Source organism: Telopea speciosissima, chromosome 11 (assembly GCF_018873765.1).
Source record: "Telopea speciosissima isolate NSW1024214 ecotype Mountain lineage chromosome 11, Tspe_v1, whole genome shotgun sequence".
Lineage (NCBI taxonomy): Eukaryota > Viridiplantae > Streptophyta > Magnoliopsida > Proteales > Proteaceae > Telopea > Telopea speciosissima.
The window spans coordinates 5,492,056-5,596,569 of record NC_057926.1 but is presented as its reverse complement, the minus strand read 5'-3'; the positions used below and the strand labels follow the sequence as shown (position 1 = coordinate 5,596,569).

Genomic DNA, 104,514 nt, shown 5'->3' with positions numbered 1-104,514 from the left:
AAAAAATAAATTTAATATTTATAGACCCATGTGACCTATATGCTCCACAAATACTTTGGGTGGAAGGCCTTTGGTGAACGGTCTGTAATCATCTCTTTTACCAATATGTTCTATCGTAACACAGTAATCCCTGACGTCCTCTTTTACAATAAAATACTTAATATCCATGTGTGTTAGAGAACCATATGATTGCAGTATTATCACAGAAGATCTGTATCAGCCTCTTGAAAGATGGACCCACCTTAGGATTTGTAATAAAATGTCATACCCATGAAGCTTGAGAGACAGCCTCATACCACGCTACCACCTCTCCTTCCACAATAGAGGAAGCAATTTTTAGTTGATTTACAATTTTCCAAGATACTGCTTTATCAACAGGCAAAAATGTCGACTTCCTTGTATCTCCACATCTAACAAGTCTGAATCTGAGTATCCTATCAACTCCAACCTATCAACGTGATTGTGGGTTAAAATGTAATCCTTGGTGACTTGAAGATATCTCAGCACTTTCTTTGTTGTTGTCTAATGTGCCATACCAGGGATCTTTTTGAACCTTCCTAGAACTCCCAATGCAAATGCGATGTCAAGTCTTGTACAGACCTATGGATGCATCAAACTTCCAACAACAGATTCATATGGGATGTTTTGCATCGTTTATTCTTCTAAGACATTTGTCGGACATTGTTCAAGACAAAGTCTGTCACCTTTTATTATTAGTTCTACATTTGACAAATAGTTCTTCATTCTAAAACATTCTAATATCTTTTTGATATATCCTCTTTAGGACAATTCTAAGCTCTTATTAGACCTATCTCAGTGAATCTTTTTGCCTAAAACATAGAAGGCTTTACCCAAGTCCTTCATATCGAAAATGACGAGTCAGACAATATTTTACCTCATGCAATAGCCCAAGATCATTGCTAGCTAAGAGTATGTCATCCACATATAGCACCAAATTGATGAAATGGTTTCTTTGGTCTTGAAATATATACATTGATCAGCACGACCCTCTACGAATCCAAATGCGGTGATCATGTGGTCAAATTTCAAGTACCACTATCGAAAAGCTTGTTTCAACACATATATGGACCTCTTGAGCTTATAGACCAAATGAACTCTATTGCCCAACGAAAAACCTTCTGGTTAATCCATGTAAACTTTTTCCAAAAAACTTCCATTTAAGAAAGCCATTTTGACATCTATATGATACAGCTCATGGTCAAAGTGAGCCATAAGTACCATAATAATTTGAAAAGAATCCTTTCTCAAAACTGGTGAAAAAGTTTCCCTGTAACTCTCAATGTTACCATTTGGATCCTCAATTATAACATTTTTCCACAAGTCGAGCCTTGTATCTTTCAATTTTACCATTTAGATTCTTTTTGGTTTTGAAAATCCATTTGCATCCAACTGTGGATGCACCCTTAAGCAACTCAACAAGTTTTCAAACTTGGTTTTTAGCCAATAGACTTCATTTCCTCCTTCGTGGCATCAAGCCATAAGTTGGAGTATTGGCTATTCATGGCTTGTGAGTATGATGTTGGATCTTCTTGAGTTCCAACTTCACCCTCACACTCTTGAGGTAGACAAGATAGTTCGAAGGTATTGCTGATTTCCATACCGTCAATGATCTTCTTATACTCAATTGTTCAACATCTGCATTTTCATGCTGAATAACAGGCTCATCAACAACTTCATTTTGATGAGGTACAGGTCCACTAGATGACCCATCATAAAAGGGAATAAAGGCTATATAACCTTCACTCTCAAATGTGGAAACAGTTGTTGGAATAATTAGTTCATTGAACTCCACATTCCTTGACGGTGTATTCCCACTGATGTTGTCATCCATTAGAAATTTAACATTCTTAGATTCTACAATGGTGAATTTATAACCCTTTGACCTTTCAGCGCAGCCAATGAAAAATCCACTAACTATTCTCATGTTTGAGTTTTCCTTCATGTGGGTTATTAACCCTTACTTTGGATGGACAATCCCCTACATGTGTGATGCAGGTGAGGCTTACATTATTTGGTATTAGAGCTAGGAGGAGAGGATGAAATATATTCCAGTCAATCGTTTTATCCCATTCATTGATTGGAGCAAGCTTCGGAGATTCGGCGAATATTTGGATGAAGATATTGATGAATATAACTTGTGTGAAGGCGTCGAATAAGATTCAATATCAAATTTGATACAAGTCTCATCACAAAGCATTTCCATTTTTTTATATTTCTCCGTGCAGAGTACGATGAACACGATACCATATCGAGATCCATATTTGGAGTTGTTGCATATGAGCAACTTTCTTTCCATATTTTCTAAGAGTGTAGCAGAAAAGATGGACGCACGCATCAACATCTTTAATGCATATGAAGATCTATTTATAGAAATTGCTACATTGCCATCTTGACTTCAGCTTCTTCAGGTCTAGTGTGTTGATCCGTTCTTTGAGATGTTTACACTTCAACATTTTGTTTGGTTTGTATTTGATCTCGGTGGCAAAAGAACACTTTTAGGGTAGGAGTAGAAGTCAAGGACGGATTCTTTTTCAACAAGGGGAGAATGATGCAGGCCACGCTCATACCTATGTGGCTGACTCTAACCATATCTCTACTCAAATGGATCATAGCCATGCTCTTAAATGATCAACCCGTATCCAAGCTCAAAAGACTCAAGCTCAGCTAAAGTCCAAACTAATTCATAATATAACCTAGAATCCTGGTTGTTCACATATATCAACTACATGTCCAGTTTTGGGTTACCTAAATTGTGATTTTGAGAAAACCCAAAATATAATAATCGTAATCCTTTGATTATTCTTTTTAGTGACTTTATAGTGAGATCCATATGATTTGTATCGAAGAAGTTATGAATTTCATATCAAGCATGCGCAATCCAGTCCACGTACCCAGGTTCTAGTCCACTTATTGGACTAAGTCTCACCTTGGAACTAGCCCAACCACATAGATGGCATCTCTTGGACCTGTACTAACCCCCATATAGAGCTTACATGTGACCATAATCCTTGACTAAGCATCCCCTCCTAATTGTCCTCTTTTGATTGGGTGATCGATTCTTCATCTCCTTAAAGTGGTTCTTTAATTTTTTAGTGCAAGACGATGTGGCAGCTCATCATTCAAAGATTCTCTTGGTCTACACAACTTCAACCACACTTCCAAGGTACTTCTTGAAGGTTACAAAGTATCTCCTGAATGAATACTACAAAATCTTTCTTGAAGACTACAAGGTCTCTCTTGAAACATGCTTTAAGGCAAGAAAAATCTTTGAATTGTTGACCAAGTTTTTTTTTCTGCTTGTAATCAATCTCAACCATAAAAATCAAGGGTTGAGATGCTGCAGTACATTTTAGGAAAAAAAAGTTTTCTGATTTTTCAAAAAATTCCAAACTTTTGGATCTTCCAAAGAGTACTCTCTCTCTCTCTCTCTCTCTCTCTCTCTCTCTCTATATATATATATATATATATATATATATATATATATATATATATATATATATATATATATATATGTTAGGGAAGTTAGAATCCCTTTAGTTTCTTCTTATCTTCTTGTTTCACAACTCTCTTTGATTTCATCGATGTCGGACAACCATAAATTTACAATCTTGGCCCTTTCATAGAGGAGAAGAGGCGATATGCGGGAGAGAATAGGCTGAAGGATCCTTTCTTTCGATCTTTTGAAGTTGGATTCATCAAAGGATCCTTTCTTACAGCTCTGTGCCCCCATTAAGGTAATCAACCAATTGAGTTATTTGGGTTCATCCTCCATTAGTTTCTTCTGTTTCTCTAGGATTTTGTTTAAATTTGATTTTTATATCTTTTTTCCTCTTTTTCTGGTTCCGTAGACATGACAAGTCTCTAATGCTCTACTATAGAAACTCTGATTTTAAGTAAGAAGAATTTGCCATTCTTAGCTTTGTGGATCCTTCATTCAAACTAATAGAGCGTCGAAATATGCAGAGTTTGGGGGTAGAGTAGATAGCGATTTGGCGGCTTAGGGTTTGAAGGGTTGAGAATGGATAGATAAAGTAGAAAACCCTATGTTATGGAGAAAAGCTATAGGAAGCTTATTTGATTCCAATCCAACAACAAATTAAGTGATTGATTAATTTTATTTCCTGTGGTTGAAAATCAGAATTTGTTTCCATTTTTAAGACTTCAGTTTGGGCTTTGCAACACTCTTGATCTGCTTAGAGGGAGATGAACGTTGCCCTAGAAACTTGAAAGGTCAATTACACTAGCCTTTCTACCTTCTTCTTGTTCTAAATATAGTCTCTAAGGGGTTTTTATTTATTTATGGTGTCTATATAGGAAGAACTAAAGCTGATTCAAACTGAAATTGGAGCTATATTGATTGGATACTTGCTAGACTTAGAGAATAATTGATACAATTGATATCTTGGGGGGATAAGATCTCAATTGAGATTTTTGAAGTGCATTCATAGACTCCTCCCCCCCCCCCCCCAGATCTCTCCAACTTGTTATTTGGTGTCACTTTTGGAATCCATACTATTATTCGATGTTCTAACTAAACTTGATATCTCTATGGGTTTTGCGTCGCATTTCCTTATGTTCATATCTATCTAAAGCTTCTTAAAATAGAAGTAGAAATATAAGACAGGAGGGGCTTCATCACAATCTTGAAGAGCATGTGAAGCATAATATATGACAAATAGGTCAAAACTTCTGTTTGCAAGAAATTGGTATACCTCAAGGGATCACTCTATCTTCTCTTCTTTGCTCCTATTATTATAGCCATTTAGAGAGAAATGTTCATTTAAATTTCTTGATAAAATTCATGATCTTTACATTTTTTTATGCCGATGGAAATCTTCTAGTAGAGTACAATGCTGAGAATGATAGCAATAGTGTTAAAGATGGTATCATCTCACAATCTTCAAGCATATTCTAATCAAGTTTACCGATGACTTTCTTTACAAATTAACCTCAGAGAACAAGGCAACCAATTCCTTTTCTAGGTTCTAACAAGAATTTTGTAAGTAGAATGCTCCATGAATGAAAGAAACTCTATAAGAATTTAGATATTGATCACATTTCAAGACATCCATAATAAACTGTTCCATTCCAGATCTATTTCTTTCATTCCTTCCATAACAAATTTAGATGTCAAAACTTTGATGATGAAATATCTTGAGCTTTTCACATATCCTTTTCCTCCAAGTGTGGAACCTAAAAGTAGATCTCATCTCACTAAGGACAAATATTCTTATCCGCTGATCTATTCAATGTTGGAATCTGACCTGCTATTAATGTGAGTATTTCCATCTCCAGAGTTGGATTTGTAGCTTCAATTAAAGAAATGAAATAGGTATCAAGATATTTAAAATTGGACCTTGCTCAATTTGTCCAATTAGAAGCGCCCATTAAGAGAGGCCGTCTTTGCCCACTAGTCCCAAATTATCTCAAGTCATTAAAATCTATTAGTCACCCTTTTGAGCCTTAGATTATTCTTTGTGAAACCTATTTTTCCCTAACCTATTATTTGTGAAGACCATTTTGGCCTCCCTTTAGCCCACCACCATGGTACTTTTTTTTACTATGCCATATTAGTTCTTATGCTATAGTTAAGGGGTCTTCTTAATTTGAGTCTATCTAATCTACCAGGCGATTCTAGTGTAGTGGTGGCTGCTATCCTCTCATTTTCTATTTCTTGGGAGTTCATGCAAAAATGGTGGTCTCTCAAGAACTTTTTAGATAGATCTAGCTGGAGAATTACACACTGCTATCGTGAAGTGAATATAGTGGCTGATTCCTTAGCTAAAAAATAGTCTTGGCTAAAGTTTCAGTAGCTTGGGTTACTCTCCCGTTTTTTGTTTCTAAGGATATTCGGTGGGACCCGCTGAGAAGACCTCATTATAGATTTTCCTAAATCAATAGGATCTCTTTCTTTTGTTAGTTTCTCTTTTGCTGATGGCAATGCTGAAGGTGGAAGAGTGGATTATTTTTGTTAGTGGTTCTATGTTTTTGTTTAGTCTAGGAATGTCTGGACGTTAATTGTGTATATTCTTCTTCTATTCTAATATATTGTTGCTGATCTTAAGCAAAAAAAAAAAGGGGGGGGGGGCACTTCAATACTTAAGCCTGATATCACAGTAAATCAAAAGGGAACTAAGGTAAGATGTAAAAATGAAAACAAAATAGAAAAGAGGGTGATTAATGGGAGAATGGTAAAAATGGAATTCTAGGTAAAAGGGAAACTAAATTGCCAAGAAAAATCAATGGAAGATAAAGATGGAGAGAATACAGATATTAGAGGGGGAGGGGGGGAAACTCATAAGATTAATGAAGTAAAGGGAACAAAACAACAAAATCAAGTATGAAGGAAATGAAGAAGAAAAGAAAAAAAAAAAATAGCTGGGACGCAAATTGCCAAACTTCCTATTAGATCCTAGGACATATTTGAGTCTTTTACCGTCCTTTGGAACCATGTCCTAACTCCTAATCTCACTATAGCCTTGTAAAATCCTCATGAGCTAAATGATATTGTTTGAGTCAATGTCATTTATTTAGAGCTAGATGGCCTTAGATATTGTTTGAATCAATTCATAACAAAAAAAAAAAAAAAAAAAAGGGATATTGAGAAAAACTCATACAACATATATGGTAGGTCATATGGTTCAAATAAAACAACAAATCTGACATGTTGCTTACATATGGAAGAGCAGTACTACGACTACTACTTTGCATTATCCCATGCATGGTCCATGGTTTTTCCCAAGAAATCTTGGGTTCCATTTTTCCTCATAATTTAGATCTATCTAATCTACCATGCACTTGTTTGAGCTTCAACTGGTGGTGAAAGAATCTACGTTTTTACTCTCTCTCTCTCTCTCTCACAGACCCCTTGGAGGGTTCAATTACAAGGAAAATTCTTTTGATTTATAGAACCCAAGTAGCTTCCTATTGTTCTACTTCAAAATTTAAAAGCTGAAGACCATTCTCTTTTTTTTGTGTCTTGTATCAGACGCGATGGCCGAGTCTGTGGTGCAATATGGGTCTGGTGAGGAGTATTCCTTGGTCGCTGAGGACAAGAAGGTGAGAGTAGATCTAAAAGATAAATCCAAAGAAAACCAGTATATGTATGTTTTGAAGTGTGACATATATAATGCAAAGATCTTCAGCACCACCACCACTAGTAGTTCCTCACATGCAAGTTGGTTGACGATACCTGCTAGGATTTACTATGTGGCTGCATGGATTACACCCGAAATTGGTGCAGTTACTCCTATGATATTTGGCATGTCAAACCCTACATGGAACTTGTGGCATGAGTTTCCAATTGTTGAACCACTGTGCACTACATCTTTGAAGTTGGAGCTCATTAGGGTTGGTCATTATATAGGTGAACCTGGAACTTCTAGTGGCCAGATTGTTGTGGGTACAGCTGAAATCCCCTTGTCATCAACTTACTTGACAAAAGAGTCTAAACAGATTGATCTCGTGAAGCTTGAAGGAACTGAGAATAACATAAAAGGATTGATTGAAGTCGGTCTGGAATTGGAACTGATAGATGTCACCTCCCATGTTTATTGAGGAGCCACCCGATGATGATGATTATATCCAAAACACCAATAACAGGAGGATGAGCAGGGGGGATCCAAGGAATTGAACCAGAGCAAGTTCATCGATTCTGTTTCTAATAAATTTAAGAGCATAGATGACTTAATGGATTCAGCTGAGTATTTAAGCAATTGCTGCAAGAGTTTGTTTAACTTCAATTTATGGTTTGTGTATACATGACTTATTGAGATTATTAGTAGGTATTTGATGGTAATTTGATAAGTAAGACCATATTATTCCTAAGAATTACCTCATGGTGAGTGATGATTTAAAAATCTAGTTCATTTGAGGGTTTTTAGTCCTCTCTATACATGTAGTTACCAAAATGGTATCCATTAATTTTGATGGTTGGGTAAATATATGCTAGATGTCTAATTTTATGGCTTATCCCTGTCATATGCCCTAAATATGTTGCAGGAATGTTCCTGCTACCTGGGCTCATAGCCAAAAAAATGGAATCTAGAAGGGTATTTTGGAAAATACAAAAACATAGAGGGTATTTGTGAACACAAAAGAGAAGTGAAATATTCCATTTCTTTTAGCTGCAAGCCCGAGTAGCAAGAACATCCTTGCAACCCGTGTGTACAACAACAAATTTTTTTCTATATTTCTATATCCCAAACAAAATTGAGTTTCTATAACAATTTTTAAAACATTATTTTAAGAAGATTACTCTTGAATATTCTTCTTAGCACTGATCTTTGCTTATGTAGGCAGTCATGGTTTGTTCTTATGGAATATCAAGTGTTGGTGTTTTAATTAAATTTACTTGACAGATGGTGACTAATTTGGCAGCTCAGAATGTAATTGTTTATGAGCCATCTATGTTATGAATAAGGAATCAAGAGATAGGATTAGATTAGTTGATTAGATTAATTAGATTGTTGGTTAATTAGTTAGGTTGTTTGTTACAAGGATTGGTTGTATTGCCCTATAAAAAGGGGGGGGGGAACAGAGAGGAGAGACTAAACTAGTTTCATTCTTCTTTCATATCCAATGAATACAGTGAAATCCCCTTTTATAAGGCAATACAACCAATCCTTGTAACAAACAACCTAACTAGTTAACCAACAATCTAACTAATCTAATCAACTAATCTAATCCTATCTCTTGATTCCATATTCATAACAATCTATGTTACAAGTTAAGACCAAATTATTCCTATAATTGCCTCATGGTGAGTGATGATTACAATCCAGTGCATTTGAGTGTTCTTTGTCCTCTCTATACATGTAGTTACCAAATTGACATTCATTAATTTTGATGGTTGGGTAGAAGGAGAAATCCCTAGATATATGTAGATGTCTAATTTTATAATGACTTATTATTACCATATGGCCCAATATTTCTAAGGCGAAAGTTTGTTGTTACTTGGTTTGCAAGAATAATCCTGCTACCTGGGCTCACAGCCAAAGAAATGGAATCTAGAAGGGTATTTTAGAAAATACTAAAATATAGGAAGATATTTCATAAACTCAAAAGGGAAGTGAAATATTCCATTTTTTTTACCGCAAGCCCGGGTAGTAGGAACATCCATGCAACTCATATATGGCAACAAAATTTTTTTCCATATTTCTATATCCCAAAACAAAATTGAATTTCTAAAACAATTTTCAAAACATTATTTTAAGAAGATTACTCTTGAATATTTTTCTTAGCATTGATCTTTGCTTATGTAGGCAGTCATGGTCTCTTTTGATGGAATATCAAGTGATGATCTTTTAATTAACTTACCTTATAAATAATTAAAATGTCCCTAGTAGGGTTTGATTAGTCAAACAAGGAATCAGACCAAACTTTATTTTATCTTTAAAAACCCCATTGCTTAAGGATGGGGCAAAAATGACAAAAAAAAAAAGGGGAAGGGGACAGCACACCCAATGCACAAGGCTCCTGCCACTGTGGGCCGGGTCTAGAAGAGTCATTTTATTAATTATTTTATGTGAATTACTTTACAGTTTGGGCCCACCATTTGAAGTATTTTTTTGAAAATGTTTTCAGCCAAACCATTGCTTCTTTCTTTTCTTTTCATATCATAGTATGGTACTCATAGAAACGTTTCCAATGACATCTAATTCATAATTTTTGATATGATATAAAGATGTTTTTTCAAAGATTTTAGGGTTTTACAACAATAAAAAACCATAGAACAAGTGAAGCTCAAACCAAATCTGACCAAGCTCAAGTTGAACCAACCCAAGGTCGGAGCAAAAATAGTGCCATCTATCAGATAAGAGATTAAGAGAACCACCTCAACCCTACGTCGAGGTCCTCTACTTCCGAGCTGCCCCTACTGTCGTGTGTGCCCCAAACACAGCAAGGCGGCGAAAAGATCGCCCTACCCCTGCCCGAGCACCTTGTCCAAGCGGAGGTAAGGCGGTCTTTACTGCTTTGCAGTGTCTGGGACGCACGACAATAGGGGCAGCTCGAAAGTAGAGGATCCGGATCCCCTTAACCCCAGGGTCTAAGGAAGAAAGGTAGGTGGCGGCTCCTAGAGCCACCCCCAGCTCCATTTAGGAACCGCCAAGGATGACTCCCATGCCCTTGCACGTGAAAATTATGTAAAATGTGGTAGGTGGCCTTCCAATTTGGGATCTTTCATACACGTTCAAGAGGGACGGGTCCCATGACTTGCATTAAAGGAGTTATCACCTAGCATGACATGTTCATTTATGTACTTTAATGGTCCTTGTTCTAAGATATATTGGGTAGAAAGAGATATTATTGAAGAAAAATACATGAGGAGCGCAAGGCTTCATGAGTACACAAATCACCAAGCCAAGGAGAGAAATGCGGCTAGATTGTCATACATGTCATTAACAAGGTCTTCCTAACTAGGGAATGAGCTATACCATTAGCATCCCTAGATACAAAGCTGAATAAACATTCAGTAAATGATGAAGAAAAGTGTAAGATATGTTGAATAATAGGTGAAAAAAAGTCTTAAAGGTAGTCTCTGAGGGGAATTGAGAAGGCTAATAATTTCAATTATCATATTCCAACTGAATATGGAAATAGCCACTCTCAAGAGCATGATAAATCCATGTGCGAGTACCAAGATCTTCACCCCTAAGGAGATATGAGAAGAGGATTGGTTTTGAAAATACAAGTAGTTGAACTCCGTGGTGGTTTCTTACAATAACTCCAAGGCCACCCGATGATGCATTTGTAGGAAGGGCGGCATCACAATTAATCTTAAAAATCCTAGATGGGTGAGGGTGTCATATTTAATGAACTCCAGAATTCACAATTGGAGAATTTGAGTGTTGAACATGAGTAACTGTTGCTGCTAATTATCATAAATCATCAATAGCCTTTGTGCCTTGCTAAAAATCTCTATTGAGGATCAATCTCTTCTGTTAAACAATAGATCATTTCGTGTAATCCTAAGATACCAATAAATAAATAAACAAAGCTTAGGGTTTTTGTAACCCCCTTTTTGTTTGGGAAGTTGATTTGGTCCCAATCCCACATCCACATGGACCACTTTGAAATTCCATTAGTGTGAACAAAGAATGATAAATTGGCGTCGAACCAAATAGTTCTAGCAAAAGGATAATCAAGATGGATATGATTATTTGTTTCCATCGCATGTCCACATCTCTTAATGAATACTGACTAGGGTCCTTCATCCAAGATATTTGTCATAGCCATCACATGATATAAGTGGAATAAATATTTCGATTTTTGAGGGGAGAGACGTCTACCTTAAATTGGGGGGTTCCAAATGCAGAGCAACACCTCGGTTACATCATTTTGTCAATAGGGTTTCTCTTTCAAAATATAATCTAACAGTGTCAGATGCAGGGTTTGATATTATAATTTTATAATTAAGGATATCAAAATTAAGGAAGTAAAACATCTAAAATGTTGGATGTTTACTCCGATGATTTATACATGAAAAAAATCAAACACGTGCAAATATATCATTTCATTAGTGTTTTTAAAAGTTTAAACTCTCTTATTTAGCGTACATACTTTCCGCTCTCAAAAGTCTCTCTCTCTCTCTCACTCTCAATGGATATGAAAGAACACCTCTTCGTCTAGGGCGCTCAATTGCTACCCAGATCTCGAACCTATGCCGATCTCCTTCCAAGGCAAGCTAGATCTCTCCTACTCAACAATGGAACTATGCAACTTACGATCAGCAACTACAACTTTCGCTTTTTTCTTTTGTATTGTTCTTTTTAGGAATCATTGATCGCGGGCGGATGAAACAGAATCAAGAAATCTCAACCAGTTATTTGATCTCTGCGTTCTTTTCTCCTCCCACCCCTCTTTTGTTTGTTTTTGTTTCTCTCTCCCTCCGTTCCTCCACACCCCCTAACATTGCTTTTTTCCTTTTGTATCGTGCTTCTCAGGGATCACTGATCACAGCTAGATAAACCACTATCAAGAAATCTCAACTGGTAATTTCAACTATGTGTTCTTTCTTCCCTCATCCCTCTTTTCTCTATTTTTTGTTTCTCTCTCTCCCTCCCTCCTCACCCTTTATTGGTTTAGGTTGAAAAAAACCTAATATTAAAGGGCAAATCGAATTCTTTAGAATTTATAACCTATGTTTGTGGGAATCACTTCTTTTTCTTCCTTGCTGGTCGGATTGTGGCTCTATTTTAAAGCTTCTGGACTTAGTTAACAGTTCCACAATGTGTCTGGATGGTGATTCTTTAGAATTTATAACCCATGTTTGTAGGAATCACTTCTTTTTCATCCTTCGTTGGTCAAAGTTTTTCTTAATCTTTCTTCCCCCCTCTACCCATAGAATGACATATTTACTAAAGGCAAAGAAGGAGGTGTGTACAATATGATGCTTCTGTATTAGATGTGCAGATTCTCTACAAGTCACTGTAGAGATTCTAAGAAAATGAACAAATATTCATGTTGGACACTTCATGAACTTTGAGATCATATTTAATATGATGTCAAACTTTTACCTCTTCTTTGTATATTTGATTAGTACTCTCTCATTACCTCTTCTTTGTATATTTTGGAAGGCTAGCTTTTCTCATTCTTTTAATTTATGTGCATCATAAAATGCTTTGACATATCAAGCATGCATTTTGCGATCTGGCTGGGAGAAGGCTCTTAATGATAATGCTTTATTATTTTCAAAAATAGGTACCTATACTCAACCCACAGCTTACAGGCTTGATACTTCACTGCCTCAAATTAATTTTTTACACTACAGCAGGAGAAGATAAAACTAAATGAGGAAAACAGGTTTGGTGAGTAATTTCCAGGTAGAGCTTGCTGAACAGATTGGGTACTTTGTAGCATGGTTGCAACATCAACGTCTGAACAAAACGAGTACCTTCAGTTTGTTGAGAAATTCTGCCATTCTTTTTTAGATTGCAGAAAAGAAATTTTGGTGATTCTTTAGAGGTATTTTCTTTTGTTTCTTTTGTGCGCTCTATTTTTTTTTTAATTACTCTATGAATTTTGCTTTTATTCTTCAAATAGTAATGCTAGGGTGTGGTTATGAATCCGAGTTTTAGGTCTGCATTGGTTTGGGTTTTCCTATTCAATTACACATAATGTGATGTTTTCCTTTTTATTTCCTTAAAACTCGACATTGACATATGTTTAAACTCCTCATTGATGATCTATGTATTAGTAAGGAATTGACTCCTCCCATGTTTATATAAAAAGAAGCTTCCAAAATCCAGAACAATTTCTCACTTCCTGTCTCTGTCTCCCCAATGTACCTCTCTTTCATACATTGTTACTGAGAGAAAAAGGAAGATAGTGTACCATTTCGATCTCCTCTCCACGATATCCCTTTCCCTGGCAGGTCTCTCTCCCCTTCGTGTATCGCTGATTAGCTGAATTTTTTTCCCTTGAAGGAAATGAGAAAACCGAAAAGTCCAAAATAGTTTTATTGCTCCGAAGTAGAACAACTGGAAGTGTATCTAGAAGCCACCTAATACTTTTTATAATCTTGTTTTATGTATGGTTGATTAGTTTCTTTTGTGATCGATGGATTTACTTCCTTATCCCCCCCTCTTGTTCTTTTACCATTTGTATTTATTTCTGTCGGGTATGGTTTCACTTATAAGTACTGTTTTGACATGGGAGAAATAAGCCAGTTTACTCAATGGTTGAATGACTGATCTGGTTTTCTTAACTATGAGAACCAAAATAACTTACATTAGATTATGTTAATTTATTCAACAATGTTGACAAGGGAAGTGGGGAAGCAACTCCAGTGACATCCATCGTAGAAAGCTATCACCACCACTTGGCTCCAATGCTCTCTTTGATCTCTGTAGTTGGTGTAATGGTGTATGTTAACCTTTAATTTCACGCTCTGCCCTTTCAGCACCATAGATTAGAATATTATCAGGTAAACAGAGAATGTTGAATTGAAATCTCTTAATTTTATTTTGTTTTTCCTGTCAATTCTGTTTTTTGACTCAAAAAGTTGGCATATTTTTATACAAAAAGGAGTTCAATAAAAAGACAAGGGAATGTCCTCATGATGAAAGGGTTTGGTTAGCCTTAGCAGAATTATCAGAGCAGAGATAGTACTGAAGTGGTCATTGAAAGATGGCAGCAGATACTAATGCAGCACGATGGGAGTTGGAAGATGTGGAAAGGGTTTCTGCATGTAATTGGAAGTGATTTCTCCAGATTTAAAGTTTCTAATATGAGAAAATTATATGCAAATGCATTCCAGGTTCTATCTACCAAATGTGCCAATCTGTGTAGGCAGGTTCTTTTCTTTGTATATTTAAGCATCTCTTCTCTGAAGTTTTTGTTAAAATAATCTTTGTTGATTTTGGTACAATTAAATTCCGAAGTGCCATTCAATCTTCTTCGACACAAATATTAATCTCTCTAGAGATTCTTGCACATAAATTCTTAGTAATTTACTCTCTGTCACCTAACAAAAGCCCTCTTATGGAATTGCATTCAAGTTCAGTTTAAGTATTTGAAATTTGATACATTATTTTCACGCTATACTAGGTTTCCTCGCATGATTACATTTTCTCTCCACCATCGAACAAAGTATACTAGTATATATATATATACTAGTAATTCAGAAACTCAATGGAGGAAAAGCCTTTCTTGATTCATAAATTCCTGAACTGAAAAGGAAACATGAACTGACTAGGAAGGGGAAATAATAAGGAAAACAGCTTGAAAACAGGACTGAAATTATTGTAACCTATTCCAGCCTGAGTACTAGCAACATTGTAATAATGAATTAAAGAAAATAGATTCGTAAATGGAGGCCACCAATTGCTGGTTCCTTGGGTGAAACAGAACCAAATCACATGGACTGGAAAGAATCAGAAAATTTGTTTAAAGTTGGACCAGACCAAACTGCAGGCCTTTTTGGCTTGTTTTTTCTTCTTTATTCTGCTGACATGGCTGGAATTCTGCATCATGAATGCTGGCAAGTCTTACTTTGAGTCCCTTCTGAATATTTCTACTGAGTCTTTTATTGATTCCTTTGGTTCCCCTACTATTGACAACTGACAAGATCATTTATTTCTTATCTAGAGCTGTGTCTTAAATGCTGCTCTTGATTGGGCTTTCAAATTGAATGTATGGTAAAGTGGAATCTCATTATCTAGATGAAAGGCTAATATGTTGACGAGCATATAAAAGATGGATGCCTCTTCCCCTCCCCCACTACCCCCCCCCCCCAAAAAAAAAATGGCGGGGGATCTTGGTTGAGGTCTTGTCATTGTAGTTCTATGATTTGGAAAATCATTGATTTTTTTTTTGGGTGCAGGTTGGTTTGATCAGTTTATTCTTGTAATCTTCATCAGCACATTTAAATTTTTAGGTATCTTTCCTTCATATTGGAGTTCAAAATCTGATATGTAATTCTTCTGGAATCTGAGTTGGTAGCAGGCTAGCAGCTTCAATTAAACCATGTTTCTGTGTGTTTCTTGGTTTCCGGTGATGAAGATAGAACGAAGATGTTGCCAATGGATCCCACAAAGAAGATTTCTTTTCAACGCTTGATAAGTGAAGGGGATCTGGTAATCGTGTACGAGAGGCACGACCACATGAAGGCCGTCAAGGTTTGCTGTGGCTCTGTGCTCCAGAACCGATTTGGTGTTTTTCAACACACAGACTGGATTGGAAAGCCATTTGGGTCCAAAGTGCTGAGCAATAAGGGTGGATTTGTTTACCTCCTTGCCCCAACCCCGGAGCTGTGGACTTTGGTTCTAAGCCACAGGACTCAGATTCTATACATTGTGGATATCAGCTTTGTTATCTCTTACTTGGAAATTGTTCCCGGCTGCTTGATTCTTGAGTCGGGCACAGGGAGTGGGTCTCTCACCACATCACTTGCCAGGGCTGTGGCTCCTTATGGTCACGTTTACACATTCGACTTCCATGAACAAAGGGCTGCCTTGGCTAGGTAACTGAGAGATTGAAATGTTGGTACTTGTTTACTACCCCCTTGAAGATATTTTTCATTGTGTAGTTTATTACATTCCGTTTTCTGAAATGAGTTTTTTTCTTCACTGTTCTAGTATGGTATTCTTTAAATCAGTAATTTGCATTTAGTAATTCTGTTAGGAACTTAAAGGTGTAATTGTGATTCAGTCTCTGAAGATCTTTGAAAATTAAGGTAAGTAATCATGAAAATCCCATTGGCTTGCTATATAAACTTGTCTGACACTCTAGCCTCTATGGGTGTCTTCGGTATCAATTCTCAGAATCTATTCTGGCCCTCTTGCACTGATACCATTCTGAGCCCAAAAAATGGCCATTTGGTATCATTTCTGGGACCCTATTTCTCTTCCTGAGAATGGGGTTCTCAGAATGGACTTTAATAGGCTGTGTTTGGTAACGTTCTGTGGAACGTGTTTCTCTGTCTTTTCGTTCTGCGAGAACGGAAAAACGGGTAAATGGCATTCGGCATTTTGGTTCTTTTTTTGTTTTAAAAAAAAAAAAAAAAACTGGGCAAAAAATTGGTCTGTGGAATGCCTTTGATGAAACACCTCAGAGGTGTTTTGTTGTTCCACGGAACAACTTAGACGGCTCATTATCGCGATTGAACTAAAGAATGAAAAGGGCACTCGATTTCGTTGAAGCCCTTTATCACGACAGACGGAGGAAGAGGCCGGCCATTGAAGAACGAACTGCAACTCCATCAAGGTAGCCACCTACAACCGCAGCCCTACTCTCTCTGCGCAAGCCGATTTCACAAAGAGAGGCCCTCCTCCCTCTCTAGACCCTAGCCTGTTCAAGTCCAACCCATTTTATGATGCTCCTTCCTCAAGGGTTGCTTCTTCCTTTCCATACCGATTTTGGCTCTGAAACCCTAGCTCAATTCATCTCTCTGTGGTATCCATTGGAGCCATAGAAGCTTCTTATTTCCATCTCCAATTGGTATATAGCTCGATTCATCTCTTCATTGTATCTTTTCCTTCATCATCACTAAATTTGGCTCTTTGGAAGGGGAAATCCCAGACCCTAAATCCCCAAATACTATCCATCGGATGCTCTTAAATGAGAATTCCTAAGTAAAATCTGCTTGATTATTCCTGCTACATCATCAGATGCACAGTCCGATGTGATTTTTTGGTTTCACGTTTTCTTTAGCTACCTACCTGGAGAATGGTACAAATTGAGTATATCCTACATCCAGTCTGTCTAAATTCTGTGAACTACAGATGATCTCATGGTAGAATATGGAATCCTTGGTCAAGTGTAAATAGCCCACCAAATAGAAACCTAACAGAACTATGTAAATTCTATATAATTTAGAGAAAAAAATTCTTCTTCCCTTTAAAATCGTTGTATTTGTATTGTACAAAGAACTCAAGATCTCTGCCACGAAGATACCAAGAGGGCACAATGGGTTTCTCGAGCCCATACTTTATTACAAACCAGCAAAGTTGACAGGTAGGAGAATATTGCTATATGCTAGTGACTAGGCAGAAAAGAGAAGTTATTTCCCAAATTTGGACCAGGATGGATGAACCACTTTGTAACCTTTGTGGGACAGTGTTGGCGGCTTGCAGTAATCTTAAACTTCCTCTGCATTGTAAATTGAACTACTTTGAACGAATTTTGAGAAAAAGACTCAAAATTTGGGAGGTATCATATTAGGAAATTTTGATATTTTCAGGTAATGCTAATCATGTTGAATTATTTATTCACCCGTGTCCCCCCCTTTGGATAGTCCGCCGTGTTAGAGCTTCTGTATGATATACATATTGTTTCCTCTCTTTCCTACAAGGTCGGCCTTTTAGAGGAAGCGGTTCCAACATGGTATCAGAGCAGGTAGGGGTCACGGTATCGAGTCTCCCTGGGAGCGGGCAAATGTTGAATTATTTATCCATCCGTGTCCCCCTTTGGATAGTCCGCCGTATTAGAGCTCCTGTATGATATACATATTATTTCTTCCCTTTCCTACAAGGTCAGCCTTTTGGAGGAAGCAGTTCCAACATTAATCAATAAGAATTGTCAAGAAAATACAGGTTCAGGAGAAGTCTTTTTTTCTCTTGGAAAGGTAAGTATAGTTTACAAGAAGTCCTTCAAAATTGACTTTTATACACTATGGCAGAACAATTGGTTGGGACTGACAGTATTGACCATATCTTTGTCACTAAACTACTATGGTGGTGTTCCCTCTGTTACTCTTTTACTCTGTTTCTTTTGTATACTATGTAATATGTTTGGAACCTCAGTGGGAAGTGGGAAGTGGAGAAGGTAATAGAAAACATGAATATCTTGACCATCCATTTTCCTCTCCCAAACCAGCACCATCACGGCATCACCTTAACCGCAACCACCTGTGGTGGTGGATGAGTTTAGAGCGGAGCGGAACCTGCTGCCATTGCAGCCATTTACATAACCTTGCATTCACTGAAAAATATTAAATTATGCATTGTAGTGAATATGTTTGTTCTAGTTAGTTCATTTTTGGAGAAGCAAATGATTTAGTAATTATTTTTGGACATTGGAATGTTAATGACATTTTTTTATTTATTTTCTATTGAGGTTGGTTAAGGGAGTAATGACTTTTACAAGTGTTATTTGGTATAGTAATGAAGGAAATGGCATTACTGTAATTACTGGCAAATTTATAAGAACAAGTTTTACCGGGCGCCATAGTTGTTCCAGAACAATTCTGGAACACATTTGCCAAATGGTCAATTACAGACATAGAACACTGTTCCAGACCAAGAACAGCAAAAAACACCTGTTCTTGACGAAGAACGATACCAAACGTAGCCAGTCATTTTTCTAATTTATGAGAAACACTTTCTAAGATGTTGCGGTCAAATCTTAAAAGGCACATGTACTAATGGTCCAGGGGTAAAAGGGTGAACCCATCTGTTATTTAGAACCAAAACTCACTCGTCTCTCTTCTAGCCACCGCAACAAAGGTACTAAAACACGGGTCTTGGTTCCAACTCAGCCCTTGGAAAAACCGAGTCGAGTCGGGATCTTGCCGAGTTGGTGCATTTTTTTTTCCGACTCGAAGCCTCAACTCGGTGGGTTTTAGACCTAGTTTGGGTCTGAAACTTGGTATTCAGCCTATTTTAGGTCATTTAAACACAATGGCACTATCAGATTTTGCAAAAACAAAGTCCAAATATGAGTTTCAATTCGGACCATAGGTTGGTAGACGATGATGTACTAAAATACCCTACTCTACATGATGTAGTAATAAAAAGCAAGCAAAACATTCAATTATTAGCTAAACAACTTAAATAAGAATTAGAAATGTTAAAGTGATACATCAAATTGTTTAACAGTGTTACAACTATCATCACATAAAATGACTTTGAATCAAGTATTCAGTCCCCGCTAGTGTCACATAGTCTTCCCATGACATAGTGTTGCTGTAATGTTGCATATAGTGCTCCACAGCAAGCATATAAGAGTTCTGTCGAGTTAGGTAAGTAAATACATAGTAGATGGGTCATTTCCATGGGTCAACCCGAGATTCGAGATCTCACCGAGATATGTCGAGTTCTGTCGAGTTAGGTAAGTATATACATAGTAGAAGGGTCATTTCCATGGGTCAACTTGAGATCTTGACTCAAGATTCGAGATCTCGGCGAGATATTGCACTTTTATGTACCGTATGCCATCTTGTCTCGGTTTCTCAGAAAACTGAGACGAGAGCCGAGATCTCGCCGAGTCGAGATGAGTTTTAGAACTATGACCGCAAGTTATCTTTCTTCACAACCGAAATGTAGCACATGAGTAACTTTCCTTCTCTGTTTGTCTCTGTTCACTCTGCTTCCCTTCCCCATGGACAGCCACAGCTGGCGATATCTACTGAGCCTCTCTCTCTCTCTTACACACACACACTCTTCTGCGAATCACTCTCCTTCCCATTCCTCTGTCTCTGCGACCAGCGGCCACCCCTTGCTCTATCTCTCTCCTTCCTGCCCCCTTTTTTGTCTGTTTCTTTCTCTCCCCTTGTCTGTGACTGGTTTCGAGTGCGAGGTTTTGAATAACAACTCCACCTCCTGTACCCCCCCCTCTCTCTCTCTGTGGCAGCAATGGCAGTTGCTGTCTTCACAAATCTCTCATTCCTTCCTCTCTAGCAGCGATGGCTGGTCATGGTATCTGCAAAATCTTTATGATCTTTCCCCTCTCTCTCTCCCTTTTTGTGTGCTTGTGCGTGTCGGCAACAGCCAGCAATAGCTTGCTAGGCTGCCACCTCTCCATGGCCTTTGCTCTTCTTTCATTCTCTCGATCTCACCCCCTCTCTCCCCTCCACCCTTGAGCACCATTGGATGCAAACTTTTTCAGGTAAATATAAGCCTTTGGATGGAAATCTATCAGTTATATATAGATTTTTTTTTTAATGTTAATTATCACGTCTCTTTCTAACTCCGAAATTGCAGCCTAACCTTTTCCATTTCTTGCTGAGAAATCATTCTAAGATTCCTTTCTGAGAAAGAGTAGAATAGGTTCTGAGAAATTACACCAAACAGACCAAAAGTTGAAAACTTGGCTCATTATCATGACTGGGTTTCTCTCTATTTCATTAGAGCATTGAAATGTTGGAAATCTTGTATAGGGGTTTGGAAATTGATAAGAGGAAGAACTCAGCTGATTTCAATAGTCAATACGATCTGGTTGGATGCAGATGTTTAGGTCAAGTTAAAGGGGTAGCTCAATTGATAGAGAACTGAAAGTCTGCTTGAATTTTCCGGGCACTTGAAATCTCAATAGTTAACAATGAGTGTGTCAGACTAAAAATTTTGGACCTCTATCCAAATATCAGAGTTTTTGTTTGTTTGTTTGTTTGTTTGTTTGTTTCTTAGGCTTAATTGAGTACCTTGTGAGATTCTACTTGTGTCCTCGTCATTTAATTCCTCCTTGGCAATTTTAAAGATATAGGACTTTGTTAACAGCAAGTTCTTGGTGTGAGAAACTCACAAAAGTTCATTTCTCATTGATGTGAAATTTCATGTGTTTAGTAAAGTAGTGTAACTTTGACCTAGATCAACCTTGTAAGAATGGAATAAACTGCAATATAACAGAATTTGCTGGTTCTATAAGTGGGTTTGAAGGCTGGAAAAGAACTTTATGGCTGTTGACACTCAAATTGTAGGTTGACATGCAAGGGTGTGAATCTTGCATTTTGATCTACGCTTTACTCAATCATGGAGCTCAATTTCATCTTATACTTCTTTCCAACCCCCCCCAGAAAAAAAAGTTTTGAAAGCGGTCTCCTTCTACTACAAAGGTATTCGGGATATAAGTTCTTGATTTCAATTTTGGATATAAATGATGAACTGACACATCCATGTTAACAACTGGATATAATTTGCTCTTTATGACGTGTCACCTGTACCTAGCTGGCAGTGCCATATTAGCTAAGCACCTGTATTCTAATATGTGAAAGTTAGATGGATCTGACTCATAGACACCTACCTTCTTGGAGAACCCTAGCCAACTCCATGTAACATGGGTTCCAAATTGTTTAATCTATATTGAATATATCCAATGATAGATCCATGCCAAATTGCTGTGTATATATCTGAAAGGATTACCTCCAGTTTATGAAACAAGTTGATTAGAATAAAGTTATTAAGGTCCTCAGGTTAGAAGTAGAAATAGGGCAGTTGGGTACCAACTCACCTCATGTAACTTTATGACATCTTAAAATATTTTGAATTGAGGTAGGTGGTTTTGCTGGAGACGAGTCTCTTAGGCATGCTATATGACTACACCATGATTTCATGTGCTCTCTGTTTTATTCAACAGGGAGGATTTTGAGAAGACTGGATTGAGCAGCTTAATTACAGTTGAAGTTAGAGATATTCAAGGCGGAGGGTTTCCTGAAAATTTTTGTGGACTGGCGGATTCTGTCTTCCTTGACCTCCCCCAACCTTGGCTGGCAATACCTTCTGCTGGCAAAATGTTGAAGCAAGATGGAGTTTTGTGTTCCTTTTCACCCTGCATTGAGCAAGTTCAGCGCTCATGTGAGAGTCTCAGAACAAACTTTACCGGTATGCATTACCTCAGCTCGTTTCCATAATTTGCATTTTTCATCCGGGAGTTACCCGGCTGGCTTTACTCATTCTCACCACATATATTTATGTAGTGGGTAAACTAATGTAGTTATATTGGCTGCATTAACGTTTGCAACTGTAATACTCATTGCAAGTGTCAAGCCATTTTTATAAATTATTCCACTCCCTCACCTTCCATTTTGGGATATTTATCCAGTAAGTAGATAATAGATTGCTTTAGCCAAAGGGGTTTGGAGAGGGAAAGAATATGATTGCAGTGAAATAAAATTATTTTCCTCGCCTTGTATTTATTTATTTATTCCTGTAATTGATTGATAAATTTTTCTAACATAACATTTATATCCAACAATCAAGCTTTCTCTTACGTTCACCTGGTTGTGTGTAGATATAAGGACATTTGAGGTCCTCCTCCGCTCGTATGAAGTCCAAGAAGGTAGGAGGGAGTGCACTGGAGATGATGAAGGTGATCCTTTGGGGTCTCTTCCTTGCAAGAGGAAACAGTGTTCAAGTGGAAGAAGCAATGGGAAGGAAAAATCTGATGTTCATACAGTCATGGTGAGGCCATGCAGTGAAGCAAGAGGTCACACTGGCTATTTGACATTTGCAAGACTCAAATGCCTGTAGTGGGAGGTGAGACTACCATCCCTTCTCAGCTAGGATTTCAATGATGTTGGCCTTATTGTAAAAGTTTGATCCAAGCCTCATGAAAGCCTGAATGAATGAAGAAATGGTCCATTAGATTATCAAAAGCATTGAAAGGGCTAGGTAGGAGTAAGTTTTGCTTAGTAGTGTCCTGGAATACTACTTACCTTTTTTTCCCCTTAATTACAAATGTTTTAGTTCTTTAACTAGTAACTACTTGGAAACTGTTAACCTGCATGACTAATAAAGTGTCTAGAAATAGGAGCCATTTTCCCCTTTATTATGTGCAAATTGTGTTATGCAAATGCCAGTCGAAATATTTATTTATTTTGGTAAGTGCCAGTCAAAATATGACCATACCAAATAGCCCTATCTTGTCTTTTTCAACTTAGTTACCCAAATTTATGAATCATTAACATATATTGGTAGGCCAAATATTTTCCCCTCAATTGAGAATCCTGAACAGAAAAAAGTGGGGTCAAAATATATATTTCTGTTCTTAGTTCAGGATCCCTATCTTGTCTTTTTCAACTTTCGCGTGCTCCTGTGTCTGGAGCTTCCAATTACGTGGTCTATTGTGTTGCTTCTCATGAAAACCCTTGAAGAGTTTGTGAGTGTAGTGCCCAAACACTGCATGGCACATTCTCTGTTTGTTGCTTATATCTCTTAATTCAATTTGATTAATGGTAAAGCTGACTGGTTCGATTGATTGTTTTGATTAGGTCTTCAAGTTCATATAGGCAATACAATATTTTTGGGTAGGGTTTTTAGGATATGGTTTGGTTTGATTTGTAATGAGGATAGGAGTTCATACTGAATAGTGTGATAAAAGAACTCGATTCGGTTGCAGCTGTGGTGGGTGATATGGTGGCCACAATAGATAATGAAGAAAAATGGTTTACGGCGACAAAGCTTGGACAGTCTGGTGAATGAGATCAAGAAGATCATGCTCCATTGCTCTTTTCGAAGAAGACTCTGGCTGGACAAAGATATCAATTCAAGGAGTTTGTTGTGTTGGGTGACACTGACAGCAATAGCCATGTTGGATTAGGGGGTCAAATGAAGCAAGGAAGTTGCTATTTGGATTCATGGAGCCAGGCTTTATGTGATTCCGGTGAGGCTTGATTACTAGGGAATAAGCCCGGGAATCAAATACCTTGCCTTGCAAGGGTTACAACAATTGCGGATCTATTAAGGTGCATAATTGGCAATTGCATATGGTGCCTGCTGCGATCAGTGCTATCAGAGTACCAAGAAGGTTCTCTCTGAGGATGTGGAGAATAAGTGAAGGGAAAGAGTTCTCAGCCTAAGGTGTTTCGTATACAATTTGGATCATCTAATGCCGAGCTCCCCGGCAGGATCCTACTGCCAAGACAAAGCAAGGCGGTAAATGACCGCCTTATCCCCACTTGGGCAAGATGCTTGGGCAGGGGTAAGGCGGCCATTCCCCCCGCCTTGTTGTGTCTTGGCAGTAGGGTCTTGCCGGGCAGCTCGGCATTAAAGGATGAGGGTCCTTTCCTATATGCCTACACAAATAAATATTTTTTATTCATTTTTTCAAGAAGATGAAAAATAATAAAAAAAAAATGAATGCGATAGACGTAGGATATGCCTTAGATTCAGAAACTTTTCTCGAAAGAAGTTAAATACAATTTTTCTATTTTTTGGTAACAAAGACAATTTTTTAGATGAATGGAACGAAGGTGAATAAGCAATTCAAATTTTATAGTTTTTGATGAGTAGGTTAAACAGTTTTAAGTATTAGTTTCTTCGTAGCGCGGTGAAGGTTCACCATCCTATCTTAGGTTTCACAAACCCCTATAGGTTTTAGTATAAAACCCAAAATGCCTTTGTGATGCTCTCTTGCTCCCATCCTTTTGTCCTATGACAAATGGATTCCCATTCATCGTGGTTGAAGGAAAACTTGGTCCTTGGTATAATGGAAAAAGTTTAAATTTACAAAAAAACTAAAAATTAGTGAATCTAAGGGCTGAGTGCCGTGTAGTTATCATAGGACATTAAAAATAATTTACTAAATACTAGGATGTTGACAAGTAATCGACATTTCAACCCCTATCCCCAAAAAACAACAATGTAATCGACATTTAGCTTAAAAGGGAGGGTAACAAGCCACTCGAATTTTTTATAGATTTAATCATTCGTAGGGGCATGTAGTTGCAAGCGCATCTAATAATAAATGCCCTACTTCTTGGATAATGTTGAATGTTTGATTTTATGTCAAATTTCAACATCAAATTTAATCATTTACCTTCCAATGTAATGGCATTATCCTCTACTCATGTATGAAACTTGATGTGGGTAGGGGCATGTAGTTGAAAGCACACCTAATAACAAATGCCCTACTTCTTGGATGATGTTGAATGTTTGACTTTGTGTCAAATTTCAACATCAAATTTAATCATTTACCTTCCAATGTAATGGCATTATTCTCTACTCATGTATGAAACTTGGTGTGGGTAACGAATCTTAAGGTCAACTTGTCCATAAAATTTGAGTCCCACCAAATCTTATCCATAATAGGATGTATTTGAGAGATAGACTTATCTTAATTGCTTAGTAATCGGATTGTAATATCACTCAAGTGTAGGAGAGCTTCGACAATGGTCACAAACTTGAAGACTTGCCTGCGGTACTTGAAACTTTGATATGTTAGGAAAGATAGTGGGAGCGTCGCGCTACTATTCATTCTTTTCAAGACTGTATATGTCCTCTATGGTGCAAACTTGGTTGATTAGAATCAACCCCAAGATAAAACAATCCCATTAGCCCCTCTAAGAATCATTGTACTCACTTACTAGGCCACTTCGGCACACTTCAGGGTTATGCTAGATTAAAGAAAATAGACTTTTAAAATTATTAAAATAGAATAATAGCATATACCAAAGAGAGAGAGAGAGAGAGAAGCCAGTAAAACTTGATACTAAGTGGCCTGGATGTCCCTCTATTTATAGAGAGATGGTGCCTCGTAGACATACCTATCCTAATGGGTACATCTGTCCGAAATGTCTAACAGGTGTCTCATTCGTAGAGGCATATCGAGAAAACTAGATGTTTTCAATCAACTGCTTGGCAAGCCGGTCGATTAGCCATTTTATAGTGTTCCCATGAAGCATCAGTTGGGCCTCAATTGGTCGTTCGAGCTAGTAGACCGCCTCGCCTATTGGACCAGTGACAATCCAAGAGGGGGAGGGGAGAATTGGATAGTGTAGGTTACAGAATAAAATGATAAATTAAAAACTTTAACCAACTAATTCAAGGTTGCAAAGGGAATATAGAAACTTAAACAATCACATAATGGGAAGACATGTAATATAGAAATTTTCATTCCTATTGAATTAGATCCAATCCTAGGAGCTTCAATCTTGGAATTCCATTAAGTGATTGGTTTTCTAAGGGTGCCAATCTAAACCTTACACATATCCACGGGATCACAACTAATCCAATAATTTTCCCGAACTCACTACTTACAACCCAATCTATCTCTTGATGGATCAAACCCTCAACAATCACCTAAGTGTAGGTGATTGATTACCTATTATGGAGATCACTATCTCACACAACCAACTCTCTTAGAGTCTTTAATTGTTTCCACTCAAGTGACAATTCCTTTAAAAGGCAGATTTACAAAGTAAAACACATAAACTTCTCTAAGGTAAAATATGTAAATGTAGTACACTATGAAATGATTCTCAAAGATACTTAATCCAAACTAAATGGTGTACCTCTAATGTGCAAAAGTCTTGTGGAGAGATGTCCAAGGCCCCATATATATAGCCATGCATAGTTGTTGAGACATGGGCAGTCGAGCTTGAAAATAGGCAGCCGCCCCAAATAATAGTCATCCCTATGGATAGCAAAATGGCCACAACTTTTTCTTCCAAACTTGAATTAAGCAGTTTCTTGAACCAAATGAAAGCTAACTGAGAGAGATTAAGTTTCCATGTAGCATTAGTCAAGGATGAGTTTAATGTTGGGTATGTTCTATAACCCTAATATATGTTCTAATATAAGTCTACTTGAATAAGGAATCAGGCTGTGGTGGGCCTCACTGGATAGAACTCATCTAACTTTAATACTAGCTGGAGGCGGCATCCTGTTTATTCCAAACTTGAAATGCAGGGTGTATTGCTTTAAGCAACCTTGTGCTTAAACTCTAAACCCTAACATTTAAGACGTCTTAAATTGCCAACTTTTAAGACTCATTATATTCCCGTTTGATTACCAATTAAGTTCCCAACCAAATATTAAACCATTTGGTCAATGAGGGAGACTTAAGTCTAACTCCTTAGGGTTCTTAGAGCAACTTGAGAAACAAATACAACTTAAGAAATTAAATGATTACAATATAGAAACTATTCCTAAATCTTCATACCAATGTATCACTCTTGATGATGTTCATTGCCAATTTTACTTTGAAGGCATTTCGGCTCTTGATGAGTTGCAATCCCTCATCAACTCCAATTGTATTGGGAAAGGCTTCGTCGAAGAATCAATGCCCTCAAGAATGATAGGAAAAGTTAAATGTACCTTATGCTCAGGCAATAGGTAGTTTAATGTACGCCATGTTGTGTACACGATCGGATTTGGCCTATCCAGTCGATTTGATAAGTAGATACCAAAGTAATCCTGGTTCTGCCCATTGAGAAGTAGTGAAAAGGATTATGAAGTACATCAAAGGAACTAAACACTTAAAATAATGTTTTCAAGCGAAAAAGGCTTGAGGTCATTGGATACTCCGATGCTGACTTCGGAGGTGATAGAGATGACTGTAAGTCCACCTCTAGTCATGTTCTTACATTTGGAGGTGCAGCTATTTCTTGGGGTAGCAAGAAACAAGGGTGTGTTGCAAGACATACATAGGAAGCTGAGTACATTGCTTGTAGTATGGCAACTAGGGGTGTCAATTCCAGGCCCGGCTGGACAAAACCGACTGAGCCCGCCCGACTAAAGCCCGGCCCGGCCCGGCCCATTTACTAAATGTGTCAGGCTTAATCCTAACACGTTTAGTAAGCAGGCGGTCCTAGTGTGGGGTTTTAGCCCGTCGGGCACTCTACCAGACCGATCGATTCCAGGCCCGACCTAGCCCGCCTGGTTGCGGCCCAACCTAGCCCGACCCTTTAACTTTAAAATTCTCCTCCCCTTCCCTCTCCCAGTTTCCCCTATGTGGTTGTGTCTGATTTTGTTATATGTTGTTTTCTTCTCATCATATTTTGTAAAATGAAAATTGCTTAAGTAATAAGCCCATAGTCCACAAATGAAAATTGTCTGAGTATAAAATGATCTTGTATATGCTGTTTTGTATATGTTGTTTTCTACTCCATAGTTCACACATTGTATCTTATTTCAATAAGCCCATTATATTCAAAATTGACTTGATCAAGATGAAATGGGTCAAAATGGACTGCTTGAATGGTATTTCTCATTTTTGGATTTTTTCTTCAGCCCTCTGTGGCTACACCGTTTAGAGCTCAATTATGGCCCATTTAGAGTTAAACATGCCTACAATCCGGTTATGACCCGATTATAGTAGCCCGTTTATAGCCCGAAGCCCAACCTAGCCTGACCGTCTACTAGGCCCGACCCAAAAACTTAAATGGGCGGTCATGGTGCAGGCTTTTAGCACCGTGAGGCCCGGCTAGGCCCGACCGAACCCGACCGAGCCCGATCAATTGACACCCCTAATGGCAACTACTCATGCAGTTTGGATAAGACATTTTTTAATGGAATTTGGGTTGAATCTTATAAATGGACCAGTGAAAATACTCTGTGATAATCAAGCGGCAATAAGTTTGATACACAGTGGCGCAAATAGCTCGAAGGGGAAACATATAGAAATACAATACCACTATATACGAGCTATAGTAGAAAAAGGTGAGATTAAAGTAGCCTATATACCTACTAGTGATATGGTAGTCGATCCCTTCACAAAGGGACTTCGTGTGGAAGCCTACATTAAAAATATAAATGTAATGGGACTTAGAACAATGTAAGTGTTATACCCGTACCCCGGATCATAATTAATTATTATTTCTCCCTCATGACGTGTAGTTACCGCTGTCATGTACGCTGGTGAGCTGTTCTCACTGGTGGTCAAACCTAGCTACAAAATTTTTAACCATAGTACGGGTTTGCCTGTGGAGGAACTATTCGGGGTCATGAGTGACAAACCATGATAAGGAAAAAGTAAGTTCTAGCCCTTAATTTTATTGTTTACCCTTTCCCTCAAGTCCTCGAAGTACGAGCCAAGGTTTGAACTGTCCGGGCTATTTTAATTGGGTAGAAAATATTTTATTGATGGGTCCCACTTACCTCGGGAAGCGTGTGAGGGACTCGTGCACCCATATCGTGTGAGCCCATCTTTTATTTTGGGCTATTTAGAACTAATGGGTCGACCCATTTAGCTCTCATAACCCATTTGGCTTAAATAACCCATTTGGCTTAAATGACCCATTTAACTTACAATGACCCATTTAACTCAATTGACTCAAAAATGGGTTTCAAGCTATTTACTAACCAACCAAACAGACCCTAGGAAGGGTTTAAGTTATAAGTAAGAGCTTGAATTTCCTTAGCCATTTTATTCTCTCCTCCCAACAAAAAACGTAGGAAGAGAAAGAAAGAAGAAAAGGAGAAGAAAAGAAGGAAAGAAGGAAAGAAGGAAAGAAGGAAGAAGAAGGAGAAGGAGGGAAGGAAGGGAGGCCTTTGTTGTTCTTCCCTTGAAGCTCATCTTATCCTCCATTCTTGAATGCCAAACCAAGAGAGGAAGCTGTGGAAAGGAAGAAGTGAAGGAAGGAGAAGGGAGAAGGGCTTGGCTGAAGCTTGAACCCACATCTCTTGGTGGCCAAATCGTGGAGCTCCTCTCATTGGTAAGGTAAGCCATTAGAATCTCCTCCCCCTCTTTGAACGATTTTGGGTTTTGGGGTTGGGAGATGGGAGAGAATCGGTCTAGGGTTTATTTTGAGACCCAAGGATCGATGTGAACTCATGGCTCCCAATCCCATCCCAATGGAAAGACCTAGGGTTTCTACCCTATTATGCCCTAAATGAAGTTCTCCTTACTTTCCTTTATTGAATCCTTGGGATACATAGGCCTAATGAGGTCTTAGGACCCTAAGGTGCCAGGGAGGAAGCTCTCTTGGTGTTTTCTTTTATCCAATCTACTTGGAAATAGAAGCCTTGGTGAAGAATCCTTTGATTTTGGGATTTGGAGACATGTGGTTTTACCTACGGTTTCAAGACCTACGAGAAACCGCCCCTGCAACCATCCTGAGACCATCCTCTTAAGAAGCCCTTGGTTAGAGAGGTTTTATGTGCGGTTTCATGCTCTGAGAAAAATCACACATAAAACTGCACCTTGCAGAGACTTCCCTAAGCCCTTGGTTAGTGAGGTTTTACATGCAGTTTCATGTTCTGAGAAAAACCACCCATAAAACCGTCCGTCCCCAGAACTACTGACATTTGACCTTGACCCGCAGTTTTGACCATAACTTGGTCTACGCATATTGTATTGATATGATTCAACTTGTGTTATAAACTAGACTCAAAGGGCTACAATTATTATGAAGAAACTTTGGATCTAATATGAGTGTGTGATCATCAAAGTGGATTCAAACCTAGCTGATGTGTTTAGACAGTAACTTTAGAATTTAAGTTTTATGTCGGTGACCTTGCCTACTTCGTGGCTATTGAAGTAGGACTTATTAGAATTTAATAGGGGGTTTAATTAAACCTAAGGTGCCCCTAATTATACTAATTAATTGATCTATTATGGTGCCAAGGCTTACCATTGATATCCTTAAAATCCCTTTCCCTCATTAGTTTTGGATTTGGAAACTTTGGAGTTTGAAGTTGGACCTTGAGGTTCCACTTGGAACCTAAGGGGTGACCTTGTTTCAATGTTGGACCTCATTAATGAGGCATTGCCTCTAAGTACAATCCTAGAACCCCTCCTTGCAACCTTGTTGCTGAGTTTGGATTTCATTACTCAAAGCCCTATAATGTGACCTTTGGGAGTTCAATCCCTTGAGTTCTCTAGACCCAATGAATTTAATGATATAACCAGGCCCTAGTGGACCCTAGGACACCCTTCCCTTGTCCTTGGGACTTAAAGATCCAAGTGGGACAAATTGGGTTAAAGAACACCTTCAAAACTGTATCATGCCTTGATCGAATGCAAGGGCGGATGCAAGGCTCTGCCTATAATCGTGCTTGTATCCGTGCTACCCTAAAGGCCTGCAGGCTATGTAATTTATGGGGTTTCCCCTAAGGGACTTTCCCCCATCCTTTCTAACACTCTTCTACACTATCCTAGGCTTTATTAATTGTGTGAGGAGACACACTTAGCGGACATCGAATGATAAATCAAATCAACGGAACATGAACTATATTGTGAGTGGGGATTGGATCTTGTTTTATTTTGAGTGTTTCTATGTTTAAATGTTGTGCTTGATGCATTTATGTTATGTGATGCACTTCATGCATAAATACATGTTTGCACTGTTTATCTATGAATGTGTTCATATGTGTGATAATTGATGACTATGTGTTACAAATGTGGTTGGAATTGTATGCAATGATATTGTGGTTTGTTTAATGTCTTTCTTCATATATTATATTTGACCTGTCATGTGTCGTGTCATGCTGGTACCTGGGTACTAGATGGTATGGGACGTCGATGCACCCGGAATACCTCTCGATACGATTGTTTTATATAGTATGTTGCATATTTGATTGATATTTGTGTTAAAGGGATACGGAAGGTAGATGTGTAAGTTCCTACGCCGTATCACCTTACTGATAATCCAGCCTGGGGATCAAGGGTAAGTTCTGGTACCGTGGTTAAGATTATCGGAGGCTTGTTGGGAGACCAATGGTGTGTTCTGGGACCGATAGGCTTCCATTGACGTAGTTAGGGGTATATCGTTGGGGATTGAGGGTGTGTTCCGGTACCAGGGATATGACCTTACTATGTCGTAGATTAATAGTGTTGTATCGTTGGGGATCGATAGTGTGTTCCGGTACCAGAGATACAATTCCATTACTCTACACAGTATAGCATTCATGCATACATTACATCTCATCATAATCATCATCATTATTCATATTACATATCATATTGTTGTGTTCGTTGCATGACTGTAAATCGGATCTGATGTGTAAATCATCATTGGTGGTATGAGACGTCAAGGATGTTTGCTCATCAGGTTCGGTTTGCAGTCCTATATTTGTTGTGTGTGTGTGGATTCAATTTTCTACTCATTGGGCTAGTGGAAGCTCACCCCTCGGGGAATCATTTTTTTTTAGATTGTGATGCAGGTTGTACGATACCGGTGGATGATGAAGGACTCGGTAAGAGATGTTGATGCGAAAGTTGGTCTATGACCATTGATGCTTATCTTTACTCCTTGTACTTTCGATATTATATTTTTGGATGTATGTTTCATTCCTTTCTCTGTATTTATCAAACAATTTCAATTGTATTAACTTTTAAATTCAAGGATAATCCACCTTATGTATTTATTATCATTGTAGTTATTCCCTAAATGAGGATCAACAATATTTATTATAAGTCTTCCGCTGTTCTAATAATTGATCTGATTCACATTCATATGACTGTGAGGTAAGCCACTGCGTCCATGATCCTGGAGGCGGTTTAGGATGTTGGTAAGCATCCTAGTCATACCCTTTTTATTATATTTTATCCCTTGTCGAGATGGGGGTGTGACAGTAAGTCTGGAATTGGAACTAAATGTTCGAAATTTGTTTTTAGGTTTAAAGTATACAAAGTCTGAATAGGAACTAAACGTTCCTCGTCATGACAATGAATTTTTTTTTTGGTTCCTAGAAATGGGAACGGAAATGAAAATGTTATGATGGAAGTTCTTGGAAACGAGAACAAAGAACGTGTACTCGGCCAACATGATCAAGTGGGAGATGTTGGTTATTTGGCCACGTTGGCCTCATCCAACAAAAACTAAAAGCTTATCCCATAATACAAGTGGTTAGGTAGAGATAGGGGATAGTTGGGGCGATTCCGCGTCATGGAAAGAGCCGTTGAACTCCCCACAACGACTCTAAAAAGACTCCTATAAAACATGGGTTTGGGAGTTAGAATTTGATTTAACAAAACAAAAGGCCATTGACGCATGTGGAGCCCTAAATCACTTGATTGGCACATCTTAGTTTGATCGCATACTCATTGCTGTATTCAAGGTAGTACGAGACACACGCTGTCATTGGTCCACCTACTGGTGCAATGGCCACACGACCAAGCAACATTTTTTCCCCCTATTATGAAATAAGTGAGAGGGTTCATTGAGCAAGTGGTATAGAGGAGCACACCAATGAAATGCATCAAAATGGTATCATCCATGGGAGGGCTGTGAGGTCATTTCATGTTTGGAAGTACCCTGTCCCAACAACTCAAAGAACCTTTTCCTATAAATAATAAATGACACATTAAACCATGTGTAAGCTTTTAGTATTTTATACATTTTAAGTCAACCAAAAAGGCCAAGGAGCCCAAGCCCAAGCCCGTTACACTGTAAATGTAGATAAATTTTCTATTTTATAAGGTGTTATTCTCATTCTCTTCCATTTACCAACTTTTGTGAGATTTAACTGCTTTAGTTTTGTATGCAATTGGCGCACCAGGGTCGAAGAGAAACCACCTCACCACTAACATTTTTGTTCTTTCCGACATTCCCGATTGCATTTAGACCAAATGTTTGACTTGAGTGGCCTTGGATTTAGAGCAAATCGCGTGGTTTGGCTTGGCAAAGGTTTTAATTTGGATCGAGATCGAACTAGATCGAGTACCATACCAAAATAAAAACCATCTAGACCAGCATGAGCCTACAAGCAGTTGGGGTTAAATAGAGACTCAAGACCAGCATAAGGGTTTTCATGCTTCATTGTTTGTAGAGGGTTCCTAATAAACAAATCAATTGAGGAAATTAGCCAGTTTACAATAAAAAAATTGCCTCCAAAAAGTTATTTTGAAGCAATCCCATATGTATAATTTTTTTTTTGGTTAAGACTCCATATGTATAAATTAGGTGTTACTGGAGAAGTAGTGTGGAGACCTGGTAGAATTAAGGGAAAATATACAATTAAAGACGAGTGTATTGTCTTTTATTTGGTTTCATATTGTTCAATTTTAAACGTTTAAAACTCGTATTTTTTGTTTTTCATTTTTTATCATTTTCAAAAAGATTGACCTGTTTTTTTTACCCTCTCGTTTGATTCTTAAATTATTTTAAATATATCATAGTAAATAAAATATTTTTTTATTTCTTGTTTTAAACTTTAAATTAACAATAGTCTACACCTCATTTTGTCACCCCGGAGGATGTTAATAGTGATGATAAACAATTATTCGTGGATTAAGAAAGAACTTTTTTTAAAGTTTGAGAAATTCCTCATACTCTTTCAGACATTAGAGATTGCCCACGTAAAATGATAAAAATGTCTCTGTAGGGTTAATAAAGTTAAAATGTGATTAATTGACCTAAAATTCTATCCAATTTCTAAATAAAATGAATTTATATTATACTTAAATTTAGTTTAAAAATAACATTTGAAAAAATTTCATTCCCAATCCCAGGCAGAAAACTATTTCCCTAATCATTTTAGACACGTGGCTGGCAGCCCGACGGCGTTCCCGGGGAAACATTCCATAGTCCGTTCATCTCCTTTGCATAGAAGGTCCACGCCACTGCAATAGAACGGAGAACGGTGAGTTTCCCACTCCGTGATCTCCCTTTCTCTCTCATATTGTCACCCTGCAAACAGTAAGCCCATGGAGATGCTATCCCCGTCGATGCTTCCGCTCGGAGCGGAGAGGCGGCTTCTCTACCTAACTCTGACTTCCCTTCTCTCTTAAATCTTTGATCCATCGATTTCCCTCTCAAACCCTAGAATCGAAAATCACGAAACCCTGTAAACACTCTGGTTTCTCCTTTGCCCTAATTGTCTTGGGAATTCATTTCCCTTCTTCTCTATCTAATTTTCAATTGACATAAACCGGTGTTGTTGTTGTTGTTGCAGGGGATAGAATCTGATTTCCCTAACTGGACAGGTCTATGCCGCTTTGTAACAGCTTTACTAGTCTGTATCACACGTACCATATCTTTTTTTTCATGTGGTAAGTTTAGCATAAATAGAGTTTTCCATGTTACTGAGGTTTGGAGGCTACTGAGACAGTTTCAGCACTTAAACTATAAGAAATAATTGAATAAAAGAGACTCAAAGGACACCACTTGGACCATGTTTGCCACACTGACATATTGGTGTCAAACCAGAAAATTATTCTTTGATTTTTTTCCTTTATTATTATTATTTTTTTGGTTTGATGAAGAATTGACCTTTGAATTAAAGTGCCAATTCTCTCTACCATAGTTCCATACACTTTAAAAGGTTGTCCATTATCCCCAGTCAACAAGTTTCAGAATTGTTTTTGGTACTACTCTGGTGTTGATATTCTCATGAAGTTATTCATCTATAACTTCCACATTATTCATCCTTGTTGAGAACTTTGTTCTGATTTATTACTGATCTGAGACATTATTGTGACTTGAAGTTGATATTTTTATTTCTGTTTGTAATCGTAGGTATTTTATGTGTGCCAAGGATTCAATTTAGGATTTGTTACTAAAGTCATGGTGAGTTCTCCTTAAGATTAGTAAAATCATCATAAAATCAATGGGAGGTGCTGGTCTGGTGGGATTGTGGCTCCATGCAGTACCAGTGGCATTATGTTCCATGTTGCGGGTCAGGTGGGGCAAAATGTTATTGATAGATGGGCCCCACCTTCCCCTAACATGCAAAGTTTGAGCCCAATCTGACTCTTTCATATGTTAAGAAAGAGTACAGAAATTGGTGGAGAAATAAAATATTTTTAGCAGTTCTTGTCCTTTGACAATACAATGGAAACTGTGCAATACAAAGTGGGCCGTATGATTGAATTAGGGCCCCAAATTTGACACATAATCAATACATGATGCCTCTTTAAATGCCACCTGGCCAAAATAGGGGTGCTTCACATCTGTACTGCCAGACTTGCATTATTTTGCCATCATAAAATTTCCTTTTTTGTATTCTGACCAGAATAGTGAAGATTTTCTTGGATGGGAAGTAATTTATAATGTTTTTATGATTTACTTCAGAATTTTCTTGTTGGAGCCTTCAAGCCACCATGTAACATTTCAGTCACATTTGCCGATGGAAGAACTCGCAAGCAGGTTCTGTTTAACATCATCTGAGCAGCATTTTCATATTTTGGTTTAAGGAAGCTTTTGTGTTCTTTTAAAGATAATAGAAGTGTATTCATGATTCCGTACAGGCCGAAAACATCACTCTGTTCATCATGTATTTGCAATTCTTTTCTTTGATTTAAATTTTTTTTAATATATTTATGACAAGTGGTTCATTAAACATTTTGAGTTGTAGAATAACATTTTAGAATTCTTGGCCTTTTTTCTGCTGATTATATGTGTGGATTGGAGAGAGTTTTTAACGAAAGGAAACTGGGAAAGTACTTAGTGACATTATGACCCTAGTTGTAAAACCTTGTGGAGCATGAATGGGACTTCATAGAGATTAAATTCTCTCTACCAATTTAGTTCTGTAGCTCTTTTTTTTTTTTAAAAAAAATTGCCGCAAATCCTGTAAAAACCCACATCACAAAATAATTCTCAAAATGTCAAAAGTACCATCACAACTGAATAAAACAGAAGTCTTACATACAGTAAAGAGTATAACCCTTTAGTCTATGGCAAATGACCTAGAAACCTGTTTTATATTTATAAATTACAAGATTTTATTGATAGAAAAGATCATAGAAGTAAATAGTGATACAAATACATAGAAGTAACAGCACAACCAGCCCTCTACAAGAGGACCAGCCCAATACACATGAAAGTAACCCTGATCAGAAAATTAGCCAAAGATCCCCCAACCAATCCAAAGGAGAACTCTCACAGACTAATCACGATGGAATAGAATTCCAAACAAATGCAAGGTCTAACAACCCCTTGTTTAACTAACTCATCTGCAACCTCATCAAACACTGATCCCACCAGCCTTGATCAAACACAAGACAAAAACCTTCAATGGAGAAGAAGAGCAGCAAAAGTTGTTCATTAATTTCAAAATTCGTGTTTAATCCTTGCCCCCCTTACAACCTTCTATAAAAGACTCAGAGATAGACTCCTACACTAAAAAGGAAAGGCCTAACCCAATCCTTAACCTATTACGTAACCTAAACTGACTAGGAAAGTGAATGACAAAGGAAATAGACTCAAAATGTGGCTGGAATTATAGAGTCCTAATCCAGCCCAACTTAAATAGTCACATGATCACTAAGTTGTCACATGATCACTTAAGTGATCACATGACTACTAATTACATAAAAATAAAACTAAGGAATCCCGTATGCAACCTAATTACCCATATTTTAAGCCTATAAAAGAGCATCTATAGAAAACAAGATTTCATTTCAAAAGACTTGCATTTGATTCAATACAATAGCAGGGGATTCAATAAGAGAAGATTCGTGCAAAAGAGCTAACATCCGATTTGTGAACAGACCGGCTTGGGACAGGCTTGCTTGAAAGAGTTTGACCGGTAAAGGTTTTTATTCCTACTTTATTGCCCGGAATGACTAACAGCAGGGCCTATTACATAGAAAACCCATGGGGATCAAAGGCCCAATGTGTATATAGCCCAACCATAGACTTATTCCTACTAAACTGGTTACTAGATGTAGATACACAACGAGCAGGGCTCCAAACATCAGAATGAATTAAACCAAAAGGAATTAAACTTCAATTATCTGAAACAGTGTAGACAGCTCTAATTTGCTTTGCAAAAGTGCAAGCATCACAAAAAAAGTTGTTGGGATTACAATTTTTCACTAAATTGGGAAGCAAAATAGATAAAAAGCCTAGAGGAGGGTGGCCCAAACGATGTTGCCACTTATGTAATTCGGCCAAAGCAGACGCAGACGAGTCAGAAATAGAAGCCTGAGAGACCAAAGCTGATGAAGAACTATCAAGCAAGTAGAGACCACCAACCACTTTACTATTGCCAATTGTACGACCTGTCTTCAAGTCCTGGAAAAGACGATGATTAGGAAAGAAAGTTACTTTGCAGTTTAAATCCTGTGTAAGACTACTAATAGAGAGCACATTAGCAGAAAATTTGGGAACATGCAAGACAAATTAAAGAGATAACGAAGGAGTGCACTTAATGGTGCCCTTCCCAGAAATAGTGGAAAGGGAACTATTAGCCACACGAACTTTACTGTTACCATAGTTATCAAGGCGGGAAAGCGAGCATGGCATTTTAGAGGGCCAAAATTCAAGGTGACACCGCCATGGCGCCCAAGGCGTCCAAGGCGACCAAGGAGCCTGGATGCCATGGCGACGCCTTGATAACAGTTTGACAAAGGAAAATATTGAAAGAATTGAGTGGGAGATCCTGTCATATGGTCAGTGGTACCTAAGTCAATTATCTAAGGAACAAATACGATTGAGGGACAATGGTCACCAAAAGAAATACCTGAATGGGAAGAGGAAGATGGAGCAGAGGTCCCTAGCAAGGATGTGGCAGAAGCTGCAGATGGAGCTAGTGAAAAAGATAGTCCAGTCTGGTCATCAGGCGACGTAGGGTCTGTAATTCCTCCTGAGAAAGAGATGGATCAGCAGCAGTATCCTCAAATGCAGTGTAATGAGCCCTGGCTGAAGAAGGACGACCGTGCCCACGACCTCGAGTATTAGTAGGACGCTCATGTAATTTCCAACATTTGTCTCCAGTGTCTTTCTTTTCCACAATAATCACACTTTACTGGAACTCTGTCAGATGTAGAATGATCACCAGTACCATGAGAAAGACCCTCCACTAGATGAAAATTTTGGACCAGAGTAAAAGGGTTGATCGCTCCTGTGTAACCGGATGAACCATGGCATTGTGACGACTGTCTTCTGACTGCACCATGGCATAAGCCTGCTCAAGCGATGGAAAGGGATCACGATTCAGGACATGAGCCCGAATCTGATCAAACTCCATGTTGAGACCAACAAGGAAATTGAAGACGCGAAGACTGTCTACCCATTTTTTAAATGCCGTTGCATTAGTATCACAGGTAGCTGTAAAAGACACATAAAAATCCAACTCTTGCCACATGCTACTTAGGGTTGAATAATACTTGGAAAGAGATAACTCTTGTTGTTTGGTCTTATGAATTTTCTTGTGGAGTTCATAACATTGGGCAGCATTACCTACATGAGAATATGTATCTCTGGTTGTCTTCCAGATCGTAGCAGCAGTGTCTAGAAGAAGATAGCCCCCGGCTATGATGGGATCCATGGAGTTGATGAGATGACATTACCAAATAATTAGAGGTGATCCATTTATCTTGAGCAGCCCAGCAGTACACAGCATAACAGAGTCCCTTGTGAGGTAGCCTGAATAGCCGCAGGAACTAATCGCTAGATAACAAGAACGCGACCACATCAAGTAATTGCTCCCATCAAGTTTAATGGAGCTAAGAGGGAATGACCGAACGAAGGAAAGTCACGCTGACTGACTCCTTCTTGTCCAGAAGATGCGGTGGTCAAATCAGAGTCCATGGTTGTTGGTAAGACAGTTTTTAACAAAGCATCAACACTTCTCAATAGATCCTAGGAAGAATCACCAACAAATCCCGATTGAAGAAGGGATTTAGATCATTGCAAGGGAAAAAGCCCTTGGTGGGAGATAGATAAGTCACAACCAAGGGTGAAGAGAAAAGGGCAACAAAGTATGGAGAAACCGCTAGAAGAGGGCGGTGCTAGTGGTGGTGATTGGCGGAGGTGACTAGCGGAGGCACTAGTGGTGGTGGCTGGCGGAAGTGACGATGTTGGTGTCTAGTGGAGGTGATGACGGTGATGGCTTGCAGTGTTGAAACCAAGAGGGGAGAGAGAGACGGTGGCGGGAGGTGGGAGGCGGTGATGTTGGTGCTTGCGGCGCAAAAAGCGAGAGAGAGAGGCCTAGGGTTTCGTGGTGGAAGCCATGAGGGTTAGGATCCTGATGTGGATCCCAGCTCTGATCCCATGTGGAAATTGTGAATAACGGCTTATGACTTTATATTCACAGCCCCACTTTATTTATAATAGTCTAGAGAACATTCTAGAATAGGTACAAGGACTGAAATACCCCTAGGGTCTAAAATTCCCTTGAACCCATATTACAACAATTTCTTGAGTGAAGTTCTGAAATTTATTGAAAAATGCTAATGGAGGGTGCACAAATTACTGAGGAGAGGAGGTAGAAGAAGGTATATACCTCAATTCTAAGTTCTTTTATCTGTTATTGAGCGAAAAATTAGAGGTGGAGAAAAAGAAATTAACACCTTCAGTGGTTGGCCCAAAGTGTGTCGCATGAGCATTCCACTAAATCAAAGTTTTAGTTTACCTTCAAGCACAGTGTGTCGACGAGATTTTCTTGTTGACACCCCTCAATGGGTGTCAAATAATTTGTAACCTTACTTTTTTGCTTGGTATGACACAATTTTTTCCAATGAGGGTGATAGTGTCATTTCATATGTGCACGTAAAAAATGTGCATGACAAAGACACCTTTTGATAATGATATAATGATATGTCACTTTCAATTTATTTTTAAAAACTCTTTTATACCTGTATCTTAAAAACCTTTTGAGAATAAGGGGCAATTAAAAGGTTTCAAATTTTAAATGCACCTATATAGGTGTCATTCAGAAACTTCTTATATATCACCCCCTGAGGTTTGTTGACCTATCATGTAGCCTCCAAGATTTTTAAAACCAACCTTACAGACCCATAAACCTCACGGTGTTAGTTAGGTGTCAGTGTAACAATGTAAAAGACCAAAATAACCTTTGTACATCTTTAATAAAATTGCCTAAATGAAAATTACATTTGTACCCTTATTGCATCTCCAACCTTGAAATAAGAGTTGGAATTGTAGGCGATGAAGCTCCAACACCGATTAAAACTCCAGCTCTTATTCTAAACCAGGTCCATATCTTCCTCCCCTTCTGATACTGAAGCTCGTGCACCTCTATGTTAGCCGATTGAAAACTCCAGCAACCCTTCTACTCTCCGGCCACTGAAATTCCGGAGACTGAAGCTCCTGCAACTCTAAGGTGAGTAAACTCCAGCAACCCCTCTCACTCTTTTCTTTTTTTTTTTTTTTTTTTTTTTTTTTTTTTTTTTTTTTTTTCTTTTCTGGTCATCAACCCTAAGGGAAGAGAAGGGAACTCTAGGTTAATCTTTCGAATTTTTTCCAACCGGGAAACAGTGACCAATATGATGGAAAATAAATCAGAATTTGTAGTGAAATATATAAGCATCAGAACCTGAGGTCAAAATAACTCCAAAGGTGAATCAAATGACCCTCACCAATAGGTGATCAATGCCCTAAAACAGTATCCTGATCTGTTGAAGCAGTAGGTCATATTAGCAGCAACAATATGATGGAAATTACCTCAAAAAAACGGAGTACCGCAGGATTAAAGGGAGAAAATTTGCGGCTTGCACTCTGGAGCTCTGATTGACTCCAAATTTATATCAAGTTGACTATATTTGATAGGGGCAATAATACCTCTGAATCTCAAGGCAATCTGGTGGACAGATTAGAAATAATTGCAATTTGAAGAAACCTGAAAACTACCGTAAACAGGGTATCGCATGGAGTGAAGAGCAATAATGATTGAGGAAGATCAACGAGGCCAATCAGCTTCAAACCAGTATCGAGTGACCTCCAAGTTGGTTCAACCTATCCACAAATTTTGAGAAGAGTCCACTGGCTGGATCAAATTTAATTTGAGATCAAAATATGAGGAAGAAAACAGGTGATTTAATTCTGATTTTTTCTGGTCATCAACCCTTCTCACTGAATTTAGGGCAAAATTAAGGAGTGATTTAGTTAGGGCGAAGGGTACCTTCGATTATCGAATGAGATTTTTTGGTGCTTCCTCACGACAATGGCGGCAATGGCTCCCTTCACGCGGCAATGGCTCCTTCACGGTGAGATGGCCACCCTAGCAGAGGATGAAGAAGGGAAAGAAGGAAATAAGAGGAAAGAAGAGGATCGATTTAGGAGGAGATAAGAGTATTTTGGCCATTTACATATTTATGGCCTGCTGGCATCATCACTTAACCTGTTCACTCTAACGGAAGGGGTATTCCGTCCGTCCCAGGGGTCTGTAAGTAAAGTTTTAAATCTTGGGGGCTATATTACAGGTCAACAAGATGTTTACTCTATTTTATGTGTGGGAGAGGACTGCCGATAGCTATGAACTACATTCTATCAGCTGTCTCTTCTCCTTATTTTCTCTCCTAATCTTGATCTTCTCTTGTATCTCACTCGGTAGTACACTACTGCTGGTTCTTTTATTCTTTTCTTTCAACCCTGTTAATTCTTCTTGTTGGTTGTTCTATATCTGAAAGACTAAAACTGCAACATGGTATCAGAGCAAGGTTACAAAAACAAGAAACCGAAAGAAGACTATCAAACCAGAATATGGATCAATCCTTATTGGTTGTTCTATATCTGAAGCTGCAACAATTTCATCTCTATTTCAACTGATTTTTATATAAAAAAAATCTTATTTTATTTAATGCTTCATTTTAGGCCAGATGCTCCTATCCTCTTTCTATTAGCTTTACTGTAAATAAGCTTGGTCAATAATGGGATTTGTATGTGTGTGCGCGCGTGTGTGTGCGCACTTGGTGTTTGCCTTGACATGTTTATAAATATCTGCCCTTGTCTATTATTTTTTAATTTTCACAGGTTCCATTAAAGAAGGAAAATGGTCAAACTGTAATGGTTCCCCTTTTCCAGAGCCAAGAGAACATTGTTGGGGAGGTATTATGACTTTTCATCAATGTTTCTTCTTTTTATGTTCATGCTGGTATTTTTCATTTTGATGTTCAGCTTGACAACTGTAACTCTGAGAGAAGATAATTGTTATGTGATACTATTTACAGGTTTCTCTAGAACCCATTCAAGGGAAGAAGGTTGAACACAATGGTGTGAAGATTGAGCTCGTTGGTCAGATAGGTGTGCTTTCTTTTCTTCAAGTTTTTCTTATTCTAGGTGTAGTTTGGTTCTTGAATCTGAAATTCAAAGGGTATTGAATACAGATTATTATTTTACTAAGCTGAGAACCTTTCCTAAATGACTAGAAGTTAGAATGTAAATCCAACAAAATGATATTTTAGCCCTAGGAGTGAAGACACAATGGTGTCTTTTTTTTTGGGGGGGGGGGGTGGGGGTGGGGAAGGGGGGCATGGTGGGTCAATAGTAATATTTATGAGCCCTACAAACTGTTAGAGTTGTTAGTATATCTTGTTCATATTATAAGACATGACCAAGTTGTATTTTTCTTGTTCTTATTTTATTTCCCTTTACCTCCCTAGGGAGGCCTGTGTAATTTAGAAGAGATTATTAATGAAGTAATATGTGTGTTGAGAATCACTCAACACACACAATCAATTCTCTCATTCCCTTCTCTTCTCTTCTATCCTTCTTCTTCTTTTTGCTATAAATCTCATCTCTCTTACTAGATTCGATCCATCTTTAAGTTCCAACTTGGTATCAGAGCTAAGCAATCTGGTTTGAGAGTCGACTAAGCTTTGCTGTCTTGCTCTTCACCTCTCTTTGGAACCCTAAGAGGACAAAGGGGTTCCATTAGAGGCTGTACTATGTGAAGTATACACATACTACACTATTTGGTGGTTCATTCTTCAAACCCACACACCATGGATGAAGTTTAGTGGCTGTTGTTGAAGATTGAAGCTCTTACAGCCACCCTGTTTTTCCACCAGCTGAAGGAGTGTTTCTCTCATTTCTCCCTCATCTTCTCATCTTTTGGGAAGAGGTTTGCTGCTTGTGGATCGCCTAGGGGTACCCTTTTGAACCCCCCACCACTCGGTTGAAGAAAGAGCCTGTTTGAGGAGCATAGCTCCAAACTGTGACACTTTCAAGGTACCGTCAGCTCTGTTTTTTTTTTTTGTCTTTGGCCTGTTTTTTTTTGAAGCTCAGTATCGTGGATGTGTTTTGGTGTATCCGAATGGAGTTGTTTGTTCTATTTACACCTGTTGTTGCTATGGACTGAAGGTTATTGGGTATTAGAGCAGTTTGATTGATGTTATACAGGCCTTTACTGTCTATACACTTGCTGTTTTTTGGTATTGGTTCTCTGTTTGGTTGCTTTGGCTGTTGGGGACTTGGTTGCTGGTCTGCCTACTTTGTTTGGGTTGAGGGTACTCCCCATTTGAGCAGCCCACTATTGTTTGTTGGAGTGTCTGCCCATGATGTCTACTGTGTCTGGACAAGATTCTGAGGTCAGTGGACCAACTACACCTGGCAGCCTAAGTAGTGGTTTTCCAACCATGGCTTCCTTTGATAACCCCAACACCCAAATCTCTATTGTGAAGTTGGACAATACCAACTACTTGGATTGGTCTCGGTCTGTGAAGTTGTCCCTACGCAGTAGGGGAAAGTTGGGTTACATTATTGGGTCTATCACAACTCTTACTACAACTGATCCAGGCTATCTCAAGTGGGAGACTGAGAACTCCACTGTTATGACTTGGCTTATATTCTCCATGAAACCTGAGATAGGTAGGAGGTTTATGAGCAAGGAGACTGCGAAAGATGTTTGGGATAGTGTCTCCAAAGTTTTTGATAGAGTTGGAGATGCAACAAAGGTGTATCAAATTCTCTAAAAAATCATCCATATGAAACATGGTGATAGGAGTATCTCTGAGTACTACAACTCTGTTATTAGCTTGTGGGAGGAATATGATCATTATAACAACCTCCAGTTGTCCAACTCTGATGATCAGGCAAAGGTCTACAGGAGTCAAGAAAAGGAAATGATCCTTATTTTGCTTGGAGGTCTTAACCCGAGTATGAGCCTCTTCGCCGCAAATCTTAGGAAGATATCCCTTTCCATCTCTGGATGAAGTGTCAGACTACTTGCAAAGTGAGGAAACCAGGAGAACCACTATGGATATTGCACCATCAACGAGAGAGATCTGCTCTTGTTTCCAGTTCCCACGACGGAAAAGTGGGGGAAAGGCCAGGGCTACCTCGTGGAGATCACCGTGAGAGATACAAGTGTGATCATTGTGGCAAGCTTGGACACACCAAGGACAGGTGTTGGGATCTTCATGGACAGCCCCCTGGTATGTGTGGTAATTCATTCAGTGCTCGGGGAGGAAAGCAAGGGGGAGCTATGGCTCACTCTGTGACATCTGAGTCTGAGTCACCTGGACCCCAGCCGGCCTCTGATTCCCTCTCACAGGATGATATTGCAGCCCTCTGTCGCCTGATGTCTCACCTTGGACCGTCTGCTACTGGTTCTCCCTCTAGAGGGTCTTCTACTTCTGCCTCAGCTCTGCAGGTCTCATCTGCCCCTCCTACTGCACCCACCTGGATTATTGACTCTGGAGCCTCTGATCACATGACTGGTATGTCACAGTACTATGATTCCTACTCCATTTGCTCTGGCCGGGACAAGGTAAGGGTTGCTGATGGTTCCCTTTCTTCTGTCTCTGGTAAGGGTAATGTGCGAGTCACTCCTTCTATTTCCCTTGAGTCTGTCCTTCATGTTCCTGATTTTGCTACTAACCTATTATCAGTGAGTCACCTAACCAAATCCTTACATTGTTGTGTCACTTTCTTTCCTTCCTATTGTGTCTTTCAGGATTTGGAGACAAAGAGGGTTATTGGCAGTGGGACTGAGAAAGGAGGGCTCTATCTTCTTGAACCACGGTTACCTGCCCAATCTACTGCTGCAGCTTATGTTTGTGGTCGGAGTGACCGTAGTACTTTGGAGTCTGTAATGCTTTGGCATCAGCGTTTGGGTCATCCCTCTTTTGTTGTTATGAGGAGACAGTTACCCCACTTGTTTACTTCTTTTCCTTCATCTTATGTTTTTCAGTGTGAATCTTGTCTTTTTGCTAAACATTGTCGCACATCTTATCCTTATCGTGGTAATAGATCTACTGGACCTTTTTCTCTTGTTCATACTGATGTTTGGGGACCTTCTCCCACTACTTCTTTATCAGGATTTCATTACTTTGTTTCATTTGTGGATGACTATTCTCGGTCTACTTGGACTGTTTTGTTGAAACAAAAGAGTGATGTTTGTGATGCTTTTAAGGATTTTTATCATCTTATTAGTACTCAGTTTGGTACCCACATTCAAATTGTTAGGTCTGATAAGGGGGGTGAGTACATATATGGGGGGCTCCAACAGTTCTTTACTGATAATGGCATCCTCTATCAACTGGCTTGTGTTGACACCCCACAACAAAATGGGGTGGCTGAGCGCAAAAATTGCCATTTGCTGGAAATCACCAGGGGTCTTCTCTTTGGTATGCATGTGCCTAAGACCTTTTGGTCTGATGCACTTCTTACCGCTGCATATCTTATTAACCGGATGCCAACTCCACTCCTTGGCTCCAAATCTCCCTTAGCTCTTCCTTCTCCTCAATCCTCAGCTTTCTCCTTGCCTCCAAGAGTCTTTGGTTGTGTTTGTTATGTTCATGTCAACAAATCAGCTCGTACCAAGCTTGATCCCAAAGCTCTCAAGTGCATCTTCTTGGGCTACTCTGATTCAACCAAAGGGTATAAGTGCTACCATCCTCCTTCCCGAAGGCGACTTCTCTCCAAAGATGTCACCTTCTTTGAGTCTATCCTTTACTTTTCTTCACCTCAACATTCTGGTCAGGGGGAGAGTACTAGCAGTGAACAGAATGCTGATGTCATTCCCATTCTATCTCCCTTGCCTACCTCCACTTCCCCATTCCTATTTGATATTGGAAAGTACAAAGAAGTGGATGTTGTTGATGATGCTGATGCTGATGGTGTTGTTGATATTGATGCTAGTAGTGGTGGTGATGCTAGCAGGAAAAAAAGAATACAAGGGAATAAGATTCAAAGAAGATGGTGTATTTACAAGAGGTGAATGCTTGTTGAAGGAAAAAGGGTAGCAACCATGGTATAAGCAACCCTGCCGAAACCCCTCTTTGGATCCACATCCTCGCTCATCCTCCTCGATCAGGTAATTCCTCTCCTTACGAATTAGACCTTCCCATTGCTATGAGAAAGGGGAAGAGAGCACACTAACCCCATAGCCTGATTTGTTTCCTATGACTCCATTTCTCCTACAGTATTGCTTTTTCTACTGCCCTTGAGTCTTTTTCTATTCCAAAAAATGTCACAAAGGCCTTATCTGATCCAAAATAGATGCAAGCAATGACTGAGGAAATGGTGGCTCTAGAGAAGAACAATACTTGGACACTAGTTGATCTTCCCAGGGGGAGAACTCCAGTGGGATGCAGATGGGTTTATACAGTCAAGTATAGATCCGATGGTACAGTGGAGAGGTACAAAGCTAGACTGGTTGCAAAAGGGTATAGTCAGGTGTATGGCATTGATTACCAGGAGACTTTTGCCCCCGTAGCCAAGTATAACTTAATCAGGGTTCTTCTTTCGGTGGCAGCCAATAAAGATTGGCCAATGTACTAATTAGATGTGAAGAATGCATTTCTTCATGGAGATTTAGCAGAGGAAGTGTACATGCAACCTCCACCTGGTTTTAAGTGTCCCTCAGCTGAAGAGAAAGTGTCTCTTGAAGAAGGCTCTCTATGGCCTCAAGCAGTCTCCTAAGGCCTGGTTTGAGTGATTTAGACAAAGCCCTCTTGAAGAATGGGTATTATCAGAGTCAAGCTGACCACACCTTGTTTATCAGGAGAGGTAATGGTAGAGTTACAGCCCTCATTGTCTATGTTGATGACATTGTGGTATGGGAATGATGTTCTTGAGATATGATTGAAGTCTTATCGCTACAGTTTGAGATCAAAGACCTTGGACTCTTGAAATACTTCTTGGGTATTGAAGTATCTAGATCAGGAAAGGAATCAACATTTGCCAAAGAAATTTGTCTTGGATCTTCGAAGGAGACAGGGATGATGGGGTGCAAACCAGCCACTTCCCCATTGATCCGAATCATAAACTTGGTGATGAATGTGGTTCTTCTCTTATAGATGCAAGCAAGTACCAAAGGTTAGTTGGGAAACTAATCTATCTCTCCTTGACTCGACCAGACATCTCCTATGCAGTTGGTGTGGTGAGTCAGTTCATGCATGCTCCCAGAAGTGGACATCTGGATGCCGTGTATCGCATCATTAGATACTTGAAATCTTGTCCAGCAAAAGGTCTTCTATTTTCCAGGCATGGCCATTTGCAGATTGAAGGCTACACAGATGTTGATTGGGCTGGTTCAGTCTCTGACAGGAGATCTACTTCTGGGTATTGTACCTTTGTGGGTGGTAATCTAGTTACCTGGAGGAGCAAGAAGCAACCAGTTGTAGCTAGATCCAGTGCAGAAGCCGAGTTTAGGGCCATGGCCCATGGAGTATGTGAGCTTATATGGTTGAAAAGGCTTCTTCAAGACTTGAGCTTTGAAACTGAAGGGCCAATGAGATTTTATTGTGACAACAAAGCTGCCAAAAGCATTGCCCATAATCTGGTTCAACATGATCGAACCAAGCATATTGAGGTTGATTGTCACTTCATCAAAGAGAAGCTGGATTCTGGGTGCATTTGTACTCCCTTTGTGAAGACAGGTGATCAAGTAGCAGATATCTTCACTAAGGGTCTCACTCCTAGTCTATTTAGTGCCCTATTGTGCAAGTTGGGAATGTATGACATTTATTCTCCAGCTTGAGGGGGAGTGTTAGAGTTGTTAGTATATCTTGTTCATATTATAAGACATGACCAAGTTGTATTTTTCTTGTTCTTATTTTATTTTCCTTTACCTCCCTAGGGAGGCCTGTGTAATTTAGAAGAGATTATTAATGAAGTAATATGTGTGTTGAGAATCACTCAACACACACAATCGTTTCTCTCATTCCCTTCTCTTCTCTTCTATCCTTCTTCTTCTTCTTGCTGTAAATCTCATCTCTCTTACTAGATTCGATCCATCTTTAAGTTCCAACTCAAACTTCATGAGTTCCATGTTGTAGGGAATGATTAGTGGGGGTGGTCAATGTTGTAGACGATATCCCACTTATTGGTCAAGTTCCTGCCAACAAGGAGTATGTGATAGGGGTCAGCAACTCAGCATTGTTTAAAGTTCTACATGATCATGAAAATGTCACTAACGTCATGGCGTTTTCATAGTTTTCATGACTTTGGAAATACTTTTAACCCATATAGTTGCTTATTTTAGGTTGAAATTTGACCGAGGAGATAGAGGTTCCTTTACAACATGGACCCACCTAATTTCTGACTTGAGATAGTTTGTGACTGTTGCGAAATTCACTACCCATTATGAATGGTATTAGGATTCTCCCTTTATGTATAATATATTGCCTTTTGTTCTTCCCTAACTTCAAAATGTTGGTCCTGGGCAAAATAATTTTTTCTGTAAGAAAAGGCAACATCTGTGGGAACCACTGGAACTGATAGAGAACTAGTGCTAAAAACAGAATGATCCCAAAATGGTCATGGCTGCTGTTTAACATCTCATTGTTCCAAATGGCATTCCAATCGTTTCAGGGCGGTATTTAATAAATAGATGTAAATGGTCACCATGCATATATCTGTGTCTCCATTTTCCATCCATCATGTCAGGGTGAAGATGAAAGGAAAATTTTATAGGACAGTCATACGACCAGTAATGATGTATGGAGCTGAATGTTGAGCAGTAAAGAAACATCATATAGATAAACTTGGTGTAGCTGAGATGAGGATGTTGAGATGGATGAGTGTGGGTATGATTTCAATTCTCTATAGCTTCCGCCTTTAATTTTCAGAAAAAGTTTTGAACTCTAGCTTCAAACTGCTTTGAATTTTTAGAAACCCAAATCACCCCCTTCTTGGGATACCCTCAGTCAAACAGTGAAATGGTGGCAGGAGGATCACCCGATTATTGAGTCGCCTGGAGATGGACATTAGGATTGGACAGTTTATTGAAAATTCTTCTTTTAAACAAAGGATGCACCAAATCCACCAATTTTGGGGGATGACCAGCCAGATTGCAGGGTGTTTAGGGCATCCCAGATGGTGTCTCTAACAGCTTTCTGCTGTTCTGTGGAACACTGGTGAGAACTCTAGAAAGTTTTGGAGAACTTGGATTTTTTGTTTGCAAACTCACATCAATATTATAGAGTATGCTAAGATTGTCAACTATATACACTTAAAAGTTATTGTGCAATCAGCAAGAACCATTTGAATTGTTGGAACAACTTTAATTGAACATATTTGTAATGTAAACAGATACATGACAGGATTCTAATGGAAGCGAAAACCCTAAGAGTGAAGTTCAGAAAGGAAAGGGGAGGCCCTTGCCTCAGATTGTGCCAAGACCTCTACAGTTGTGTTTGGAAATCAGAATAGTAGACAGTGTTGTAAAGGGGAGGATCCTTTTAAGGGATTTTATTTGTTTCTGGGTGTGCAGTTTTTATGTATACTTAATGGAAATAATCAAGGATAGGATCCAAGGAGGATGTAGGATGAAAAATGGAAAAAGAGTGCTGAACCAATAGTTGCGGAGAAGAGAGGATTGAATGGTCGATGTTCGTGTTGATATGGATCATGCTAATATGGATGTAGCCATGGAGAGTGGTAGTGGTGTGGTGAGAAGGGATAAGAGGATGGTGTTAGAAGAATTGCTTTCCTTGTGAGAGATTGGGGAGATGATTTATCCATTATCAGTGGTTCAATTGGAATGGAAGGGCTAGGAGGAGCAGTCCTGTGGAAATCTTCCTTAGCTGTCTGGGTGTTTGGGAAGCAGACAGTGGGAAGATTTTGTAGGTATCTTAATTGTTCATTTCATAATAGTTTTTGGGAATTTGAATATCAAAATTCTTTTGAGTGAACATAGGATGAGTTAGTGGACATGTTTGGTTATTGATTATAAGAAAAGGGAGAAATTTTATCAGCTTTTCTTGGATTTTGATTTATTTATTTATTTCATTATAGCTATGTTGTGAGATCTGAAATTTCTCTTCTTGCAGAGCTATATTTTGACAGAGGCAACTTTTATGACTTCACATCCCTCGGTGAGTGTCTTGACATAGATATCTTCATGTGCCTAAATGATATTGTTGAATTCCGTGAATACTGGCTTGAGTCAGAGTGACATCAACTATTCTTTATTTATAATAAGAGAATGAACATTCTAGAATAGGCACAAGGACAAAATTACCCTTATGACAATTTTACCCTTGAAACCCCATATTACAACACTCCCCCTCAAGTTGGTGCATACATGTCAAACATGCCCAACTTGCTAATTATAGGACAAAATAATTTACTACTAAGACCTTTGGTGAGAATATCAGCCAGCTGCTTGCAAGACTGAATGAATGGAATGCAAATTATTCCTTGCTCCAATTTCTCCTTGATAAAATGTCGGTCAATCTCAACATGTTTGGTACGCTCATGTTGGACTGGGTTGTGGGCAATACTGATTGCAGATTTGCTGTCACAGTAGAGTCGCATAGGAAGATCAACAACAACAACAACCATAACCTTATCCCAACTAAATGGGGTCGGCTACATGGATCCGAAAGGGCCAAAAAAAAAAGAAAAAAAAGAAAAAAAAAGTGGGGGGGTGGGGTTGGTTTAAGCATTAGTCAAAGCAGCATCCCATTACGCGGGATCGGCTACACGGGTCCTTGACCTCCCAACAACTTTATCCGCGGTCATACTAGGATCTAGCCCTACCATATGCATATCCTTTCTTACCACTTCTCCAATAGTCATTTTAGGTCTGCCCCTACCTCTTTTAGTTCCTTCCAATTGAATCTGGTCATTCTTTCTTATTGGTGCATCCGTGGGTCTCCTTTGTACATGACCAAACCATCTCAAGCGGCTCTCCCGAAGTTTGTCTTGGATTGGTGCAACTCCCAATTCGGTTCTAATACAAACATTCCTTACTCTATCTCTCCTGGTCTTGCCGCACATCCTCCTTAGCATCCTCATCTCCGCTACACTCATCTTATCTATATGACTCTTCTTAACTGCCCAACATTCCGCCCCATAAATCATCGCTGGTCTTATTACTGTCCTGTAGAATTTCCCCTTAAGCTTAATAGGCATACGTTTGTCACATAAAACTCTTGATGCTCCTCTCCATTTCAACTATCCTACTTTAATTCTATGGGAAACATCATCTTCTATATCACCTTCTTTGTTAAAGGTTGACCCTAGGTATTTAAAGCATTCACTTTGTGGTAGCTCTCTCTCCTCAAGTTTCACCACTTCATCATCTCTCCTGGTTTGCCTGAAGTTACACATCATATATTCTGTCTTTATTCTGCTTAACTTAAAACCTCTTGATTCCAAGTTTGATCTCCATAGTTCTAGCTTTGCATTAATCCCTTCCATTGTCTCATCTATCAAAACAATATCATGAGCGAATAACATACACCAAGGGACTTCATCTTGAAGATCAACACTCATACCCAAATGCCTCGTGCTATAGCTCTAAACTCAGCTTCAGCACTAGATCGAGCCACTACAACCTGTTTCTTGTTTCTCCACGTAGTTAAATTTCCTCCAACAAAGGTGCAATATCCAGATGTTGACTTTCTATCATCAGGACTGCCTGCTCAATCTGCCTCAGTGTAGGCCTCTATCTGGAGATGACTACGTCCAGGGGCTGACTTCAAGTACCCCAGTATTCTGTATGATGCCTCTAAGTGAGAGGACTGAGGATCATGTATAAATTGACTCACGACACTCACAACAAATGCGATGTCTGGTCGGGTATGTCAGAGATATATCAAATGGCCAACCAATCTCTGATAACTATCCTTGTCCACAGGGTCACCTTCCTTACTCTTCAAGTGTGTGTTGGGTTCAAGATGAGTATTTGCTGGTTTGCAACCAATCATTCCTGTCTCACTCAATAGGTCAAAGGTATATTTTCTCTGAGAAAGAGATATGCCTTTGGCTGAATAGGCCACCTCAATCCCCAAAAAATACCTTAGCCTTCCCAAATCGTTGTCTTCAAATTCGGTGCCTAGATAAGTCTTCAACTTTTGAATTTCTTGTGCATCGCTGCCCGTGATCACTATGTCTTCAACATACACTATCAAAATTGCCACATGCTGTCCCTACCTTTTAACAAACAGGGTGTGATCAACATTGCTTTGTTTATACCCGTACGCAACCATGGCTTTATGGAAGCGACCAAACCAAGCCCTTGGTGACTACTGTAGGCTGTACAAGGCTTTCTTCAACTTGCTACCTTGCCCTGAGCCTCTGGGGTAGCAAAACTAGGAGATATGTCCATGTAAACATCCTCTTCCAAGTCTCCATGCAAGAAGTCATTTTTCACATCAAGTTGTTGGAGATCCCAACCTTGATTCACAACACAAGAAATGATGACTCTCACCATATTCATCTTTGCCACAGGAGCAAAGGTCTCTTGGTAGTCGATTCCCTGGGTTTGGGTAAACCCTTTAGCAACTAATCTTGCTTTATATCTCTCTACCGAGCCGTCTGATTTGTACTTCACAACAAAGACCCACTTGCAGCCAACGGGTTTCTTTCTTGGTGGAGGAATCACCAAATCCCAGGTCTGATTTTTCTCAAGGGCATGCATCTCTTCTTTCATCGCATCTTTCCACTTCTGTTCAGCTATTGCTTCCTACCAATTGTTAGGGATAGGAACAGAGGATAATGATGACACAAAGGCATGGAATGAAGGAGTTAGAGGATTGTATGACACAAAATTGGAAATTGGGTGTTGTGTCCAACTCAGCTTTGGTGTCCGAACAACAATGGGTAAATCAATGCTAGGATCAGGTGGAAGCTTACCAGGAAGATGACTAGGAGTGGGACTTGGAGCAAGAACCGATTGTGTAGAATCAGTGGTGGTGGTGTCTTTGTGCCAAGTTCTACGAGGAGGGAAGTATGTTACATGAGAAAAGGTCTTTAATTCTTTTGATTCTCCAGACTCCCTCTTAATTATAGGCTGCCCATTCTGTCCTTGTTCTTGTTCTTGACTGGTGATCCCATCCTCCAATTCAACAAAAGTATCCTCTATAGTCGGTACATTAACATCCAGAGGGGTAATTAGCGAGACCTCTTCATCACTTAGAATCTCCTCCTGGAGAGGGACCGGCGGTGTAAAGTAAGCTTCAGATTCCCTAAACATCACATCCATAGTGACAAATAATTTTCTGGTTGGAGGATGATAGCATTTGTACCCCTTCTAGGTAGCCCGGTAGCCGAGAAAAACACACCGGAGCCCTTTTGGGTCAAACTCCCCGTGAACATGATGGTTTCGAGCAAACACCACACAACCAAAAACTTTGGGAGGCACAACAAATGTTGAGGATCCCAATAGAATATCCAATGGGCAACGACTACTTAAGACTCGGGAAGGAAGTTGATTAGTAAGATAAGTAGCTGTAAGTACCGCAATGCCCTAGAAACGAGGAGGAACAACCATAGCAAACATAAGGGATCGAGCCACCTCCAACAAATGCCGATTCTTGCGTTCAACAACTCCTTTTTGAGCAGGAGTATCCACACAAGAAGTTTGATGAATAATTCCATGGGAATCCAAATAGGAGCAAAAGGCACCATCCATATACTCTTTGCCGTTGTCTGACCGTAGAATCTTCACCATGGCATCGAATTGGGTCTGGACCATTTTATGAAACAAGGTGAAACAAGGGAAGACATCACTCTTACCATGCATCAGGTATTGTAACAGTCAATAAAGGTGATAAACCATCGAAACCCAGAAGTAGACATACATCGGGCAGGGGCCCACACATCAGAATGTATCAAACTAAATGGATTCATACTTCTATTATCAGAAATAGGATAAACACTTCTTGTTTGCTTTGCCAAAGTGCAAGCATCACAAGAAAAATTAGTCAGATTACAACGTTTCAATAAACTAAGAAATAGAACAGATAAAACACCAAATGGAGGATGGCGCAAACAACGATGCCAATTATTCAACTCAAACAATGCAGAATCAGAATCAGATGACGCAGGCTGGGATGTCAAAGCTGCCGGTGAACTATCAAGCACGTACAAACCACCAACCACCTTACCACATGCAATCGTACTGCCCGTTTCCAAGTCCTGGAACAAACAATGGTTCAGAAAAAATGTCACTTTACAGTTTAAATCCCTGGTTAAGCTACTAATGGAAAGCAAATTAGTAGAGAATTTAGGGACATGTAACACAGATGAAAGGCAAAGAGAGGAAGTGCACTACACGGATCCCTTTCCCGAGATTGGAGAAAGAGACTCATCAGCAACACAAACCTTATTATGACTAGATAAAGGGGAATATTTGAAAAAGAGAGAGGAAGAACCTGTCATATGGTCGGTTGCCCCTGAATCAATGACCCAAGAATCGGGTATGACTGAGGTGCAATTCCCACCAAATGGAAATACCTGTGGAAGAAGTGATAGTGTGATTGGAAGGCAGAAAAATAGCCGAAGCAGCCAATGAAGGAGACACAGATGCCGAAAAAGACGTGTCTAATCGAGTCATCATATCTCAGAGATTTTGTAGTTCAACTACAACTTGGGAAAGAGATTGTTCGGGCTGCTCTTCAATAGAGGCTTGATGGGCACGGGTATTGCTGGGCCGATTGGAACCACCCTTCCCACGCCCATGAGTATCCGCAGGATGACCATGAAGCTTCCAACATCGGTCCTTGGTGTGCCATTCCTTCCCACAGTGATCACATTTAATAGGGGGGATCACCTGATGTCCGATCACCAACAACAGTACGAGAAGAGTTCCCATAGGAAGAAGATTGAGAACCAAAAATAAGGGCCAATCATTCCTGAGTAACAGGAGTAACCATGGTTGTACGCCTACTGTCTTCAGCCGAAAGAATCGCATAGGCTTGCTCAAGAGTTGGTAGAGGATCACGATTCAGAATATTGACCGGATTTGATCAAACTCAATATTGAGGCCAGCCAAAAAATCAAAGGCACGCAAACGATCTTCCCACTTCCGAAAAGCTTTTGCATCAACATCACAGGTTGCAGTGAAGGTGCCCAAAAAATCCAACTGCTGCCACAATGCACATTTTATTATAATATTGAGAAAGGGACAACTCCAACTGCTTGGTAGAGTGGATCTTCTGACAGAGCTCATAGCACTGGTCAGCATTCCCGACCTGAGAATAGGTGTCCTAGGCTGCCTTCCATATCTTGGCAGCCGTATCAAGGAGAAGGTAACGCCCGCCAATTTCTTGGTCTATGGAATTAACCAGATAGGACATGGCCAAGAAATTAAAATTCATCCATCGATCCTGTGCAGGACCAGCCTCTGTAGGCCTGACAGTAGTGCCCATGATGTAGCCAGAGAGACCACGGGAACCAATTGCGAACAAGCAAGAACGAGACCACAAGAGATAGTTGCTGCCATTTAATTTGATAGGGTTCATCGGAAATGGAAGAAAGTCAAGTTCCGACGAACCATCAGGGCCAGAGGAAGTAGAAGTGATCTCCGAAACGTCAGGCATGCTGGCTGGTAAGAAAAAAAATTCACAGGAACATAAAATAAATCCTCCAAAAAAGGCCCTTGGTGGGAGTCAACTCACCACCAAGGGTGTGAAAGAGAAGGCTGTAAGGTTGGAGAGGGCTCCCGCGAGAAGGAAATAGAGGTCGAGAGGGGTCGCGGGAGGCTGGAAGGGGGCGGAAAGGCTAGCGGAAGACCTGGAGGAGCTGGCGGAGGTCAGCGGAAGGTTGGCGGAAGAGTGGTGGTGGTGGTGGAAGGCTGGCGGAAGTGAGTGGTGGTTGGCGGTGGTGAGAGAGAGAGAGAGAGAGAGAGAGAGAGAGAGAGGGAAAAATTCATTGCCCATTTTCCAGATATTTTTGGCTGTAATGCCATGTTGAATTCCGTGAATACTGGCTTGAGTCAGAGTGACTACGGCCATTCTTTATTTATAATAAGAGAAGGAACATTCTAGAATAGGTATAAGGACAAAATTACCCCTATGTCAAATTTTCCCTTGAAACCCCATATTACAACAGATATAAACTGTTGTTCCCCACTAGTGAAACAATAAATTCAATTTTCTTGTATTTATTTTCTGATGCAATTATGTCAAATAGGGGCAAATAGGATTTTTTTGAGGGGTGGGGGCACTAAATTATCCTAATGTTTGAAAAAGCTACGTTTGTGGTACCTCATTTTTGGAAAACTCTGTTTGGGTATTCTTTTCCAAGCTGAAAATATTTTCAATTTTACCCATGGCCAGTTATCTCACCCCCACTTCCATATTCTCATCTCCAATCCCTCCCCTCCCTACCAGCCGTCCCCACTGCCCTTTGCAACCCCCCCCGCCCCTCCAACCTCCAACTCCCGCCCCACACCACGTTTTATTTTTTTCTATTTTAATGTGTTAATAGATGTATCAGCATTTTATTTTTATTGTTTCTCAGTTTCAAAATCAAGAAGAAATCAAGAGGAAAGAAGAATCAAAATCAAGAGGAAAGAACGAAGAAGAAATCAAGAGGAAGAAGCGAAGAAGAAATCCCCCATCCCAACCCCGTCCATCTCTTGACCTGCAACTCCAACTCCCACTCCAAGTCTCCAACCCCCTTCTGCAAACCCCATCCCGACCCCTTGTCTGCAACTTCCTCCACCACCCGCTCCTCTTCCTCGCGCCCCCACCCCTGAGTCTCCCTCCCCCCTTCCTCCCTCTTTGTATCCCCACGCCCCCACCCCCTCCTCTAGCGTGAGTTCTTGTTATTGTAAAGCAATCTGGTAGCACTCTGATTGTGCCATATTTATTGTATCCTACCGCCGATATGGTTCTTCTCAAATGTCCCAGTTCGGACTTTTGTTCGCTTCAATTTCCAAAAGCCTTAAAATATCAGTAGAAATAAATTGATGAGGTAGGAACATTTAACATCCATGCTCCTTTGTATTTCCAGGTATACTGTACAGAAATATATTAAGTGGAAGATATCCAACAAAACATGAATCGGGACTCCAAGAAGTTATCAATCATGAACAGAGCTCAACCAGCCTTAATAACAGTTGGGTTGTGAATAATCTCATTGGTAACCCAGATCTTCTCCTCAGGGAACTGCTTCCTAGTTTCATTAGCAATCTGGACAGCCCTTTCGACACCCCAGCAAGATCCATATGCTTCAGCAAGTTTGACAATAACATTACCCCATATGTATCCATTGTCATTCTCCTTGGCTTCTTTACCACATCACCTGAAATTTTTAACAGGTATGGCAACTTAGAAGGAAGGGGAGGGAGATTCAGGGGAGGCGAGAGGGTGGGGGCGGGGGTGGGGTTTGCAGCAGGGGTTCTGGACTGGGAGTTGCAGGTCAAGGGGTGGACCAGGGGGTGGGGCAGGAAATGTGGATTGCATAGGGCAGTGGGGTCCGGGTGGTTGGAAGGGGAGGGGTTGGGGGGTGAGAGAGCCAGACATGGGTAAAATTGGAAATATTTCCAGCTTGGAAAAGAATTGGTTGATGAGGAACCACAAACATAGTTTTTCACAGGTACCACAAACTAGTTTTTTCAAACATTGGGTACCTCAGGTGTAACTTACCCATTTTTTTTATAAAGTTTGTTGGGCTATTTTTGTAAGTTGAAAATTAGTATTTCAATTCTGTTTAGCAATCATGGTGTTGAGTTTGTTTCAAACTCTTCTTCCTGTTTAGAGTATGAATAGGATGCTGTTTTCTTTCCCTAAAACATGTAAGCAATGATGGAGATAGGAGATTGGAATTGAAAGAATTTATTTGAGTTTACGGTAGCTGCTGTAAGAATCAGAGTTTGGTTCGACTGCTACTCTTCTTCTCTCTCACTCCCCCCTTTCGATCCAGATCTGGGTTCATCTCTTCCAAGTATGTTCTCTCCTTACTCCTCCCACTTTCTTCTTCCAGTACTTTCCCTCTTTTATTGTTGGTTTCCATACCCTGTTATACTGGTTTTTCCTGTTAGCTGTACTGCTGGTCTGAGAACAAGGTTCAAGAAGTCGGTTTTGACCCTGGTTGAAATCGAATTATTTCGGCACTCGACCAACTTTTAGTCAAAATTCTGCCGGGGTCGGTCGGTGGATTTGTATGACCATTTCAGCGTTCAAAAGCCATATTTTGAGCTCAAACTTGGCAGAGACCCTAATTAAACATCCCTAAATATAGTGGAACCTTTAGATTGTTGAAAAACACACTCAAGTTGTTACTTTGGTTTCGTACCCTAGGTTGGTAGTGTACATCATACCTTGCTTGTATATTTCTCAAAGATAGCCTATGTTACACATGATTTAGTAATATAACATGCCAAATATAAAGAAACCAATTAAACTATGCAATTGCAAGTGACAAATGGAGAAAATCATTTATTATAATTAAATGTCGGGTAATTTACACACCACCACCCCTGAGGTTTGACGAAAGGATGATTTTAACCCCCAGTTTTGGAAAATTCTGCATACCCCCCTGAGGTTTACAAATGGTAACAAATAAACCCATTCCGTCAGTTTATGACTCACACTGTTAAAATCGAAAGGTAAAGTGACAAAAATGCCCCTTCAAAAAAAAAACAAAAACCTGCAACTCATCTTCCCCAAATCGATTGGGAAAGATGAGTTGCAGGCTATAGATAGAAGGTCTGTCCATTAGAACAGCAAGCCCAGCTTTATCTCAACAAGGGAGCAACTTCAACCAGGGAGTTAGGTTCTTAGTAAAAACAACCTCCCGTGGCAGAGCACCATATCTAAGGGTACCCGAGAATGGTCGAAAGCTCCAATGTGGAGAAGCATAAGCAGTAGATGATTCCAAGCCCAAATGCAAATACATCTTCCATTTCCGAAACCCCATCACCGACCCTCTCTCAAAACCCATCTCTGCTAAAACCGCCATCATCTCCACTAACCCCTATTTCTCCTTTCATCCCTATTCTTTTCTCTTTATTTTTTTTATCATTTTCATTCTAAAAACCCTCATCCCACCATCACCGATTCTCCTCTCCATTTCTTTTCACTTCTAATCTAACCCACATCCTTGTCTAAACAAAACCCCAATCTGAATTCCAGCCATGACCACACCCATCCTCAACTAATTTATCATTTCTGATCCCATCATGTCTTTGATTTCCTTTTCCATTTTCCCTCCCAGTAACCATCGGATCCCTATTTCTTTTCTTTTATTCCCATTTTTCCAAACCCAACACAGAATCAGAATCCATTGGCTGCCATCATTTTTTTTCAAGCTCTTTGGAATCCATTGTCGGCTGTGGTGCAAAGAAATGTGGAGCAGAAAAAATAGAAGAAGAGGAAACCAGGGCGGAGAAGAAGGAGATGGGGAGGAAATTGTGCAGACATAGAAGTTAATCGAAGCACAGAAGAGACCCGAGAAGGTGTGGGTCAGATTTTTCCAGGTTGAATCGACCTGATCTTGGGGACATCGAAGACAGCCCACAACTCAACTCCGGGAGGTTTCGCATTTGCGCTCGATACAGGATCAAATCCACCCCATCGTTCGTAGTTCCAGCGCCTTGCGTGAATGACAACTCCATCTCACGAATCCGGAATTTTTAACCATATCAAAGCAGCATAAAATCCCATTAGTTATTACTCTCTGAACTTAAACTGCAGTTTTGAAGACGGTAACAATTAACAAACCCTAGATTCTGAACAGAAATAAAGCTGATCGTAGAGTTAAAAGCAAAAGCTAGAAACACAGATACAAATGGGTTAAAACCTAAAGCAAATGGAAGAGGGAAAGGAAGGAGAGTGAATCAGGATCGGTTCCATGGTGTTCCCTACAAGAATACCTGCAACTTATCTTCCCCAAATCGATTTGGGGAAGATGAGTTGCAGGTTTTTTTTTTTTTTTTTTTTCTTGAAGGGGCATTTTTGTCACTTTACCTTTTGGTTTTAACAGTGTTAGTCATAAACTGACGGAATGGGTTTATTTGTTACCATTTGTAAACCTCAGGGGGGTATGCAGAATTTTCCAAAACTGGGGGGTAAAATCATCCTTTCATCAAACCTCAGGGGTGGTATGTGTAAATTACCCTTAAATGTCAGACTATTACATTGGGGGTGAAGTGTGCAGTCACTGACATAGACTTCAAAAATCACAAGTTCACGTGAAAGTCCAAAGGTGCAAATGAGCAAAAGTTCCCTGCCCTTCCCCCTAGTCTCCTATTGTATGGCAATACCACATAGAGTTCCGGGCAGGCTCAAAAGATGAGGAAGATTGGTGCTGCCTACGAAACCATTCCTCCAACTCGATCACAAAAGATGGCCATGCTATGGTATGTTGGAAGAAATGGTCAAAGTCCATCACAACAACTTGATACGTTGCATCATCAACGTACTCTAGGTACCCCAACCTCAGATATAGATCACCGATTCGGGAAGATGATGCGAACGTGCCTCCACAGTAAACATTGATGTTTGTACCGGACTGATAGGGCTGTTGTTGAGGGCTTGGAAAGGAGAAGATGCTATTAACGAAAGATGCTATCAACAAAAGATGCCACACCCTGTGATTGATCATCATGGGTAGTGCAAAATGAAGACGATGATGAGCCATGTTGATCTAACCCACCATAAGCGACACTAGATGTGTCTGTGGGAAACGATGGTGCACACCATTTTCCCGGCTGCTTGAACCCAGTACTACCCTCCAAACTGAGGCCTCCAAGTTTGTCAGACATGGAAGAAACATCTATCTCCATGTCAAAGCTGTTATGTTCCTCATCTGGTCTGAACCTACGGCGCGGACCTCTGGTATAACTTGCACATGAGGGGGCATGTGCACCATGTCGGCATCCTGGGTAGCATGATCAAACTGAGTCCTTCCTGTGAATAGGCTTCAGCTCCGGCTCCTCTCGAAGGATCTCATATCTATCTTCATCGCCACCACCACCACCGGTCCATCACCATCATCATCACCACCTTCATCTCCACGGGCAAAGGGCAACGGTGTACACATGCGGCTATTGGATTGTGTCCAGTCAATATCCTCATCATCCTCATCAGGATGGGACTCAAAAGGTGGGGGGGGGGGGGGGGAGGTCTGTGAGTAGACTCAACCCTCTCTATAAGACATGAACTTGCTAACATCAGCCCCCCATCTTCCTGGAAATCTTAGGGTCGGGCCTACCGCCGGCTTGATCAATCATTGGCACACTGTTATCCCTCACCCACTCGTATAGAGGATCCTCCTCATCTGACTCCAGCTGGAAGATGTTGCTGAGTTCGATTGGGTCTTCGTCATTGTCCATCCCCAGCGTATGTGCTCCATCCTCAAGCTCATGTTGTAGTGCATATACACCAGCTACTCAAGATGTTTATGACCCAATCGGTTCCACCTCTTCGAGTGGATGATTGAAAACGTACTCCAGTTTTGCTCACAGCCAGAGGCGGAACATATCTGGGAGAGCATTTTAATTGCTATCTTCCTTAGGTTAGGTGCATCTCTTCCATATAGCTCCTACCATTCACCTGCATTAAAAAGTTCTTGGAAAGTGCTAAAACTTGGATACTTTATGAATTGTGAATTGAATAAAGAAACTAAGTTAATAGACCTACCAGGAGCAGTCTTTTCCCAACAGGCCTGTGCAGCAGCGCGACCGAAAGTCCCTATTGCATCTCTGAAGGTCTTCATCTACTTCCATTGCATACATTGATACGTCAACATCTATGTATTAATGGGACTAATTGCATTGATTGTAATAACTTAAGAAAGTACAAGTATACCTCACTAAGGCAGGCAGGCAGGCTAGATATCTGCGTTCAACTCCAACTTGGCCACCACCACTGCAGCTATCAACTCTTGATTCATCCCAAGTCTGTGCTTGTATTGGTACTTGAAAGTATGCTGAAAATAACATAATAGTGCTACAGGTCTTGAATGCCTAGTGAGTCGTGGTCTGTGTCATGCTCGTTCAGGTTGAAACTGAAATATTTCAATCGGTTTTGACCGAAACCGCCGACTTCTTGAACCATGCCCAAGAAGAAAGAGCTACAGGTCCTTCATCCCATTCCAGTTTGATCTGAAACTTGGTGTGCAAGTTTTCTAACCAGAGTCAGCTCTAGACATAGATTCTGGTGATGAAATATCAGCTTTGTGGTGGGTTCTTAAGAGGTCTGGGAGTAGGGAATCTTGTCCTGAAATTTCAGGTTGTTTGGGTATAATCTGAGGGAATTTGATTGCCTGAAACCAAGGTCGGTTACTGATGGTTATGTTGGAATCAAGAGGTAGAGGATGACCCACTCCCATAAATTGCAACTAAGGACTATGTCTTCATAAATACACATGAACCTCTCCTTTTCTGAATGGTGTTAATCCTATTCCCAGCTTCCTTTGAATCCTGTTTAACCCCATTCATTCCTGAAATTCAAATTTCGTCCATCTCTTTAATTTTAATTACTTTTACATCCCTGGTCATTTTTCCTTGCCCAGAGTGGTCCTAAACTGTCCGAAAATTTATAAAATTGCCACTCTTATGTGTTGAGTTTTCTATTATTTTAGTAAGCCATAGTGACCCAAAAGCAGAGTTTTGGAACCCCGCGGTTGGGTTATTTTCTTTTCATTCTATTTTTAATTCTTTGATGTTGTTATTAACTTATTATCATTTTTAATGTCTAGCTTTGGTTTGCATACATGGTTTAATGTGGTGTGTAGTTCATATGGCGGTTGTAATTATTTACCTGATGATGGTCCCCCTTTTTTAGCCATGTGGACACTTGTTTTTGGCCAACAGACATTGGATAAGTTTTACACCTTATGGATTAGCCATCTGTTATTAGGCAAAGGTGGTCTCAAGCTATAGTGTAAGGAGATTCTTCAAATGTTATGAAATGGATGACGGATGAGTGGAGTGAACCATGGCATTATGCCCACGTAGTAAAGCCTATTCATCAGCTAACTACTCAAATCACTGTACAATTCTCCTGGCAGCCTAGAAGTACTAATGAGGTTGTGGATGAGTTAGCCAATAAAGGGGTTGTTAGACCTCGGATTTGTTTTGGGAATTCTATTCTATTTTGATTGGTCTGTGAGAGTTCTCCTTTGGAACGGTTGGGGTTCTTTGGCTGATATTTTGATCAGGGTTACTTTCATGTGTATTGGGTTCGTCCTCTTGTAAAGGGCTGATTGTATTATGTTGTACTTCTATAAATTGTTTCACTATACTTCTACGATCTTTTCTATTTAGGCTCACAATTTGACTCCTAATCACTTTTAACACACTGAATGAAGTAAATAGACCCAGATCAGAACTCTAGCTGGCTAACAAGGTTTGAGGTTTTGGTTTTGACCCTGGTTGAAATTTGAAACAGAAATATTTCGGGTTTCGATCAAAACTCTGCATGTTTCGTCTGGCTGTTTCGGTGGTCAAATGGCCATTTTATGGCCTGAAATTTCAGGGAAACCCTAATTAAGCAGTTCTAAACATATATGACATTTTAGATTGTAAAAAAACACATCCAAAATGATAGTTTAGTTTTGTACATTAGGTTGGTATTGTACGCCTACCCTACTATATACTTTCTCAAATATAACCTATTCTACGCATAATTTAATATTAGAAGTTAGAACATACAAAATTTAATGAAACCAACTAAAATTTTCATTAGTAATGAAAAAAAAAAAAACCATTTAATATTTACATGATGCCTCCAAAGCCTTTCTGATTCGCCTCACTGGCTTCTCCATTGGTTCCTTCACGGTTAAATACCTTGGCCTCCCCTTATCTCCCGCCTTCCTCACTGCCCACCATTGCTCCCCAATTTTGGACCTCTTGCGCAGAAGGTTGCAGCTCTGGAAAGCTAAACTTCTCTCGTATGCTGGGCGCTTAGAGTTTATTAGATCTGTGCTCCAACCTTTTTATATATATTGGTGCGGAATTTTTGGGCTCCCCAAGGTCACCATCAAAGCAGCTGAATCCATTATGTGCTCCTTTCTTTGGAAAGGTGTTGACTCGGCCAGATTTCTCAACCCCTTAAGCTGGTCCTCTATTTGCCTCCCCAAATCCGAAGGGGTCCTTGGTCTGAGGCGGATCAATGATGTCACCATGCTGGTTCCCTCAAGCTAATCTGGAAACTTGTTACTAAGGACAGTATTTGGACTTCATGGCCTCATGGGTCTATATGGGCCTCCTGCGCAGAGATTCCATCTGGTCCGTTAGCTCCCTCACTGATGCTTCTTGGGTTTGGCGCAGTATTCTTCAGGTCAGACATCTTGCCATTGATGCTATCAGCATCAGGATCGTCTACTGCCTATCCGCCTCTCTTTGGCTTGACAAGTGGCACCCTTCCGGTCCTCTCTCTTGCGTTGAGGCCTAGAGACATTTACTCCTCCGGACTTGGCAGGGGAGCCTTGATTGCTTCCATCATCTCCAGGGGTACTTGGTCCTCTCTATCCCCCCCCTCTCTTGGACATTAGGAGATCCCTCCCCTCATCCCCCTTGGTCACCGTGGTAGAGGAGATATTGTTCTTTGGCTCCCCTCTGTAACAAGCACCTTCAGTTCTCATTCTGCTTGGGATCTTGTGAGGCACAAAGGCCTCCCACACTTTGGTTCAAGATTGTATGGTTCAAAGGCCACAGCCCTCGCCATAGTTTTAGCACTTGGAGAGCTCTCTCCAACTGCCTCCCTACTCAGGATTTTCTCATCTGCTGCCACATTCATGTCTTCCCATTGTGCTGCCTCTGTTGGAACGGTTAGGAGGCCACAGACCACCTCTTCTTTTCTTGCCCCTCTGCTGCCTCTATTTGGAAGAGTTCTTAGTCATTTCTGGCCTGGTAGAAGAAGTAATGGATCTGGATTGACATGACTTTTGGAGGAAAAACTATTTGTGACACCGTGGGCAAGCTTGCCTTCAGTGCTTCTATCTCCCACATTTGGATGGAGCAACCTTTGGAGATGGACCCCAAATTCCTGTTCTTTTGAGAAAATTTGGAACACCGTCTTCTTTGAGGTTTCTTTTAAGCTTGCTTTGATGTCCCCTAAACCTGTAAGGCACATCCCAAGGTACATGCTCATTGTTGTCTCCTGGGTCTTCCCATTTCCCTATTACAGCCGACTACTCCTTAGCCTAGGATAACACTTTGTCTTTTCTCTTTCTTTGTGTGCTTGCCCTCGGGCCCGTATATTCCTTCTTTTTTCTTCGTAATTTAAATTTTTATTCATCCAAAAAAAAAAAAAAAAAAAAAAACCCTCTATGTCAATACCACATAGAGTTCCGAGAAGGCTCGAAACCTTGGGAAATAGGGTATATACCTTTAAGTTTGTAATTGTAGTCCCCAACACTTTGTTCTAGCAAGAAATACAGTTGATTTGGCCAAAAAATATAAAATCTGGGTTTTTAGAGTTTTTCCTCTAGTAGGTGAAACCATAGTTCAATATCTCGCGATATATCAGTATCTCGGGCCTATCGAGATATCCGAAATATACCGAAATTTCGCCGAAATATGGTATTTTTTCTGCCATATTTCGGCACTCTATCTCGATGGGTTTTTGGCCATATTAAGGCCTGATACTTCATGTACATCCTTATTTAAGCTAGATAAACACATTTAAACCTTCATATTGCAAAAAAAATGAACTCAAAGTGGTGTTTTGGACTTTTGGGTTTGCACCCTTGATTGACTATATACGGTCGGACCCTGATGTATAAAATAGTTAAATACATATTGTTTAAGTACTAAAAGACATAATAAGAAATTTAAACAAAGTAATGAAACAAAAATAAAGTCAAATGTAGCCTTTAGTTTAAACTTTAAAGTTTAAACTCATAAAGTCATAAGTGCATAAGTCATAACTCATAAACTTCATAATAATCAATAGTTCAATACTCAATACACAAAGTATTTCTACGAAATTTACCAAAATATACCGAAATGTATCAAAATTTACTGAAATATACTGCTCAATACACAGTATTTCTACGAAATTTGAACTTTTGTCATTTCGGAAGCCCATCTCGTCTCGGTATTGTCGAAATTACCGAAATTTCGACGATATATCGCGAAATTTTGTACCATGGGTGAAACCACTCGAAATTCACGTAATGTGTCAACATTTCAATTAATTTTAATCCAAACAGTGCTTTTATATGTACTGTTTTTGTACTGAAACCAAGCTGAAAATGAGTCGAAACCAAATTTTTTGCCAAAATGCCAAAATTTCAGTCGCCACTCTGCATATCTATTGAGTTGCACCCAGTTCCGTTTCGGCCTTTATCGAAACTGAAATATTTTGCGAAATCTTGGTGGTTTCGACCGAGATTTCTAACTATGCTAGCTAATAAATACCTAATCTAACGCAAAGTAAGGCACATAAAGCAATCTTGGAGGATGATTGGTGGGGGGCAGGTAGGATGAAGCCTAGGTTCAGACTAAGCACCTCCTTACAAGATCCCAAGCAAACCCAAATCCAAAGGTCAACAAAAATTCAACATCTCAGATGAAGGTGAAATTTTAACAATGACTCACAGATAAATAGAGTAAGTAATCTTCAGAATACAGCAGCAATTCAATGATCGGATTAAGAGTAATTAGAAATTAAGCAAATCTGAAACAGAAATTCAGAGAATAGGAGATTTCTAATTAATCAAAATCAGAGTGTCAGATCACCCCAATTCTCAACTTGAATCTCACTCTAGGCTGATTAAAGGCATAGTTCTAAAACTCGTCTCGACTTGGCGAGATGTCGGCTCTCAGAAACCGAGACGAGATGGCATATGGTACATAAAAGTGCAATATCTCGGCGAGATCTCGGATCTTGAGTTGAGATCTCGGGTTGACCCATGGAAATGACCCTTCTACTATGTATTTACTTACCTAACTCGACAGAACTCGACATATCTTGGCGAGATCTCGGATCTCGGGTTGACCCATAGAAATGACCCATCTACTATGTATTTACTTACCTAACTCAACAGAACTCTTATATGCTTGCTGTGGAGCACTATATGCAACATTACAGCAACACTATGTCATGGGAAGACTATGTGACACTAGCGGGGACTGAATACTTGATTCAAAGTCATTTTATGTGATGATAGTTGTAACACTGTTAAACAGTTTGATGTAACATTTCTAATTCTTATTTAAGTTGTTTAGCTATTAATTGAATGTTTTGCTTGCTTTCTATTACTAAATTATGTGTAGAGTAGGGTATTTTAGTACGTTCATCGCCTACCAACCTATGGTCCGAATTGAAACTCATATTTGGACTTTGTGTTTGCAAAATCTGATAGTGCCATTGTGTTTAAATGGCCTAAAATAGGCTGAATACCAAGTTTCAGACCCAAACTAGGTCTAAAACCCACCAAGTTGAGGCTTCGAGTCGGGAAAAAACAATGCACCAACTCGGCGAGATATCGACTCGGCTCGGTTTTTCCAAGGGCCGAGTTGGTACCGAGACCCGAGTTTTAGTACCTTGATTAAAGGCTGATTAAGTCAAACTTCAAAAGATGGAATCAGATCTAAGGGCTAGATTAAAAGTAATTTGAAAACTTCAGGTCTGGGATATAAAACAGGACCGATTTGAAGAGGAAATCAATAACTACAAATCAGGGAGCCAAATCCTTCCCAAACCCTGGTCTAAGGTCTATCTTAGGTAGACCTTGAATCAAGGTACTAAAACTCGGGTCTCGGTGCCAACTCGACTCTTGGAAAACCGAGACGAGTCGAGATCTCGCCGGTTGGTGCATTTTTTTTTCAACTCAAGCCTCAACTTTGGGTCAACCCAAGATCGGACAGATCCGAGATCTCGCGAGATCTTACCGAGATCTCGCCGAGATCTCGCCGAGATATGTCGAGTTTTGTCCAATTAGGTAAGGTATTTAAGTGGTAGGTGGGTTAAAATAATGGGTTGAAACCGAGATCCAACTGAGATCCGAGATCTCGGCGAGATCTCGCCGAGATATTGCACTTTGAGACTGAAGCAATCTCGCTCGAGATTTCAAGAATGATGGGAGATCTCGCGAGATCTCGACAACCTTGCCTTGAATGACCCAAGAGATGGGAGTGATCTGATGGACAGATTCCCATTACATCCAATCTCGTTTCCAGCAAAAGAGGCTCAAAAACAGGGTAGCCGACAGCTCTGACTGAGATGGTTCTTGCTGTGATTTGATTGTCAGCATGAACAGTATGTAACCAGCAAATAGAACAGGTGATAATCCTACCCAAACTCAGATTAAATAGATAACATCAAAATCGATTAATAGATGATTCAAAACAGTACTTCAATTGCAGGAAAAAAAAAAAAAAACAGAATAAGAAAAAAAAATGATAACTCTGGCTTCCTACCAACAAGGAACAGAATCTTACTGCCCTCCAAGGATCTCACACCCTCTTACTGAATTACACAACACTCCGTTGCAGAGAATTAAACTTTTATTCATCAAATCGTCCCTGAGCCTTGGCTCTTACAATCTATTTAAAGAGAGAACTAAGAACAGTCCTAATTTGACTAGGAAAGCAAAATCTTGTTGCTAATACTAAACACAACTTAAAAGGAAAGATTCCACATGCATGTGAGAGTGTTCCAAGCTAACTAAATTACTTAAAATACAACTTAAATTAAAGGGAATTACGTCTACCACCTCTGGGGTTTCAAAAAATTACTTCCGTACCCCTGAGTGCTAAATCTGTTTGTTTTGGAAGTGTAAACAGCTTTGATATGACTGCTTGAGTGATTAGAATCGATCACCCAAGCCCCTTTATTTATAATAAATTGAAGTAAATCTGATCAAAGTACAAATAGGAATAATAACACCTCAGTCCTAGTCCTACTAGGAATTCCTAATACAACTAGGAATGCTAGAATAGGACTCGGCTGAGGGTAAAACAATAAAAATAAAATAAAAGAAAAGAATCTAATCTGACTAGTACTACTCCTAACATGACTAGGACTAATCCTAGTCAGCTAGGACTAGTAGGACTAATCCTAATCAAACTAGGACTGCTTATCCCAATCGTGTAAGCAGCCTATTTCAACAGGAAGAAAATGACAATTTTACCCTTTCTTATTTCTTATAAGAAATAAACCCACTCCATCCCACCCCTGTTACCGTTCATCTTCAAGGTCTTGAAGCAGGTTCACCCTTACATCGGTATCTCCAGCAAGGCCATGGGGATCATAAAACAGTTTCATTATCTTCGATAAGCTTGCATAGGAGGCTTCAAGGCTTGCCCGCTAAAACAATAAACCTACCATCACCTCTTGAGAGATCAGGATCGCTTTTTGACTTGTTCTTCCTGGTTAATTGGCAAACACGCTGTCCCAGAGGGAACCAAGGCCGTCACCAAATTCACTAGCTCTTAGAAATTGGGTTGTTTTTTCCCCTTTTGATATCTCCAGATTAGATACAATTTAATTACAGAAGACAGGTGTGATCACTTTAATTTTGGGAATGCCAATCTGATGTGTGATTAGGGTTTCTTTGAGGTGATGGTTCCCTCTCCTTGAGGATCGATCTCATGCTGTAAATCTCTCTTTCTTAAATTTCTAGAACATTTAATTCCTTTTGTAGATCCACTAGAATGCCTTGACTGGTTATTTGTAGATCCACTAGAATGCCGCTGCTTTCATTGACTTTGCCCAGAGATCCTTCAAGGTGTGGGGTGATCAGTGTGGTGAATAAGAATACCATTGGTGAGCATAATTTTTTAATAGGACCTTCAAGTTCGACTCAAACATAAAAAACAAAGCTCTGTGTTCTTTCCCTTTTGAGACGATGGTGTTTCAAACAAATGGGAGTAAAGATGTAAACACACCTTCATTAAGGGTATTATGGGCATTTAGTTAATATTTGGTCGATGACATCATCACTTAACTGTTCTCAGCTAACGGTAGGGGTACGTTTGTCCGAATCTTTCAAAATACAGGGGAGGTTTATGAAATAGATGAAACTCCAGGGGTGATAGTAGACGTAATTGTTTAAAACCTCAGGGGGTGGTAGATGTAATATTCCCTAATTTAAAAGACTAGCTAATCTAATGAAGCAAATCGTGTATGCCTACCTTCTACCCATGTTTTAGGCCCATTAAAGTGGCCCATTACAATGAAAACACATTGGATCAAAGGCCCAACACATACATAACTCAGCCGAAGGCTTATTTCTAATAAAATAAACTCATTTATATGAGTTATCTGCATCACCTAGCAAGACAAAAACACGGATAGGATTTAGTTAATAGATAAAAATTTGGTAGCAAAACAACTGAATGCATGCAGAAAATTTCTTCTGCTTCACCCCAGATAAGAATTGTGCTCCCTGCCTCCTTGGAATCAGGCTTTGATTGTAATCCGGTCTCCAGTAGGGGTGGGTTGACCCCTTAAACTGATTACTTCTCTTTTCTGAAAAATTCTATTGACCTGCTTGGAGTCTTGGAGAAGTTGAGCAATTTGCTGACGGTTTTAACCTGACCTGGTCATCGAGTTCTGCTATGCGTTGAAGACCGGACAGGTTCCAGAGCACTGTAGTGGGACAGTTTGTTCTGCTTGCATGCCTCCTAATTTGATCGTACAATATCAGTTAAATTTTTTTTTTGAAAGTATGCAAATTTGCATTCTTTTCAGAGGCTCCCTTTTTTTGTTGGGGTGGGGAGGAAGGGAGGGCTAGTAGAAGGCCATTGAATTGGGGAGAGATATGGTGGAGAGACATCCAGCTCTGTGAGTGATTTCTTCATTTATTCTTCTTAGATCAGGGTTGTATATTTGCTAAAAGCATTTTATAATCACTCAAGATTGAATGAATTTGATAATTCTTAAATTGACAATAGTTTGTTGCACCATTAAAATTGTACGAGTAGCCCTTACAGATAAAAATCTCTTAAGACTCGTATTCTTTTTTTTCTTTTTTGGAATAAGTTCAAAGTTGATTATGTCTACCCAAAATGAGATGCAGGAAAACAAGATCTATTGTTTCTTATACCGTTCAAATCAAATGAATGTATTAACCTTGCAAAACATTAAATTGCCTTTCATATATGGCTATATCAATACTCAATAGGCAGTTTTTGAGTTGAACGTGACATTTTACAGTGATAAATGTGCAAAAAGTTTGGATGACCAAGAAAATGTTTCTCATATTTTAGTTGTCTGGCCTATGTGTTGAACATCTTCTTTTGGGATTATAGTTTTCATTTGTCTATTTTACCAGTGCTTGAGTGGGCTATAAATTTGTCATGACTCCTTAATCTTGTTATTCTCTTGTGCAGTGCGTGAGCTTGATGTGCCTGGCGACATCTATGAAAAGAAAAGATATCCTTTTGAATTTTCTACTGTTGAGATGCCATACGAGTCATATAATGGGGTGAATGTGAGACTTAGGTAGGATATCCATCTGAATTATCTAACATTGGCTATTTCCTCAGAGCCATAGAGTATTCTTAGGAATTGCATAAGATTATATTTTTTTAGAGGGTTGATATTATTTAAGAAAATTCTTGAACGAATCCTTCTTTGCTTTCTTAATTTCTTTTTTGATAATCTAGAGTTGTCAATGCTGTTAACATATAACTCCTATAATGATGTCACTGTCAGCATGTTCTTATCAGGCGCCTCTAACTGGTCTGACATGCGGCTGGTGACTCTGGATTCTGTCTAGTTGCATTTCAAAATTACAAATAAAAATAATTTTAAGAAATAAATTGCAATTTTATTTTTTGTTGATGGAGGAACTTATCGAACTATAGTGCTACCTACGCTATTTCAATGGTAGCAGGCAAATATTGTTTCTGAGCAGGACTTTTGCATCTAAATGGATTTTATATGCTTAATTTAAAATTGAAAAGAATTGTACTTGAGGATATCTGTTCCCTCAAGTATTTGTTTTCCTTGCCACTTGCAGGTATATTCTGAAAGTCACAATCAGTCGGAACTATGTCAGCAATATAGTGGAATCCCAAGACTTTGTGGTAAGCCATGTTAACGTTATTGTTCTTATGGCTCTACAGAACTATTACGGTAGAAATTTGATTTCATTATAGTGGGATTAACTTAGTTGATTGGGGGAATGAGACTATGAGTAGGTTTTCTATTTTGATTTTTGATTTTTTTTCGGATGCATATTATTTTTGTTTATTAATTTTTTTGGCCACCTTTTTGGGTGTGCAGGTTTGTCGTCCCCTTATTTTAGTAGGTCCTTGTTTTTGAGTGTGATGTTGTGATGACTGATATCTCAAGTCATGTTAACATCCTTGGTAGTTTTTTTGTTGTTATGTCTTTTTGGCTCTTGTATAAATTCATATCTTCTTAGCAGTGAGGTGGCTTTTGGAATATAACTGAAATTGCTTCCAGAGCTGTTGCTCATGTGAAAACCTTAGTGGTCTCTGCCAAAGTACCTCCTCTTTATCTATTCTCTTCACTCTTAAGTATGTTTCTGCACTTAATATGTGTTCTGGTTTTATTTCTTCCTTCTCTTTAAATCCATGTTACCTGGACATGGAAAAGAAAAAAATGGGGTACAGATTTCTTGCATCCTCATTGGCTTACATGAAATGTTGGATGCAGGGGGTATGACACAGGTACAGCTTATAATTAAAATTGTTCATGTGACGGCTTTCAATTTTGCAATAAACCCATTGCCCGGCCCTAACTGATTCTCACTATCTAGCTTTCAATTGGGGTGTTGCAAAATATTTTCAATGATTTTCTGATTGTAGGTGGAATAAATTTTAGTCACCATTTTTAGTATATTCTGATAAGAAAAATTTCCATTTTATTATTGCTTTAATTTTGCTTAGCTTCTAACCAAATGAGCCTTTAAGGTGCACTTGCATAGTATTTTGAGGTTTCTGAACTGAGTTAAACTAGCTTCTAATATATTGGACTGTATCCTCATACGATATGAATTTGATGAATTAATGAATGGTTTACGGGATCAGGGAGAAGGAAATGGGTCTCTTATGTTATGGTTTAATGAGCAAACCTATTGTTTATGGTGAACAGATTTCCTCTATCTCACTATTTCCTGTGCTTTCTATTCTGTTTCTTGGTTTATTTCTTAGTTAAATCTGATTTTTTGCTATTTATATCTAGTTCTGCGAATTTATGATTAGTTGGATTCCGTTGGGTGTGTTGAACCCTAGAATTGGGTTCTTAATCCCAAATCCACCATCTTTTTGTCCAACCCAGTCACTCAATTCAACCTATATCTTTGCCAATCCCGATTAACAAGGATCATTCTGGGTTGTAATGAGAATGTTGGTGCCGACAGTGATGTTGGATTTGATATTTGGATATGAAGCAGGAACAAATTGGATAGGGAAGCTCTGACGTTGGGACTGAATCTAAGATGTGTTCCATAGTTCCCCCCCGCCCCCTTCTTTTGGGGGTGGGGGAGTGACCTTGGAATACTCCAGGAAAAAAAAATTATGTCCTTTTATTTTACTTTCTCATCTTACGTTGAAACAAATGTAGTCTGAAGAGTTATATATTGTTTTATTAATTTTTTCACCTAACTTTGATGGGCTCTATTCATATAAGTTCTCTGTTCAAGGGAGACTATGTTAACACACTTTGGTAGAAAGGGTTTGGAAGTCCAACATCAGTAGTTAGCCTTTCATTATTGTAGCTATTACTTATTTGAAGTGTTATTGTTAAACCCTAGTTTTCAGGAGCTAGTTTCTTACTAATCGGTTGTTGAAGTTATGTAAAACTGAAAATGTTGGAGCATTTGATGAAAGATGTAATGAATTTTAAAGTCAAACCAGAAAAATTCAGTTGGAAATTTGTTTGAACTGGATCACAGAATAGGTTACAACAGTCTAGCAAAAAGATAAATTTTATAACTCAGAATCAGAAACCTAGAATGGCTTAAAAAATGGGGTCAAATGGTCTGTTCTGGTAGTAGAACAGTCTTGCTGAATTTGAAGAAATTCTGATGACAGGATAGGGAGATCCAGTGTAGTCCTAGAGCTAATATGAATGTAAAATGAAAACAGAGGAGAAGAATCCTATGGGGTTCATGTAGTAAGCAGAATCCTGCTGGCTGAAACTTAAGGAGAAGATTCGAGACAGCATTGTATCTTCCACACAAATATGGCAAGTGAAGGCTAAGTTGGATTCCTTGGTGGAGGAGTGGATTCTCTTTACAGGTTTTGGTAAATTCCAAAATAACTGAAAGTGGATTCCTGCCCTATTGGCCCTTCTTTCTATCACTTTAATGCAGAATCACAGGTCAGATTCATCATCATCATCATACTCTCGTTCATTGTCTGGAAGGTAGCTATCAAACTCTTTAGCTGTTATGTTGTACTCCTTTACACTAGCAGCAGCTACATTAGTTTTCCTCTTCATGGGGCAAAATCTGACAGTGTGCCCTAATATAATGACAGTAATAGCATTCATCATCATCATCATACTCTCGTTCATTGTCTGGAGGGTGGCTATCAAACTCTTTAGCTGTAATGTTGTACTCCTTAGCAGAGCTACATTAGTTTTCCTCTTCATGGGGCAAAATCTGACAGTGGGCCCATAATAGCATTCAGTGTCGCTATTACAAGTCGTAAGCGCTTTACCCTTGTCTTTGAAGGTGCTAGAAGGTCTTTCAGCAGTGTCACCAGTCGTAGATTCTCTCTGGTACTCCCCCTGGTTTGAAATCCAAACCTCATAAAGTGGAGTTTTTTACGTTCTCTTCTTGTAATGCCTTCTGGAAGCAATCTTGAAGGTCATATAAATAGTGCAAATTGAGCTTCTTACTGATATTAGGATTCAAACCTGATTTGAAACATGAGATCAGCTTCAACTCATCTTCATTGAGTCCTGTACGAGAGCTGAGTCCATCAAACTGTTCCATGTAATCAGATACAGATAGATTGCCTTGACGCAGGGTGCTGAATTTGTCATACAATCTGCCTTGAAAGTATCCGGGAAACACTTGATCGTCAACTCTTCGTTCATCTCCTCCCAGGTTGTTGGATCAGTCTGATAAACTTGTAGACATTGCTCATGAATCCTCCGCTATTTCTTTAGCATGACTAGTAAGCTTGGCTTGAGCGAATTTCAGCTTCCTCTCCTTGGATAGATCATACCAGTTGAAGTAGTTGTCGAGAGAGACAAGCCAGTCGTAGCATACTTGTGGGTCTAACTTGACTATCTTTTAGTCATCTCCCCTTCTTTGGTAGTTTCTAGCCTCAATAAATGCCCGTATGACATCTTTCAAGGATACTTGCTGTGGAGGTGGTCTGTAGGCTGATTTCCCTTGTACTCTGGGGTTGTTGGCATTAGATTGTTGACCCTCTTCCTCCCTATGGACTTCAGAGGTCTTGTCCATAGGAGCAGTAGCAGTGGCTTGCTGGTGTTGCTTGATGATGTCAACCTTCTGAACTAGTTTCTGAACCATCTCACTGAGCTGGTTGAACTGACCGGTTCTCCAGTAGAATTCATAGTTATGATACCAAATACTGAAAATCTACAATCAAACCAGGAAATCCATTAGGAAATTAGCTCAACAGGATCACAAATAGGGTTCAACAGAACAGTCAAAAGGAGAAATATTAGATAACAAGCTAGATTTGTCAGGGCAGCACAGAATTCTGGTCGATTACTGATTAGAACCCGTGGAACATTTCTGCTGAGTATCATCGAGAATAGAGCAAAAATATGTCATGTGCAGGCTAGTATAGCATAATCACAGCCACAGGACAGGGAAATAAATCAAGACTAGGAGAAGCTTGGTAACTTAAGACAGAAAAGTTGGAACAGACTCAAACTCTAATTGATTGCTCTGTTCCAGTAACAGGTTCAGTCTGCTGATTGTAGATTAGGAAGCTCCAGGAGAGTTCTAGAGCCACTAGGAATGTCAGTAGCAGGTCCAGAACAACACCAATTGACCAACAGTATTCATGTCTGAGAACAGAATTTCAGAGAGCTATAAAATGGGCACTGATATACATAGTTGTCATGGCGTCTAGGCAACCCAAAGCGTTGGAGGTGGCCTGGATGGAAGGCAACCAAGGCATCCAAGGCACCTGGACGCCTCGGCAATACCTTGACAACTATGCTGATATATCTAATTGGAAGCAGAATAGATAGTAGTTAGAGAAGTATGTGATGTAGAACAGAAGTTAGTTACTAATTCTAGCTTGCTTCTGAGCAAATAACATAGGAAAGAAAAATAGAAGCAAATCAGTCTTCTAGAAGCTGTAGCCGATCTCCCCTCCTTGCTGCTGACTTGGTTTCTTAATAAGACAAAATAGAGACAGATCTGGACTTCAACTTGGGTATTCTAGAAGGACCGGACTGTACCAACCTAAACTAGGCTTGGTTGGACCAGCTGCTGGTCCTGGTGCTTCTTCCTCCTGCGGTATTGTAGCTCAGAGAAGGGATCTACATCAGTATGTGATTAAACAGAACAGAATTAGAATAGCAAAACAGAATTGCGTCGGCAACAGATAAGTGAATAGATCTGACCTCTTTTTTGGGAATGAGTAGAACATAATAAAGAAGATAACTGACCAGGAATCCACCTAGGTTCAGGATCTAGGATTCCACTAAAGCCTCTTTACATGGAATCTAGGAATCAACTATTGAGTCCACAGTTAAGTCAGAAAACAATAAACTGATGTATTGCTAAAATCAACGGGCAGGCCTATGGTCTTTACATATATTTATATGGCAGCTAGTCCAAGTAGGATAGTATCAGAATCAATTAACAGATAAGCTATTGGTTATCCCATTGACCAGCAATGGTAAGTGCAATCTACTAAAATACTGCGACTAGACATTGAGAGAAAGGTGGAAATCTAACAGCCACCTAATCCAGTTAGGATAGGATAAAAAAATTAATAACAAAGTGAAATAGAAAACAACTACTAAGTCTCCTACTTAATCCCATCGATTGGCCTAGCTTGGAGTGCCTCAACAGAATAGAACATTGACGTATCCCAAGTCCCAACAGATTAGATTACTGAAGTATTCCAACATATTAGAACACTAAAGTGGCACAGCTTCCTATCGATAGGAGGGTTGGAAGCTAATGCCTTCTCCTTCTCTGATCTGCATCAAGATGAGGTGGTCAAGTTTTGTCAATCGATTAGTTATTTGTAGATATCATTGCCAAATGAATAGATGTTTTTACATGGTGTAACAATTCTGTGAATGCCATTTCCTTGACTATCTATAAATATTGAATTTGTATACTTGAAGAATTCTCTGAAATATGTCCGTTACTTTTGCAACGTTTTTTGTCAGGTTCGCAACTACACACCACTTCCATCAATCAATAACAGCATTAAGGTCAGTACTATTCTTGATCAAATACTTTATAGACTGTAGCAGTTTTTTCTTTGGTTTCCTTTTGTTATCGTCAAAAGTTATACTAAAAGCAAATTATGAGGAGCAATTATGCCAAGTTGAAGTATCAGCCATCCAGGTACTAGGAGGGTGTTTGGAATGGAATCTGTGAATTGTTTCTGGTTTCTGGTGAGTGCTAGTCTCAGAATGATAGGCAGTCTTCTGAGACCAATCCATCCTCAGATTGTAAAACCAGTTGACCCATCACCCGACCCTTAATATGGCTGGATTAACAGTTGTACCCATCTTTATCATGTACCTGTTGATTTGTCAATGAGTTTTGAACCACTGATCTAGTACGGTTCATGCTGAATAGAGCTGATTGGAGAAAAGGGATCCATGCAGTCGACCCCATTTAGTTGTGATTAGGCTGAGTTGAGTTGACGCAATACAGTTCAACCGTTGTTGATCCATCAGTCATATGTTCTATTTGAATGCCAACTGTTTTATTCATATGCTTAAGGATTTGAATCCCACCCCATCCCCAACCCCAACCCCCCCCCCCCAAAAAAAAAAAAAAAAAAAAAAACCTCGTGCTATTGACTAACTTTATTATGTATTTAAGTACGCATGATTGTAATTGTAGGATTGAATGCAACCCAAGATGGGGGTTGAATTTGGTTGAAATAAATTTAAACAAAATATAACACAAACCTATAATCATACAATGGCAAACACAATTAAATAGATATGAAATAAACACGTTGAGTGCCATGATATTTCTTACCAGTGCTTGATGTGTAAAAAGTGCAAGAGAAGGGTAGAGAAAGACGACCGGCTAGGCTCTTCTCTTCTGTTTGAGAACTTTCATTGCCACCCGCTCGAATGGCTTGCTTGTCCTCCTTTACATACCGGCGAAGACAACCGGCTTGGATCAGCTCTTCAATTTCCTTCTTCAGCTGCCAGCAATCCTCAGTATCATGCCCGTTGTCTTTATGGAACCGGAAATATTTCTTCGAGTTTCTTTCCCTGGGCTTGGAATACATCGGCTTTGGCTAGTGAAAGATTCCCCGATCATGAATCTGCATGAGAATTTCCATTTGGGAGGCATTCAACGGTGTGTAATCAGGGCTGCGGGCCCTTCCTCTGTCCTTCTACCTGTCGGATCTCGGTCGCTTCTCTCCATTCTTCCGATCATCTTTGTCGTGTGATGGCCTCTTCTCTTGGATTTTGTAATTGACTATTTTTCGAGCTTTCAAAACATCCACCATGTTTGAATACTTGTAGCACCTCTCTAGCAGCTACGTCGTATCTTTGGGATGCTCCAAAGCTAAAGATTTGACAAGCTCTATGTTAGTAATGCTCGTATATAAGAAGTTGTATGCCATGGAATCATCCAAGTCCTTGATGTCCAGGGGATCTTGGGCAAGTCGGGTGACATAGTCACAGATCGGTTCATCGTCTCTCTGCCTTATTGCTAGAATGTTGGAAACAGTCTTCGTCTACTTTATGTTGCTCTGGAAACACACGACAAAGGTTTTTCTGAGCACCACGAAGCTCTTGATGAAGCCTGCTGTTAAGCGCGAAAATCAGGTGGTGATAGCTCCCTTCAATGAACTGGGGAAGGCACGGCAAGAAACGGCATTGCCTCTGCCATCAATCGTCATCATGGCGTTGAAGTAATTGATATGGTCATTCGGGTCCGTCTTGCTGGTATCATAGTTTGAGAACTCGCGAGATCTCGTCGAGTTTCTCGGTTTTTAGAAAAGCCGAGACGAGATTGCCTGCGAGTCTCAAAAGTGCAATATCTTGGCGAGATCTCGGATCTCGGTTTCTACCCATTTTTTTAACTCACCTACCACTTAAATACCTTACTTAACTCAACAAAACTCGACATATCTCGGCGAGATCTCGGATCTCGGGTTGACCCAAAGTTGAGGCTTCGAGTTGGAAAAAAAAATGCACCAACTCGGTGATCTCGACTCGTCTCGGTTTTTCCAAGAGCCGAGTTGGTACTGAGACCCAAGTTTTAGTACCTTGGCCGGTATACGGCACGAAGTTAGGTGGTTTGAACCCATGGGGTAGCGGAGCGCTCATGATTTCCATCGAGAACGAGTGCTCCCCAGGTAGGGAATGTCCCGGTAGCAATGCTGGCTTGTCGAGACTCTTGAGTTTGGTATCAAGATCTTGTATCTTCTGCTCGAGATCCAAGTTTGTTAGTCGGATGGATACTAACCATTGCTGGCTCGCCTTATGACTCCTATTTATCCTCCCATTGCCGTTCGGTGAGTCATACTGGGTATGATCTTTGCTATGCTCCTCTCACCGTGCGATTTCTGTCCGTCTGGGTAAACTCTCTCGGTGCTGTTCTAGGGATAGATTTTTCAGTCCTGGGTTGCGCCAAAGCCGACTCAGTACTCCCACGTGTTCTGTTCTGGACTCACGTGGTTAGGGAGCGGGTAGGCAAGGCACCCGTTCTAACAGCCAGAACTGCCTCTGTTCCGTGCCGGGATGGTTGGGATGATCCGCACGACTTTCAGATCTTCGGGCCAGGGACGTTGCCCATGGTAAAGGCACTTGCGGATTCTGAACTAGGGGTGGTATCTTCTATGGTAGGGCCACAGAGGGTGGTGTTGGAATTCTAGCAGGGTTAACATGCTTGATGAAATCTCTGAGAAACACGTTGGTCTACAAAACCTGGAGTTACAGAACTCGGACTTGCGCATTAGTTGCTGGTGCGTTGGGATCAAGAGTTTCTGGAATCACCACTGCAGGGACGGGTGGCGGTGGTGGAAGCTCTTTCTCTGCTAGCTCCATATGTCCATTGGCAAGGTCGACAGGGTTGGCACTATGGGTTCAGTGGCCTGATTCCCCTGGTTCGCTTGGTGTTCCACCCGTGAAGCTAACCTCTCGGAACGGTTAGGCCTGCCAACATTTCCTCGTGGTGGATGTTCATTGCCTCCACTATAAGAAGAACCAGGTTACAGGTTTAGAGGCGCTCTAGCCATTGGAACGGAATTTTCAAGTGGGTTAGATTGTAAGAATCGTTCCCACAGGTGGCGCCAATCTGTTGCGTCAAGAAACCTCCAGGTGGGTCCTCCAAGGGATGATCTTGCATAGAGGAACAAACAATCAAGGGAGATGAGTGCTGGTGGGTTCCGGCGGGGGACTCTCCGATGCCTAAGTTAGGTCTCTTTTGCAAACAGATGAAACAGTAAGAGTTTCAAAAGTATGATCCCTTTGCAAGGGATGTTACCTTCCTATTTATAGGATTGGTTTGGTGGAGTGATGTGGTAACAAGAAGATCCTGATTTGACAGGTGATGGAGCCCTCCTGGTTGTCAGGAGGTGGAGTGTTCCTGATTATCAAGTGATGGAGAGTCCCTATCTAATAAGATCTCCCACTTGTCAAGGAGACTTGTTTGGTGAACATTCATAAATGCTCATAAATGCCGTCGTGGCGTAGGGTATGGCTTCCTTGCTGAATAACCATACTAGTTGGTGGTGACATGCCAAGGCATGGGTATGCTTACTGACTTAGTCACAGTGGATTTCTTCATCTGTTTAGCTGGTCAGCTATATCCCGCTATATTGAGCGGGTCACGAGTGTCTGGGTTAGACGCCTGTGCGGGTATGACCCATCAGACTTAGCCGACGGGGTTTCTTCATGGATGCCGTGTGTCTTGTTATTATTGGGTGGCCATTTTATGGTATAACACATATATATAATCACTGCCCTAATCATTCTAAGTATGACAAGTAATATCACATGTGATATGGATAGATTATAAGAGAGATACATAGAAGAACTTGCATGAAATAGAAGATGTGCATGAAAGGAAAAGAATATTTGCTGAGTGGACCGAATATTGAGTTTCCAATAAGAAGGAACTCCTTATTTTGTCAATATAGTTATGCAATAGCAATGTAATCCAAACAGTTTCTTTTGTGATGCTTGCATCTTTGCCAAACAAACTAGAGCTGTCTATCCTATTTCTGATAATAGAAGTTTGGTTCCTTTTGGTGTGATACATTCTGATGTGTGGAGCCCTACCCGTTGTATGTCTATTGCTGGCTGCCAGTGGTTTATTACATTCAATGATTGTTTTAGCCGAACTACTGGATTTATCTTTTATGTCACAAGAGTGATGTTTTCCCATGCTTTCAGTCATTTCATAAGATGGTTTAGACTCAATTTGATTCCAAGGTTAAAATCTTTTGCACTGATAATGGCAAGGAGTACATTGATAGATGATTCCAACCATATTTTTTTGTTCATGGGATTATTCATCAGACTAGTTGTGTTGGCACTCCTGTGCAGAACGGTGATGCTAAACGCAAGAATCATCATCTCTCGGAAGTGGCCAGATCTCTCATGTTTGCCATGAACGTTCCTCCTCAGTATTGGAGTGATGCTTTTCATAGCTTACCTTATCAACCAAATGTTGTCCCGTGTGTTGGCATCTCACTGTCCTATTGAGGTTCTCCTAGTTTCCTCCTCCTTTGTTGTGCCACCTATAGTTTTTGGATGTGTGGTCTTTGCTCATAATGTGCGTGGCAAGTTTGATCCTAGGGGGCTCCAGTGTATTTTTCTTGGCTATTCTGCCACTCAGAAGAGCTATAAATGTTATCATCCTCCCTTGCAGAAGTTGTTTGTCACCATGGACGTTTGTCTTTCATGAGTCTGACACTTATTATCCATCTACTGCACCTCTTCAGGGGAAGCCTTCTCTGAGGGAAGATGTGCTTTTAATAGCTTCTTTGGATATGCCTACGGTGAAAGATACTTGTATTGAACTTGAGGAGGGTGTGACAAGTCTGGAAACAGGAGCAACCTTCAGTCCAAGGGGAGAAAATTGAGGAGAGCATGATTGGATGGGAACAGGAGCAGCCCACGGTCTAGGGGGAGCCTCCTACTCCTCCATTAAAAGTTTTTGTTCGTACTCGGAGTAAGAAGCAAGTTGATTGCTACCACCACCATTGCACCTAGCCAATAGTCCTTATCGGATCTAATTCCTTCAAAAGATCCACTCCATTTGGTGAATCTCCTTCTAGTGATCCTTGTCTTAACTCACCAACTGTTGTTCGTAAACCCCGTAGAACTTGCACTTAGCATCCCATGTCTAACATGGTTTTGTATGACTCTCTTTCTCCCTCCTTTTATACTTTTGTCTCTTCGTTGTCCTCTGTTTCCATTCCTAACAATTTGCAGGAAGCACTGGCTAATTTAAGGTGGAAAGAGGCAATAAATGAAGAGATGAGGGCTATTGGGAAGAATGACTTGTGGAACTTGGTTCATCTTTCTCCAGGAAAGAAACCTGTAGGCTGCAAGTGGGTTTTTGCAGTTAAATAGAAGGTAGATGGAACAGTGGATAGATATAAATTAAGGCTGGTCGGTAGAGGATTCACTTGGACATATGGGATCGTCATTCAGGAAACCTTTGCTCCAGTAGCCAAAATGAACACTATTCGAGTTATCCTCTCATGTGCAGTCAACCTAGGATGGGATCTTGAGCAACTTGATGTCAAAAATGTCTTCCTCCATGGAGAACTTGAAAAGGAGGTGGATATGGATATCCTTCCTAGATTTGCTTCACAGGAAACCCGTGGCAAAGTTTATAAGATGAAACGGACTTTGTATGGTCTAAAGCAATCTCCAAGGGCGTGGTTTGGACACTTTCATAAAGCCATGATGTCCATTGTCTATAAACAAAGTAATGCAGATCATACTTTTTTATTAAGAAGATAAGTGACCACATTACAGTCCTGATCGTCTACGTAGATGATATTATAATTACCAAAAGCAATGTTGGTGAGATATCTCAACTAAAGACATACTTTGGGAACAATGTTTGAGATCAAGGACTTTGGTAAGCTACGATATTTCCTTAGCATAGAAGTTGCTCATTCAGCTATAAAGGTATCTTCCTCTCTCAATGGAAGTATACTCTTGACTTCTTATCAAATACAGGAATGTTGGGTTGTAAATCAGCAGATACTCCTTTAGAACCTAATTCCCATCTCAAGGACAAAGATGGTGAACCAGTTGACAAAAGTAACTACCAGAGGTTGGTTGGAAGACTAGTATGTCTATCCCACACTCTGCCAAACATAGCTGTTGTTGTTAGTAGGGTCAGCCAGTATATGCATGATCCTCACTCAAACACATCTGGAGGCAGTCTATAGGATTTTGAGATATTTAAAATCAGCTTTTGGGAAAGGTGTCCTTTTCTCTCCTCAGTCATTTGCGTATTGAGGCCTGTACTGATGTAGATTGGGCCGGTTGCCCAGATGATAGAAGGTCTACCTCAGGGAACCACACTTTTGTTGGTGGCTACCTTGTTACTTGGCATAGCAAGAAACAAGTGTAGTTGCTCGGTCTAGTGCAAAAGCTGAATTTTGGGCTATGGCCCATGGCATATGTGAACTTCTTTGGCTCCAAGGTCTTCTTCAGGATCTCTGTGTCCCAGTTGAGCTGCCTATGCATCTATACTGTGATAGTAAATCAGCAATCAGCATTGTACATAACCCAGTTGAGCACAATCGAACAAAGCATGTAGATATTGATCGTTACTTCATCATGGAAAAGCTTGAAAAAGGAGTTATTTGTGTTCCATTTATTCAGTCAGATGCACAGTTAGCTGATGTATTTACTAAGGGGCTTAGTGTTAAGAGTTCTATTCTTATTGTTAGCAAGTTGGGCATGTTTGATATCTATGCACCAACTTGAGGGGGAGTGTTAATATATGGGTACAAGGGTAGAATTGTCCATTAAGGTTTCTTAGTGTTGCCCTAGGGGCATTATTGTACTTTTACCTCACAGCATTCTATTATAAATAAAGCTAGGCTGGTGTCTCATAGACATAAGATCAATTCCCCAAAACCATCAGAGGTCATCCTACCAACCAACCCCACCCCCATCTCCCCCCCCCCCCCCAAAAAAAAAAAAAACTCAAAAGATATAGATAGATAGTCATCATCTTGGAGGCTACTTGGAGCATCATTATTAGATTGTCTAAGTACAAAATTCTACTTGAGAACCTAGATATAAAGAGTCAAAAGAGATCCAGAATTTAATAGATCAAAGAATATCCCATGAAAACAAATCAACTAAAATCTTAGGTCTTGGTATCCATTTTCCACTCCAGGTATAATTGTGACCACAACGTAGAAGAATAATTGGACAGAGTTGGTAGAAGTGGGCTTATTTGCATGATTACTGCACATGCTGTTACTATTCATTCTTTAAATGAATGGTCTGTCTGTATATCGAGTTGGATATTAATATATAGTTTTACAATTTTGTGTGATATACTGCCTTCTTAGATGGAAGTTGGAATTGAAGATTGCCTACACATTGAATTTGAGTACGGTAAAAGCAAGTAAGTCCTTCGGATTTATCATATTATGTACTTTTTGTTTGGTTTTTCTATCCTCTTGACTACTGTTCCTTTAAATCAATAAATCTGTAATTTATTTTGTTTTTGTCCCCCTTTGGGTGGGGTGGGGTGGGGTGGGGTGGGGTGGGGGGGGGGGGGGGGAGCAAGCCAAGTGAACCTCCTGCTGGATTTTTTGACTGCTTTAACTGATACACTCTTTCCATGGTTGTTGGACGATCACGTTCAGGTATCATCTGAAGGATGTTATAATAGGTAAAATATATTTCCTTCTTGTAAGAATCAAGATTAAGAATATGGAGCTTGAGATCAGACGCCGAGAATCAACTGGATCAGGGCCCAACACTTATGTTGAAACAGAGACCCTCGCAAAATTTGAGTTGATGGATGGTGCTCCTGTAAGAGGTATGTTCAGTGCAAAATTCAAGGCTCCATATATGCTTCCAGTGTCTTTTTGTCAACTGGTCATATTTCTCACATGGGAGTGGTTAGAAGAGTCTATTATTTAAGAGCAATAGGGCCGTCTTTAGAGAGCTGGCATAGCACCACACAAGTATTCTGGGTCAAAACTGCCATTTGATGTGTTCACTTAGATCTATTGGTGAAACTTTGGTCTGGTTTAGATGATCCTGACCCCATCTATCCATCTTTTCAGCTTCTGGAAAGAGTGGTCAGACATGCTGAAACCAATTGAACCAGATCAGATAGTTTGGATCATATAAATTGGCTTATGGCTCTGGTCATTCGCCCAATGTTCAACAGTGGGTCCTACATTATGCATGTTTATCCATGTAATGATGCTATGCTAGCTCATGTTTGCTGGTCCGCTTGATTGGACTCTCAAATGTAGCTACATTTATAGGTCCTAGTGTTTCCCATCAAGCGATTGTCTTACATGTCCTCTATGCTTTTACAGGAGAATCAATACCAATCAGATTGTTTCTAAGCCCGTATGAACTGACACCAACACATCGCAACATCAACAACAAGTTCAGTGTGAAATATTATTTGAATCTTGTCATTGTGGACGAAGAAGACAGACGGTACTTCAAACAACAAGAAATTACAATCTATCGCCTTCAAGAAACTTCCTAGTCCGTTTCAAACGAGGTGAGTCTTGTGTTCAGAAGTTGAATGAGTTGGTTTCCTTTTGGCAACTTCTTGTAATGGGAAAATGTAACATCTACGATTAAGGCTCCAGGTATTGTTTTCTGTCTCCTGGGCATGAGCTCTAATCCCTAATGGCAGTTGCCAGTGCATGTTTTTTGTTTTTTTAATGGCTAACAAGTTCAACATTTAATGGATTTCTAGCCTCCTTACCAAAAATAAAAAAAAAGGATTTCTAGCCTTGTGTTTGTTTATAGCCCTGGCCTTATGGGAGGAATTTCTTTGTCATGTCCCAAGATGAGCTCTTAGGTTCTTTGTTGGCGTGTATTAGAGCTCTGGTTTGTAATTTCATAATGCATTAAGGAATTGTTTTGAACTGGGTTTCCATCAGTCTACAGATTTTTCATTTAAGATAAGCATTTACAGCTTCATTTTAGATTAAGGATAAATAATTTCATGGCGAAGGTTTTGGCAAAAGGTTCCATACATGGTTGTGTATGGTGCACGTCCGTACTATCAACCATTGGATGGGGATGAGAAGCTATGTATTGGACACGATCATGCTCATCTAATGGTTGAAAGCATGACCGTGTACCATACATGACCGTGTACCATACACGACCGTTACAAAAACCTGTACCTTTTAATAAGGCTCATTGGGAAATGAGGAATCTCTTGACAACACTTCTTTTGGGCCACTAGGAACAATGATGCGTCAGGTCCAACTGATGAATACCTGCGAAATGGTCTGCATTAACCAACATATCAAATTTTAGACTCTTAATTTTAATCCAAAAAAAATCTTAAATTAATAATAGGAGGCAGTTTTCCTTCACCCAGGACCCTTGATCAAGGTGTTTGGATGGTGTACAGAGGTTACCGGGGATCAATGGGGGGATACTATCGATTTTGTACAGTAAGAGTCTGAACATTTATGACCTTTGATGATTGTACTTTTCTTTCACTTACGATGCAGAGCATTTAGGACCCCTAGGTGAATGTATTTTTTCTTACCTACTGTGCAATAATATACCTCCGAGGCTCCCAAGTATGCCTACACCTTATTGTGGTATGTGCACCATCTTTGCAGGTCTGGATTTTTCCATGTTTTGTTTGACGTTTAGCCAAATTTTTTGTTGAAGCTTGCTTGACATTGTGAGTAGGGAATCTTGGAGTCCACCTCTCCACAAGATTTGGCTGTCATTGGCAGATATTTGAGCCACCTCAAAGAACTCTTTTAGGGATGTAAATGGATAGAATTTGAATTGAATCACTCTGTATGAGCCACCTCAAAGAACTCTTTTAGGGATGTAAATGGATAGAATTTGAATTGAATCACTCTGTATCAGCATCCGACTAGTTTTGAATTGATTCGAATAGTTTTCTGAAATCGATTTTTCCGAATATAGATTCTCCTAAACAAGAACACAACATTACGCATTGGAGAACTCATGAGGACAAAAATTCTAGAAGATGAGAAGGTGAAGAATTAAATACACTATCCATCTACCCCTCTAGGGTTAATGCTGAGCTGTCAAGTATGAAATTACATAGATGTCCTAATGAATCTTCTTTTTCATTTAAGTTTTGATTAATTACTTATAATATATTGTGAATTTATAAAACTTTTTATAATTATATTTTTAGGGAGAAAGTTCTCTGTCTGGGAGTGTGGCCTATGCCAATACTCTCATGAGTCTATCTCTCTCCTCTCTATTTGAAAAGACACCTCTACCCCCTTGTTTTAAGGAGCAGAGAGATAGACACATGGGAGTGCTGGTGTAGGCCACACTCCTGGACAGAAAACTACTTCCCATATTTTTATTATCAAACTAAATGGATCCGACATGATTATGTCTGAAACGGAGATCTCCATATCCGCAGTTTTAGAACGGATTTGGATAGTTTTTGAAAAACTAATTTTTTGAGTATGGATTCCCTTAAACGGATACAAACACGAATCTGATACGAATTTTCATCAATCCATTTACATCCCTATCTCGCCTAAGAAAATTCTGCTCAAACTTCATGTGGGTAATGTAAGAGAATGCCCATTCATCCGATGAAGAAATGGTTCTCCAACTGCACGTTTATCATTCTTTGTTTTTTTAATCATCTTAGGTAACAAGGTAAGGGTGTCATTTGGACACCAGGACCGGCTCACAAAAAATCAGAACTGACCTACCCAATAGCTTATTGGGCCAGTTCTAGATCTACCGATAAGTTATTGGTCTGATTCTAGATCTATTGATCAAGTTATTGGTCTCCCAACAGTTCTAGAACCGACAGACCAATTTGGAACCAGAACAAGTCCACATCCTAACCCTATATATTATTTTTTTTATAGTATTTCAATTTTGACTGGTACCTCTTGTCTCATATACTCTTTTACCGAGGGTTTGGCTATTAATTTAAAGGTCAATTTGAGAATTCTAATATAATAGCATGCAAAAATAATCCTAATTTATAAAGGTGATGGTGTTCCTACTTATTAATTAAATATAAAATAAGTGGTACTATAGACTAGTTTCGTAATTTCAAAAAAAATGTTGATATGTTGCATATCTCATATTGAAATTAGTGTCTTATTATAATATTATTGAATATATATGTAGAGCATGTGTTAGAGAGTTTTTTTTTTTTTGCAATTTTGGATTGCTAGGAACAGATTAGGAACTAAAACTGTCCCACCCATTAGTTAATGGTCCTGGATCCTAGGTTTGGAACCGATTAGCTTATTGGTCCAGTTTTGGTCTTGACCCCCTAGGACTGAAATTGTTAAGGAACTCGACCATGAACCCAGAGTTGGACAATTGATGCCCTTATCGGAAGATTTAGGTTTCACAACCTAAAACATGATAAGACGGTGAAGATGAAGGTGATGGCGAAGGCGAAGGTGAAGACGATTAGAGGGGTACTTTCACGTACTTCTATGTTTAGGCGCAGGAACCACACATGCCACACAACCAGATAACGTTTTTTTCCCCATAATTCTTAGGAGAAAGGGGAAGGGGAAGGGGAAGGGGAAGAACTAATTGTCGTCTGCCAAAGACAGAGAGTAGGAATGAAATGAATCAAAGCATTACAAAAACTAGCGCTTTTTTTTAAGGACAAATAATGTGATGGCCGGATTAAACAAAACTGTTGAAAGGGAAGGGGGGAAGTCAATCTTCATCATCTGCCCATCGCCTACAAAGCGAAGGAGAAATAATTGCAAGCAAGAAAGTGATCGATTGATGGACTCAGTGATAGTAGCATAGGTGTTATTCATGAAGAAAAACCTTTGTAGTATAAAATGTTCAGAGGAAGTTGGTTATATGCTATTTATATTATGGGTCAGTGTTCTTTGAAGGGGAGTGTGGCCCCTGCGCGTGCGGGGGCCAATGAAAATGCACGAGTTGACATCATGGGGGAGGGGCGGGCATTTTGCCCCTCTCTTTCTCTGGGCATGGGCAGTACACTCCCCCTATAGAGAACTTTCTTCCTTATATTATTGAATGTATGGTATGATCTTGAAAAAAATCAGTGTATGTCATACAATCTTCAATGCACATGTGTAGGTCATTCCTTGCCAATTGTTTATTTATTAATATAATCCGAACATGAAAACCAGGTTTGTTATTAGGGTTCATTTTATTAATATGATAGCCTAAACTAGGGGGTGCAACAGGGCCATGTTGGGTTTGGTTTATGAAACCTAGGCCCAGCCCAGGGTCCTTAGGGCTTAGCCCAAGCCCATGCCCGGTCCTATTTTGCTAAGGGCCGGCCTGGCTTTGGCCCTCTTTTATCATTAGAATATTTGATTAGTCTGATAATAACCTACTTTTTTTTTTTAATGAGTATCCCCTAAAGAGAGTTAAACTAATGGATCTCTTAACTTAGACAAGGCTGATAAAAAAAATGCCTATTATCGCATTCTACTAAGAAGGTGATGTTGAAATCAGTGACATTTTCTCTTTCAAATTATGCATCTTCCCATTTCAAATTGTCAAAGTCTCATCACAATCACTTGAGAAAATCCGCAACCAGGTTCTATTGGGGAGATGATTCGGATAGGGATAAAATGCATTGGACTTCTTGGCAAAGATTGTACCAATCGAAGGAGCAAGGGCTCTTGGAGTTTTGAGACCCCGTCCTTCATAACAAGGCCTTATTATGTAAGGTCGCATGGCGGCTTTGGTTTGATCCTGACTCGATGTGGGGCTGCCTTCATGAAGTGTATCTATTTTTCAAATCATTCCTTCCTCGACGCAAAGCTGGGTTCTAACCCTTCTTGGGCTTGGAGAAGTATTTTGGAGGGTGTTTTGTGGCATGTTGAAAAATGTACAAGTATAAATGTTTGGAAGGATAATTTGTTGTCTCAAGCGGGCAGATTAACTCTCATCAAATCGGTCCTTCATTCTATCCCTACTTATCAAATGTCCTGCTTCCTCTTTCCAAAGTCCCTGTGCTCCAAGCTTGACTCGATTAGCTCATCTTTCTGGAATGGCAACTCTGGTGACCATAGAGGCTCAGCCCTTATCTCCTGGAACTCAATTTGTACTCATAAAAAGCTTGGGGGACTTGGCATCCGATCCCACTGGGACCATAATAGAGCCCTGATGCTAAAACTTTCCTGGCGCCTCGTCACACAACCCCAATCCCTATGGACGAAGATTCTCAAGGCCAAATATTTTTCACACTCCTCTGTCCTTGATCCCCAAGCTCGCCTAAAGCCTGGATCGTAGACCTGGAATGGTATCCGATATGTCCTACCCCAACTGAGGTCTATGGTACGTTGGCATGTTGGAGATGGTACACATATTCACATCTAGAATGATCCCTGGATCCCCTCAACCTCTAAGTTACCCAACCAAACCCTCTGTTCCGTACGGTGTCTGATCTCATAATTGGTCGATCTTGGAATTTACCACTCATCACTTCGCTTTTCCCATCTGAAATTAGCAAATCCATTCTGGCTCTCCCACTCTCACGACAGACCCACCCAGATCACCTCTTTTCCCCTCTAACTAAATCAGGTTCTCTCTCGACCAAAAAAATTGCATCCATCATCACCCTACCCAATCATACATCTACCACCCCCCCAACTATCACTGTGGAATATCTTGTGGAAACTTCAAATCCCACCTAAGTTCAAGTTGTTCTCCCTGGAGGCTCCTTCGAGATGGTCTACCAACTCGAACTAAATTATTTTGGAAAGCCTTGGATTCATCCCTTTGCCCCTTCTGTCAACAAACCTTGGAAACCCCATGGCACCTATTTCTGTCTTGTACCCTTACCAAAAGAATTTGGGCAGCAACCCCACTTGGTATTCGAACGTACTGAATCCATCACAGGGAGCACACTTACCGACTGCCTTAGCACTCTCCTTGATGGTGCTACCCAATGCCCAAAAGAACAACCGCGTATATTGAGCCATATCTGTATTTCCTGTGGCTGCATCGTAATCAGATTGTTTTTTAACATAGACAGTTCAATCCTCACATTATTCATTTTCAAGGCTTTGTAATAATTCTCTTATGGGGTTTGTATTTCTCCTTGCTTAGAGAAGCAAGGACAGGAGATGGAGGTACAATGTGTGTGTGAATTTTTATTTACTTTTATCTGTTATTTTATTTTATTTTAATTTATTTTGGTTTCTTTCATTAAAAAAAAAAGAGAGTCTTGTTATGTTTCTACACAGAGAGAAGAATTCCCATTTGTTCAAATTCGTTTGGCAGCCAGTGCTCTAATTTTCTTTAATCTAAGCATGGGTAATATATTTGTGAATCTTGTATAAGAACTACTTGACTGTTCTTGAGCAGATTCTTGATATTTGTACGTATACCTATCTGTTTGTTCCAATTAAGGGGAGATAATTTGCAGGAATCGCCTTCGGCTATGTTTGGATGCCAAGAAAAGATAATAGAATGGTCTATGGCTCTGGTAAAACCTGATCCTATATGGGTACTTTAGAATACTCAGACTTGGTTAAAAGATTTTGAATATGCTACCCCATTCCCCATCTATTCATTATGATGTTCTTATCTCTGATAGGTGTGGAAGTTCTTTATTATCCTGCTTGGAATTATTGTCTATATATTACACCATCTTATTCTGATTTGTGCAGTGACAGTTAATTCTATTTTGTTGGAAGGACATCTTTTTTTGATAGTTGCAAGTTATTTGGAGACTAACCATTTTTTTTTGGAGCGAGAGCTATTTGGACTTGCACAAGGGTTCGACCAATCTTCACAACTAGGCTGCAAGTGTTGATATGGTGTCTTCACTTCTGAGAGAGTGTTGTGAGGAATGAGCGACTATAACCCTATTCTCCATTGATAGTGAAACAGATCTCATCTCACCGTGGACGTAGGCAATTTTGCCGAACCACGTAAATCTTTGTGCGCATTGTGTGATTGTGTTTGCGATTTTCATTCTTCTCTACATTGTACGTGTTAGGTTCTACAGCAAGATCAAGGAAATTTGATGCTGCAACAAGGATCTTCTTGGTATAATTTTTTCTCTAATTACAACAGTATGGCGTTGGAGTTTGGTCCCTCTTTTAATGAAAGCAACAGAGTCGATTTCTTGAATCCCCATCAGCACCACTAAGAACGCTAATATTTTGGAGTTCACTAATTTTATAACCAAACATGCGATTGAATATAAACATGATTTTGTTTTGTATGACAACATTGTAAAAACGCTTTCTTCTTTCATTTAATATATCGTTTTTCTTCTTCCATTAAAAAAGAAAAAAAAAAAGAAAAAACATAATAAGATAAAAATCTTGATGATGTATTGATTGATTTATCGGTCTTTTTTTGGCATTGGTCTTAAAGAAAAATGATGATTGTATGAGAATAAAAGAAAACAGAAACTGAAGGCAATATTAAAAATTGAAAACCAACTCCTATTAAAAATTTCTAGTTGAAGATACGGGGATCTAGTTATGCATCAAATTTTAGTTTTAAATATGGCAAAAGATCTACTCTCTACATGTGCGGATGATTTTTGCACATCGTCTCATAAAAAGTGAGGGCCCTCCACATTTTTTTGCCTTTGTTTCAACTATTTTCCCATTCTATCGGATGTCTTCGAAGAGAATTATTTCTAACCATTTTGAAAATGTAGGCTTCACATGGTATCGTCTCCATTTATCTGTCCCTCCATTTCTTTCATTTCATCTCATAGGGACAACAGAAATGACCATCCTACCTCCTGCTCGAACACACTGCCCGAGTGAGGTCCACTCCCTCCTATTAGATGAAAAGAAGGAAATGAAGGGACAGTTAAATGGAGACGATAATTTTTCGATCCACATGGATGCTACCTTCCCATGATACACCTATATCTTAATTAAACTTTGTTATTCTACAATACTTGAAAAACTTTGTATGGTCCCATGATACCACTGGATTTCAACTTTATTGTATTTTGCTACATTCCTCGACACTTCAACTCTGAAACTGACCTCTTAGCCTCTCGGGCTTCTTGTTTACTTCTAGCCCATGTTTGTTGGTTAGTTATCCCCACCCTTTTTTGTCTCCCTCTGTTTTCTGTATTGCGTGGAGTGTTTTCCACCATGATTGTTAATAAAATCTGTGTTTATTTCAAAGATCGTCTTGCCTGAGTCGGGGTAAGGCGGTCTTTTTTACCTTATTGTATGTAGGACACACGGAAATAGAAGATCCAAATCCTTCGATGCATATCTGACACCTTACGACGAATGAAGTGGCTGAAGAAAAACTCGGTCCAAGAAGATATAATTGGCTTTAGATTAACCATTGAAGATGGTTTTAAACTGAGTTGATTGGTCAAAACGGTGGAAAAAAATGCCAATTATGTAGTGAATCCCATATGGTTGAAAATAAAAGAAAAACTTTACTTGTGTTGTAGATGGGATTGATATTGTTTGACTTTTAAATCTTTTCTGTTTCGGCAGACCAACAACCTACCCAATGGCGGCCAAGGTTTCTGCACGTTTTTCAATTGTTTATATTCATGAAGGACTTATAAAAGGACGCCTTTCGAAGGTTTCAGTAAAAAATGGGGTTCAGCCCATGGCCTACAACCAAGTTGATATAAAAACCCTTTTTGGAAGTAGTTTTCTGTCCAAGAATGTGGCTTACGCCAGCACTCCCATATGTCTATCATTCTCTTTCTCAAAATAAGGTGACAGAAATGTCTTTTCATATAGTGAGGAGAGAGATAGACTTATGGGAGCGCTGGCGTATACAGAGAACTTTCTCCCTTTTTTTATTTTATTAGCCTCCTATCTATATAATTATGTGTAATGATCATAAATTATTAATGATGAATGTTATGGTAATTTTGGCCTTTAGATATAATTTATAGTTAATTTTGTTTGGGTACTCTCAACTCCTTATACGACTTATAAATACGAAAAAATTTTAGTATTTTCCCTGCTTCCCTTGATACAGAAAATAAAATTCTTATGTATGATCGATTGATGGGAAGCTACGTCCACGATCGAACAACAGAACAGATTTCTCTAACTTAAAAGGCACTTCAAACATCAGTTTTCAAAAATTAGGTACCCAAAACAACTTTTTCATAAAAATTGGACACCTCAGGTGTAATTTACCTATTTTTTAAGGGTTAAATATGCATACCCCCTTAAATGCACCCAATATTCCTCATACCCCCCTAAGGTTCTGACAAATCCACACACACCTTTTGAAAATTCCACGTACCACCCCTACTTTACCCCCTAAAGCCATTTAAGTCCACATCAAGCGTTAAATGCTAAAAATGATCAAACTATCCTTTCTTATATTTTTTCTAAAATTTGAAAAGACCTAATTGCCCTGACCTATTTGTTAAAATTTGAAAAGATCAAAATACCCTCATCTTTCTCAAATCATCATCTTCTTTTATAATGTAGATATCTACCACCACCACCACCCAAAGTGGTGGTGGTAGTATTAGGTATCTACATTGTAAAAGAAGATGTTGAATTGGGGAAGATGAGGACATTTTGATCTTTTTAAATTTTAGCAAATAGGTCAAGGTAATTAGGCCTTTTTAAATTTTTGAAAAGATAGAAGAAAGGGCAGTTTGGCTATTTTTTCAGCATTTAACATTTGGTGTGGACTTAAATGACTTTAAGGGGTAAAGTAGGGATGGTATAAAGAATTTTCAGGGTTGATACGTGGACTTGTCAGAACCTTAGGGGGACCGCGCATTTAACCCATTTTTTAATAACATATTCCCATCCAAAGAGCCAGCTGTGCAGACCTCTAATTCCTACAACTTTTTTGGTGGAATAATAAATAATTCCTACGAATTTTGACGACATTTAAATTGATGAGATTTTGAAGATATTATGATATTTTTCATTCTCTATACGTTAATATTAGTTATGTATTTGAAATTTTGAATGCCATTAAAATTCAAAACAAAAAAGTTGGTCGCAGTAGTTAAACGGCTTTCCCAATGTCTTTCACATTCTGACCGTGTTTTGTTTCCTGTTCTCTCAATGGCTAAAGCAATGGGTCGTCCAGTGGCCCTGGATCGTCGTACACGTCAGGATTTGATGAACAACTTTGCTGGAGTTCTTGTAGAAGTTGACATTGTAGGACCAAGGTTGAAAGAAATCACTGTAGAGCGTTGCCAGCTGGGGTCGTCAGAGATGTGCAGTTTCAGGCGAAGCGTTATCGAAAGAAGTCGAGAGGAGACACCACCAGATGGCAGATCTTGAAGAAGGTATTATAAGCGCAAATTATGTTGATGAAGATGGTGGTGCCGCTCCCAAGGTGACCACCTGTGGAGGAGCTAGGAAACCGGTGGCCATGTGCAAATATGGAAGGTAATGAAATTCAATTTCCTTAGGACTTCTCCTCAATCCTTGGCAAGAGATGTAATCCTACCCCCTGTTTTGGACTCTCTCCCAAAGAGAGTGGATGGTGGTTTTTCTGTTGGAAAATCCTTGAAGGATTTAATTTCAAATATATAGGGAAGGTAGGTTGACACGTATCTTGAGGGGGCCCTTAAATCAAGGGATTGGGGAAATACATTACCAATTGGTTAGGGCAACTTGGATGGAATTATCTCAACAAACAATAATTGAGACTCAAGAAAACAAAATTACTATAGTTCCGTCTACGGGAAGTAAACATAAGGTCAAAAAAGGGGAAAACAATTGACTACGGAGATATGTCCAAGATGGCGATTCTTTGGTTGTTGATGAAAATGTGGCTTCGAGGTCCTTAACTCTTGTTGGGATCGTTGTTAGCAAAAATGAATTTAAAACAAGCGTATTTTTGTTTTTTATCATTTTAAACACTTTTTATCGTATGTTTTCTAAATATACAACAAAAAACAGTAAACGGTAAGTATTCTTGTTTTAAACGTGTTTTTGTTTTTTTGGTTTTTTTTAAGACCTTGGAATTAATTGATCATATCTCTCTCTCATAAACTCTGATCGGCCTAATTTTTTTTACGGATGTAAAGTTGACTCGAAGAATGATATCACCTTCAACTCAAGGTCAACGCACTGATACCGAAAATAAAAACATGTATTCAAATAAAAATCCCTCAATTTATATGAGAATAGTGCCATTTTTTTTGTTTCGTTTTTTTTTTTAAAATATAAACGTTAAAATTCGTATCGTTCGTTTTTCATTTTTTATCGTTCTCTGTTTTTTTGACTGTTTTATTTGATTGTCCGTTTATAATTTTTTACCATTTAAAACCCATATCGTAAGACTCCGTTTTTTTACCATTCCGATTTTTGCTAACTATGATTGGGACAGACTAAGGTAAGCTTAACCTCAATCACTATGGAGAGTTGGCAAATGTTCAAGAGGTAGTAAAAAAGACTTAAAAATAAATAAATAAATAAATATATATATATATATATATATATATATTGCGTGCTAAATGAAAGCATTTAGAGTCTTCACTTTTTAAAAAGTAGATTGGAATTCTTTGTTGTGTTTTAACATTTTTATTTGGGAGTAAGAGCTCATCAATGCCCATACCAACAATATTGCCATCTGGCAATTCATTTATGGTTCAAATTTTTGAAAAACTAAGGCTATGTTTGGATGCTAGCAGCATATATTTTCAATCTAAACCTATAAAGTGGAAAAACCATCTTACATTACTTGATATATATATATATATATATATATATATATATATGTTAAAAACACTTGCATGCTAAATGAAGGCATCTAGAATCTTCACTTTTGAAAAGGAGTTGAGAATTCTTACATTTAACATTTCTATTTAGGAGCACGAACTCATCAATGCCCATAATGACAATCTTTTCCACTATACTAGTAATTGCCATGTGGCAATTCATTTATGTTCAAAATTTGAAAAACTAAGACTATATTTGGATGCTATCATCATATAATTCAACATACACCGATGACAAATGGCCGATAGAGTGGAAAAATCCTCTTATATTACTTGTTATATGTATAAAAACACTTGCGTGCTAAATGAAGGCCTTTAGTCTTCACTTTTTTAAGAGGATATGAGAATATATTCTTTGTTTTTATTTTAACATTTCTATTTGGAGCAAGAGCTCGTCAATGCCCATATTGACAATCTTTTCAACTATATCAGTAATTGCCATGTGGCAATTCATTTATGGTTCAAATTCTGAAAAACTAAGGCTATATTTGGATGCTATCATCATATATTTCAACATACACCATTGAGTAATGACCGATAGAGCGGAAAAACTCTCCTACATTACTTGTTATATATATATAAAAAACACTTGCGTGCTAAATGAAGGCATATATAGACTTCACTTTTTGAAAAGAAGATGAAAATTCATTGTTTTTATTTTAACGTTTCTATTTGAGAGAAAATGCTTGTCAATGCCCATATTGACAATATTTTCCACTATCCCAGTAACTGCCATGTGGCAATTCGTTTATGGTTTAAATTTTGAAAAACTAAGACTATGTTTGGATGCCAAAAAAAGAAAAGTAAAAACAGATGAAATAAAAACCATGATGATGCAATGATGATTTACATGTATCTTTCCCCTCAAATTCAGTTTTTTATAATTTTTTTTTTTCTTTTCTTAGCATCCAAACATAGCTTAAAGGAAAAAATTCCTTACATGACAAGATTAAGGATCTTAGAGAAGATTAGTGAGATAAATTAAAGAGAAGAAGAGGGGTTCTAGATTCTGCTAAAGGACTACAAGCCCAGTCAACTTTCTTTCTTCAATAGAACTACGACAACATGGTGAACCATTAGGTTGAGATAGATCAATAAATTATACAAGTACACATCTATATATCTTCTATCTAACCAATGGTCAAATTGTCATATGATTAAGTTAATATGGAAATAAAAAAGAATAAGATTGACTGGTAAAGCATTCCGAGTACCGGTAGGGAATTGTGGGAAATTGATAACATTTCCTAGTAGGTTTGAATTTTTAATGCCTAAAAATTATAACTAAAAACCTATATATAAACCAAATCTGTGGCTGATAATATGTTTTAGAGAGGTGTTACTTGTTAGTACTTTTAATGGAAAAATAAAAAATATATATATTTTTGACAGTTGGCAAGCCAGTATTCAATCAATAAATAAAGAATAAAGAACATATGAAAGAGATAGGTGGGCCAAGGGCCGCTTTGGTCAACGAGTCCAAAACGAACTGACTTGGAAAGTACCGGTCGAACAACCATCGTGAGAGTGAACCCAGTTAATCCAACCCAAATGGTTGAACCACCTTTTGAAATGGTGGTGGCAGTTCTGATTCCATCTAGTACTTAATCGGTATTTTGGTATTGTTACCGTTGGCAATTCCATCACAGAACCGTCTCGTCCCATTCATTATTCGGTGGTACCAAAATCAGATCTCAATTTATTAATGGAATGAATACTGATCTTAAGTCTTGAACCGCTGGAACTGAACCTCATGGATTAGTTAACCGTTCTGGTCTGATAAACCATAGTGGTTCATCATAACGTGAGGTAGACAGCAACCTAACTGACTTGAGTCGTAAATAAATAAAAAGAAGCGCGACCCACGTTTCTCTTGCATTCCAATATTAATCCACTAATATTCCCCCATTCAAAAGACGAAAGAATTCATTTCCATCCTCTCCTGGTTCATTCAAAGTTCCCTCTTGTCTCTCCCTTGGAAGTGTTTAGAGATTAATGCATCCATGTCTTACGGTGGCGCCGGTGATGGCGGTAGCAACAACGGAAACTACCCAAACGATAACGGTGGAGGAAGCTGGACCGGCGTGGTTCTCACACTAATCCTCTCTTTACTTATTGCAATCACATTAGTGGTTCTATTATACCTCGCTGCATGGTGTCTTCTTAAGCGCAGCACTGCAAGGCGTCGTTCACGAATCAATCAGTTAATCAACGAGGCTACAATCAATCGAACACACCCACAAGAACCACCCAATTCTGGTCTCAATCAATTGGCAATTGATTCCTTACCGGTTTTCGCCTACAAACAGCTAATCTTATTATTAAACAACCAACATGAAGACTACAAGAATGGAGGTTCAAGAGAGTGTGCAGTTTGCTTAAGTCTATTTCAAGATGAAGAGATGATTAAGCTTCTACAAAATTGTAAGCATTTCTTTCATGTAGACTGTATCAATGTATGGTTGAGATCAAACACGACATGCCCAATTTGTCGGTGTAACACCACCACCCAACCTCCAGCGCTGCTGCCGGAGCCGCCGGAGCTGCCGTCGCATCATCATGACATGGATTCTGTGGTGGTTGTACCTCCTCTTTTATTGGCTCATCCGGTGGTAATACTATCAGAATCATCATAGGATGAATAGATAGATAGATATTTCATCTCCGGCCGGCCACCAACCCCCTCTTTCCCCCAATTATTTCTATTTGATTATACAAATCATGTGACAACACAAATGATGGTGTTTGACATACAACAAAGCCTTGTATTCAAAAAAAAAATATATATTTTTAAACAAGGAGATTAATTTTTCAATACTGGCCTATCTATCTATAGTTGTTTACTCTGTGTGGGATCCAAACAGGGTAGAAGGGGGGAAAATGGAGTTATGAGACTTGGAATTAGACATATATGCACATTCAACTTTGAAGGCTGCTGATTGACTTGGCTCTCGCTGCGTTGCCTTGTCAATTGGGTTGCGGGTCAATAATGATGTTCCAAAAATCTAGATGAACCGTCTGGGTTCACCGGAATTAGCGAACCACCATTTGGTCCTAATTAGACGGCTGGTCCGGTGTATTGTTTTGCTCAGAATATTTCGTTAAGACAATACAATCAGAGCAGAAATTTGCAGACTCTGGAATTGGGATGGAGTAAGATCCGAATCGGACTGAATCGTCCAATTCAATTGATTCCAAGCTGTCATTTTGTGATGAAAATAGAATCGGCTCAGGAATTGGGAATCAGTCTAATTCAAAAGTGGATTACAAAGAAATTGACTAGGAATCAGCCGGTTTGGATCCAATGCTGCTGATCCAATTTAGATTCAGACTAACAATTAGGAATGGGGGGAAATTGAGATCATTGTCAGTTGATTCCAATCCGAATCCACAATTTCAATTCCCGATTCTTGGAACCCTAACTTCTACTTGGCTTTTGATGTACTAGCATAAAACGTCCATCTCGCTTTTATTAATTGCCCCCAAGGTTTTGAAACTTGGACTTGGGAATGAAATCGGTCAAAGAGGATTTCAATCTAGATTGACCTGAATCTGTTCAAGAATCGAGAATCAATGCTATTTTATGATGAAATTTGAGTTTGTTCAAGATTCGGGAATCATTCATGAATTGGTTCAATTCAAGATGGATTACAAATAAAATGACTAGAATTCAACCAATTCAACCAATACGCTTCCGATTTAGAAAACAACAAAAATGGTGAAAATTGAGATCAACGTCAGTCGATTCCAATCTGATTCCCGACTTTTGAAACCATGATGTCCCTTTCGAGGGATTTTTGAAGAAAAAAATACAAAAAACCCTGATTTACTTTTAGCAACAATAAACGTGCCATGCTCATAGCAGAAACCACACCCTGCTTTCTAGGTCAGGGACACGGATCTTTATCGTCTGCATTTATCTATCCCTCCATTTCTTTCATTTAGTCTCATAAGGGGGGAAAATGACCACCCTACCCCCTGTCCAAACACACTGCCCAAGTGGGATCCACTCCCCTCTATTAGATGAAATGGAGAAAATGGAAGGACAGATAAATGGAGACGATAATTTTCCCAGGGACACGGAACACCTCACAGTTGATCTGAAGCATCCCTACACTTCTGTATATTATTTTGTAGACTCATAGCATAGAATAATGGTACTGTAGGAGTGCTTACTTTCAAAGAAGACATCATTCTGGCCCTTTGGGAGCCCAGGTGGCGACAGGTTGGCTTAGCATGTACGTTGAATTGGCGTGCATTTGTTATAATGTAGTTTGAGTAATTGATACCTGGGATACCCAATGTTTGGAGAAATTATAAATTGGATACCTAATGTTTGGAATATTATCATTTGGAGTACCTCATGTTTCATAGATATGAAGTTTAGGTACCTTAAGTTTAATGATTCAACGTTCGATGTTCCTTATTAGTGCGACGGGTGAGACTGGGAGGGGATTCGGGAAGGGTGGGAAAGAGGCATGAGAGGGAGGGACTGGGTATATTATTGGTGAAGTCTGATCTCAATCCAGAAAGTGTAGTGGGGATCTTCAGAGGCCCGTTTTGGTCTTGAAACAAATCCGGATCGGATGGCCTAAAAAATGCATACGTCCCCGCCAAAGGGTTTTGTAAAATTGCTTCAGAGAATGGTGAAGTAGTTCTATCGTCAACCGTGGATGTAGCATTATTGTAGAATCCCATTTCTCGGCAGTGTTTTTCTAACAGGGTGGTGATGACAATGGTGGCGGCGACAATGGCTACAATGGCAGTGATGAGTATAATTGCGATTGGGTATTATTGTAAATTCAAAAAGTAGTACCTCAAACATTATTTTTCAGACGCTGGTTACCCAACATATAATATCACCAAACGTTGGATACCCTATATTTCATTTACACTTACAGTTTTCACCAGCATTGGCCGTGAGGCTTTTGAAAATGTCGGGTATGGGGTATCATGGTTCATAGTATTGACTTGGAATCGGTGGATTCGTTAGGATCGGATTGGTAGCGGTCTTTGATTCTTGACTGATCCGATACCAATCCACTGCTACTAACCAAGTGTAAAAAAAAGTAACTAAATTTGATTTGAGAGAAAAAATGTCATCTGGTCGGCGTCTAGGTGTGTACCTACGTCCAGGGCCTCAAACACAGTCGAACGTGAGTTGACCGGACACCCCTAAGGAAAGGCAGGGATGCGCCTTTTCTCGTTTGATTTTTGTTTAAAACAAGCAGCGGTAGTTCCATCAGATCAGCGTGATTCAAGGCAATCCGGATCGGCATTGGATCAATATCGGGGAAGACTGATCCCAATCCGTTTCCTGATTACTAAGACCCTGGGGGTATACCTCTCTATACTTACGTCCATTTTTGATAACCATTTTGCTATTATGCTAGCGTGGTCGGAATTGGTCAAAATGCTTGTTCATTTGCACTCTATGGGTACCTTCCAAGCCATTCCCGTCGGAGATCCAGGCTGATTTTTTCTGATCCTTCGACAAAAAGATTCATTCTCTTCATAAAAAAATAGGAGGTAGAACCAATAAAGATTTCTTTTTCAATTCATCCCTGGAATTGGGATACCTCATTCAAGAATTTTTTGGATTCAATATATAGGAATCAATAGAAAAGACAAATCCTTTATTCCTGATTACTAAAACCCTGGGGTATACCTCTCTAAACTTGCGTCTGTTTTTCGTAACCATTTTGCTTTTATGCTAGTGTGGTCGGAATTGGTCAAAGTGCTTGTTCATTTGCATTCTACGGGCCAATTCACTTCAAAGGAATATAAAGGGGTGAATTGGACGTTCAAACGCATTCCGGTTGCGTTTTTCGGTTCTTCCCTCATATCCTCACCCCTATCATGGTTTTAGGTATACGATCCATATCGGTATTGGTATCCATCCATATTGGCCATATTAGATGGTTTTGCCCTTAAAGATATATATCTGATATGATATCGGTTATGTATTGATATGGGTGTTGGTCAATATTGATATAAATCGGCCGATACGATCGATCCAAGTGATGCTTAAACTCATGCCACCTATTGATGAAGTCGAAACTATCCTCAGGTGTGACCATTTGATGGTACCAATGCCCATGGTGAAGTGAACAAACTTAACAAACTCAGTCCATTACCAGGTATGGTAAAACTAATTTGTCAATAGATGTCATAATTATTATGATTACAAAATTTTTCCTTTTCTTTTTTATATTGATTCACCTTTCCCTTTCTTTGGCATGCCCCCCACTTTTCTTTGGGATGTACTTGAACTTGATTGTTGCAATTAGTGTTAATGTATATTGTCCCAGTGTTTGTTGTAAACCTAAAAGGTCCCAATGAATTGAGCCATCATCTTTCCATTCTCCTCGACAAGGGGAGGCTCTGGCTATTCGATCAACTCTCCCTCAGTCCATTTCAGAATGCTTCGATAGAGTTTTGGTGGAATCCGACAACAAAGATCTCATTCGGCTTGTTGTCAAGCCTACCAAGCCGGCCCCCATAGCCGTATTGTCTATTAATGTTGATGATATTTGGTATTTGATGTCCAATTTTGTTCATTGTCACTTCACATATGTTCCTAGGGAGTTTAACCCTAAGTGTTACTGACTCTCTACCTTGACAAGAAGGCATTATCAATAAGGTGTAAGATAGTATGGCTAAATTCTACTCCTTGATTCCAAGATTTGTGTTATGTGGATGCCTCGGCCTTGTCACGTTTATCTCTTTAATAATTTTTTTTTTTACCAAAAAAAAAAACAAAGATCTTAATTAGAAGACTTTTTGAGTTGGAGAAGGCCAGAAGGGAGGAAAAGCAGAGATCGGAGGGGTTTTATATATAG

At 39.4% G+C, this 104,514-nt stretch overlaps 3 protein-coding genes and 1 long non-coding RNA gene across 4 annotated transcripts; 3 read left to right on the top strand and 1 right to left on the bottom strand.

Moving 5' to 3' along the window:
- The first annotated feature begins 15,342 nt into the window (after nt 1-15,342).
- Nucleotides 15,343-22,930, top strand: LOC122646905 (tRNA (adenine(58)-N(1))-methyltransferase catalytic subunit TRMT61A). The gene is made up of 4 exons (XM_043840540.1): nt 15,343-15,400; nt 15,526-15,985; nt 21,814-22,058; nt 22,468-22,930. The coding sequence occupies exons 2-4, from the start codon at nt 15,537-15,539 to the stop codon at nt 22,704-22,706; spliced, it is 933 nt and encodes a 310-aa protein (XP_043696475.1). The 5' UTR covers nt 15,343-15,400; nt 15,526-15,536; the 3' UTR covers nt 22,707-22,930.
- A 12,413-nt stretch (nt 22,931-35,343) lies between these two features.
- Nucleotides 35,344-86,666, top strand: LOC122646368 (vacuolar protein sorting-associated protein 26A). Its single transcript, XM_043839915.1, has 11 exons — nt 35,344-35,407; nt 35,912-35,986; nt 42,560-42,634; nt 42,757-42,829; nt 50,806-50,850; nt 72,000-72,111; nt 72,632-72,698; nt 77,977-78,021; nt 85,344-85,399; nt 85,644-85,819; nt 86,331-86,666. Exons 1-11 carry the CDS (start codon nt 35,405-35,407, stop codon nt 86,507-86,509), a joined length of 906 nt encoding a protein of 301 aa, XP_043695850.1. The 5' UTR covers nt 35,344-35,404; the 3' UTR covers nt 86,510-86,666.
- On the bottom strand, nt 51,602-69,562 carry LOC122646369. Its single transcript, XR_006330605.1, has 3 exons — nt 69,551-69,562; nt 59,185-59,189; nt 51,602-51,696 (listed from the first exon to the last, which is right to left on the bottom strand). It is a non-coding gene; the product is annotated as an uncharacterized LOC122646369 (long non-coding RNA).
- A 13,009-nt stretch (nt 86,667-99,675) lies between the features above and the next one.
- LOC122644700 (RING-H2 finger protein ATL40-like) lies at nt 99,676-100,308 on the top strand. The gene has a single exon (XM_043838095.1). The coding sequence runs from the start codon at nt 99,676-99,678 to the stop codon at nt 100,306-100,308; it is 633 nt and encodes a 210-aa protein (XP_043694030.1).
- Nucleotides 100,309-104,514: the final 4,206 nt, after the last annotated feature.

Bases quoted from the DNA above. Each gene is read 5' to 3' on its own strand.
- LOC122646905 (XM_043840540.1), top strand. From the start codon at position 15,537: ATGTTGCCAATGGATCCCACAAAGAAGATTTCTTTTCAACGCTTGATA. The intron at 15,986-21,813 runs GTAACTGAGAGA...TTTATTCAACAG, and splicing joins CAAAGGGCTGCCTTGGCTAG to GGAGGATTTTGAGAAGACTG. The intron at 22,059-22,467 runs GTATGCATTACC...GGTTGTGTGTAG, and splicing joins TCTCAGAACAAACTTTACCG to ATATAAGGACATTTGAGGTC.
- LOC122646368 (XM_043839915.1), top strand. The intron at 42,830-50,805 runs GTGTGCTTTCTT...CTCTTCTTGCAG, and splicing joins TGAGCTCGTTGGTCAGATAG to AGCTATATTTTGACAGAGGC. The intron at 72,699-77,976 runs GTAAGCCATGTT...GTTTTTTGTCAG, and splicing joins TGGAATCCCAAGACTTTGTG to GTTCGCAACTACACACCACT.
- LOC122644700 (XM_043838095.1), top strand. From the start codon at position 99,676: ATGTCTTACGGTGGCGCCGGTGATGGCGGTAGCAACAACGGAAACTAC.